The sequence below is a fragment of the Miniopterus natalensis genome, chromosome 19 (assembly GCF_054644295.1).
Source record: "Miniopterus natalensis isolate mMinNat1 chromosome 19, mMinNat1.hap1, whole genome shotgun sequence".
In the NCBI taxonomy this organism is placed as follows: domain Eukaryota; kingdom Metazoa; phylum Chordata; class Mammalia; order Chiroptera; family Miniopteridae; genus Miniopterus; species Miniopterus natalensis.
Genome location: NC_142099.1, coordinates 10,992,022 through 11,132,784, shown reverse-complemented (window position 1 = coordinate 11,132,784; position 140,763 = coordinate 10,992,022). Strand labels below are relative to the sequence as shown.

The following is a 140,763-nucleotide window of genomic DNA, read 5'->3' as shown; positions in this document are numbered from 1 at the left end:
GCCGACTTCTAATTTATGCAACAACATGGCTAATGAGTATTTAGTGCACTGAGAATGCCTCTGTTCACATGATGGGCACGCTTATAACAAACATACTTTGTCCTTGCCTGAAAGAGCCACAGAAACTGAAAGTGAACTTGGAGATAATTCTATCCAGCCCTGTCATTTACAGAGGAGGGAACTGAGGCCCAACCATCTAAAGCAACCTGCCCCGTGTCAACCAGCTCCTGGTCTGGGGCTGTATCACAGGACTGTACAAAAGCAGAATAACATGATATTCTAACTCATTCTGGGATAGCATTGTGGTAACTGCAGCTCTGAGAGATTAGTTAGGCTGTTTATATCTGTTTATTTAACTGGTATTGACATGTAAGTCATAGTATACCATAAATCCCGAGTTTACTGAGCCAGGAGTCAGGCACTCGCCTAATGTGGCATTGTCCAGGCAGATGACAAGAGGCAGGACCCAGCCTTTTACCATTGTCTCCCTTCACCCTGTAGAGGCTAATGCATTGTTCTACACCAAGCTCAGTAACGATCCTCTCAAGGGACTCCAGCTGTGGCAGGGAAAGAAGGACTTGCATTTTCATCTAATGTTTTGTCAAACAATGTTTCACCTTCAGCAAAATGCAAGTACCATCTCTCAGGGCCTATAGTGTAAAAGGACAAGTGTGTCTCCCGGCCTAACGCCCTGAGTGATATATCTGAGCTGCCGGCAGAGCCCTCTTCCACTCTCCACGACCCCTCGGCCTGATAAAGGTGAGGGATACACTCAAGCTAGGCTCCTGTGCTCTCAGAGCATTTTCAACATGAAGAGCAATTGTTTCTGGAGTTACTGGCTCTCATTCAGCAGATGCTTGGCACCGTTTCTTTAGATTAGAGATGGAAAGAAGTTTAAAAAGCCTTTATATGAAGGGATTTAAGAAGGGCGATTCTCGTTGCTCAAAGTGAATGTGACCAGGATGTGGCATCTCCAACACCAGGTTTACGGACCTGAGGGCAACCAGGCAGCCTTGTTGGTGACTCTTGAGAAAGGTTTTCCCTGTAACTCAGTCTCAATGGATGCAGTGATTCAAGATGGTTTCCCTCTAACAAACACCTCCTGTTATGGTTACTTTTGTGAAGTCTTATTTCACCTCCCAATTGTAAGCTCCGTGAGGGCAGGGCAGAGGCTGTGTCTTCTTTACCCTCTGTTTCCCCTACAGTATCTTAGAAACAGTAGATACTCAATAACGTTTAATAAATAAATGAATGAAAACACCTTTCTAGTAGGGACCTCCACAGGGAAGGGATGGAAAGAAGGGAAAGGAGCCAGGGCTTAGAAGCATTGAATTTCATGTCTGGTTCTTTGTGAGCCTTTCAATACTTACTTCCAAAAACCCAGGGAACTCCTTTTCCATGAGCACTCTCAGGTCCTCCTTTGTTAAGTAGCCTTTATCCCCAGCAAACTTATGAAACGTGAACATCATGGTTTCCATGGCGTGTTCCATTTGAGACGGCATTTTGGTGAGGTCTGCTGAAACATATTAAAGGGTGTAAAGAAACGGAGTTTACATTAACTTTTTTAAAAATGTTTTTTTTATTGAGTTTTAGAGAGAAACATCAATGTGAGAGAAACACATCGATTGGCTGCCTCCTGCATGCCCCTCCTCAAGGATTGCGCCCACGGCCCGGGCATGTGCCCAGGCTGGGAATCCAACCAGCAACCTTATGGTTCAGGGGACAAAGTCTAACCAACTGAGCCACATTGGCAAGAGCTACATTGATTTTTAAGCTATATGTATTGCCAGTCTTTTGAGAATAATTGGAAAGAGGGTGATTAGATCATCCATTTGATTCTTTCCAGCTGCAAAATTCAATAAATCTAAGAAGCAATTCACCCCTGGTATTGGGCCTCCTGCTCATGGAAATAGGCACCACAGGTACTGATGCTCTGAATGAGGGATTTATCTAGTTGCCCACTAATTCCGCATAAATCACCTAATGAAAAATAAGATCTTTAATCCTTTGGAAACGTGAGACCAGTATCCCTCTTTTTAACTAACAGAGCGCCTATTGAAAGAACGTATGTTTCTGCATTTCTCTTGGCGCCGGTAAATGGGACTCTCAGATAGTGTGGGATACCAACAACCCACACAGTCAGGCCTGGTGAACAGCAAAACTTCAGCCCTCCAAGTATAACTGGCTAACCCGGTTCAGCCTAATTCTAAGGTTTAGAAATCTGCTTACAAATGAATTTTGTCTGCTGGGTATGTATTCTTTACTAAAGCTTTGAACTTGTTAGTGATTGCAACAAAGATATTTATTTGCATCTTTGGTAGTAAATGCAGTTATCTGACCTGAATAAAAGCTACCCAAAGCTCATTCTCTAGTTCCTTGCGAAGGAAGAAGTAACAGTACATCCTAACCCCTTTGGGGACCTGATATATTTTGGGCAGCAAGGACAGGAGAGTTACTTTCACAGTCTAGGATGCAGTGGAAGAGCAAGAGCTTCTCATCATGAAGAATTTAAAAGAAAGGAAACAAGTCGGATTATATTCAGGTATAATGATCTGGGGTTATATGTCCCATCAAGACCCAGTGCTTAGTACTTGATAGAAGCTCAATGGACTTTGGCTTAATTGGAAGGAATGCTTTGGCAAGAATAGAGAAGCTTTGGCTAACATCGCCTAAAATCACTACTGGAGAGGAAACAGGTGAACTTGAATGGCGACTATAATAGACCATTCCCTAAAACAACAACAACAAAACACAAGAATAGCACAGGTTGAAGGACAGGCTAGCACCTTCCCCTGCTAGAGAGCCCATAGGAGCCTGAGACAGGCTTCCAGTGTGGTTTCTGCTGCTGACAGGTGATTTTCAAAGCAGACCCCTAAATGCTGTCTTTTACAGAGGAGAAGGTGGAGTTGGTGAACACGAGGATTGAGCAATTACACTTAAGAATAGTAAATTCTACCCCTTAATACCCAGAAAAGTACAGGAGCCAGCATGCCAAAGAATGTGCTACTCTAGAGTGTGCTATAAACCAGGGTCTGGCATGATTCATCTGGAAGGCAATGCTCTTGGAGAGACAGCAAATGAATGCTCAAGGTCCACTGGGAGATGAATTCCAGGGAACCCAGACACACCCTTTCCCCTCTCCTCCTGCACAGTCAGGTCTGGCCTGGCCGTCCCCATCTCCCATATGATTTCAGATGGCAGTGGGCTTAGGCGGAGCCAGCCTTGCCTGGATTAGTTCTGGAAGGCCAACAACTTACGAGAACTCAACTGAGTGAGTCACCTGTGGGAGGAAAATGTGGGATCCCACGCCGGTTCTGAAATAACTCAGGAAAGGTTTAAAAATACCTGTGCCCAAGCTCAGGGCAGCAGAGCTCTTTGTGACAAATTCCCAAAGATCCCAGAAATTGGAACCGGCTGGGGGACACCTAGTTCACTTTCTTCACAGGGAGAGCAGGAGGAAAGTGCCCTGCAAAGCCAGAGGAAGGAGCCCTAAACAGGAGACCAGGCTAACTTAGGAATGTTTAAGAAAAACAGGTTGTAAGCTGAGGAAATTTTGGCCACCCTTGGACGTCTTCCTCACGAGGGTGAGGACAGTCTTCCCTTAGTCAGCACTGAGGTCCCAGGTCCCTCCAATCCCACCTCCTCCTCATCCAGGCTCATCTGAAGTGACAGAGCTTTCCTCTCTCAAGCCACATCCCTGCCCCACTGGGCCCCTCCCCCTCCTCTTTCTCACCAGTTTTGTTCAGCAAATGGGTAGTCAACACAGCAGCCAGCTGACTATTTGTCTTACATTTGCAATGAGAATGCAGAATGGGGACTAGCCAGGAGATGGAAGGCCGTGAGGGTAAAAACAGCTCTGAAAACCAGACGAGATGCCCACCATCTCCTCAGTAACCTGGGCCCCAGAGGGCACTGACCAGGGATGGAGCGAGTTAACTGTTCTGAAGGAGGAGCCAGCGCACTGGTTTTACAGTAAGATGAGGGAAAGGAGGGAAATGTTATGATTAAAACTGCTCTCTCGGTAGCGGATGGATCACTTAGCTCTGCTCCAAGAACAGCCGCTGCCCCACTGAGTCAGCGCTGCCAGCCCTCCCATCTTGGGCAGGGCTGACTGTGGCACTGACCGTTGGTTGCTAAAAGCAGCAGCTCAGGGTCTTGAACCTGGGGTTTCTGTTCCCCCCACCCACCGCACATGCTCCAAGCGGGCAGGGGGTGGGACTCTTGCTTCTGGTTTGGGTACATTTCTCACTGGAGGGCCTGGGGGCTGGGGCTAAGAGGCAGACAACTCACTCCTGCACCTGAAACACTTGATCCATTTATTTGTTCACCTGTCTGTCTCTCTACCTGGGATAAGAACTGTGAATCATTCTGTTCTATCCATGAAACACTAAATAAGTGTTTGCTAAATGACCGAATGGATGAATCAGTCAAATAGCCCCGTTGGCAGGTGTGATCACCCACGTCTGGGCTGAAAACCTGGTAGCTCAAGCTGGGCAAGAGGACAGGAGAGCTGGGAAGGGCCTGGAAAGGGCCCAAAAGGGGCCGCCTATGAGTGAAACAGTAGAGTACAGAGGAAAGCACATTCCGTAAGCGGAGGAAATATGTGTCCTGCTAAACAGGTCTGGTCAGACCCAGATGTGACTTCTCTGTCTCGTGTTTTGGTCCACCCCAATTTGTAGTTCATGCTTCTCCAGCTCTGCTCTCTCACTGGGAGCTCCACAGGATGCAACTACCTCACTGTCCACTCATTTTTATTGAATCATTTCATTCTGAGATCTGTATATTTCCTGTTTGCCTGGGCAATAGGTCTTAAGAGTGGAGGTTCGGAAATCCATAGTCTTTCTCTGTGTAGTTTTCTCTACAGAAAAGAATTCTGGAATCCACAAATGGAGAAAATTCACTTTTCCATTTTTGGATCTCCTACATTTTGCATGTCCTGGTCATGTGTCAGAGACAGACTGACAGACAGGCAAACACTCACTCCACAGTGCTTGCTTTTAGGAAGTTCGCCAGCATACTATTTAAAAATATGGCATACACTCTAATTAAATGTTTGTCCCCCCCCCCCCCCACTAGATTGTAGGCTCCTTGAGCAGGGTTCCCAGTAGCTAGCACCCTGCCTGATTAGAGCCTGCTTAAGAATCAGTAAGAATGAAATTGATAATGTCAATTTTGATTCTCCTAGGAGCAGCAGGGAAGCAGGAGGCCTCTTTACGAAAGTGCTTGCTCCTGAGCAATCCCAAGTGTTTGCTCTGGACCCATGCCCAGATCTAGTCTGTAACTTTAAAAAGGACCCTTCTAAAGAGCAAGAGGTTTGATTTACTTTGCTCGTCCATACTGTAGTTTTCTTGCAGCCCACCCAGAAAATAATTGGCAGGGTGTCAGTAAAAACAAACATCTATTATTTAAAATGTGTTTGAGGTTTCCTTCCTTTTGCTTCAGAGATTTTGAAAAGAAAATTTGGGGGTGGTGGGGTGGTGGAAATTAAACCCAGAAGGCGTTCTTGAACTTGATCCTCAAAAGAAATTAAGAAAACATGATTTGAGGCAATGGATCTGGATCCAGGCTGTTTCTCCCACCTTTCACCAAACATAAATCTTGCCCACTAAAAAGTGGGCAACAAAGGAAAAGTTCCAGGTGCAACCCAATGGGAAGAAAGGACACAGAAGCCTGCTCTACCCCAGCGGTGCACATCTGTCTACTCTTCCTTGAAGAATTGGCAGGCATCAGCCTGAATTGTCAAACAATAGCCATTGTGACAGCTGCTATTAAATCCCCTGGTGGGTTGGGTGGCAGTTACTTAGTGAAGGGCTAGGAAATGCTGAATATTGTTAAAAATAGGTAATTCATTCTTGTTGCTTTTGCTGTGATATTCCTAAATTGTGGAGTCCCTAGGAAAATGGGATGGTTAAGCAAGATCCTAAAACTTCCTCCCGTCCAGCTTTTCCAGCACTCTGAGTGCTAATTCATACACTATAACCCTGAAAGGATTCCATTGTTTTCCCCAACTTTAAAAGACTGGACTGTAGCCAAGGGCATACCAAATGGGCAGTGCTCTAAAAAAGTCACATTTTTGGAACTGTCAGTGGAAAGCAGGGAGGCACCCAGTCTCAGCTCCACCCAGACCAAGGCCTGGTATCACTGGGGTTGCTGCTTGAGAGGCTGGCTAGAAGCCTGACAGGGGAGAAAAAGGGCCCATCTGATGTGGGATGCAGGAAACGTCAGGGAAGAGCATCCATCACCGAGAAGTCAGGAAGCTTTGTGCCCAGTGGACTCTCAAGAACATTTGAGGAACTGAAATAAGAAACTCCGAATGGTGGGTCAAGGACCATGATGAAGAAGGCAGCTTTGGGCTGTCAAGGAAGGCATATACTATTTAGAAGAGATGATTAAATAGAAACAGGACAGGAATCTGTGGGGGCAAGGTTGCTAAAGAAATTTCAAATGAGTTATATGAACTCATTCGTGCTCCAACCTCTGGCATTATCTTGTGCAATTTGCTGAGACACGTCAGAGGCAAAGATCACTGATAGGGTGTTTCCATGAGCCTGGCCTCTCACGTGAAGCTCAGGATATAAAAATCTGCTGCAGGTTGAAACTCAAACTGCAGGGGAGTGGGGGAATGGAATTCTGCAGCAACTGCAAACCTCTTTACTGAAAAGCTACCTCCCCAGCAAAGCTGAGGCAGCCAACAGGCTTAAAGCAGATAACCCAGCGGTGGTGGCATGGTGGCCTTTCTAATCTAATTGCCGCCCTCACCCACAGTTCAGTCAAGAAACCTCTCCTTCAGATTGCCAGCCAGTCCTGGTGTGACTCACTTCCTGTTGGAAAATGCCCTCTAAGATGGCACAGTTCCCCTTTCCCTTCAGGGAGTGTCCTGTCCAAACCATCTGCAGAGAGTTGCTGGAACCATCAGGGCCACACCCACATGGTCTCACAGCTGAGTCACAGGCCTCCATCCACTAGGAGAACCCTGGAGCCTTCTTGCTAACCACGCCCTGCAGTGCTCCCCGCTCCCCTGGAGAGAAGCGGTGGGGGTGGGCTTAATGTATTCCAGAGTCTGGCCTCAGCCCTCTGGCCGCCTTACCACTCCCACCCAACGCGGCAGAGTCGGGGTTTCAGTGCCGTTCTTTCGGCCAAGTTCAAGTGTGACCAGGTACGCAGCACACTTATCTCCGTCTCATTGCACTGGGCCAGATTAATCTGGGTTGGGAGGTCCTTCACCAAGCCTGCTTTCCCCCTATTTCTTTTTAATTTCGCTTGTTTAATTAAGGTGGCAAGAGGGGGAAAACCCTTTCTGTAGAGAAATCCCTTAACACAGTCCCCCTCCCTCGCCGCTGCAAAACTGCTTTATAAAGAAATCAAACAGACCTCCCTCCCTCAGCAGTAAGAACCTTCACGTCCAGCAGACAAACAACAGGAAGCCCAACCTGCAGCATCTGGGCCAGGGACCGCCGCGTGTCCCTTAGGAAGGGTATCTGCCGGCTGCCACCCGCCGGGCCCTCCCCGCGCCTGCCCTGGGGGTCCAGCCCGGAGGATGCGAACAGCTGGGCAGACGTCAGCCTGCAGCTGGAGCCCACAAAGAAACGTGCCGCCACGACAAGGGGCCCGAAGCAGGGGTTCGGGCAACTGGGGAGACAGGTCGAAAAGTAGGCAAGTGGGAGTGAAGAAAGCAACAGAAATGGAGGAGCGATCAGACCTCGGGGCACCAACGCCTAAGAGCCGTGATAACGGACGAGCGCCGCCTCCTACGGTCGCGAGGATCTGGGGAGGGGTCGCGCCCGGGCGCCGCTCGCCTCGTCTGGGCGTGGCCAGAGCGCGGATCCCCCCAGCCCAGGCGCTGGGATACCCCACGAAGCCCGGCCCGTGGGCCCGAGCCGCCGATGAGGGGCTTCCCGTGGGCGCGGGCCACGGAGGGGGGCAGCCGCGGGGCCGCGGGCGGGACTCACCTTGGCGGGAGGCGCGGCGCGATCGTTCTGCGGGTCGGGACGCGCGGCCAGTGAGCGGAGCGCCGCGGGCTGCGCGCCTTAGTAGGTGGGGGCGGGGGGAGGCAGGAGGAGCCTGGGCGGGTGTCGGGCCCGGGCTCTCACCACCCCTTCCCGCCTCTTCCTGCCCCCCCACCGCTCCCCGGGCGCCCACACCCTGCTCGCCCCGAGGGTGCGGGGGGACCTCCCTCCAGGCCCCAATGGCAACATTACCGTAAACTTCTCATCCTACAGGAACGCGCGTGGATATTTCAGGACATCCCCACCCTCGGCCGTGCTTTTCCTCTCGGGCTGGTTTTGGAGAGCGAGCGAGGAAATCAAAGAATCCAGCGGTTCTGCGGGTGGGGCGCGCTGGCCCCGAGCCAGGTCTAGGAATTATTTTCTAGTTGACACCGCGGGGCGGGGCGCGTGGAGTCCCCGCCGCCCGGAGCGTCTTCGCGGCCTGCGCCCGGGTCTGGGGGCCGCGCGCGGAGACGCGGCGTTTGGTGCCTCCCGCGGGGCCCCGCGGGGCGGGGAGGGAGCGCGCCGTGGGGCCGGTCGGCTCCCGGGGCGTTACAAACCCTTTGTCCAAAGGGATTTTCTCCTCTAAGCGTGTGTGGCTTCACTGGGTCCATAGTTCAGCTGCAGTTGTAGCTGATACTGTTAACACCTACGTTTCAAAGCCTCCCTTTTATCCCGCAATTGGCCTGTTAGGTGCTCAACGCCCCCTGGAAGAAATTTCTGGAAGAAATTTAGAGAAAAACCTAAGTGTTGCCTAGCGGAGGCATATCCCTCCCTCCTCCATTTATTTTAATTGTGGTTTAGGGTTAAGTGCAAACTACTCGGCAGCTGTTGGAGGAAAAGGGCCGGGCCTGGAGTCCTGGATTCTCCTTTGTTCCCAAGGGAGGCCCTGGGGGAGTGAGTGAGTCCAAAGGAATGAGCAGACTCAGGGAATCCTTCTAGTGCTACTCTGGGACTGATCTTGGCCCCGGCCAGGAAAACCCCACTTGGACTACAACTCTCATTCCTGCTGGGTTCCTGCAACGCAGCTGACCCTTCTGGGGAGCAATTCTTCAAAATCTTCCCGTAGGCTTCCAAGTTCTTCCCAGGCCCCGGGGTCCAGTCAATAGGGGAGAAGATCCTGGATCCCTTTAGTTCCAGGGAGGATGCGCCTGGGTTTAGAATAAAAACACCGGAGTCTGCAAGCTCCTTATTTGATTTTTTCCATTTGATTCACAAGCCTTTGGAGTGCTGAGTGTATGTGCTGGGCCCCGGGATTCAGAGCTGAGTCAGTCGCTCCCCTCAAGGAGCTTCTAGTCTTGTTGAAACACAGATAAGTAAGCAATTAAAATCCAGGAGTTCAGTGAATGGTAAGGAAGCTATAGGACACTATGGCAAGGTTGAAGGGCCTCCAAGCCCCCTTGGAGTGGTCACAGAGCAATTCCCCTTGGGAGGCAAATTTGATAGTTTTACAATACCACTTATCATGACTTTTAAATCTGATTGTAAAAAATGTTACATTCTTATTGTAGAAGATTTGGAAAATAATAGCAATGTATAAGAAAGAAAATTATTCGTAAATGCATGAACCAAAGATAAGTACTTTCATGTATTTCCTTCTAGTCTTTTTATGCATATATAATATATGTTTACATAATATGGGGATTTCAGGGGATTAAAAAAAAAATTAAACACAGAAGGCATTTTTGAATCTGTAATGGGAACTTAGAAAAGTGAGTTGAAGCAATGGATCTGGATCCAGGCTGTGTCTCCCACCTTTCACCAAATAAAAACTTGCCCACTAAAAAGTGGGCAACAAAGGAAAAGTTCCAGGTGCAACCCAATAGGAAGAAAGGACTCAGAAGCCTGCTCGACCGCAAGGATGTACAACCACTTCTCCGTGAAAAGTTATCAGGCATCAGCCTGGATTAGCAAATAATAGCCATTGTGACAAGTGCTATTAAATCTGTTGGTGGGTTGGGTGGTAGTTATTTAGTGACAGGCTAAAGTGCTGAAAATCGTTAAAAGTAGGTAAACCTAATTGCTTTGCTTTGATGTGATTCCCAAATTGTGATCACACTGATTCTAAAATTATGTAGTCTATCTTGTCCCGTAATACTTTATCTTTACTATTTTCATGTCATTAAATATTTATCAAGAGCGTGAATGTTCATTCATTCACTCATTCTTTTTTTTTCTTTTTTCCATTCAACAAATAACCATTCAACTACACTGTGGTCTCTACTGTCTTCCCCAGCCACCAGCCAGATTCCCAGGCCCTAGTGGCTTTGGTGCTACAAAATGGAAGGGCCCTCAGTTTCGGAAACACTGTGCTAAGTGCTGAGGATACAGTGGTGAAATGGTCAGCAGGATGGCCACTATTCCTGCCCTCATGCAGCTTTTTATGACTGTGGACTTGTTTGTTTTTTCTTTTGAGGCAGCAAAAGTTCTGTCTCGGCCAGCAATTTACCTAGCACAGGTTTGCCGTGGGAATTATAATAATTTCACAAGCTAATAGCATATAGGATAATATCTCTTAATAAGCCCCAAACTCCAAACAAATGACGAATTAAACACACTGTTGTTCTAGGCAAGGAGAGGTGAAGAAATAAAGTCCAAATTAGATATGAGGTGTACTTTCTTATGAGAGAAAGCCCTTGGGAGAGTTGGTCAGGGCCAAAGTAAAAGTCCTAGTTGCTAGAGCACATTGCTAGGGAATGAAGACACCTCTGTGTGTGTGTGTGTGTGTGTGTGTGTGTGTGTGTGTGTGTGTGTGGAGGAGGGGGGCTGATCTCTTTCACAGGCTGCTGCAGGGAAAATCTCAGATAGTCCTCATAAACTCTCAGTATTTATAATGTGAATGTCCCCTTGCCAATGCTGCTTCTCCATGTGTTCTTATCATAAGCCCCTGGTGAGGCCCGTTAGCAGCTGGGCAGCTGACTGCTTATCAACAGACCAAGAGTGATGACATCCTGGCATGACTTACTTCATTCTTATATCAAAACAACTTTTTTTTTTGGTCTTTGCCAGAAACAAGTACAGCTATACAGCTCTGCTTCCCTGGTGGCAACCGATCAGAGCCAGAGCTCCCCAGCTCTGGGGCGGCAGGGGTTAAAGAAGAGATGTACAAAGAAAAGCTGACCAAATGGCTTTCAGAGGAATGGGAATGGAGGCCAGGGACAGTGTGGCCCCTAGAACAAAGAGGAGGCAACATTCGGGTTCTCCACCATGCCTGTGGTACATCCCAGTGTACAAAATGTGGGAGCAGGAGGGGTTGTTCTACCAATGAGGCTGTATTGAGTATTTTTCCACTTCTCCATTTGGCATAGCAACAAAACCCATTACCCAGTGGTTTTCAATTCTTTCGGGTTTGTGGTTGCAGCAAAGAGGTGAGCTGTCCACAAGAAATGAGTGCTCTTCTCGTCATAGTGTGGAGGTGTTGCTGGGATTGTGTTCCTAGCATATTGCACCTAGGTGGGACTGTAACTAGTTACCAGCAAATGAGACTGGAAGTGATGTGTGTCACTTGCAGGCCAAGGTCATTAAGAGATGACTTTTCCACATTCTTTCTCTCCATCTGAGGCTCGAGGGGTGGAAGAGCCACAGTTGGAAGGAGCCTGGGTCCCTGAATCACTGAGCAGAGGAAAACCACCTACTGACCAGAAACACCCTTATTGGTCTAGTTACATGGGTGGGGAAGAACCCCAGCATTTGGGGGTTATCTGTTACAGCATAACTCTGATGCACAGAGTGGCATTCTTTTGTGTGCTAGAATTTTTGGCAGCATGCTCAAAAGGATTAAGTTGCATGTATAGCAATTGCACTATTCTACTGATCACATGAGCACCGCGGCACTGTATGAGTAGAACTATTACCCCCCTGATCATTCAAAAAATGATCATCAAAGGATATTTTTTTCCATTGCTTTACATACTCTCAGAGGTCCCGACAAATGCATACAGTTCCTTAATGTGCATCGCGTCGTGCCCTGAACCGCACAGAAACCATGTGCAGTCTAGCTCAGCAGTCTGTCTGCCCAGACATTGTGTTCATGTGTGAATCACAGCTGTAGCAAAAGGTAGCTTCCTCCAGCAATTTGGGAGCCCTGGTAGGGAGTCACAGCCGTCCTCCGCAGCACTTCAGTTGAGAACCCCCGATTTACAGTTGCCTGGATAAAGATTTGACTGGCAAAAAAACAAGGCAAAGCAACAGACCTCCAAGTGTGGCTGTACTTGTATACCCTAAATAGGGAAATATAACTTATTAAACATTTCCCATTTTTTATTCAGATAATAATCAGGTATAAAAAGATTACTTTTTTTTTTAAACCCTCATCCAAGGATATTTTTTTCCATTGTTTTTCAGAGAGAGTGGAAGGGAGAGAGAGAGAAACATCGATGTGAAAGAGACACATTGATTGGTTGCACCTGACACACTTCCCAACAGAGCTAGGGATCAAACCTGCAACTGAGGTACATGCCCTTGGCTGGAATTGAACCCAGGGCCCTTCAGTCCTCAGGCCGACGCTCTAACCAATGAGTCAAACAGGCTAGGGCAAAAGGTTACTTTGAATAAACATCTTTGCCCACATGTTTATTTTCTTAGGATGGATTCCTACTGGGGGCTATCTTTTTGTTTGTTTGCTTGTTTATATGGTCCTTAAAGGACAGGAGGGATTAGCCATCCCGTGGGGGCAGACAGAAGGACAGCATGCGCCAGAGCAGGGAGCTGGGAGGGAGGGTGCCTGTTCCAGGAACTGCCCCAGTTCTGCATGGGGAGAAAGCAGAGTCCTGTAGGGCCTTGGATGGGGCTCAGCCCGAGAGGAGGTGCCTTTTCTGGGGCATCTGGATGTTGCAGCTTGGAGCTGTTTCTGAAGGTACCAAAGAACCACTGAAAAATATTCAACAGGGAGTGAGTGACTCCTCCACTTACCAGCTGGTGTGGCTCCAGACAAGTCACCTCCCCACCATGGACCAGAGTCTCTTTATGAATAAAATAAAGACACCTAACTTCTGGGGTCCCCAAAATGAAGGAACCGGCTAATGACCATCAAGGCACTGAGCTGGGCCCAAGCAGACAGCAGGGTAGGGATAGAGGACCCAGCCCCTGTGGGCTCCCTCACTTTGCTGAGCAGAAGCTTTAAGAGGCGGAGCAAAGTCTCTGGCCTGAGATTTGTGGGTAAACACCTTTGAGCAGACTTCCCTCTAGGGCACCAGAGGGCTCCACCGAGGCTGTGCTGGGAATTGTGCAAGCTGAAGGACCGCAGCCTCTGTGTGTGTGTGTGTGTGTGTGTGTGTGTGTGTGTGTGTGTGTGTGAAAGGCATGAGAACTCTCAGCTTGGGGTTGGAGACCACCCGCTTCCTTCTATAGGTGAGCTGCAAATTCCAATGATTATAATCTATGAAATACTTACTGAGCATGTCCTGGGCGCTGAGGTATGTTAATGACCAAGACAGACACATTTCTGCCCTCAGAAGCCTTACAATCTGCTGGGGAAGACAAATAAAGCACAAGAAAAGGGGAAAACAAAACCCTTGATGGGAAATACAAGGGTCTGAATGAGAGAATGACCAAAGGGAAGGAGAGGAAAAGCCAGGGAAGACTACGCAGAGGAGGGGACGTTTAAACCAGCCTTCGAGGAAGAAGAGGAACTAGGGTTGCAAGTAAAGGAGGAGTGAAGAGGAAGCTTTCCTGGTGGGGGGAGCACTGGCACAGGCCGGGAGGCCCGGAGGGCCGGGCCTGCGAGCGGAATTGAAAAGCCGCTGTGCGCCTGCAGCGCGGCGGGCACGGGGAGGGTGGCTGGGATGAGGTCCCGAGAGGCAGTACGCTGGGTAACGCTGGTTAAGAGCACAGGCTTGGGCGTGAATCCTGTGTTCTCTGTCACTTGTCGGCTATCTTGGACATGTCACCTAACTTTTCCAAACCTCAGTTTTCTCATCTGGAAAATGGACTTGATGGTAGTACCTGCTTCATAAGGATGTTGTGACTATAAATGAGAAAATGCATGTAAATACTTAGCAGAGTGCCTGGCACAAAGTAAGTGCCCACTCATGTGAAGTGTAATAATTATTACTAAGTGCGGGGGGGCCGGGCCCAGACAGGCCTGTGCTGAGTCCCGGCTCTGCGGCACGGTTGCTTTGCGCCGTGGGCAAGGCCTCTCTGCTCCGGCTGCGCCCTTGCCTGTACAGTGGGTTTCCGGTACTCTCCTGGGGGCAGGTTATTGTGGGGATTATATGAAGTGATTTATGTGGAGCTATCTGAAGATAGGAACCAACCCCTCAAGGTCTTATAATTATTTAAAAATATTTCCCCGAATATATCCAGCCTCTTTCAAACACTCAAAAAGGAGACAAGCGAAACCGTAATGAAAATCAGTCATAAGCTGGTGGATCTGCCTATGTTATGGGTTGGGGTGGCCGACAGAGCAGAGCCTGGGGGTTTTAGGTTCCCTTTCATTTCTAGTGGTAAGGAACGCTGATTCCCAGGTCTCTTCCAAGGAGGGAGAAAACAAGATCCTGTCCCTTGAGATGAGGAATTAGGCCAGACCAGAACACCAGATTGGCCCCCAGGAATGCTTGGTGTGGGGGCAGAGCTCTGCAGGACAGGACCTGCCCACCCTGGGCTGTGGTCTGCCAGCCTGCCATGCAGCTCCCTTTTCTTTATTAAGCCTTGAGAGCAAGTGGTGTTCCGGGCAGAGACTCTGTGGGCCGCATGAGAGGGAAAGTTATTTAAGCCACACATGCTCTGTGTTCATTGATGTTGGAATGTGGTCAGGGAGGGCTCAGACCCACAGAAATGCGACTCCACGGAGCCCATGACTCAAACCCCTCGTGAAATGCTGGCTGCCTGGTTTGAACTGACTCCTCAGCAACGTCAGCCAGCAGCGAGCTCTGGGGTTCCCTGCAGTCCCATTCCGGCTGGAAGCTGCCTTGAGGCCCTGGGTACTGGGAGAGGGAGTGTCCTCGCTTCCTAGCTAATGCTGTGGGGCCCTCCGGTGGCTGCCCAGTGAGTAGCTTTGCAGTGGGGTTTGCTTGCTCCTGAGCGGCCCCTTTCTTTCCCTTATTCCCATCTCAGCCTGAGCATGCTCAGTTTCTCTTTTTGGAAAATGTGACTTAAAATCTATCATTGATTCTAGTAAATAAGTGAATTAAAGCTCTCCATGTTTTAAAAGACATTCAAACTTCTCAGCATAATCTGGTCTTACAAGGCAACAGCAGATGCATAGCTATGTGTGTTGTAAAGGTTCATCAGTTACAGAAAACTTCCTTTTATGAAACAGCTGCCCATCAGCTTAACATATGATAACATTTGTTTCTTCTTAGTAGTTTTTAATGGTGTACCTAGGTAGAAGCAGGATTAGAAAATAGGTTTTCGAACTCGGGTTCTCCCATTCATTAGCTTTGAGATCTAGGGCAAGTCACCTAACCTTTCTGAACCTGTTTCTTCATCTTTAAAGTGAGGAAAATAGTAACCAATATTTGGAAAATTTGCTACATTTTACAAATCATTTCTGTACATTCATTCAGATATTTACTGAGTGTCAGCTTTATGCCTGACACTATCTAAATGCTGTGGATGCAGAAATAAAGACACAGTCTGCCAGACAAGATCAAGCTAAAGGAGCTCATCACCACCAAGTCAGTATTACAAGAAACGTTAAAGGAACTTCTTTAAGAGGAAGAAAAGAATAGATAAAACCATGAATAATAAAATGGCAATAACTACACATTTATCGACAATTACTTTAAATGTAAATGGACTAAATGCTCCAAATCAAAAGGCATATGGCAGCTGAATGGATAACAAAACATTTGTGTCTAGGATTCTCCTTCAAGGGCATCTGCACAGTCATTATTTCCCTTGAGCCTTGTAACGACCCTGTGGGAAGATAGGGTAGGTACCATTATCTCCATTTCTCAGCTAAGATAGGAAGAGACTCAGAGCTTGCTTGAGATCACACATTGGTGCATGGTAGGTTGAAGACCAGAATCCAGATTTTCTAACATCAGGGGAAGAAGACATTATGGTGTGGAGAGAATCCAGGAAGGAGTGATTTCAGGGGGACATGGGTGCAGTCCACTGATGGCAGTGCTGTGGCTTGAGGACTCTGAAGGTGGCGACCAGGTTATTGGATTTGGTGATGCGGTAAGGGCTGGTTTGATCCTGGGAGAGCAATTTTAGCCACGGGGAGGAAGGAGAAAGCAGCCCGACTGCAAGGACTAGAGGTTTAGTGGGAGAAAATGAGGAGAGGGTGAGCTAGCCTTTCCAAAGCAACCTCTGCTGCCTCGCTGGTATTAGTTCGCACCCTGTCCATCTTTCACATTTGGGTTCCTTCCTCTACCAGTTCACCTCTTCATGGGCTGGATTCACAACCTTCCTGAGTCTTCGTCTTTGTCTTGCATTCTCACTGGTGACTCCGCAGGTCACGTTTAATGATAATGTTGCAACTAAGTTGCTGTGAACATAAAATATGAGTCTGGTGACAGGAACATTTCTCTCCGCTTCAGTTGCCATGTTAGTTGAGAGAGGTGGGGCGAGGGCAGGGATTACCTGTTCACACAGAGCGACCGAGTTAATCAGAACCCAGCTCCCAGCCAGTGCAGACTTGCCTTTCCCTCCCAGAGTTTTCTTTCTTGACTGCGGTCATCCAAGAATGTGTTGGGTAATGATTGGAGAGATTCAGGAGATTAGGGAGAGCAGAGAAACAAAGCATGAATTATTGCAGTTGCTGCACAGGTGTGGTCCTCTCCATCTCTCTGCAAGAATTCCCAACACATCTCTCACCAGGTTCATGGCCAGTACAAGAGGGTCACTGTGAGGTGGGCAGGTGAGAGGAGCCACGAGGTCCTCCTGAGGTGCGGTGAGTGGGGAGAGATCCTCTCCACCACCACCATAGCTGGGCCTGGAACTGTTGGGGGGAATGCCCAGCTTCGCAATTCTTTCTACATTTGCCTGACTATATATTTTATTTATAGGTTCTTTACTTGCTTCTTTTTTTCTCTTCATGTACTCCTTGTTTTATGTATCCTATTTCTTGCTTTATTTTTTTGGACATTTTAAAGATATGTTCAAGTCCTTTCCGGATTGCTCTGTCTTGTTACCTGGGTGCAAAGTCTCTCATCATTTGCATGTACTGATGGTCCCTCATGTGCCAGGTTATGTTTGTCTGTGAGCCCATTTTAGCAGGATTTATCTTCTGTGGAAATCTTCCAAATGGCCAGATGTGTCTCTGCGAGGGGGTTTGCATTTACCTAGGGTTTTATGGTGCTTACTGCTTCTGGACACTTTTTAGCTAATTTCTTAGCCTGGGGATTCGGTACCAGGGAGCAGTGTGTGTTTGAGCCCCATGCCTTCGGGAAGCACAAGTGCAGTGCTCTGAGTTCTCTCAGATGACTTTGTCTCATGCCCTTCCCTTCCCTGATCCCCCTTGGATCATTCTGAGTCTTGTCTGGGATGGTGAAGACTGAGCTTTTCTGTCTTCATCGCTGACAGGGCAACTCTTTTTTATTTTTTATTTAAAATATGTCTTTATTGATTTCAAAGAGAGGGAGAGGGAGAGATAAAAACATCAATGATGAGAGTCATTGATCAGCTGCCTCCTGCACGCCCCCTACTGGGGATCGAGCCTGCAACCCGGGCATGTGCCCTGACTAGGAATGTAACTGAGGTCTCCTGGATCCTAGGTCCATGCTCAACTGCTGAGCCACGCTGGCCGGGTGACAGGGCAACTCTTTAGCTAAGAGCTCAGTTCCTGTTTTCCACCTCAGTCCAGGGTCACATGGCCTCAACTCCCACGTACTGTCACAGCTAGGAGTTCCCTTTTGGCTTCTAGCATCTGGATATTTCTTTCTGTTTAGGGATGAATGTTAATCTTCTAAACATGCTTCTCTCCTTCTCTAATCTGTTTTCTTTAACCCTGGGCCTGCCTCTAACTTTCTTTCTAGGCTCTTTCCCTGTAGCTTTGCTGGAGGGCTTAGAAAATTAAAACTAATGTTGATACCAGCGCACAGCCAAACATGAAGGCCTGGACACTAGCCTCCTTCCCATTTTTCCCGCATCCCACTCCTCACCTGAGGACCTTGCCCTTGCTGTTCCTCCTCTTGAAATGCCCCCTTCCACCTTTCTAAATGTTTGCTCCCTCTTATCCTTTGGCTCTCAGCACAGATGTCATCTCCTCAGAAGACTGCCCTCCCCCCAGCCCCCGTTAATTTGCAACAAACCTCGTAACGTCTCTCCATCAGTCTGAGTAATTTGGAGATGGCTCCCTCTGCATCATTAGCCATGATGATGTACATACCCAAGATGCATTTTTATTTACTGTGCAGCTTCCAGTAACTGCTTCCATCAAGCCAACTTACATTCCTCCCACACTTCTCCCTCCCTTACAAGAATTTACCGACTCTCCAGTGTGTGTTTTAAAAAATATGTTTTATTACTACCAGCAGGAGAGGCCTGCATGGGGTGGTAGGAACTCTGGGCTCAGGGTGTGTGTGGTCTGTGAAAAGATGATGATGATTGGGAAGGGGCCGGGTCTGAAGGCCAGCTCCACGGGCCCCTCAGACGTACTTCTGGGAACGGCTAAAGGAGTCATGGCAAGCTACCGCCAGGCCACCAATAAGATTAAGAAATTCTTGGAAGTCTAGCTGCCCATCAGAGTTGGTGTCCAATCTCTTCATCATGCGGTCAAGGACTGCGGGGTCCTTCTGGTTCTGCAAAGGTAATAATAGCAATGATATTAATAATAATAATAATGGTAGTATCTTTATGTTGTACTTTCTAAAATGCTTTCAAACATGTTGCCACATTTTATTCTTACAAGAGTAGGGGTTCTAGTATTCCCACTACCCAGATGCAGAAACAGAGGCAAAGTGACTTGCTTAAGGGGGAAGACCTGAGACTTGAACCCAGGTTTTCTGGCTCCTAGTCCAGGGTACCTTATGTGACAATCAGGGGTTATTCAAATTTTATAAAAACAGTGGAACACTTTTTCCAAGTGAGTCACTTAGAGATGGTTCTGTCGCAACACCAACATATAACTTACACAAAAGCAGAGAGACTTGAAGTGAAAGCAGGATGAGGCCCTGTCTATAAGCCTTGCCCTCCACTCGCCCAAGTCACCGGTCATGCCTGGCTGCTTACATTAAGTCACTTAGAAGTCAGTAGGCCATGTGGCCAGTGGCTACCATATCAGACACTGCACATATAGGCTGTTTTTTTCTGTCACTGCAGAAGGTTCTCTTGGACAGCACTGCCCTAGAGGCTTAGGTATAGAGGAATAAAATTAGAAAACCCTTCTATTAGGCCATTTACCATTTTGCAAGCTCTTTTTCTTCAATGGTAAGGAAGTTTCCCTATGTCAGGTAATTTGATAACTTTGATCTTTAAAATGCATCTTATTCAAAGAAAAGAAGGCAAAAGGATCCTTTACTAGTCACTCAGAGCTCACTCTGAGGCCTAGGCGCTGGGCCAGGCTGCTCCGTGGACCCCCCCCCCCCCCAGTGAATGTAAAGGAGGTGGGAGAGTGGGGGCAGGTTAGCTGCTGGCCCTCCGTTCCTGGCCACTCTGCCAGTCTGTTTCATGCTCTGGGTAGCTTGGCGGGGGAGGGCTGGGCCCAGTACCTTAGTGAAGGCGGCCAGTTCTGTATTCATGAAGGTTAGGAACTCAGTCTTGGAGAGGGTGCTGGCGTTCCTGTCCTTCCCAGCGTACCTCTGGAAAACAGCAATCAGAGACTCGATGCACCGCTCGGTCTCTGTGGGGCTGGACATTTTTGCCTTTGGAGAAAAAAAAAAATTCAGGGCTCAGACAAGGGCAACATATCAAGGACTGAAGTTAGAGAACACTCCCAGAGAATCCCGTCTCTTCATTTTGGATCAAAGGAGTTTCCTAAAAGACTTTTTTTTTTTTTAAGGGGGCTAAGAGCCCTAAGACAAGCATAGAAAGTCACATTTTGTGAGCTTCCCTCCCACATCGCATCATGTTTATTCCAGGTGAAATGCAGTGAGAGTAAGCATGGAGCACATGGGTAAGTCTGAAAGCAGTTGACTGCCAAGATGAGAGGAAGGGTGACAGGGTCCACTGATATTTCTAGGACATGTGGGTAAATATATGTATAACTATACATCCACACATCCATGTGCATACCCAAGCATTGTCTACAGATTTAAAAATTTCCTGTTTTCCAAGAGTGTATGGAGACTACTGTGATGAATGAAATGGCGGTTATTTCTAAAGCAATACTGAATTCCTGGGACTCAGGCATTTTTTAGAAGAAAATGAAAAGCATAGCTATTATTGTGTATGGGGTGGGAGATCTGAGGATTTTTTTTGATGTTCAAAAGCAGCTTTCATATTTGAAAGTTAGAAATCATGTATTTTTATTATTATTATTTTTAATCTTCACCTGAGGACATGTTTAGAGAGAGGAAGAAAGAGACATCAATGTGAGAGAGAAACATCAATCGGTTGCCTTCTATACATGCCCCGACTGAGGACTGAACCCAAAACCCAGGCATGTGCCCTGACAGGGAATGGAAATGGCAACTTTCTGGTGCCCAGGGTGACGCTCAGCCAACTGAGCCATTCATTCCGGGTGGGCAGCAACCATGTATTTAACACCGGAGAAAATGGAGGCATGAGAAGGGAATGGCCACGGAGACCACCCCTAGAATCTCGCCTCCAGGTCCCTTCCTGCAGCCCCCAGCCCTCGCCCCTGCTCCTTCCAGATGCCACGAATTCCCACAGGAACGGCTGGGGGGCGTCTCCGGTTACTTCACACCAGGAGGGTTGAGATGGGGGCTCTCGGGTGGCGGCTCGCGCAGTTCCCGTGGCTGCACCAGGAGCAGGGGGTGGAAACCCTGCGCTGGGCTCCGCTTCCCCTGGGCGAGGTCTGCAAGTAAATTCTCCTGCTGGGGGTGCCCAGCCTTCCAGCGGGCACGCGGCCCCAAGTGAAGAACGGCGGGGCTCCCCCTGGTGGAGAAGGGCAGCAACTGCAACTGCACACTTTCTGCAAAACTTGCGGGCCACACCCTTCCTCTAAAGCTTTGTCTGGGGCATTAACCATGATCTACGTCTGGAGGGTGACTTTTCCTGAGATGTACTTCCTGGAGCCCAGAGCCAGAGGCTGTCAGGCCCCGTAATTAACGTGCTACGGACTGATCAGAGCCTCGAGGCTGCGCGGGGGGAGGCCTCCTTTCCTGCTTTCTGTAGGCTTTTTTTCTCGCCTCTCAGTCTCTCTAGGTGCTTTGCCAGCCTACCCGGGTGCCTGCTACCCACTTCGTCTTGGAGGTTCTATAAAGCCCTTCCAAAGGTGATTCTAAAGAACCCTTCCAGAGGTGGGTTCCTTCCCAACAGTCACACTGTTGCAGCTTCTTTCTTAAGGAGAGAAAAGTGTTGGTAGGTTCAGGGTTTGGGGGAGAAACAAAACAGCACAGCCTAGAAACAGATGTGTTTGCACAACAGCTTTTCTTATCAGGACTAAAATCTCACTGTCTTACTAGTGTATCAGATGACAGGAACAAGAGCGGCTAAGAGGGCCTACCAGACAGGGTAGAAGGTTCCATATTAAGGAGCAAGGGATTTGTGATCTTTTAATAGACCTACAGAAGCTCCCTCTGCCCCGTTTCCTTGTGGGATTCAGCTTGCTTTGCTTTCCAGATTCAAAGTGGCCTTCTGCTTTAGTTTTTCCTTCTTAACAATCATTCTTGGCTGTAGTAATTCAGACTATTTTTGTCCTTTTGAAAACTTGCTATCAGCCACATAGAGAAAACTAAAACCCCAGAGGTAATTTTCCAGAGCAAAAGAAACACAATTATCAAATTACTGAAATGGAATTGCCGAATTTGTATAGCTGGAGGGATCTTTGGGGATGGTTCCCAAGGAGAGAGGCCCAGAGATTGGAAAGCTCTGCCCCAGGTGGGGCAGTGGCTGAAGGTGAGGAGACAGGGGATCGCCTGCCTGGAGGCCAGGGCTCCACAAACCTCACTGCATCCTCAGAGTTGTATTTGGTAGGAACCATGAGAGTGAAAGAATTTAAAAAATGCATACTAAACACTCAGCATTTGAGGAAAGAAAAACAGTTCTCATTCTTAACCAAGACCCCCCCCTTTCCTTCCAAGGACCCATGGTGTCATCCACCTTCCTCCTCCAGGGCAGTCACGCCAGGTTTCACCGCCTACTGGTGTTGGCTCTGCCTTTCCAAGTTTCCATGTGACTTTGACTGTACCTTTTGCATGGAAAGGAGAAGAGGAAAAGACTAGCTAGGTGGGGAGACAGATTGCCACACTATAGCAGTGGTTGGCAAATGTGTTTGGTAAATGGCCAGATGATAAATAATTTAGGGCTCTGTGGTCCACAATGACTACTAGTCACTCTGCGTTTGTAGCGGACCAGCAACCAGACAACTGGTAAATGAATGGGTGTGGCCGCCTGTGCCAATAAAACTTGACTTGTAGATGCTGAAGTGTGATTTTCATGTAATTTTCATGTGTCACAAAGTAGTATTCTTCCTCTGATTTCCTTTGAGCCACTTAAAAATGCAAAATCCATTGGTAGCTTGGGGAGGGAACAGAAACCCCATTTGGTCCCTGGGTGGAGGTTTGCTGACTCCTTTCACCAAAGAGGAGGTAGATTTTGGAGGTGGCTTAACTGAAAAGGTGGAGAATTCAAGGTGGGGGTGGCAGGAGCCATCCAGGTGGTGCAGTGAGTGTCTAAAAAGGTGGTGGGGAAAGGAAAGGAAAGGAGGGGCTTAGCTGGGCTGGGCTCCTTCCACATTCTTGGCTGAGGCTGTTCCTGGGACGGGCTTGCTTCCGTCTCTGTGTCCTGGCCTTTTGCCTGCAGTTACTGAAACTTCCATTTTCCCAGGGCTCAGACCACAGTTCTGAAATGTGCCTTTTCTGGTCCATGGGCGTAGCCGGTGCCGCGCACAGACCTCCACCCCTGCCCGTGACCTGTCTCCTGGCCTCGGGGACCCGGGTGGCGCGGGGCCCGCAGCACAAGCAGGACCCCCGCCCCCTCCCCCTCCCCGCCGGGTGGGACCGGGGGCGGCCCCCGCAGCGCCCCCAGCGCCAACCCCTCATCTCCGCCCGGGAAACAGAGAATCTCCCGCGGCCGCCCCGGGCTGTGACTCCAGGGAGAAGGTCCTCTCTTCTCAGTTCCCTCCCACGGATTGATTTTTCCTGCTCTGCTTCCCGCCACGGCCCCCTAACAGCCAGAGATCAAGCCTGGCGGGCAGCATGCTGCGGCTTTTTCTTCTGACTGCAGAGGGAGACAGGGAGAGTCGGGCTTACCATGTCGGCGCGGAGCGAGGCGCGGAGGCTGCGAGCGGGGAGCGGCGCGGCGGGCTCTGGGCGGCGGGCGGGCAGGGGCTCCGGTCCCCGCGGGGCCCCGGCCACGCCCCACATGGCCCCGCCCCTCCCGGGCCCGGCCACACCCCTCCCGGGCCCGGCCACGCCCCTCCTCCGCTCCGCCCCCGCAGGGACTCGCGCCCCGCCCCTGCCCCGCGCCCCGCCCCTGCCCCGCGCCCCCGCCCCTGCCCCGCGCCCCCGCCGCGCAGGTCTGGGCTTGTCCACCCCGCGCGCGGCTTCGCTTGTCGCTCACGCGAAACCCCCACGAAGGAGCCTTAAGCGGCCCCCCGCCCCGTGAGCACTGGCGATTCCGGGCCGTTGTGAATAAGCTTCCCCGGCCGTCTAGGGGCGGTCGGGCCTTAGCCTGGGCGGGTCTTTTCCTAGCAGGAGCCCGTTCCGCTCGCGCAGGTTGGAGACGCGGGAGGTACCGTTCGCCGCGGCGCAGCACGGGGTGTGGCCCGCCGTGGGGGAGTGGAGGTCCCCTGGCTCCCCGGCTGGGTGTGCTTCGCACTGAAGCTGGTGGATGGAGCGGTGACTGGTGCCAAGGGGAGCCCCTGGGTCTTAAACTTCTCTCTAGACTGACGGCAGTTCAACAAACCCCAAACCCCACCCAGGAGACACTTCTGCCTTTAGTGACTTCTCTGCCTCACGAGGTAGCTTGAGTGAAACCGAAGAAAAGAGCTGAATCAAGTACCTGTGACTTGGCCCTGGCCGGCTTGCCTAGTGGTTAGAGCATCAGCCCGGGTCCCATTTGGTTGCAGCCTCGACTCCCCCGCCTGCGGGAGGTAACCAGTCCCTGTGTCTCTCTCACATCCCCCCACCCCACTCTCTCTGAAAAGCAATGGAAAAAATATATCCTCCAGTGAGGATCAAAAAATAAATATGACTTGTCCAGAGCCAGGCTAGGGACCAGGTTAGGAGTGAGCCCTTCCTTCCTTGCACCGAGCGCCTGCCTGTGGTGGCCACTCCCCAGGGTCGCGCAGAAATGGGTCGTTCCCCTGTTAGGGTTTCAGCCAGAGGAGGGAGAGTTCAGGAAAGAGGGCAGGAAAAGGGAGCTTGGGCAAGGTGGGTAAACAATGTGTCAAACGGAAGGAGTGAAGCAGGCAAGGAGCTGAGGATGAGCGGGGAGGGAGGGGGGTGTTGGTAAACTGATAGCGAGAGACTGAAACAAGATGCAGATGAGTGAAGGGCTGCCCCAGAAGGGCACATGCCCAGGTTGCAGGCTCCATCCCCAGTGGGGGGCGTGCAGGAGGCAGCCCATCAGTGAGGTTTCTCTCATGTTTCTCTCTCTCTACCCCTCTCCCTTCCTCTCTCTCTCAAAATCAATGAAAAGATTAAAAAAAAAGAAAAGGCACACGGAGAGGCTTGTGTAGGTTTACAGGCTGCAGAGAAGGAGTTGTCAGAATGAGAAGGCAGGTGTGCAGGTTGAAGGGTAGGCCTGATGGAGCAGGGTCCCGGGGAGCTTGGGCGGGTGGAATTATTCCGCAGAGCTGGAGGACAGCACCGTGAGCGAGGCTGCAGGCAGCCTTAGGTTTGGGAGGGCCGCAGAGCAGCACCCTCCCTCATTCGCCTGCCTGAAGCAGGAGATGAAGACAGCTGTGACTGTCGCCACAGGACTGGAATAGGAGGCTTGAGGAGGTCTGCAACGGTCACAGAGGGAAACAGAAAGGGGAGCTGACTCAGACAGGCTGAGTGGTGTAGAAGCTCAGGAAGCTATAATTTTGCAGTGACCCTAACCACACGGTTGTGTGACTGTGTGGCTGCATGGCTTTCTCCAGGTGGGCTTAGAGGTTTAGTCACTGGACCTAAGAGAGAGGGTTGGGGAATAGATTTGGGGTCAGGGTTTCGCTGGATGGGGCTATCAGAAGGATAAGGCAGTGTGTGTGGTGTGGGTGAGAAAAGGCTCCAGTTGCTGGAGCATTGAGTACAGGACCAAAAGGAAGGGGCAAGGGCGTGGAAGGTGGGTGGGCGCAGGGTCTCTGTGAAATCCAAGAACAAGTTAAGCAGAGAAGAAGAATGGAGAGAGCTGGGGATGTAAGACTTTATTGGTATAATGCAGTCTTTCCGTGAGTTTAATATTTTATAGATAGAGGCCTGATGAATGATAGCAAACTCCAAGCATGGCTCTGGGCGTCAGACTGATTCCAGCTTAAGCAGAGTGGACGTGAAGGTGGCCAGGAAGCTATGAGGCGGGGGTCGGGGGGGGGGGGTCACCCACCTCAATGACGAGGAGAGGAGGAAGAGTGGAATTCAAGTACGAAAAGCGGGTTGTACTGTCTGAAGTGAAACGGGTATGTGACACTGATAGCTTAGGGCCGAGGGTTCAAGTGTCATTGCCACTTTTCTTTATATACTTTATGCTCTAACCAAATGGAATCACTGATTATCACCAAAACATCTTCTCTACTTTCCTATCTCTTTGCCATTGCTCAAGCTTTCTGTGTTTGAAACACCGTTAATACAGTTCCTTCTGATGAAATTCTATGGCTTCTTCAATGAAGCTCCTCCTTCGTAAAGCTTCCCTGATCTCCACCACCATCCTTTACCCTCCTGTAATATTTTGTAAACATTTCTTTTTTTGGGGGGTGGGGGTTAATATTTTGCTATTTATGAAAGGTATGTTAATAGATGTTTCATCTTTTCTGACAGCATGTGAGTTCCTTGACATTATGGATCTGTCTTATTTACCTTTGTGTCATTGATAGCTATTTGCACACAGTAAGACCCAATGGATGTTTATGGGATTCAACAGATAGGATGATTTCAGAGTAGAGGTTGTGTCTGGTTACTTTTATATGATTTAACATTCATGACATTGTTAAATAAGCTTGTTCCAAGAATTGTTTGACCCTCTGTGTTATTTTTCTTTTTGGGGGGAGGATCTCAAGATATTTCTATTAAGAGTTTTAAATTTATATTCATTAAGTTATTCAATAAGTATCTATTGAGTACCAGATACTGTGCTAGAGTTTGAGGATGCAAAGATAAAAAAGTCATGGTTCCTGTTTTTGAGGGGCCCCAGATCCAATTTGATCAATAAAACAGGAATGGGATCCTTCCAGAAACTGAGCCGTCCGCATCAGAAGGTGCTCACCCAGTCTTTAGGGGGAGGCTCTTTCCGTTTAAGTCCTGGGCTAGAAGGTTTACCTCCTGAAGATAAGAACCATAGATCCTTAGGTTTGTCTGATCACCTACACATCTTGCCCAGAGCACTGAGGCCACATCTGCAATGTTCAGGAATGACCCCACCGTCTCTGAATCCCCTGCAGCATAAAGGGGAATGCTGGGCAAGGAATCTAAAGGCCCGAGTTTGAGTTCCAGCCCTCTCTCTTATTAGATAAGCTATTTTCTAATTCCGAGCTTTAGTTTGCTCGTGTGTAAAATGGGGATAATAATTAAGGAGATAATAAATATAAAAGGGCTCTTTAAATGGTGAGGTGTTATACTAATGCTAATTACTACTTTCAGTATTGCTGTGCGGATTAAACAAAATGCGCTTTGTAAATTGTCCTCTGCGGATGTTGGGTGTCATTAGTTTTATCCCTCTAAGCCCTTTCCTCCTCTCACTTCCCGTTGCCTCTGTCCTAATTGCTGGCCCTCATTAATTCCCTCACTCTTGAGATGGCATCTTCGGAGCAGCCAGAGTCCCTGTGTTAGCAGATGGGCATTGACTGTCTGCTTTCCTCCACTGTCTGCCCACATGTAGTTATTTTTATATTCCTTTAGGCATCTTTCATGCTGAAGGCTGGAAACCATTAAAGTCCTCCTCAAAGTGGCTTTTAGGTCTTCAACTATTGCTTCAGAGTTGAGAAATTTTCTCTTTCCTAATGAGCCACAGGAAATTGTCACATGCACATTAAATTTCTACTCCAAAAAGGCCACACAGTATCAGATCCATGTCCAATCGGTCGTGATCTGAATGTGTCGACAAAATATTCGGAGTGGATCTGTATTGCTTAATCTTTGTCTAAAGATTCTTCGTCTTGGAGTTCGAGGTCCTTTATGGTATAATCCCCGCTGCTTTTTTCATGATTTCCCTGATTTTTCATCATTCACTGTTAACTCTGGTCAGTGGAACTTTTCACTGCTGCCTGTAAGCAGGGTTGATCTTTTAGCCAGTTCTCAGTGGAAAGGCCACCCTAGTTGTGAAGATATTGAAATTCTTCTCTATCAGTTGTTAAACCGCCTCTCTTCTTGCCTGAACCCTGAGCGCCAATCTATCTGAAGCTCCAGCCAGTCCTGTCCCTCTCCTGGGCCACAAAATTCCCACAACCAAGTAACTTAAGGGTTAATGCATGGTGTGGTGAGGGTCTCTAGGACATGCCCCTGATGAGGAATTGAACCTGAGACCCTTTGGTGGGACGGCTGACCCTCTAACCACTGAATACACCGGCCAGGGCTCCACCCTCTTCTTAATGACTACATAGCATTCGGTATGTGATACTGTGTCTGTGTTATAGATACACGTTGCCAGGAGCACTAACAGTAGGCTTTTTATTGAAAGACAACTAGATAGTTTTCATTTTTGCCCCTAAGAAATATTTCAGAAATCCTGCACCTATACAGGCATATCCGAGGAGAAAGTCTTGGAAGTAGAATCAATGGTTTCCAGAATACGAGCATTTACAACTTTGACAGACGTTGCAAAATTATCCCTCGAGCGTAATAGTTTTTTTAATTAAAAATTTTTCAGTGACAGTTGGCATTCGATATATTAGTTTAAGGTGGACAGCCTAATGGTTAGACACACATAACTTACAAAGTGATCTCCCTTTAAGTCTTGCACCTACCTGACACCGTATGTGGCTATTACAGTATGATTGACTATATTTCTTAAGAGTTAACAGTTTTTGATAGAAAATAAGTCACTTCTTAGGTGTGTGAATCAGCATGTCTGCTGAGACACAAACACTGACTGGCCACAAAGGAGTTAAAGGCTGTGGTACATGCTTGTGTTTCAGCCCAGATCTGTGGCATTTCTGAAGCCTGTTACCTCTGGAGTGCTGCTTGGGCCTGGCTGCCTCCGTTAGCCGCCCTCTCCTCATTCCCAGCCCAGCCCAGCCCAGCCCCCTCCCTCCACATGCTGGAATTTCCCTCTGTCGCTTAGTCACCCCTGGCAGACAAAGCCGGCCCATAAACAGGAATTACCTGTTTCTTAGTCAGCCTCGGCTGCTGAAACCGGCTTGCATTTCCCAGGTATAACCCAGGGCCTGCATGTGGCCTCTCCTTGTGGATTGCTGGGTGCTGTTTGGAGAAAGAGAGGAAAGCAAATACTCTTCTAGAGCAAGACAGCTTGAAATTTAAGAGGGCAAATTCAAAACACAAAAGAAAGCAAGTTTAAGAGACTCACAGTGTAGGGATGGGAAGATTATTTAGTGAGTAAATATTTATGGAGCTCTTACCCTTTCAGTTCCATGCCCCAGTGGTTGCCTGTGGGCTGTAGGGCATGAATAGGGCCCGTGCCTGCCTGGGCCTCCTGTTCTGGTTTCACATGTCAGGAGGAGAGAGGAACCCCTCTGTACTTGTATCTCCAGATTTCATGTCGTATGGAGAAAGGCCCTCCTCCTCTCTAAGTCAGGCTAGTCAGTAATAGATCTAGTTGCGCACAGAAAACTAGTGGTTGTGATGGTCCCAGTGGAAAAAATGACGTTTGCTCCTATAGGATTTGGGGCCTGGGACAGGGTAGAAGCTCTGAGCCACTACCCAGGAAGTGACTCAGGGACAAACAATGTCTGAATTCTGCTTTTTTTTTAATCTGGAAGGAGAGCTTGTGGGTAGGTCCCAGGGTGGGTCCCTGAGTGGAGCCCCTGAGGGTTCACAGCACCCAGCTGGGGGTGTGGTGGGGGTGGTGGGATGGTGGGATAGGGTGGTGGGGTGCTGGAGGTGGTTAGGGGTGGGGGGTGAAAGAGTAGGGTGGTGGGGGGTGGGAGTGGGCTGGGGGTAGGGTGAAGGGATGGGAGTAGTAGGGTGGTGGGGTGGTAGGGAGTGAGTGGAGTGGGGGGATGGTACGGGTGGGGAATGGGCAGGTCTGTTAGGCTCTAGGCTCCACTTGACTTCTGACCTAGGACACCTCAGAGGTCAGGTCTCTGATTTACAGATAGAGTACCACCTGTTGTCACCTATTTGGGGGCTATTAGAATGCCAGGAAGGCTTGCCCCAGAAGCTGCCAGAGGGAAGTGCTGTCATGGTACCTCATTCCCTCCCCCACCTTCATTGCCCACAATCCCAGAAGGCAGCAGCCCCTGGGACTTCAACTGTGGGGAGGGCCGCAGGGGCTGGAGTTGCTGCGGGTGCAGAGCTGGTGGTGGGAGGGTGGGGCAGGAACACCTCGTTCATTTTGTAGACACACTTAATTCATTTCGGTTTCTCAACTAATGAAGAATTTACGGAATCGCAGGAATCATATGAGATCTTAAACCCTCAGTATATTGGGAAAAATGATCAGCATTTACCATCTGGATCCAATGCAGCCTTTATCTATCATCTACTATTGATCTTTGAATCATTTTTATCATTTATAAAAGTAAAGAATAGAAATCTTACCATTTATAGTATGGATGGATCTAGAGGGTATTAGGCAAAGTGAAATCAATCAGTCAGAGAAAGACAAATGCCGTATGATTGCAATATATGTGGGATCTAAAGAACAAAATAAATGAACAAACAAAACAGGAACAGACTCGTAGACACAGAGAACAGACTGAGGGTTGCCAGAGAGGAGGGGTGTCGGGGGCTGGGTGAAAAGGTGAAGGGATTAAGGAGCACCAATTGGTAGTTACCAAATAGTCATGGGGATGTGAACTACAGCGTGGGGAATGTGGTCAATAATATTGTAATAACTATGCACAGTGCTGGGTGGGTACTGGAAATATTGAGAACACTTCGTAAAGTACATGATTGTCTAACCACTATGTACACCTGAAACTAGGACAAAATAATATTGAATGTAAACTGTAATTGCAAAATAAATAAAGTAAGAAAGAAATAGAAAAGTAACATTATTAGAAATTATAATAAGAATTTAGATATAGAAAACTCAGATTTTTATTCCATATTTCCTGGATTTGAAGATATATACACACACATATTTGCTTAAATTTTTTTGTATACATACATAGATATATGTGTGTGTATGCATGTATGTGTGTATATATACATATATGTGTGTATGTGTATACATACATACATATATACACACGACACACATATATGTGTTCTTTGTTCCATGATTGCAAACATTTCCATTTTTAGAATTATAAACACCAAATGACCAACCTAATGAGTAGCCATGTGTAGTTTTATCTTGGTCTTTCCTTCTATATAGGAGCTTTCTTCGCTTTTCAGCAGGGTGGCTGGAAGGCTGGCTCCTCGGGGGAGTAATTTTTGACATTACTTGCTCTCCAGAGCTGGCTGATCATGTGCAGAATCATGGGTGCTGGAATGAACAGGTGGACTGTGAGTGGACCCCACCCTTCCCATCCAGGAGATTTTGCACATGAAAGCCACATCCTAACACCTATTGATTCCCATGTTACAACATTTCTGAAATTCTCATTTGTCTTAAAATTGAAATGCATAGTATTTAACATAGTATTCTTCCCTGCCCCCCCGGCGAAAAAGTTGCTTTTTAATTAACAGTGTCTCTTACAGCTCAGTGTCTTTAGAATAAAGGAAATGCTGTAGGCACCCCACCTATCCGTGAAGGATCTGGGTTTGAGAACTGCGCAGCACTTTCTGCCCTGCAACCTCAACTACAGAGGAACACGAGGAGGGTAGAATCTTTCGTCCACTTGAAACTCCAAGAAAACAGGATGTAACCTCTCACTGTCAGCCCAGGGCCAGGGCAGTGAAGTGGGGTCCTTTCCCCAGTCCCTGTTGCCTCGACAGATCTACTCGGGACATTGCAGTCAGTCACCACAAGGTGGCGAACAAGCCCCGGCATGAAGCTCTGAGGCCCACACACCTCTAGGGCGCCTTCCTTCCTAGATGGCCTGTTAGTGACCAGCTGACCAGCCGCACTGTGGGTAAAGACACAGACTTTGCTACTGTCTTGTGAGTCCTCACCTTGCAGTTCCCATTTTTCTGTGGTATTGGAGTCTGAGCACTAACTCTCAGGCTCTCGTTCTCATTTGGAGGTGATCTCCGCTTTCTAATTCGCCTGTGGCACTGCCCGGGAGAAGCTCCTTGCAGTGTTCATAGTCGTGGTGCAGATGGCAGGAGACCACCAGGTCGTTTCATGGTGTCAGGTCCCCTGTGGGAGATCAGAGGAGTCGCTCCTGGGGTTGGCTACCGTAGGGTCCATTCTGACTCTGCCTGCTGTGCAACCTCAGACAACTTACAAAACCTCTCTGGGCCTCAGCAGCAAGATCAGGTGGTCATCACCTCCTGGGTGTGTCACCGGAACACTGTGCGACTCAAGGAAACTGTATTGTGGTGTGTTTTAAGATCATCTGAGGAAAAGCTCGGTACGAATCCCGGTTATTATGTTTCTTATGGGGTTCAGTGTGATTTACCATGAAGCATTTTCCACCCGAATGAAGCTTCTTTAAATACACTTAGGCCAGTAATTACAGAAATGTAAGACTTCCCGCAACCACATTGGCAATTAGGAGGGAACCGGGGCGCGAGGCAGACTCCCAGGTCCCTGAGGCATTCTTGCTCAGCTCGGTCAAGCTTTTGTCTCTCTTGTAAGAAGATAATAAACCCAGTGACTAAAGAATAGTTACATTTAACTGACCTTCCTTATATATCAAGACCTATTTCTGAAACTATGATTGTTAAGGATTTTAAATAAGATCCAAATCAGTATGGGGTACAACTTTCTTTCTGGTGGTTCAAACATATTAATGTAACTGTAGATCTCAAAGTAATTTTTATTTATACACAATAATGTGTAGATTCTTGATTTTTGAAAAAATTTGACATTACAGATAAAATCTCAGACTTCTCTACTAGCGCCATCAGTCCTGGTCCCTTTTCACTCTTTGCAGAGTTAACAACCACTATAAGTTCGGTGTTTTCCTTTCAGATCTTTTCTCTGCCTTTTCACGTTTATAGGTAGAGAAAACCAAGAAGGATTCTGATAAACATATGCCGGTCATAAAGAGATAGGAAATTACAACTAGTAAAAGAAAATATTACACTTTCAGCTTTCTGACCGCAGTTTCCAAAAGAAAACACCATCAGTTATGTGGCCCTTCCTTGAAAACACCATAGGAAAGTAAGATGTCTTTTTTTTTTTTTTTTTTAATGAGGAAAGATAGGATTTCTTAGAATTAAATTCTAAAAGGAATGTCTCATGTGGGACTTTATAAGGGTGGGCACCTCATGATGAAATGGGCAAAATTCTCAGCAGCGATTTGACTGCCAAACCAGTGGCGAATTCTGTGTGTCTATTTTGTGTAGTTTTGACAAAGACTGAGGATGTGAATGAGGAGTTGTTATTTAATGGGTATAAAAAATTGGGTAGGTGACTTTAAAACATATCTCAGTGCAGGTGATTCTGAAGCAGAGCTGAAACGAAGTCCCTTTAGGTGGCCTTCTTGTGATTTTGCACAGGCCAGGGATGGCATTGAGGCTGCGTGAGGCAGGGGGGTTTCTGCCTCGTGCACAGTCATCTGCGGACGGGGCTCCCCAGCAGGAGCGGGAGGTTGTCCTCTGTGATGGGCACAGCCTGCTGGCACTCCCCCAGCTCTGCCAGGAAGGTGGATCTTCAGACTCTACAGACCAGAAGAGCTGGTGTCAGGCAGGGTGACATTATGAAAACTGAGGCACTGAAACATCTTCTCACCTGGGTAGAAGGCTGCACATCTCTGCATGGAGATGGGCCAAGGTGGAGACCTTTCTCTTAATTACCGCACTCTGTGGGTAATGTGTCAGGAATGACTGAAAGTCAGTATGCGCTTTCATATGGATCATGGGCATTAGATTTAAGAACGAGGTGATTCTGATTGGCTTGGGGAAACTGGCCTCTACCTGCCCTATTTGAAGGCTTTGATCAGGGGCTGCTATTCAGAGCATCGGCATCTTCAGAGGATGTGTCACAATCCCTGGCAGCACCCAGTGGCAGTCACTGACTCACCATGGTGCCTCCTGGGGCCGGGGAAGCTGTGCTGGAATGAGAAAGTGGCCTCTGTACAGCTGTTTTCTTTAGACTTCTCCATCTTCTGGTTTGTATCCCGGTTAGATTTATGGACCCAGAACCTGAATGTTCTCCTGGGGATTTAACAATGAAGGAAACTGATGTATCCTGTGCCTAGGGGGGCAACGGTAGAGATCTGGAAGGAGCCAAGATTGGGAACTCAGGAGGCCCGTGGCCTACCACTGGCCCCGGCAGCTGGCCATGAATGATATAGTAGTTAAAAGATCAGTGAGCTTCTGGGGAGAGGTAGGACTTAGCCCAGGACTCTAAGGACAGATATGATTGAGGAAGTAGAGAGGGATTTGAAACACATTTCAGGGAAGGTGAATCACAAGTGCAGAGCCATGGAGATGGACGCAATAATACAATGAACACCTTGCCTTTGAGTAGTTCTTTGCGGTACTTTACAGCTAGCTGTATTCTTCATGAGGGCAGGGGCATGCCTATTCCATTCACCAGGGCATGTCCAGTGCCCACCAGTGCCTGGCACATAGCAAATGCTTATTAAACACGTTTAAATGAAATGATTGCATGAAATCGATCCCAACAATGTTCCTATCAACATTGTAAGATAGGGTTTAAATGATCAAGGTGACAATTAGATGACCAACCCGGTGCTCTTAGTAAGAGTTCTACATTTCTGAATTGTAATAAAAGAGATATTATAGAGTGTTTGATCAGGTTAGACTCAACGTGGTATGTAGGAAAGGTGAAGGTGTCACAGAGAGGTCTTGACCAGAGAGATGAGAACAACAAAATTGCAAAATTGAAGGAAGCTGAGTATGTTCAAGGCTGACTTGAAAAGAAAGACTTGGAGGAGACAATAGCTGTTTTAAAATATTTGAAGGGTTTTCATGGGGATGAGAAATGGGATAGGACAAGAAAGGAACGAATGTTCACTCAACACATATGGCATATCAGGAGCTTACGTGGGCTGTCTTCCTTAATCTCCGTAGTCCCTTTTAGGTAATTATCCTCTTGAACAGATTAAGGAAGACTCTTAGCTGTTATGTAACTTACCTATGGTCATGCACCCAGTAAATGGCAAAGCCAGGATTCAGAGTTGAAATGTCTCAAAATATGTCTCTGAGCCCATGAGTTCCTTCTTTTGTGTAATGCCAGAGCACAGAGCTAGAATTAATGGTTGAAACTCTCTAAAAAGCAAACTTCAGCTCTTATTAAGAACACTTGAAGGAGCAGAGTTGTCTGACAATGGTATAGTTTGCTCCTACAATAATGAGACTCCGGTCACTAGCACTATTCAAAAAGAGGCTGACTCACAACCCACTGGCTAGGTGATAGGAGGAGTCCTATCACAGGAAGAGGTAAGGTTGAAGTGGCTCACAATGAAGGGCAAAGAACTCTTCCAACGTGAAATGTCTATGGAGTTTTAGGTTATAGTTTCTATTCAGAGAGCCGAGGTTGGATCTTGCCTTGTCTTTGAACAATGTAAAGGCTGGCTCCTTACCCTTTTACAGGCATTCCTATTTTTTTCAGTGTTTACTCAAGACTATTTAACTAATACTCATACTTTACTCAAGACTATTCAACTAGCACCCATACTTCTGAGTGGGCAACGACTCAAAAATATGGCAGAAGGAGGAAGGAGGTGGCTCTCTACCTAGTATTTAAAAAATAATTTAGACTTCTGTACAATTAATCACAAATAGCTCTTCTATTACCAAAGAACAGACCCCTTTTTCTTCTCCCAAAAGTCTCTCTCTTATGGTCCCTCTGTGATGTCCTCTCTGTCTAATTTTATATAGGGATAATGAAGACACAGAGTGGTGAAAAGAAGGTGATTTATATGGAACTATATTTAGGAGCCTCTTTTTCTTCAAAGGTCAACCGAAATCTTGAATGAAGGCTCCACATAAAACCCCTATGATGGCTCCTTTGGAAAAGATGGCTAATAAAGCAATTTTTAATGATTTTCTGTAATAATGGAAAATTTGATAAGCACAAACGCTTTAGTTTATAGTTATGACTTCATTATCTTTTTTTACTTATCATATAAGCAGTAGGAATCTACTTGGGATGATAATTCACCAAGCAACTCTATATTCTTAATGTCCCTTCTGGAATCCTCTAAAATAAAAATATACAAAAAGAAAAAATTCATTAGAATTATAAGCAGAACTGGAGGAGAATCACAACTGAGTTTCAATAAATTTATGGAAGTAGAAAAGTGAATGGTAGAATGTTTATGAAAGAAACTGGTGCAGAAAGACACAGCCCAGACTGTGTTATGAAGGAGTGGCAGAGGTGAAGGCAGACCTGGCCATTGGAATGTGGAGAAGCTCTGGACTCAGAATTAGCAGGTGTAATAGAGGATTTTTCCCCAGTGCAATTAGATGACCAAGAAATAACTGTTGAATAAACAAATGAGAAGGGCCATATGAGTCCAGCTCTGAACTTTAGTAGCCCTTAGAAAAGTTTACAAACCATTCTGTTTGACTTCTTTATTTGGAAATAGGAAAGAAGGGGCAATATTGTTTAGAAATTCCAGAATTATAGTTGATTAAATCAAGTAACATGTTAAAACATTTAGCAAAAAAGTTTGGTTTATAGTGCACTCTACTGAATTAACAACTCTGAGAAGGCTGGGACTGTGTGTGCCTTGATCACTTATATCACCAACCCAGCATAGTGCCTGGAGCATAGTAAGTACTCAATAACTATTTGTTAAGTGAACAAAAATTGAGAGAAAAGTACTAAAATGAAAGAGTCCTGGTCCACAATTAAGGGAAAATGGGCTGATTCCAGCCTATCTCTAGCTCTATAACTTTGGATCTTTTCTTTCTTTTTCTAATCTTCACCTGAGGATATTTTTTCCATTGCTTTTCAGAGAGAGTGGAAGGGACAGAGAGAGAAAGAGAGAGAGAGAATCATCAATATGAGACAGGCACATTGATAGGTTGCCTCCTGCATGTGTCCTCACCAGGGCCAGGGATTGAGCCTGCAACCGAGGTATGTGCCCTTGGCTGGAATCAAACCTGGGACTCTTCAGTCCACGGGCCAACACTCTAACTACTGAGCCAAACCCACGAGGGCTGGATCTTTTATTTCTATAGATTTAATATCCTCATGAAAACTGAAAGGTATGCACTAGACAATAATAATCTTCATTTATTGAGTCCTCACCTTATATTTTGCACACATTATTTCTACTCTTCAATCCTGAAAGGTAGAAACTATTATCCTTGTTTTATAGACAATTTAAGCTTGAAAAGATTATGTAACTTGCTCATGTTAGACTGCTAGGCCTTTTTTATATTGAGACATAGATAATCATTACCAAATACCCTTAAGTGAATGACAACTGTTTTCAGTTCCTAGACCACTAGATACTGAGTTATGATTTGATGCATAATTAAAACAGACAAAAATAACTGTTTGCCAAACATGTATTATTAATTTTTAATAGTCCAATCATTTCAACAAGAATGTCTCCAAGGTAGTATCAATAGGCTTCAAAGGATTGTGGGCTGATGGTTCTTCTTAAGGGCCTATGGGAACTTGCCCATTTACAAATTTCTCCCTTTCCCTCCCCCAAATGCTCTCTGTGATCTCTTACTGGCCCTAGAGCAAGATAGATGTCTACAGGATCCTAAGTAGGTTTCCTCTCAGGTAAATTTAACAAAGGTAGTAATATTATGAAATTTGTTAAAGATTGGGGGAAGAGAACTGAGCCCTATAGACTACAGCAAACAGTTTTAAAATTTGAGTTCTGGAGTTGTTTGAGAAATACCTTACTTTTGCTTTATGAGATTTTAAGTGTTTATGGAGTTAACTGTAAAAAAAAAAGTCCGATTCAAATTCTAAGTCTTAAAGCTAAATCATATTCTTAAGAGATATTTCTTCCAGTTATGGCTGATTTCACAGGGATTTTTTTCTGTGTTAGTCAGTTTCCCTATACTATTCAAAGGTTGTAAAAATTCAGTCTCCTTTCAGAATCTGTGCTAATTATGCCACAAAAGATGAGAGGCTATTTGGAGGTAAATATTAATGTAGTTTAGGCCCAAGAAGAAATACCAACTTGAACACTAAAAATATCTAAACTCTCCACAAGATAGGTCAACCATTAAAAAAATACACCCAATTCTTTTGATTCACATCATATTATTTTTATTAGTTTTGAAAGCAATAAATTAACATGCCCCCCAAACAAAACTCCTTAAACAAGTTAAATGATGTTTTTAAAAATGCACACCACATCTACACCAAAGAGCAAAGACATCTTGCAGTAAAGAACTACTTGAGGAAGAATAAAGGGTAGAAGTACATGAAATGAGTATAGTTTAAGATTTTGGAAAAAAAGACATATGCTAACATAACAGAGTTTTCCCACAACCAAAAACATTTGAGTTATTTGGTACCCAGTGTTTCCCATTTTCCTTTGCAGAAGCTTTGGCAAGTGTTGGGATACTGCAGCATTTCTTAAGGGCGGTATTGGGATCTCTGCTCTTGGATGTACTCATAGAGGGGGCTGGAGCGCACTGGGACACTGGCAAACTGACGCTTGCCAGGCTCCAGAATCTGCTGACGGCCCTTGTCTTTTTCCTCCCGGACTTGGCCACGCCTCTGCGCCTCCTCCTGTTGGCGGAGCTGCTCTTCCTCCCGGAATTTCCTTTCCCGCTCCTGCCTGCGCCTCAGTTCTTGCTCCTCCTGCAGCTGCTGCTCTTCTTGGCGACGCAGCATCTGTTCTTCCCGTTCCTGGAGAAGCTGTTGATCTTCACGGAACTTTCTGTCCCGCTTCTGACGAAGCTCTTGTTCACGTTCCTGGCGGCGCAGCTGTTGTTCCTCTTCTCGGAGTTTTCTGTCGCGCTCTTGGCGACGCAGCTGCTGTTCTTCGAGTTCCTGGAGGAGCTGTTCCTCCTCACGGAATTTTCTGTCGCGCTCCTGGCGAAGCTCTTGCTCCAGTTCCTGGCGACGCAGCTGCTGTTCTTCCCGTTCTTGGAGGAGCTGTTCCTCACGGAATTTTCTGTTGCGCTCCTGGCGAAGCTCTTGCTCCAGTTCCTGGCGGCGTAGCTGCTGTTCTTCGAGTTCCTGGAGGAGCTGTTCCTCCTCACGGAATTTTCTGTCACGCTCCTGGAGAAGCTCTTGTTCGAGTTCCTGGCGACGCAGCTGCTGTTCTTCGAGTTCCTGGAGAAGCTGTTCCTCCTCACGGAATTTTCTGTCGCGCTCCTGCTCCAATTCCTGGCGACGCAGCTGCTGTTCTTCCCGTTCCTGGAGAAGCTGTTCCTCCTCACGGAATTTTCCGTTGCGCTCCTGGCGAAGCTCTTGTTCGAGTTCCTGGCGACGCAGCTGCTGTTCTTCGAGTTCCTGGAGAAGCTGTTCCTCCTCACGGAATTTTCTGTTGCGCTCCTGGCGAAGCTCTTGCTCCAGTTCCTGGCGACGCAGCTGCTGTTCCTCCTCGCGGAGTTTTCTGTCACGCTCTTGGCGACGCAGCTGCTGTTCTTCACTTTCCTGGAGGAGCTGTTCCTCCTCACGGAATTTTCTCTCGCGCTCCTGGCGAAGCTCTTGCTCCAGTTCCTGGCGGCGTAGCTGCTGTTCTTCGAGTTCCTGGAGAAGCTGTTCCTCCTCACGGAATTTTCTGTCGCGCTCCTGGCGAAGCTCTTGCTCCAGTTCCTGGCGGCGTAGCTGCTGTTCTTCGAGTTCCTGGAGAAGCTGTTCCTCCTCACGGAATTTTCTCTCGCGCTCCTGGCGAAGCTCTTGTTCGAGTTCCTGGCGACGCAGCTGCTGTTCTTCCCGTTCCTGGAGGAGCTGTTCTTCCTCACGGAATTTTCTCTCGCGCTCCTGGCGAAGCTCTTGTTCGAGTTCCTGGCGACGCAGCTGCTGTTCTTCGAGTTCCTGGAGGAGCTGTTCCTCCTCACGGAACTTTCTGTCTTCTTCCTGAAGGCGTTTTTTCTCCTCTCTTTCCTCCTTCAGCAGCTGCTCCTCCTCGCGCTGCAGCTGCTCGCGTTGACCTGGCTTGGCGTACAGCGTGTGGCGGCGCCTCTGGCTTTCCTCCTCTAGTTGCCACCTCCATTTTTGGTCCTGGAGCCGCTCCCTCTCGCGATCCTCTAGGAGGCGCTCTTCCTCCTGGAGCTGCTGCTCCTTCTTCCTCTCAAGTCGCTGTAGGCGCTGCTCATCCTCACGGAGCAGTGGCTCTGGCTCCTGAAGCTGCTCCGCCCTCAGCTGCTCCCGCTGTGCGGGCCTGGCCGACAGCCTCTGGCGGCGCCTCTCTCTCTCCTCCTCAGCCTGCCACTGCCACTTGAGGTCTCCGCGCTGCTCTTCCTCCTCCTGGCGAAGCCGCCTCTCGCGCTCCTCTCGGAGGCGCTGGCTCGGCCACTGGGCGTCCTCCTCCCGCTCCAGCTCCCGCAGCCTCTGCTCGCGCTCCTGGAGCCGCCTCTCTTCCTCTTCCTCCTGCTCCTGGCGGCGCCCCAGCGACTCTTGCCTGCGGGGCCTCGAGTAGACTTTGCTCTGCCGGGCGTCGGCCTCTCTTTCCAGCCTCCGCTGCCACCTCAGGGTGCGGCTCTGGCCCTGCTCACGGGCCTCTTCCTGCCGTACCTCCTCCTCAGCCAGCTCCTGCTCGCGCCTCTCTGCCTGCTGGCGCCTCAGCTCCTTCTCTCTCCTCAGCTCCTGCTCGCGCCTCAGCTCCTGCCTCAGCTCCTGCCTGCGCCTCTCTTCCTGTTCGCGCCTCAGCTTCTGTTCCAAGCGAGGTTCCTGCTCGCGCCTCAGCTCTTTCTCCCGCCTCAGCTCCTGCCTCAGCTCCTGCTCGCGCCTCTCTTCCTGTTCGCGCCTCAGCTTCTGTTCCAAGCGAGGTTCCTGCTCGCGCCTCAGCTCTTTCTCCCGCCTCAGCTCCTGCCTCAGCTCCTGCTCGCGCCTCTCTTCCTGTTCGCGCCTCAGCTTCTGTTCCAAGCGAGGTTCCTGCTCGCGCCTCAGCTCTTTCTCCCGCCTCAGCTCCTGCTCGCTCCTCTCTTCCTGTTCGCGCCTCAGCTTCTCTTCCAAGCGAGGTTCCTGCTCGCGCCTCAGCTCTTTCTCCCGCCTCAGCTCCTGCTCTTGCCTCTCTTCCTGTTCGCGCCTCAGCTTCTCTTCCAAGCGGGGTTCCTGCTCGCGCCTCAGCTCTTTCTCTCGCCTCAGCTCCTGCCTCTCTTCCTGCTGGCGCCTCAGCTTCTCTTCCAAACGCGGTTCCTGCTCGCGCTTTAGCTCCTCTCGCCTCAGCTCCTGCCTCTCTTCCTGCTGGCGCCTCAGCTCCTCTTCCAAGCGGGGTTCCTGCTCGCGCCTCAGCTCTTTCTCTCGCCTCAGCTCCTGCCTCTCTTCCTGCTCGCGCCTCAGCTCTTTCTCTCGCCTCAGCTCCTGCCTCTCTTCCTGCTGGCGCCTCAGCTCCTCTTCCAAGCGGGGTTCCTGCTCGCGCCTCAGCTCTTTCTCTCGCCTCAGCTCTTGCTGGCGCCTCTCTTCCTGCTGGCGCCTCAGCTTCTCTTCCAAGCGCGGTTCTTGCTCGCGCTTTAGCTCCCCTCGCCTCAGCTCCTGCCTCTCTTCCTGCTCGCGCCTCAGCTTCTGTTCCAAGCGCGGTTCCTGCTCTCGCCTCAGCTCTTTCTCGCGCCTCAGCTCCTGCCTCAGCTCCTGCTCGCGCCTCAGTTCCTTTCGCCTCAGCTCCTGCCTCTCTTCCTGCTGGCGCCTCAGCTTCTCTTCCAAGCGCGGTTCCTGCTCGCGCCTCAGCTCTTTCTCGCGCCTCAGCTCCTGCTCGCGCTTTAGCTCCTCTCGCCTCAGCTCCTGCCTCTCTTCCTGTTCGCGCCTCAGCTTCTCTTCCAAGCGCGGTTCCTGCTCGCGCTTTAGCTCCTCTCGCCTCAGCTCCTGCTCGCGCTTTAGCTCCTCTCGCCTCAGCTCCTGCTCGCGCTTTAGCTCCTCTCGCCTCAGCTCCTGCTCGCGCTTTAGCTCCTTTCGCCTCAGCTCCTGCCTCTCTTCCTGCTCACGCCTCAGCTTCTCTTCCAAGCGCGGTTCCTGCTCGCGCCTCAGCTCTTTCTCGCGCCTCAGCTCCTGCTCGCGCTTTAGCTCCTCTCGCCTCAGCTCCTGCTCGCGCTTTAGCTCCTCTCGCCTCAGCTCCTGCCTCTCTTCCTGTTCGCGCCTCAGCTTCTCTTCCAAGCGCGGTTCCTGCTCGCGCTTTAGCTCCTCTCGCCTCAGCTCCTGCTCGCGCTTTAGCTCCTCTCGCCTCAGCTCCTGCTCGCGCTTTAGCTCCTCTCGCCTCAGCTCCTGCCTCTCTTCCTGCTCACGCCTCAGCTTCTCTTCCAAGCGCGGTTCCTGCTCGCGCCTCAGCTCTTTCTCTCGCCTCAGCTCCTGCTCGCGCTTTAGCTCCTCTCGCCTCAGCTCCTGCCTCTCTTCCTGTTCGCGCCTCAGCTTCTCTTCCAAGCGCGGTTCCTGCTCGCGCTTTAGCTCCTCTCGCCTCAGCTCCTGCCTCTCTTCCTGTTCGCGCCTCAGCTTCTGTTCCAAGCGCGGTTCCTGCTCGCGCCTCAGTTCCTCTCGCCTCAGCTCCTGCCTCTCTTCCTGCTCGCGCCTCAGCTCCTTCTCTCTCCTCGGCGCCTGCCCGCGCCCCTCCTCCTGCTGGCGCCTCAGCTCCTGCTCGCGCCTGAGCTGCTGCTCGCGCCTCTCCTGCTCCAGGGGCTCCTGGCGCCCGCGCCGAAGCCTCTGCAGCTGCTCGTCCTCCAGGCGCTCCCTCCTCAGCTCCTGCCTTTCCCGCCGGGGTAGCGGCTCCTCCTCCTGGCGCTCGCGCTGCTCCCGCCGTTCCCGCCTCAGCTCCTGGTTGCGCAGCGGCTCCCCCTCCTCCGGGCGCGCCTGGCGCTCTCGCGCGTCCCGCCCGGCCCTCTGCTCGCCCAGGCCGCGGTCTCGCGACGGGCCGCCCTTCCCCTCGGGCTCGGCGTCCTCCTCCAGCCCCGAGGCCTCGGCCAGGGCGTAGTAACAGGCCTGGGCCACCTTGAAAACGAACAGCAGGAACTCGTTGAAGTCCACGAGCCCGTTGCGGTCGCGGTCCAGGAGCTCCAGGATCAGGTCCACCGTCTCGGGATCATGCGGTCTCTGCGGAAAAACGGCGAACAAAACCTTCATAATGTGCCGCTGACAGTAAGTTTCTCACACACAGTAAATATTTCATGATGTGCAGACACTCAAAGGACATTAAGAGCAATTAGACCCCCCGCCCCGTGCGTATGGTGTTCTGTCCCCATGGAAGATGCGAATCCCTCATTTCAGAGCTTTCGTTTGTTGGAAATGTTTGCATCTTGTAACTCAACGCGGATTAGAAGAGCACCAGCTCCCTACAGCCGGGTGCGTAAGAATGCGCTCGTTCGAGGGAGGCCGACAATGGAAGGGCATGAAGATTCGCAGCCGCCACTTCTGCCTGAAATAGTTCCTCTGATTTGATTTTTACTCCATGTTTGAAAACTGGACAGAACACTTAGGGCAACACTGTTTTACTAGTGAACAGTATGATTTTAATTATTGAAATTTGGAAGTAATCTTAAGTTCCTTCCAAGTCGATCTAGTTTGACATGACAGCTTTGGTGATAACTTCCCATGACCACCAGTCCACTGGCATTGCCATCGCCGTGGATACATGAAATAATTGCTGGTACCTTCCTTAGTACTCACAGACTACAATGCCAGTTAAGTACCTTCAGGCTCAGAAATGAATGGGGGTGTAGTGCAGAGCTGTCCTGGTGTGAAATGAATATAAAGTCACCATCCTTTGCTCTGGTTCATAACTTTGGGAGAAAGTTCATAACCCCAGATCAACAGAGAAATTTCCTTTTCTTCTTGTTTCTTACCCGAAGAATAGCTCCAAATTCCCTTTCAAGGAGGTTCTTCAGGTCTTTCTTGCACAGTGCGGCCCCATCACAATCATGTGAGGCATATTGATTGAAAACTTCAGTGATATCAAAGATGCTTCTCAGAAGTGGAGACATTTTTTTCTTTCCTTAAGTTCAAGTAAACCTAAAATAATAAAATAGGATCCATAATCAAACCCCGTTTCTGATCTTGGGGAGGTTTCAGCCCCACTATTTTGGGCATTTCCCTAAATAATTTGACTTTATGACAGTAATTATTTTCAACATGGGCTTTCAGAGCACTTTATTTTTGAATATTGTGCTTGGAAAAGGGAAGAGAGATCCTGAGAAACTTCAAGCCCGTGAATTATCTGCAGACTATCCTGTGGTCAGCTTTCAGATTGTTTACCTAATCTGGATTATCGATTTCATTTCCTTCTCCCCCTTTCTGCTCCCTAACATATTTCAGATCAGACAGTGTAGTAAATAATGTAGAAATCTAAATTTGATATGTCTCTACTCATAGCATCTTCCTCTAAAATTGAACACAGAGGATAGGCGAAAGCCAAAAGGGGAAGGAAGATCTGAAAGTAACTTGAAGTGGATAGAATCCATGTACACCTAATTGTGGAGCAAAACATTTAGTGGTAACAAGAACATTAAAAGGCAAATGTGGATTATTTCCCAACATTATAGCCCATAAGATATCTAGGAGTGTAACTCATAAGTCACCAGTTCTAAGGTTAAACACTACCTCTTTGCAGTCAACAGTGGCATTGTAATATTCAGATAAACCAGTGCAGAAAACAAAGAGTACATGTTACCTGTCTTAAAGCTAAGATATGTTACAGATATTCAGTTATTGAAAGCTTCTGAGAGGTACTTCCTGACTGGCTACCAGAGTCAATGGGTCAAACTGAACCTGGACAGATTTGAATAACATTGGTTTTATGGTTAGCTTTTGTTAAACCCAAATAAACCATTTGAATCTTGGCATTATAAAAAATGGGACTTAGCCAGAAGCAGATCAGTGTTAAGAATACATGGAAGGCTTCACTGGCTGGGTGAGTATCCTGGCTCATCTAGCTGGCTTCTTTAACTACTGCTCAACTCCAATATAGCAGATGCCATAATTTCACGAAGATAGCCCATTTTGGGTAGAACCAACATAAAAAGAGAACCAAGGGTTGGAAAACTTTTGAGATGGCAGTTTTTAGAAAGATGAACCCCATCAGAATCATGCACAACTATCTTCCAACCCCTAACCTGCAAACACACGTATAGAGCTCAGAGCCTTAGGAGAAGGGCCATGTCTCTCTTTGGGTAATGGCTCCAACGATAAGAAGATGGCATGGAGTCAGACATCTCTGTAAGATACTGATGCCTACTAGCACAGTAGGCCCCCATTGCCCCTCTCCCGCCAACATCTACAACAACTGGAAAATGAAGAATCATACAGGAGAACATGATCCCACTGGACGGGACTTACCCACTTCACCAGAGGGAGAAGTCGAGTGCGCTGACACCGCTGGCAAGTGTACTGGGCAGCCGGTAGCTGGGCCTTTTATAGGGGTTCTAATTGTGCCCCGAAGACCTACTTGGGAAGGAGACACCCACTCTGTGGGATGGCCTGATTCATTCTTAACCAAGCCCAGCTCCACCTCTGTCTCCACAAATGGTTTGTTTATCTCACTATTTGCTCACCTACCTATTTGGCATGAGGTTCACAGACCTTGCCTCCTGACAGGGTACTGGCCCCACCTAATGTGAAAGGATAGACTATTTGACAGACCTCCAATTTTTAAAATTTGTTAAAATTAAATAAAACAATAAAACAAAGAAGTTAATGTTCAGAATCTTAATTATGAGTTTATTACAAAGTACTAACCTCTGAGCCATTTACTGTATAAAAAATGTAACTTCTAGGATGGAATCAAACATAAACTTTGACATAAACTAGTTAATTTCTCCCTGGCATGTGACAATTCATGGGGAACTGCTGATAGCCCTGCCTGAAGCAATTCTATTACAATGAGAGGGTATAAGGAATTGGTTTAGTTTCTTCTCTAAAAATGCAGGTGGGGGAAAAAATTGCATTTGTATTCTTGGGTCTTATAATGATTTTCCTATAGATTGGGGATTGCTTTCTTAGTAAACAATTGTGGATGGTCCTTTAAAAATATGTTTCATTAAATGAATTTATAAGAGAATTTGAAATCTGTCAAATTTCATTTGTAGGGATATTACATCTAAATGAAGTTTGCTCTTTCTTTTCTCATTAACATATTGATGCCCCTGGAGAAAAGAGCTGGTGTAATCTGTTTTTTTAAAAGATATAATCATCCTACTCAGCCCAAGTCACTAATGATTATGACACCGAAACACTTGACTGTGCTTCTGCAAGTGTATTAAGGTAATCGGTCATTCTAGCCCATTATATCTGTCAGGGCTTTCTCAACCCTGACGATCACTTGCAAATCCCAGGGCTGTTTTATTGTGAGGAACTGGATTTTATCCTTGGTTGTCAGTGACTCCCACCCTTACGTTTTAGACTATATGAAAATTTGGTTCACGATAAGTTTATGGAGACTATTAAATGATTCAGTCTCCTCCGTGGGCATTTCGGTCTCCTTCATTGTCCAACAGAGACAAGGACTGGCTTTCTGAATTTTGAGGAGACTCTGTAGGGTCCTTCAATTGAATGGAATTTGGAGCCTAAATCTTGATGGCTCTTCCTCTATGTGCAGATTGGTCCAAATGATGGTGGAATTGAATTCTATTTGCCCCCTTGTTTGCTGCCACCCTAGAGGTGGGGTGAGAGGAAGGTGGAAGTGATGAGTGATGGGAAGGCAACTGTAAGCCTGGTTCACTTCTGTGATCTAGGATTTTTTCTAGAACTGTCACTGTTTCTTGGGATCAGTTAGCAAACTTGATGCAGCAGCCCCTTAGTGAAGAGTGAACATTTCTCTCCCTTCCCCTTACTATTTAGGGTTTTATACAGTTATTTTAATCTTTGAATTCTAGGATAGAACCATCATGAGCAGTGCAACCACAAATCACTGTAGGACCTCTATCTCTCACATAGGATATGAGTCTTTTTAAAAAATATCCTTACCCAAGGGTATTTTTGCCATTGATTTTTTAAGAGAGAGTGGAAGGGAAGGAAGAAGGGAGGGAGGGAGAGAGAGACATCTAGTTATTGCTCCATTTATTAATGCATTCATTGGTTGTTTCTTGTATGTGCCCTGACTGGGGATCGAACCCGAAACCTTGGCGTATTGGAACAATGCTCTAACCAACTGAGCTGCCTGGCCAGGGCAAAGTTCAGTCTATTTTTTATTTTTAAGACCAACCTAGAACCCCTGAAATGTGGCAGTGTCCACTCATCGTGGTTCATCAAAAAAGAATGGTATGTTTATAATCTGAGGATCTTAATCTTCTTTATAGACAAAAAGTCTCATTATCTTTCTTTTATGAGACTGGAGACTGAGGCACTGAAAGGTCAGAGAATGTTCCTGGCTGGCCCAGAAGTGACCCAAGCACGCCTGCTCCATTCTGTAAGAATATCCTTCTTTATCAAGGATTAATGCCAGTGGATTCAGGGCATAGCTACACTCTTTTACTCTTACTTGGCTTTGAGATGTGGGCTCTTTATTACAGAGGGATTGAAAAGAGAAAATAAAATTTATATCATTCATAAGCTTTAATATTACATCAATCATGGAGCCTTGTCTGTGCTTGAAATCTTTGAGGGGTAGAGCTCTGCTGGGTTAACAAAGAACTAACAAAGTACTAGGTGTCCCTGGTCTTCAACTCATTCAAAGGCTCTTTTCCCATTTCCTCCTGTCAGAATCCAGAAGAAGTAGATAACAGATTTGACAGTCTGTGGTATTTCTACCAGGACCAAACCCTGCCTTGGCCTTAATGTGAAAATTTTGATAAAGCAGAGACGGTACTAGTGTGGTCCTCAGCCGACTGGGCTTCTCTAGAACCCTCTACGCGCCAGGATGTGGGGCTCTGGGAAAATGTCCAAGCAGGGTGACTCTAAGATGGCTTTTTAAAAAGTAAGAATCTTTGGTAAGCTCTCTAAACACTTATCCAATGAAGACTTTTCTTTAAAATTATGTGTTAAATCTTTCAAGTTTTTCTACAGAGTCTTCTTATTCATTGACCCATGCCCTGGGACGCCACCTCTGCCAGTCTAAAACCTAATATATTTCCTGAGGCCCCCACAAGTTCCATCTGCCCTCCAACACCTTCCTTGGCTTTTCCATACAGCAAGCGGCCAATTAAAGCACTTCTTCCCACAGCATGCATAGTCAGCAGGATGCAACCCAGCACTGGTTAATGTGTAATTTCCATATTTTCCTCTAATTTAATGGGTGCTTGCTTTGTCTTCTTGATTAGGTTTTAAGTTCCTTGGAGGCAACGCTGTATCTTTTATTTCTACCAGGTGTTTAGTAAAATCCTTGCTGATATGATGTAATTTTATTGCACTGCAGCAGTTTAAATGGCCAAGTCTGAATGAGATGAGTGGCTTGATCTGGGATGGAGTTCTGTGGCTTTGGGTGATCGCCTGAGGATGAGGGCACATACCATCTGGGGCCTCTTTCTAGTTTTGCTGCTTGCAGGACAGATGACAGAGGAAGCATTACTCCACCCCTCTCTGCCTCCCCCATGCCCATCACTTCACCCCTCTGTTAAGGGAGAAGCTGTAAGATATGAATCCCTTCCCCAGAGGGGAGCTGTGATAATTACAGCTTGTAAAGCATTTTGTGACTCTCAGATATAAAAGGGCTAATTACTATGATCATTAATAATTCTTAATTTTTATCTTCTTCAAGGTAAATTACCTTTACTTTAATTATACCCCCACCCTGGTGGTAATTATACCTCTGAGAGTCAGCAGATGCTTTTTCATCTTACATCATGTCATGCAGGGTGACTGGGCACGGTGAGCACAGGCGAGCATTTCCACCTTCTGCCCACTCCAGCGCTCACCCAGAGTAGCAGAGCGCTCCTGGCATTTTTTTGCCATTAAAGTGGCCATAGATTTCAAGTGACCTGTTTTTTTCTGTTCTGTAACTATATCTTTCTCCTAACCAGAAGCCCCTCAATTTCTCAGAGCTTTGGGATTTATCAAAAGACACACTAAATTGGAAAAAGAATTTAATTCTTGCATTTTGGTGAATACTGTGAATGCAGGAAGCAGGCATTTTTGACTGGGCTGTGGAGATTTTGTCGTATCTCTGATAAAACGGTAGATGGCTGCCATATGGACTAAGGGCCATGGCTCCTCAAGGGTAGGGGTGCTGTGTGACACTTCCTATTTTCTTGGATTTAGATTCTATTTCCAATCTTGGAGATGAGATATGAGAATTTGTATTGAAAGAACCAAAAAAGATTTTTTTGAGAGAGGTTTTGCTTCTGATAATAAGGCTTCTGATAATAATATAAAGAAGGGTGGAAGCTAAGGCTTCACACTCAATAGATGCTTTAGGTTGTACGAGTAAAGGTCATGACCTCCCACATGTGGAAAGAGCACTTTCAGCACAAGCAGGTATGTGCCAGTCTGGCTTGGGATGTTTCCTTCAGGCCCAGATATTCAATCATCACCTGGGTCATGGTACAGTTATTGAGTCCTAATCTTGAGTGTTTCAGTGCCATGAATCCCACCCTGTGCCTGAAGTAAGTACAGGAGTGGAACAACCATATGTGTACCAATGTCCAGAAATTCAGTGGCTTTCACTCTGACCCTTCCCTTTCAGACAGATGCCTGCTTCTCTTGAGCCCTCACCTCCACCCTTCTACACAGCACCTTTCTTTCAGTTGCCTTCCTGTTTTCATTTCTTCTCTTCTGCTTTAAAAAAGTTTCCCTTTCCCATTCCAACCTCAAAACCACTTGACATAGTATAGGGTTGAAGGGACTTTGGGGGACCAGGCAAGGTCCTTGTCCCTTTGCCTCAAAGAGGATCTGACTGAGTTCATACTTTTAGTGGAGAAGCAGAAGGCAGGCTGTGCATTTCTCCAGTCTCCCCACAGTAGTCTCTTTTGGTTCACAAGCATTTATTAGTCCCCCATTCTATACCAGGCATGGAGCAAAGCACTGAACTTCTTACCAGAAGGCACTGATGATTTGGAGTGGAAGATACGGTGATAAGAAAGTTTTAATTTCAAAAATAAGGCTATAAATTATTAGTATTTGCTTGTATGCGCTATGACATTTTTCTAATAACACACAGAAAACCTAACAGTGGTAACCTGTAGGGAGAGGGATGGGAAAGTGCCTTTTAACCATATACTTTCTTACACTTTTTGATATTTGAACCATGTGAATGTGTTACATATTCAAAAATAGAAAACATTAAATTCTAAAAGTTTCATTCCAAGAGAAATGAGATGAAACACATAGAAGATAACCATCAGAGTATGATCAGGAATTAAAATTTCCATTCTAAGTTGTAAAAGAGCAGAAACAGGAGAACTTCTAGAGGTCAGTACTTCTAGAAGGCAAGAATGCATTTTACTTACTTTATGGTGTGCCTGGCAGGGTACTTCTTAAGTGTGATGAAGTTAAATGGCCCTTAAAACTTTTAAACCTTAAAACTCACTAAAGAGGTTGCACAACAGACATTTGTTTCAGCCTTTTAGCTATTCTGTCAGATGTGTACCCAGGAACTTTTCAGATATATTTTTTGAGGCTTCCCCTTTTCTGCAGAGGAAGAGTGCTGTGAGCACAGCTTCTCTGGGTGTCTGACCCAGCTCTGGGCCCTCAGCTGGCTCGCTGTCAGATCTGGGCAGAGGGTGCACCATGAAAGGCTCATCTAGAACCACATCATTTGAAAGCATTTCCCAAATTACATGGACAAGTGCTTTCAGCAGCACAAATTTGGTCTTTGATGTGAACCATATTTTCTACAGGTGTTACAAATGGGGAATGATTATAACTTTTTATAGGGCAAAAAGTCAGTTTCTCTGATATTAACGTAATCCCTTCTTTCAGTGCCAATATACTATTTCAAGATCACATTCGGGGGCCCTTTCTGTTAGGCTTTTCAAGATGCAAAACTGTTAGAAGGCCTCTGACTACAAGCCTTAGAATAGTGGTTTATATACCCTCACCTGTCCCATGAGTGTCCAGAGCGCCTTGCTACTCAACTAATCAAAAACTTTCATTAAAAACCTGTTAAATGGAAGGTACTGCGCTAGGTGAGAAGGACTACAGCATTGGAAAAGACACCATCTCAGGAATTCAGAGAGTATGAGATAATTGTGAGGTCTGATTATAATTCACAAGCACTCTACAGGTTGAAGAAGGAAGGCGCCACTGCTGGCCAGAGTAGTTTGGGAGGGCTGCCGGGAGGATATGGGGCTTGTTCTGGATGGGATGAGTGGATTACAGGCAGGCCAAGTGGACTAGGGAGGCATTGCAGACAGTGTGAAGAAAACTGAGGAGTAGAATGGACAAAGTATATTTTGAGAAAAAGATAGTTCACCAGTCAGACTATAGTGAGGGTTCTATCACTCTTTGATAAAGGGCCGTATCTACTTGGTTCTTTCAAGGGTTGACCGTACAGAAGAGATGTTGGTTTTAACCATCCATATATTCATTTAGGAAGGAATTGGGCACAATAAGATGTAGATTCCAAGCAAGCAGTTTCCATATCTGTTTTGTTTTCTGAATTCCCAGTGCCTGCCATAAAGCAGGCACTCAGGAAATATTTGTTGGTTGAAAGGATGAATGAATTGTATTTATGAGTCATATATACAAGACCCTATATGAGTGCCATGATCAGAAAGTAGCCTTATAAGGGTTCAGAAAAAGAAATCACTTTCTGATGGGAGATTAGGAGGAAGAGAAGGGATAGAAAAGGAACAAGTGAGAGAAGCCACAATGAGCCATAAAGTAGAAGAGAGGGCACAATTTTATTTTTAAAAATCTTACTGGGAGTGTGGAATGGGTGGAGAATAGGTGGCTGGAACGGTGGTCAGGATGCAAGGGATGGGAGTGAGGATGAAAAGGGCAAGAGTAGCCCGGCTGGGTGTGGCTCAGCCTTTGAGCATAGACCTAGGATCAGGGAGATCGAAGTTCAATTCCTGGTCAGGGCACATTCTCGGGTTGCAGGCTCGATTCCCCGTTGGGGCGTGCAGGAGGCAGTCGATCAATGATGACTCTCTCATCATGGATGTTTCTATCTCTCTCCCTCTCCCTTCCTCTCTGAAATCAATAAAGATATATTTTTTAAAAAGGGCAAGAATAATGATATTAAAACTAATATCCTAGTTCTCCCTACACTGGCCTCGTCAGTGCTTTCTTTTGGAGATTAAAAACAAAGTTTTGGGAAAAGAAATTATTTTCGCCAAAGGGTTGGTTTCATATCTGTATCTTCAAAGCAATTCCAAAAGTATCACCTGAACCAGCCTGAGCTTCCTCTGCTATTATTATTCAAATGAGTACTTGAATAAGCAGAATTTGTGTCAGTGAGGAAAACTGCTTGGGGCACCAGTCTAGGTGAGGCCAAGTGGACTAGTTTTACTCATATTTAAGCAATGGCTCAGAAGGAGGCCTCAATTTTTTAATCCAAGCAGCTGCCATTTTTCAGCTGAGTCCTCTGCACTCAGCATCATATAATCAATTTAGTCTAATCAAACTTACTGAACACTGACCCAGGTACTGAGAATGCAAAGATGGACAAGAGATAACCTCTGTCCAGTTTGGTAGAGAGAGTTTTGGCCTATATGATGACATGGTGGTGGGGCCAAAACCTTTTTGTTTTTGTAATCATCATTAACATCACCATCATCATCATCACCACCATCATCGTCACCACCAGTCATCATCATCATCATCATCATCATCATCACTCTAAGCGAGAAATGACAGTAACTGTTATTTAATTCTTATTTGTGTAGTAAGCTCAATCATTCCCATTTTATAGATGGGAAAATGGAGACTTTGAGATATTAAATTGTCAGGATAGATAGCTGCTAGGGCAAGAGGAGGGTAGGGTAGGTGGAAAGGGGAGTTTTAACTCACCCACTGAACAAAGAGGTCAGCAGTCTTGGGACTTGCCACTATAAAATCACCAGATGTTCTCATAAATTCTGGGAAAAGCCACAACAATGTAAAAGGGGGACCTTGAAATCTAGTCTGTTGCCCAAGATGTGGAGCAGGGGAACCTTAAAACCTATTGGGGCAAAAAGGATAAAACCCTTGAACCCCTACCAGGTGGGGCGCTCAGACTAGCTGAGCTGCCCGCTTGTGCTTTATGCCAAATGTATTCTTAATAAATCCACTTGCTTTGCTTCCTTAATCAATTCACTTGCTTTGCTTCAACACTGCTTTCTGTCACTCGTCTGAATTCTTTCTCACAAGTGTGACAAGAGCCAAGGAAGGGAGAGCCACCTCCAACTCTCTGGTGACAAAATGACTTACCTAAGGTTAAAGAAGTTGGCATGTGGAAGAGCTGCTATTTGAATCCAGATCTATCTGACTTTAAAACCCAAACTCCTGATACAGTACCACTCCTTTAAGTCTACTGCCTACGTGGACTTACAATACTTTGATATGGAAAGTACTAGTTAAAAGATCTTCCCTTATCCCTCTCCCCCATCATAGTTCAGGTAATACTTTTGCCCCCTCTGATGTGGTTAGGACAAACACATGCTGTACAGTGGGTGGCCCTCTGCAGCAGGTATCTGTTTCATGAAGGTGGTCCTCTCAGCCAGTCACAGGTATACAGAAGTTCATGATCTTTGTTAGGAGGCTGGGAAGATCTTGTCTCCAATGAGACATGGTGATGATTAGAGCAAGATGACTTGACTTCAGCAATGTTTTCCCCCTGACAACTTTGTGTGAAGAAATCAGACTTGGCCAAGACCAGTTTGTGCAGCTCATGGAAACACTGGAGCTGAGAGCGTCCTGTTATCAGATACCAGTGCAGTGACTGCTGAATGTCATGTGCAGACCTTGCAGACTTCTAGCCACAGCTTGATTATAATCATTAAGCTTTTACAGGACACTGAATGTATTGCAAAGGATTTTATGATCTTCTTTTCCCCAACCTGCCTAGCCTGATGAAAAGGCTGCCGCCTCCGCTTTCAAGATATGGAAACAGGGCCACTGTGAGCTTAAGGTTTCTGCCAGAGGTCACCCAGCGGCTGAGCTGGGGTTTTGACTTGTGCGTTGGCCAGATGTGGTCTTCTCCTTTAGGGCAATCTGTTTATGTGGGAGCCGTGGAAATTTAGAGCTAATGAAATAATATGTTGGGTGTCTCAAAGGTAGTTGTTTGAAATTTGTGTTTTGTCTTCCAGTGAGAATTTTGTTTTGATTCATCAGGATTTGATGAATCAAAAATAGAACTCAGTCATACCTGTTCCCCTTCTGTGGTTCTCCCCTTTTCTTTTAAATTAACATTTAAAAAATATTAAAGTATAGTTGGCATGTGACAACATAGTTATTTATAGATTTTGGATATTAACCCCTATTGATATATCATTTGTGAGTATCTTCTCCTATCAGTGGGTTGCCTTTCCATTTGGTTGATGGTTTCCTTTGCTGTGCAAAAGTTTTTTAGTTTAATGTCTCTACATTATTTTCACTTTTGTTGTCCTTGCCTGGGGAGACATAACCAAAAAAATATTTCTTAGACAGATGTCATACAGTTTCCTACCTATGTTTTCTCCTAGGAGTTTTATGGCTTCTGGTCTTATATTTAAATCTATAATCCATTTCAAGTTTATTTTTGTGTATGGTGCAAGAAAGTAGTTCAGATTATTTATTTATTTATTTTTGCATATAGCTATCTAGTTTTCTCGACACCATTTATTGAAGAAACTATCTTTTCCCTCCACTATATATTCTTGCCTTCCTTGTCATAGATTAATTGACATGACATAATAGTATAAGCATGGGTTTATTTCTGGGGTCTCTATTCTGTTCCATTGATCTATGTGTCTGTTTTTGTGCCAGTACTATACTGTTTTGATTACTATAGCTTTATAATATAGTTTAAAACCAAGAAGTGTGATACCTCCAACTTTATTCTTCTCCCGATCTCCCTTTTTTATGGGCCATCTTTTCCTCTACTCTCTAGAAGTTGGTCTTGAGTGAGCGATTCTAAGTTCCAGGTGTTTAGAGAAGGACTCACGTGGTGGGTGGTTCTCGCCATGCTGATTGTGCACCACAGGGGAAGCTACGATAGCTCTTCTGTTTGGAGATGGCATGATATCCTCTTATTCTCCATTGGGTTTCTAGTGACAGTGCTAGTTTCATGGGGTCTTCCTGGGTATTCAGGTACTTCAGGCTCTAATGTCACCCAATTTGGGAACTCGGGGTTAAGCAAACTGAAATATTATTCATTTTTTAAAATTTTTATTATTCTTGTACAGCAGGACTTCTCAAAGCCTCATGTGTGTTGTGAGCTTCCAAGGGAGCAGTCCAGCGAAAATCATATCTGAAACTTGTTGACCACCAACTCTATTTTCCCCTTGTGCTATCTTCTGACAGCGACATTCTATAAAACACCCCCTGAGAAAGCCTGAGCTCAGAGGTTCTCAAGCATGCCTCTCCATGACAGGCAGCACACAGTCCCCTTCCTTCTTTCTGTGGCTCCTCGTGGGCTTCATTGACCCTGTGGAGTCATAGGAGGGGAAGAAATGCTTCCTCAAAATCCCCATGGGAAGCAAATTTGGGGTGAAATATCTTTACTGCACAAATCTACTAGGCATGAGCTTGTACAAGGCCAGGAAATGAGCCAGATATCTTCTGACCTTAACTTTTTTTTTTTTTTTGCCCTGTCCAATTATACCAACTGTGACACAATAAATAAGTTTTGATTACAGGGTATGCATTGGGACATAAGTTACTGTAGAGGTCTTAGGAGTACAGATCCAGTAGGTTATATTATGAACAACACCTTGAAATCATTGGTACCAATAGTTTTTCAACATAATTAGAATGGCTTTGTGCTAGCCCCACCAAATTTCCTCCCAGAAATGTGCACTTGGATCTTTTTCATAGACAGTAGTGTGAGGGGGCAAGAATGTGTCTTTAGGAATTGTTCATTTTTTCATTTTTAAATAGATTCTGGCTGGCCATGTGGTAAATTGGGAGCTGGGGGTGTCCCTGCTGTGGGCCCAGCTCAGACGATGGTATTCTCTATGACCTTAGCTGAGTCACTTAAACTCTCTGGGCCCCGGTGTCTATCTCTGAAATTAGGATAATGACCCCTGCTTCCTCCCTCCCTCCTGGGGGTGGGGTGGAGGGAATGATATCATAAATTGTAAAGTGCTTTCAGCTTACTGGGAAAAAAGCAAGAAGAGAATTTTTAAGGTGCCCGATGTTCTTTTCCTTCTCTTGGCAGCATCCAAGGCACAGCTCCATGAAGAGAGAAGTGAGGTCTGGACAAGATTCCTGTGTGTGGAACTGCCCAGGGGCCTTCGCAAGATTCCAGCATTCACAGAGTATTGAGAGCACTGTGAATACTGTGGAACTTGTGCTCTCTGTCCTCTATCAGTCGAGAATCAGCTTCTGCTATTGTGGGATGTTCAGTCTGATTATTTCATAGTTCTGCATTAAATCTTACTCCTACTTCATGCCAGGATCCAGGCAAAGTCTCTTCATTAAACCTTGCCAAACATCCACTTGCTGAAACTCAGACATGTTTGCTGGGTATCTGTCCTCCCGTTGGCCTTTTCCTACCGTGTGCCCAGGAAATCCAGGTCTGGTGTTGTAAGCTAGTCTTTTTCTCAGGTTATCAGCATCTGTCATCTCAGTGACTTTTGCAGCCAGGAGCCCAAACATTTCAGTTTTTGCTGTGCTTATATTATTACCCTGATGCTCATTTTCTTAAGGATGAGTTGGAGACAGAGGTTGGGAGGACTTGCCTGCAGCCACAGGGTGACTCATGAACACAAGGGAGAGAGGGATGTGAGTGAGGGATTCTTCTTCCCTGACCTCACTCCCGGGCCCTGCGCCGTCAGCCCATTTCCTCCACTGAACTTGCTACTTTGCTGCCTCCTCCCGTGTGCTGTTAATCTTTGACGTAATTCATTTATCTAAGACATCATATATCATTTAGCCCATTATCTCCTCGTGGTTCTCACTTGGCTGCAAGGATTTTCCCACCTCTCATTCTACTAAGTACTAGTACAAGTCTCGGTAAGGTCAGCTCCGCACTTACCCTCCTTTTCTCTGGGCTCTGGTCCCTGTCAGAGGCTTGGGATAATATCTCACAGGGATAAGTGCAGAGTGGTTGCTCAGGAGGGAAGGGAAACTGTAATTTATTGAATGCCTTCCATTTGTCATGCTTTATACTAGATACAAAAATAGCTCAATAAACCTATGAGTGTGGTAATCATATTTTGCAGATGAGGAAAAGTAGGCATAGAGAGGTCAAGTGACCTGTCCAAGGTCACATGACAGTGAAGGGGTGGAGCTGACATTCAGCCCACACTTTCCAACTATGCCCTACTGCTTTGGGTTTTACTAACAATCTTTAGTAGCCACACTTCTTGTTATTTACATAATTATAGTTTTTTACATTTGTATAGTGATTTATGGCTTTAGAAAGTTTTGACAAATTTGATTTCATTTTATGCCTGCAAGAGCCTTATGAAATATGCACCATGAGTAGTAATGTCCCAACTTTTTTGGGTTTTTGTTTTGTTTGTTTTTTTAGATGAAAAAGCTGATGCTTATGAGGTTTAGTGATTTGCCCAATGTCCCACTATCTGGTGACCAATCTATACCATTATCTATTATCAAAATATTCCTCCTCAAGTACTATTTTCATTATGCCACTCTTCTGATTAAGTGACAACCTATTCTTCAATATACAGTTGTCAATTGGTTGTTCAATTCCCTTTGCCTGCTGACCTTTTCCACTCATTCATTCATTCATTCATTCATTCATTCATTCATTCACTCACTCACTCACTCAATAAACCTTAATTAAACACTGGTGATGTGTGAAGAACTGGGGATACAAAGAGGAATGATACACAGTCCCAGCCCTTGAGGAGATTACAATGTGGTCAGGGAGTCATGCAGGTCAACCCATTATTTTAATCCAAGATAATAAAGGCTATGATAGAGGGAGTCATGGGAGAGCATTGAAGGGGCACGTCACCCAGACAGTGGGCTCAAGGAGGGCAGCTTAGAGAAGGTGGCCTTGTGCCGAATCCTGTAGGACAAGTTGGGTGTAGGGTGTGAAATAGGGAGGGATAGGGGTGGGGTTGGGAAAGCTAAACAGGGGAGATCATGGAGGACTTTGTGGGCAAAAGAAATTTAGACTTTATCCCATAGACTATGGGAGAGTCATTATAGGATTTTAGGCATGAGATGATATGATGACATAAGCAGATTTACATTTTAGAGAGGACATGATGGCAGAAACATTGAGAATAGATTGGAGGGAGGCCACATGGGAGACAGCAGTCACTTAGGTATTCATCGCAGTAAAACGGGAGAAACGGAGGCCTGAACTAAGGTATTTACAGTTGGGCTGGAGAAAACCATTTGAATCAGAAAGATTTTAAGAAGTAGAAATCCATAAGGTTTCCTGACATATTGGACATTGAAGGAGAGGAAGGGGAAGGAAGCAGGAGGCCGTCTGGGTTTTTGGCTTGAGCAGCTGGATAGACAGTGGAACTATTTTCAGGGAGAGAGACACAAAAAAGGGGTTGCATTTCGAAATGTTCAGTGTGAGATGCGATTCCTGTGAGACACCTGGATAAAGAGGTCCAAGAGTCAGTGGCACATACAGGCCTGGGGCTCAGGGCAGAAATCTGGGCTGGAGACAGAGAGTTGGGCTGGAGACAGCCTCAAGGGGAGAGGGGACTGAGCAGGAGGAAGGTGCAGTGCAGTGGTTCTCATCCTTGCCTGTGCATCAGAACCACCCGGGGGAACTCTTGAGAAGCCAGATGGCTTGGGTCGCACCACAGACCTACAAAATGAGAATTTTGGGAATGGGATCCAGGCATCAGTGTTTTTTCAGAACTCTCCAAATTGATAGAGTGGCAGCCAAGGTAGACAAGTATCTGGCAGATAGAAAAAAGAGTAGGAAAAGCCTCATTAAAGGTGACAAAGGAGGGAGGAGAAGCTCAGGAGGGAGCCGAAGGAGAATTCCCTGATGATAAGAGAACCTGGAGAGAACGGGGATTATGGATGCTCTGGGTGTGCGAGGTCAAGAAGAGAGTGAGGCAGCCCTCCACATAATCTTCAGTCACTTCCTAAAATACCCTTTCTTTCAGGCACCTATTCTGTTTGCTATTCCCTGCATTTAACTTGGTAGATGCCTATCTGTGTCTCTACTCAAACTACTCCCATGCCCGGGATCCCTGCCCTTTTCCAGGATGCCAATCCACATCCATTCTATATTTAAGGCTTGACTCAAAACTCCTCCCTCCAAAGAATATCTGGTTAATTTGACCAGATTCTGATTTACTCCCATTTAGGTAGTCCCTTATGCATTTAGTTGTGTGCTACAGATGACCCTGCTGTGGAGCACTGCCAAGAGTCCTGGATTTAGGCTCTGAAGACCTGGGTTCAAATTCAGGCTGTACAAGTTAATTAGCTGGACCCTGTTGGGGAAGTCATTAGAGCTCATCAGTTTCTTTACCTGTTAGGTATTCATAGCTATAACTACTTTGAAGCGTTGTTACAGGATTTGCGTGCGAGAATATAAAAAAGCTATACGTGTGGTATAGTATGGGGTGGTATTATTAAAATTTACACTTGCTGCCAGGTGACAGGACTTCTGGAGCTTTGAGTAGGGCCAAGAGTCAGATGACAGCTTGCACAGCCCTGCCACTTGAGTCAGTATCGTCTAGTCCAGATCTGGAGGCTGCAAACACACAGGGGAAAAATCCTAGGTATGTGCAGTAGATGGAAAAGGGTTGAGGAAAACCACCTGGTGGCTCGGCAGATTGCCCGGAGGAAAGTGCAAAACCCTCAAGCCTACCGGGCAGGCGTGACTGTGAATGCGCAGAGACCTCTCTGACCTGGTGACTCACGCCCTCGCTCATTTGTACCCACTTGTCTCTTCACTGTTTCCTGAATACACCTGGCAGGTCACTGCCTTGGAGCCCTTGCAGGTGCTTTCCCTCTTCCTGGAGTGCTCTTCTTTACGTGGTCGTTGGTGTCTTTTCCTTACCTTCTTCAGGCCTTTGCTCCAATGTTACTTTCTCAGGAGATGCACCCTGACAACCTTATTACATTTTATTTCATTTTCGTGACCCTCCACATTTATCTCCCTTCATTGCTTTCTTTCCTGTAATACCTGTTATTATCTGATATGTATTTTACTTATTTATTCCCTCTTGTCGCTCCATTAGTATGTAAACTTTATAAGGACCATGTTTTTTATGTCTATGGTTTTTATTTTTAATTTTTAAATATATCTTTATTGATTTCAGAGAGAGGAAAGGAGAGGGAGAGAGAGAGATAGAAACATCAATGATGAGAGAGCCACTGATTGGCTGCCCTGACCGGGAATCGAATCCCTATCACCTGGATCCCAGGTTGACGCTCAACCGCTGAGCCACTCCTGGCGGGGCTATCTGTGGTCTTTAAACCACTGTATCCGTGGTGCCTAGATGGTTCTTGAAACACAGTAGGCATTCAGTATTTGTTGATGAATGAATAAATGTGTAAATGAATGAATGGATAAAATTTACTTATCAATGGTCAACCTATGTTGAACTTGTAGAGACCCAGTAGGTTAAGGAATCTAACTCCTTTCCTTACTCTTGTTTCCTTATAGAGTTTTATTTAATCAAAGTATGGTGAAAATTCTCATTAATTTCTGTGGGGCAATGACACTTTAGCTTCCTGGCTTTTTTGGTTTTCTCTCAAAGGGAATAAATCTTAAAGAGGAGAAGGCTCTTGTCATGTAAGGAATCTTACTTTAAGTCCCTCCTCTTATATCTCCTGAATGTGGCTCCTCATTTTCTGGAAATTCCTACCTTTCTTTGGAGAGAATTTTCTAAAAATAAGGGATTCTATTCTATTTTTACTTTTGTTGCCTTTGCTTTTAGTGTCATACTTTAGGCTGTATTTATTTATTTATTTATTTATTTATTTATTTATTTATTTATTTATTTTAAAGCAATCGCAGTTTGCTATGCTATTATGATTCCAACCAATTGAAAGCCCTGGTCAGATCTGCCTCCCCTAATGCTGTTAGGCCTAGTGACCTTCATTCTACCTCGTCACCCATCTCTAAAGCCTACTACTCACCCTTAAAGGCCCAGACCAAATGCTTCTTTTAACAAGACTTCCACTGGTATTTCCCAATAAGGTGCAATTTTTGCCTTCCCCTGGTCCTTGTGCTTGATTATAGGCCTTCATAGTATTTTTTAAATTAAATGTGTTGATTTGCATGTACTACATTGCTCAGTGGACTGTGAATTCCTCGAAGGCAAGGACAGTTTGACTCACGTTTGTGCCCCCCACAGTACCTCGCATGTGTATCTGTTCTAGTAAAGACCCGTTGACTTGGCAGCTACATGCCAGATTCTGCTCCATAAATTATAACACTTATTGGATAGGCCCTTTTCAATGGCTTGGGAGGCTATAAAGTGATTTAAAAATTTGGACCCTAGAAGCCAGACCTGGATTTGAATTCTGTTCTTGCCAGTTCCAAGATATATAACTTTGGGTGAGTTATTTAATCTCTTGGTGCCTCAGCTTTCTCATCTGTAAAATGGAGATGATAAAAGCATGAAACTTCCTAGGGTTCATGAGAGGATTCCATGGAACAAGGCATGTGAGCACTCAGCAGTATGCCTGGCACACACTAAGTGTCAGGGACAGTTAGTAATGGTTGTTTTTTACTTGTATTTGTAAACAATTGTTTGTTCCTTTGTACATATCACATGGAATCGTGATTGTGTTTTGCCTCATATATTTTGATTTCTTCATGGCAAACACCCTGCCAGCGTCCAGCAGAGCATCCAATTTATTGTAGTCATCGGTGTTGGTTGAATGAAAGAATGAATGAATCTGAGACTTTTGAACGGTAGCTCCAATATTATACATATGTAAGGTGCCTCTGTCATTAGTAGACATTGCACTGTGGGGCTTTATAAATGAACAATATCAGTCACTTACCTGGCTTTAGAGAAGTGTGCAAAAGATAGATGTGCAAATTGGGGACTTTAAAATAAGCAGAATGAATTAGAATGCTACAATAGAGAACTGAGAATAGTAGGAGCTGGCAGATGGGGTGGAAAAATTAGTGACTAAGGTAGGAGTAGGAGATGGCTTTATGGAGATGAAATTTGCAGTAAGGCTTTAAATATGCAGAATATTAACTGAAAAAAAATCATCCACCTATTTAAAACCTAATTGTTCATTAAAATCCAGGACAGATGCTTCCTCTACCATGAAAACATTTGTCTTGCCCCACTTGCAAGAGCCTCGATGTTGCTTTTTTTTTTTTAATCATCTTACCACCTTGTTACAGCCCTTGGTGTGCATGAGCTGATCAACAATGTTGTATGTTGAACCGTAATTGCTTATATGGATAGCTTAGCACTCGCCTCTACCCCTGACTAATTGCAAGCTTTCTAGGGCATGGCTAGTGTCTTTACAGTCCTCTAGTGCCTAGAATGTGCCAGACACCATGCCAGGCACTCCACAAACTCATACAGCTACCCTATGGAGATGTTGTTATCTGAAATTTAAAATGAGGAAACTGAGGCTCAAGTTACACATGAAGTGGTTAAGCCAAGGTTGAAACTCACTTCTAGGGGACCGCCCAACTGAAGTTCCTAATTCCATAGCATACTACACAAGGCATACGCACTGCACAGTTATTCCCTTCTGACAGCTGCTGTAATAGAAACTGGCGACCAGTCCATATGACAAAATCTCACTTGCTCACTGAGCAGAGAGCACCATACTGTGACCTGTTCCCTTCTCAACAGCCTTTGTCATTTTCTACATCTAAAGACACAGGGAATCCAGTGACCAGTAGGTGGCGCTAGAACTCCATATGATATTTTTCTCCAGTTGGCTTCCAAGGTGTTTTTTAGCCTCTGGAATATTGACTATACTTAATTGGCCTGGCTGATTCATCTAGACATTTAATTATAAAACCAAAGCATTATGACTTGGATGAGACATTATAGGTTGTAATGTGCCAACTCCTCATTTTAAGGATGAGAAAATGGGAGCACAGTAAAGGGACAAAAATTACCCCAAATCATTAGCAGCAGTGCCGGAACTAGGACTCAAGTTTTCTGACCCCCAGTTCAGGGCTCTCCCTCTCTTAAACTGTTGCTATATGTTTACGGTGTTCTTAGTGCTCTTTCCTCTCAAGAACACAAGTTGCTTGTATGCAAAATGCAGTAAGAGATTGTATTTTGACAGTAAATATTCAGTGAATAAATATTCAGTTCAAATTAGGCTCCAACTGCTGGAGTAAATCTCCTAGTAAATTAGCCAACAACAATGGCTGCAAACCCATTTGTGCTGGATTCTCAAAGGAACAGGAGACTCATCAGCTTCTTAACGACCTTACAGGATACACGACATAATTAAAGTAACAGGGGAACATTTGTATATGCTCCTATCAGAAGGCAGAACGCACACAGGGAAACCTGAGTGTACAGAACTCAGCAGAGCACTGAAGGAGCGTTAAAGGAGGTGAGTTTGGAACTGGCCTTTCAAGGAGGTGAGGGACAGGAATTATTGGGTTTGGAGTAAAACGGAGGAGAAGGGGGCAAGTGAAGCAAGAAGAGCATAGAATGACCACAATCTGGGACCCTGCAAATAAGGAAAAGTGCTGGTGGCGCTGAGGGGAAGCCACGCTGCCCTCAGGAGCTCTGTTTACTTGGGGCTCCTGGAGGAGAGGCGCAGGAAGTCTGAGGGAAGGCTGGGTCCTGGGTGGGGGCAAGGCCGGCCTGAAGCGCATTAAGAGGGCAGGACTGTGGCCACAGAATGGCAGGGCCCGGCTGGGAGGGAAGAGTTGTGATGTAATGGAAAGAGTCCATTCAGTTTAATTTGACTCAACAAGCACTCACCAAGTGCTTATTCTGAGGGATTCTGGGTCATAACAATGATGTGGGGCACAAGGTGTGGGCCTTGTTCTGAAGGACCCTCTAATACAGTCAGGGGGTGAGGGATGCTCACTGTCACCAACGGTAATGCAGACTGGGAGGATGGGAGGAAGGTTTCAGGGATGTTGCTTGAAGACAAAGGAGCGGTTACTATTGTCTGGGAAGAAGGGGGGTCAAGGAAGGCTTCTTGGAGGAGCTGGCACTTAAGCTGGGCTTTTCAATAATATGTTAAGTACTTATTAATCTATTAAAATAATGCCAAAGGGGAAAAGACAATAAATACCAACTAAATAAGCAAGAAGATATCAGATTATTATTACTTTTAAATATGTTTTTTAATTGATTTTAGAGAAGAGAGAGAAACACTGATTTGTTGCTCCACTTATTTTTGCATTCACTGGTTGATTCTTGTATATGTCCTGACCTGGGGTTGAACCTGCAACCTTGGGGTATCAGGACAATGCTCTAACCAACTTAGCTACTACGCCATGGCACTATTGGAATTTTAAACCCTACTTTACGCATGAAGAAACTGAGATTTAAAGAGATAAAGTTCTTTTTTTTTTTAAGATCATAAAATTAGCAAGTGATAGAGCTAGGTCTCAAATACAGGTCTTTTTATTCTAAATCCCAGTCTCTTTCTATATAATTGGCCAGTCTTTATGCTTGGTGCTGAAGACAAGACTGTGACTAAGATGTGATTTCTGCCTTCTAGGACCTTACAGCTTGATGTGGCAAACAGATGGGTTTAACATGGACTTCAGTGCAATGTGATAAGCTCTGTACTGGTGATAGGTCCAGAAGCTGTTGCTAATTAGTAGAATGGGTAGGATTTTGACAGGGGAAGATTAGGAGAGCATTTAAGTGGAGGAAATGATATGAGCAGAGGTATGGAGGCTGAGAAGAGGTGCAAGAGGACATCTGGCAGGGCCCCACCCTAGGAGGGCCCTGGGGAGAGTGCTAAATTTTATTCTCGGTACCGTGGAAAACTACCAAGCCTTTCAAGCAGGGGAGTGTTGCAAGGTCTGCGCAAGTGTGTGTTGTATCTATGATGGGGAAGTCACACAGATCAAATTGACCAATGCCATCCTTATATTAGCTATTTCTCTCTATCCCAACCTTTTTTTTTTTTTTCTACCAGTTTTCCTCTTTGTTTCTCATTTTCTGCTCAGAAAACTTCTGTGGTTCCTACTACTAATGGGAAACAATTCCGAGCCCACGGTAGAGTTGGGGGGCTTCCATCATCTGGCCCATTTTGTCCTTTCAGCTGTGACTTTCTACTTTCTCTCGTTTGTGTTCTGTGCATGTTCAGTTGCTTCATGCAAGCTCTCCTAGGCTTTCTCCGTTTTGTATTCATGCTGTTCCCTCTCCTTAGAATACAAAAACCCCTCCCATCCTGTGCTGCCTGCTGACCCACTCAGAGCCCGCACGAGCCATGAGCAGCTTCCTGATCTTGAGACTTCTCACTTTGGGGCTTGCTCTGTACCATCTGGTTTAGCTTTCTGGGGAGGGTCTAAGTTACAGAGAACATTTGTAAAGAAGACCCAGCTTACAAGTTTGCAACTTAAACAGCAGCCAACAAATGGGCTTCTGCACTGACTTTAAGGCTCAGAACAAGCCATGATCCTTCCCATCCTCTCTCCCCCAGCATCATGGCCCTAGCTTAGGTGCTCTCCTCCATGGAAGTCTTTTTCAGTCCTTCCAACAGACTTACTCCCTTCTTGGTGCCATCATGCCAATTTTCTTTATTTAGGACATCTTGCCTTGTTTAGTGGTGTTTGCTCGATACACATTTCTTGCTATAGTGTAGTCTCTTTGCTATTGTTGTGAATTTTTATATCCTTCTTATGGTGAAAATGATCTGATGGCTCTTAGCATTCATTCTTATCTCCTTTTGTATTTCCTAGATTCCCCTGCAGCTAGGTTCTGGATATGAATTATGTTTTACCAGTTAAATGTATTTGCACAATATTTGGAAGGTATTGTGATTTTGGCAATTTGCCTTGGGCAAACAAGGCTATGGAGGTGTGGATGTTGACAGGCAATTTTGGCAGCAGTTCTAATAGCTTCTGGATTCTAGCTTTCTGATTCCTCGACTGTAGTACTGGTCATATATTGAACTCAATAGTTCCAGAAGTTGCTTGCTGAGTTTTAGTAATTCAACCCTTTTAATTCTAGGCATTAAATCCCCCTTTGCTTAAAATATCTAAAATGTTTACTGTTTCATCCATTGAGCCCTGACTGAAGAAAGGTCTCATTTAGTCTCTCTTATCTGTTCAGTTGAACAAATTTTCTGTTGAATTTATTCCCAAGCCAGACTAATTTCCTCCATTTGCTCACCTATTCAACAAAAATTAATGATGCCATTATATATCATTGGCTACACTAAGTGCAGAGTAGTACAGTAAGTCCTCACTTAACATTGTCAATAGGCTCTTGGAAACTGTAACTTTCAGTGAAATTATGTATAATAGAACCAGTTTTACCATATGTTAATTGGTATAAATAAGAGTTAAGTTCCCGGTCACAAAAACATCACCAAACTTCTCAATTAAGACCAACACACTTCTAATATTAAACATTGAGATAAATGTGAGCTATACATACATTTAAGAAAGGCAAATAAAAACAAGTAAGATAATTTTTTTACAACCCACTTATTCTAGTTCAGGGTCATAGGTGGCTGGAGCGTCTCTTGGCAGCTCAGTGTGCAAGGCAGGAACCCACCCTGGACAGGACACCCTTCTATCGCAGGGCACACTCACTCTGAGTGGGACAATTTAGAGATGCCGTATTCACCTGATGTGCACATCTTTAGGATGTGGGAACAAAAAATAGAGTATCCAGAGAAAACCTATTCAGTTATGGGGAGAATGTGCCAACTCCACCCAGACTGTGACCCCAGTTTGGAATAAAAATTTTTTTCTCATCAATGTTAAAACAAAGAATGTTGAACGAAGCAACCTTATTTGAGGACCTGCTGTAGAAGGTCGAGTAAGTTATGGTCTTATTCCTAGTTTTGTTAGGAAAGATAAGTACAATAAAGTGTGTGACAAATGCTGTAACAGAAATGAGTGGAAACTTAGAGGAAGGAGTGCTGGAGTGTCCAGGAAGGCTGCTCAGAAATGAGGATGCCTAGATTTTTGCCAGGTAGAAAAGGGAGGGAAGTATTCCAGGCTATGGAATGGTATATTAAAAAACATGAGTTAATGGAAGACTATGGTATACTAAGAAAATCCTTGGCATGACTAGAGCATTGAATGCTCCTGGGAGAGGTCCTTCCTGAGACTAGGCTGGTAAGTCATCTAGGTCAGATGGTGAAGGGCCTATGTGTCATGCTAAAGGGGGTAAACTTTATTCTATAGTCACTGGGAGCCACTGAACAGAAAGGAGATTGAGGCAGTGGACATGGAGAAGTGGTAAGAGACTCAAGAGGTATGGAGTATATAGACTTGACAAGACTTAATGACCATATGAATGTGGACATGAATGATGGGGAAGAGACAAATTTGACTTCTCTGTGGGGGAAGGAGCTGAAAATGATATTTAGATACATTTCTTTTGACTCCTTTTTATTTTGTTTCCTATTGATTTTTATTTTTTCAGTGCCCAGAAACTCAAAGAACAAAGAGATCTTAGAAGTTGAGAAATTAGGTCTTGTTCTTGGAAAATGGCAAGCAAATGAAGATAGCACAGCCCCCCAGTGAAGAAGGAGAGTCATCATGGTAATTGCTCACCAATTATTTATTGGGCATTTAAATACAATTCCATAGATTTTCTTGTGAAGCGTCCTCAGGCTCCAGGAGCTATGGGTCGACAGTTTTAGCTCACTGGAATTTGAAAATGGATGACATCTGCTTTCTCTCTACTTAATATGATCAGGAAATAGAAAGGCATTGAGCTAAAACCAGTCTAGTCAGCTGTGGTGATAGGAGCTCAATGGACATTCCCTCTGGTGAAGGGTAGGAGACTGGGGACTGGAGGTCTTATGAATCAGATATGCCCTCTGTGATCTCTGACTCTCCTAGCAGCCTCTCACTGTGTTTCATTTTAGTGTAGAGTATGAGGCTTGCAATTCCTGACGTTTCATCCACAGGAGCCAGAGCTCACCAAACCCCAGATGTCCTCTTCTTGGTTTGTGATATGTATCTTCAGAAGACCTTTCTTGTTCTGAATTTTGGGAAAAGTTTCTACCTTTCAGTGACCCAACCATGTCTTATCTACATTCAGGGCAAACCAGGAAATGATTTAAATCCCCAAACTTATAAAAATTGGGATCTGATTATCTCACCCAATTTACCACTCAGATTTCACCCAACCAGAACACCCTAGAGTTGCTGCTCAAAGAACTGAAATGCCCTAAAAGTGAATGCTAGTCCTCCAAAGCGTCCTTGCAAGTAGAAAGAAAGTAGAGGAGAGAAGGAAGACATGCATTTTCAATCTCTTAAACAGAAGTACATATGAGCTTGACACAGATTTCTTCCTCGGCAGTAGCGCTGGTTGTGCACAAGGCCTACTGCCAGTGCTCTCTCTGCTCTTGTAGATAGTCATAGAAGGGGTTGGGAGCAATAGCCCCCTTGGTAGGGTGACTTCTACCCTCTTCTCTTCTTGGAGGCCTCCCATTGCTCTGGGTTGGATGGAAGGCCAGGTCACTGTGTCTTCCTTGGGAGCCTTGGCTCTGGCCATCCTCATTCATGTGGAATTTTTCTCTGTTAGCACAGCCTCGCTGGGTCCCATGGGATTGTTGATCCTGGGACCCTTGATATCTCTCTTTCTTCTCATGGGTTTGCTTATTCCCTTGTTGCTGACAGTTTTGATCTTCATGGGTTTGCCTCTCTCTTCTCTGATGGCTTTGTTCCTCTTCATGAGTTTGCCTGTCCTGTGTCTCATGGCTTTGTTTCTCTTCATGGGTTTGCCTGTCCTGTGTCTCACGTGGAATTTCCTGATGCTCATGACCATGTCTACCCCAGGTTTGGTGGCCCTGCTCTTCCTTTGCCTGATGACTTTGCCCCTCACCATTGCTCTCCCTGGCCTGGGCCTGTCTGTGACCCTGCTCACTACCGCATGATTGCCCATCTCTCCCTTTGTGAGAGCGTGGCCTTTCTTGCTGGATTTGTGCTATGAGTTTGTGTTGGTGGTGTTGGCTGTCTTCCTCAAGCTCCCATGACTGGTGACTGTTCTGCTGCCCTACCCTAGATTGAAATCTCTGTCCCTGATTTTTGTTCATTTTCTGTCCTTGAGTCTGTTGACTTGCTCTCCCTGACCTTCCTGAATGCTCAACACATGAGCCTCTGCTTGTTCCCTCACTACCTTGGAAGTACCTATTTTGCCCAGTTTCCCCAGTTTCTGACTGACTGCACTGAGAGCTCCGGCCTTGTCTGTCTGTCTGGCCATATTGAAAGCTTGGGCCTTGTCTGTCTGCCTGGCCATAGTGGGAAGTCTGGCCTTGTCTGTCTGTCTGGCCATAGTGGGAAGTCTGGCCTTGTCTGTCTGTCTGGCCATAGTGGGAAGTCTGGCCTTGTCTGTCTGCCTGGCCATAGTGGGAAGTCTGGCCTTGTCTGTCCGCCTGGCCATAGTGGGAAGTCTGGCCTTGTCTGTCTGCCTGGCCATAGTGGGAAGTCTGGCCTTGTCTGTCTGCCTGACCATAGTGGGAACTCTGGCCTTGTCTGTCTGCCTGACCATAGTGGGAACTCTGGCCTTGTCTATCTGCCTGACCATAGTGGGAAGTCTGGCCTTGTCTGTCTGTCTGGCCATAGTGGGAAGTCTGGCCTTGTCTGTCTGTCTGGCCATAGTGGGAAGTCTGGCCTTGTCTGTCTGTCTGGCCATAGTGGGAAGTCTGGCCTTGTCTGTCTGTCTGGCCATAGTGGGAACTCTGGCCTTGCTTGTCTGCCTTGTCATATTGAAAGCTTGGGTCTTGTCTGTCTGTCTGACCACAATGATAATTCTGGCCTTGTTTGTCTGCCTGACCACAATGATAATTCTGGCCTTGTCTGTCTGTCTGACCATAGTAGGAACTCTGGCCTTGCCTGTCTGTCTGGCCATAGCGGGAACTCTGGCCTTGTGTGTATGTCTGGCAATACTGAGAATCCAATTCTTGCCTGTTTCTCTGACGGCAACCTGATTCCTGACCCAGCCTCACAGAATGTCCATAATAAGAGCCTGATTCCTGTTGGTTGGTTTGGCTAGAGCAAGAGTCCTCTCCAAGTCTTCCAGGCTGGTCACAGCTTAGTTGTTGTCTAAGCCTTTCAGACTGGCCATTATGAGAATCCTGAACTTGTTTCTCACACTGATTTAAGGCAAATAAATATCCTTGTCTTTTAGACTGGCCACTGCTAGATTTATGACTCAGTCTTTGACCAGAGCTGGAGTCCTGATCTTGCCTCTCAGACTGACCATGGTGGGAAACCCTATCTTGTGTCTCAGACTGACCATGGTGGGTGTCCTGATCCTGTCTCTCAGACTGACCATGGTGGGTGTCCTGATCCTGTCTCTCAGACCAACCGTAACAGGAGTCCTGATCCTGTCTCTCAGACTGACCATGATGGGTGTACTGATCCTGTCTCTCAGACTGACCATAGCAGGAGTCCTGATCCTGTCTCTCAGACTGACCACGGTGGGTGTACTGATCCTGTCTCTCAGACTGACCATAGCAGGAGTCCTGATCCTGCCTCTCAGACTGACCATAGCGGGAGTCCCTATCTTGTCTCTCAGACTGATCCTGGCGGGTGTCCTGGTTTTGTCTCTTAGACTGATTGTGGTAGGTGTCCTGCCTTTCTCCCTCATGCCTCTGCCTATGTTGTCTGCTTGTATTTCCTGGAAACTTATGGTCTTGTGTTCCCTCCTGCTCCCTTTCTTGCTGGGAGGTTCTATCTCCACATGACTTATTTTCCACCTTATGATAGCAAGCTTGGACCAACTGGAACACCAACAAGAGATACTCATGAAAATCGACATGTCCATTTCTGTCTTTATCCAAGAGGCTCAGGATGGTTTCCACAGTCTCTGGGTCATTTGGTCTCTGTGAGAAGAAAAACAAAGAGAAAAATCAGATATTTTCCTGTGGACACTAACATGGGTGCCCAGGTCCATGCCCCAGTCCATTTAGTTTGCATGAGCCTTCCTTGGCTGAGAAACCATTAATCTGAAGTGACTTAGGCTTGCTTCTAGTCTTTGATCACCTGGTTCTCAGAACCCCATCCCTTGCTGACCCATTGAAGGGAACAGGACTCTAGGGAGTAGATGTACTTATTTAAAATAAGCTCCATTAATAATTAATTTGAGTCATTTGAGAAAGCTGTCCCATCCCATTACATGCTATATATTGTAGTTGTTTGTCTACCAATTTTTTTCTAACCACAGTGTGAGATCCTGGAAGGAGTGGAAGCTGGCTTTACTTATGTTTGTATCCTCAGTGGCTAGTGTGGTGCTGGTATGGAGTAGGTGCTTAACGACTCTATTGAATGAAAGAATGACAAGATGTGTGGATAGCACTAAAACAGAGAAATTAAGATATGGATCAAGATGTTTTTGAGAAATGATTTCCAGTTCAAAGCTGTACTCCCTCCTGTTCAAGCTCAGATACTAGGAGGTGTGTGTGTGTGCGTGTGTGTGTGTATGTATGTGTCTGGGCATGCCTGTGCCCACATGTCTGTGTTCCGGGAGCAAGCTACTAAGGAGCTGTCTGAAACTCTTTTAGTTACAGGGTGGAGCATGACCAAATAAAACAAAAATCAGGCCTTGATGCAGGTGTCAGAGTTACTCACACCTGACTCCATGGGGCCCAGAGTCTATGCATCTTACCCGGAGGATGTTTCCAAACTCAGCCAAGAGCAGCTGCTTCAGCTCCTTCTTGCACAGCAAAGCACAGTCCCCGTCCTCTTGAGCATATTTCTGGAACACCTTGATCACGGTGAGTATGCTGTTCAGGAGTTGAGCCATTTGGGCAAAGACAGGTAAACCTAAAAGAAGAAACAAGATTTTGTTTGTGTTTAGCATGAAGCCCAGGAGACAGCATTTTCAGAGGGAATGCAGTCTCTCTTGGTCAGGGACAGAATCTTAAGAAATGACAGAGCTTCTCCTTAGCCATACCCCTCACTCCCTTTGACCCACAGTTTGGCTCCAAATATCACACACTACAGTGGGAGATGGTGCAGATTATGGGTCCCCTGCTAGAGAAAATGGCTAGTTCCAAAAATCAACAAATATATGGTAGGTGTTTTATATGTCCCATCTTCTACAACAGGTGGGACTTGCTTGATTGAAACTCTCATATTAGAACAAAAAGGAAAGACAGTCAGGAAGCCTACAAGGCAGGGCCAAAGCCAGTGTAGTAAAGCATATTTTCCACTAACGACTAGCACACTGAATGGGGCACTACGTAGACCCCACTGGACAGGCCGCAGTCTTCTAATGAGCCTCGCTCAAGTGGGGTCTCTTGCCACGGGCCAGGGAAACTTTCTGGGAGGCTGAATTCCAGCAAGTGCTTCTGGCCCAGCTGGTCACTTTGGGATATGATTATAAAATAGAATCAGTAACAGATTCTATTACTTGCTGTTACAGATGAACTTGCAGGCCAAATTTACTGCACAGACGATAGGAAGTATGATACAATCAGTGAAGTTCACATGGGCCGTGCTAGGAGGCTGGGGTCCTTGGGGATCTAGCTCTCAATGATATTTCTTCTTGAGGTGTGAAAATCCCAGTTACTGGGTTTATAGGCCTCCAGACTGAAACCCTAACTGCAAAGCACATTGGACTTCCAAAAGCATGCAGTGATGCCTGCAGGGATAAGTGCAAATAACAAGTTGCATGCGACTGACTGAGTCTCCAGTGGCAATTCATTGCAATGAGACTTGAATATTACGCGGCCCCACGGTCCACCTGATGAGCTCTAAACTCTTGGGTCTTGCCTAACTTGCACAAAAGGCAAATGCTCCACTAGAGGAAGCTAAGCTGTCCACCAATCAAGGAGACTAAGCCCTTGACTTTGGAATGCTTAGGACACCCTGAAACAAAAGCATACCGATTATATTTTACAGGCACAGAAGCAGGCAATCCTAGCAATCATCCTATTCTCAGAGCCAAGAAAAGGAAGCAGGAGGGTACCCAAGGCCATCACCCTCGGGGGGTAGTCTCAGACCGCTCCAGCCCAGCATGTCACAGCCACCATCCAGAGCCTCATGGACACTGCCATTGCTCCCCCATGAATGTCCTACCTGCGTAAGGAGGAATGAGCTGAAGATTGAGAAGCCGAAGAGGATACTGGAGGCCTGAAACCCATCCTATTTATAGGGGTTTTAATTGTCCTGCTAGGCCATCCCAGGAGACACCCATTCTGTGGCAGAGCCTGAATCACCCTGGCTCCAGCCCAGCTCAGCCCAGCTTGGCCTCTCCCTCCACAAACCGTTTAGTTGATTTACTTCCCCCTCTTGTTCACAAACTTGTTTGTCATTAGATTAGGTGACATGGTTCAAGTCTCAGCCCCATTTAATTAGGGGAGTGTGCGTATGCATGTGTGCTGTGGGGGTCCGAAAAGACAGAGGTGTTCATTCTTAATGTGTGTCACTTACCAAGACTAATGTAGGACAATAGTCAAATCATACCAAAGAAGATTATCAATATGTTCACTTTACAATAATCTGTCAAAGGAAGGACTAGAAATTCTGGGTACACAGCTAGGATAAAGTTCCTGGAAGAGATTTGTCCTAGGCTAATGTCTTCCTTGTGTGTATTTTAATTTATTGACCTATTTTGAGGTTTTGTTTATTTTTAAAGTTAACAGCTCTGTAGGCTAGTGGGGGGAGTAGATACATGACCAATTGCGAGGAGGAGGAGTGTGATGATGGTGTTGCTGCCACCACTTGACCCTTTTAAGGTCTTAGTAAAAAGTTAGAGTTTGGAAACAACAGGGGAGCTTATGCTATTTGTGAGTAGAGATGCGGTCAGCGACCTAGGCCTCCGTTCATTCCCCATCTCTGCACCTGTGACATGCCACCAGTGTCTGAAGCATAGGAGATTCATAGTAAATCTTGGTGGCGTAAGTGAACTATTGGTTATAAAAGTGTTTGGGAATTTTGTGTAAAATGCAAAAAATTCTAGATCTGCTCTACTTTCTATTTTTGTCCCTGGTCGTACTTTTTCTATGTATCCATACACCAATCAGTTATTAGTAGTGCTCAGGATGCTGCAAGGGAATCACGAACATGCAGAGAGATTTTAGTCCAGTTTGAATACAGAAGCTTTACGTAGAAAAAAGATTTTGAACACCAGGAGCAGAACATGAGAAGTACTGAGTGTTGGAAAACCTGGCTATGTATGGCGTCTTCAGGGGCTGGCCCAGGCTTCCCTTAGAAGGTGGGATTTGTGCTGTTCCCTGAAGGATTCAGGTGAGCAGAAATGAAAGAAGAGAAATTCTAGTGGGGAGAAGGGAAAGAGCAAAAATACAAAGGTGAGAATTTACAGGGTGTGTTTGGATTTGAGTGGGTTGGCAAGTCTGTCTGGGGCAGAGGGTGTAAGGAGAGTAGAATTAGAAAATTTGGGAGCTGAAAAGGAAATCTAATCTTAGCCTCCTAATTTTACAGATGAGGAAACTGAGGCCCAGCTCGACTGAGTGGCTTGCCAAGGGTCCAACAGCGCCATTTTGTAGGCACTGAGATAAGACAGTCCTTGTGCTTAGGAACTTTCATTCTCATGGGAGGTAGGATAACAAGATCCTTCTCTGTGGTTCAAATGACTGGTGTCATTGCTAGGGTGTTGAGAAGAATTGATTAGAGGAAGAAGAGGAGGGCTCAGGGACTAGAAATAACACATATTTAAAGAAATCGTGGAACATGCTGGATAATTCTGGGTCAGTCCCTTAGCCTCTTGGCCTTGAGTTTCTTTATCTATAAAATAAGAGGGTTGGACTGATCTCTTAGCTTATTTATTTATTTATTTATTTATTTATTTATTTTTTGCATTGACATGCAGAGATTCTGGGATTCCAGTCTTAAGGTCAGCAGGGGTTATATTTATATTTCTAGGTTATATTATAACTGCTCTATCGTGAATTTGATCAAGGCCTCAAGACTTGGTGCTCCTTAGTCTCCCTCAGGGAAACAAGGGCAAGATGGGTGTCCTGTTACTTAGCATTTGTAAGTTGCATAAGACCCTAGGCTGTTTTTTTCACCGTTTTTCAATGCGTTTTGCTGTTTTTATTTGCATTCATGTTAGAATGTAGCTTTGCGGTCTCAAAGGCTGTAATTCATTGAACTTACCACGCGAGATAGGCTCTGTGTTGTGTTTTACATAGGTTAGCTTGTTTAATTCCCACGACAATATTATCATCCGTTTTCGAAGGTTTCAGAGAAAGACAAAAAACGTGCTCAAGGTCATGCAGCTTGGAACAGCTGAGCTGGGGTCTGAACCCACGACTTCCTGATTCCAAAGCCCTTGCCTGCAACCCCTGTGTTGTACTGTCCCCTTTGGAACAGGACTGGTGATTGCCAGTGAGAGAAATAGTTTTCCACAAAGTCTGGCATGAGTAAGAATGAAATAACTTCCTAATGAGAGACAAGGAAGGAATCCAGACTTGAAATGAGAACCTCCTGGTGCATAACCTGTCAAATATTTATTATTTTCCTCTGCTTCTCCAGTATCTAAATGGTCCCAATGCCAAAGGAGCTTGTAATCTATTTGGGGAGACAAGATAGGTGCTTATACTTATATATTAAAACAAAACAAAACAAAAACCAACCTATGTAGGACAAGTACCCTTCTGTCTTTGCAATGGACAGAATGCGACTGAAGATGTTCCCCTGTGCCCATTTCCTCTGGTTCGTGACTCTCTTACAAGCTGCTGCTGTCCATTTCCATGGGTGTGGATGTGCTTCGTGGGTATGGCAGGTACTTTTTTGAGCTAATGGAGCTTTCAGGGAGTCTCCTCGTCAAATTTTGACCAAGTCATTAAGGATAATGACCATGGAGCTCTTAGATGCCCTTTTTCTTCGGTGGAGATGTTGGGTGGCTATTTAGTGAGATGACACCCCCAGGATCCAGAGGATGGCGGAGTGTTTGTATTATAAGGGAGGCCCTGTGTGACCGTGGGCAGGCCCTCCACTCCTGCTTAGCCCTCTGGCATGAAGCATGTAGATAAACTACAGATGGAGCAAATGACCACCTTGCCCTGGAGAGGAGTGGGATTAATTAATAGACATAAAACTCTTTGAGATTTCTTGATATTGAAAGGTCATTTATTATCATCTACACAAATAAGTTCTCATTTTAAAATCTGTCCTTACAGATAAATTACCCTCCTGTTAATTACAGGCCTTTTTTCTGTAATGACATCTGTGAGAGTCAGTGGTTTTTGACGGTAACACTGACCTTAGTGGTATATATTTTTTAAAGATATATTTTTATTGACTTCAGAGAGAGGAAAGGTGAGGGGGAGAGAGAGAAACATCAATGATGAGAGTCATTCATCAGCTTCCTCCTGCACGGCCCCTGCTGGGTACTGAGCATGCACCCAGGAGTGGAGTTGCTGGGTCATGTGATTACTCTGTGTTTGACTTTTTGAGGAGCTGCCACACACGGTTTTAGGTTGTTTTTAAGAAGCTTTCTGGAGAGGGATGGTTGATTTAGAGGCCTGGCTTGAAGATGCCAACAGGCTGAACCTCGGCAGAGGCAGAGCATGCGAGTTACCCTGTGGCTCTGGGTCTTCTGAGTCTTTCACACTGTGCAACCCAGCAGCCACCAAGGAACCCACAATAGTAGGCACCTGATTAAGGTTTGTTGACCAAAAGAATGAATGTGTCCTGAGGTAAAGTGGGAGTGGAGAAAATGGGGTGGGGAAGGTAGGTAAATATGCTTTGTAATCTGTGAAGTTTCAAGCATATTTTATGGGTTATTAGCAATTCATTTGGGGTGCCCGTCAGTGTTTTCAGCTCCCTGCCCCCACCTTTCCACCCTCAGAGAAACTCCGTCAGGAAGGGAAGAGGGGAATCTGGATCTGTGGATGTCAGTGTTCCCCTTTCAAGAGCAGCCAGAGCTCCTGATTTTTTCCTGCAGCTTTTCCTGGCCCCTTACCTTGGTGCCCAGAGAGCCCGAGGACTGAGAAGCGGAAACCCTGGGTTCTTACCACGGCCCACCTCTCACTTTCACCGTGAACTTGGACAAGACGGTTCTACTTTGTGACTCAGTTTCCTGCCTTATCTAGAAGTGAAGGAGGGGTTTGAAGAGATGACTGGATGAGTGGGCCGGCTTCCCACCTCTGCAAGCCTGAGATCTGTGGGCGCCCTGAGATTCTACACTCGCCCATTTCTCATCTCGCTCCCCTTCTCCCCTTTGCTCCTCCCACAGCTTAGGAGAGGAACCCATTGCTGTTGGCTAGGACTGTGTGCAGCTATCCACTTGTCTCTCTGCCTCCAATCTTCCTTTCTAATTTACTTCACACTCTCCCTAGAGTAATTGTCTCTTCTCAGGAAGGGTTATCATTTTTCCATGAGAAACAAATTCAAAATCCTTGGCATGCTCTTCATGGCTCTCCACAGCAGGCGGATCTTTGTGGCGTTATTTCTTCCTGACCACAGTGGACGACTCAGTGTCCTCTAACTAAACCCTGCACTGCCCCTTCTACATTTATTAACACTGCTTCTCCCCGGAGCCCTCTTCCCCATTTATATCTCTCAAAATTCCACCCATTCTTGGTGGAGATTATCTGGGAGTGGGGAGAAGCGCTGTCCCCAGTCCTCTGTGATTTATTGCCTGGTCTCCAAAATGAGGGCAGTTGACTCTTGAATAATATACCTGCTTGTCACATCCTTGTAACAAATTCTTCCCATAGTCAGGAAACAAGAAAGAAAGACTGAGGGGCTGGAGGCCAAACCAGAGTTTTCTTCATGAATTGACTGGTTCGTTCATTCATTCATTCATTCATTCATTCATTCATTCATTCATTCATCCTCTTGACACATGTTAAGTGAGAAAGGTAGACCATTAACTGTGAAAAGGATTCTAAGAGGGGTTATGGCCAGGGTTGGGGGAAGAGCACACTTTCACTGTCATTAATTCTCTCCCCACAGTGGGACTAGCCCAGACAAGCACTCTCTCCCCTGGGCTCCTGCCCCCAATGCCTGTGCCCCAGCAGGTTCACACCCTTCTGGGTGCCCCAGCTGTGACTTGGCCCAATTACAGCCCCAGTTCACCATGGGAGGTCTGCCAACTCAGCCTTCTTTAGTCTCCAAGCTCTTTGTTGTGGTCACGAACCTTCCACGTGGCCAGTCACCCTGCAGGAAAGAAATCATTAGTTTCTTGCAGCATCCCGAAATAGCAGCTCCTTTCTGTCCCAGGAGAGGAGGGAGGGTAAGCACAGTTGGGGCTTTAGGGGAGGAAAGGCGGCAGCAGAGGGCGGGGCCCAGGCAGGATTCTTCTGTGACGCATCGCCTGGGCTGGCCAAAGTCAGAGGAGCCAGCTGCCTGTCTAGCGTGTCACCTTCATTCCCGGCAGCCGGCCCACCGGCTCCTGCTGTGCAGAGGAGGGGCTGGGACTCCCCTCTGGGTGCTCTGCACCCTCACTTTGCCCCAGGAGGCGGGCTGGTGACTCGAGTGCAGGGAGCTCCCCTGACTCCTGGAAGGAAGGAGGGCGGACCCTGCACTTGCAGCCTCTCAGGTCCCGTAGAACAGGGAGCTCCAGGTACCCAGAGTCTTCCTGCCTTGGAAGAGGGAAAAATTAAGCCCTGGGAGAGAGGATATAGCTTTTTACAATGTCACACAGGGTCTTACAAGAAATCAAGAGTAAAGCTCTAGTTAAAATCCAAATGTTGTCACATAGCTGCACGACACGACTTCTTTCTTGTCTGGACACTCCGTGTTCTGATCTTTTTCTCAAGCCACATTGAATGACCCAACACCAGGCAGAAAGGACCAGGACCCGAGGGCAGGCAGGTCTGCTCAGGATGAGTGTCCTGGCCCCGCTCCTGGCACGAGAGGGTGCAATCAGCCCGCGCTCTCCTTCACTTCTGAGGTGGCTTGGAAATTGTCCCCTTTCTGCAAACTCACAGGGCATCAGCGGTTCTCACCTCCTTGGGCACACTTGGGCCTCCATTCATAGAATGTGTCAGGAGCTCAAGCACTTTATGGGCACAGAATAATTGCTGGCATGATTTAATATATTAGCCACCCACATGGTGAGATGCTGCCCTGAGAAGCAATGGAGGGACTTTGTAGGGCTAATAAGACCTGTGCCATTAATTTGTGTCTCGAGGATGTTGGCTGTGGAAAGCAGGCTGTTTTATAGAATCTATTTTAAGCTGCACTCTCACCTTTGCCATAACCTGGCCTTTCATAATGCATTCCCATAGCCACCTAGCATCTCTGGGAAGGCTCTCGGCCAATGCTTCTGAGAGAGTCCCGCATCTTGCAGAAGAGGAGTGGTGGTGGGCAACTCCACAAGGGAAGGATCACGAGCAGGGGAAGGGACGACAGAGGGACGGGCCGCGGGGCCATTTCCTCATTCGTTCAGTGATGATTATGATTTCCAGTGACCATCTCGTTAGTTCAGAAGGTGGGCAGGAACGTGACATGGATGTCATTGGTGGGCAGATGCAAAGTAAGACAGTTAATGAGAAATATTTAACCTGTTAAGTCCATGAACATGTCAGGAGAGAGAAGCTGGACCTGCCTAGAGTCAGAGGAACCAGCTTCCATGCCCGGGGCCTGTAAATGCTCAGCTGTTCGGCACCTTTGAACTGGAAAGGACTCATTTGAGACTGAGAAGGGAGGGCGATGTCAGTGCTGCAGATGTGATGGACTAAAGCAGATGTGGGCTGACGCCACAATCCGCCTGTGCTGATTCGGATGTGACCGAAGTTACAGTCATTCACCTGTTACACTCGCCGTTTCCCATCTCCAGGCCCTGGCTCGCTGCATGGAGGCCCAGGCCCGGACACTAGATGCAGGGGGCTTTTGTGCTAGTAGCAGCTTCTTCATGTGGGGCCCTTGCTTGGAAAGCCAGCCTTTGCCAGTCAAGTCCTGGTCGATGTCAATGTCCCTCTGCCTCAGTCTTCCCAGAATGCACGAAGGCTTGTCCATATGGTGTCCGGTGTTTTTGTTCTAGTCTTATCTCGGTGGACCCAATGGCCACTTTCCCCCTTCCTATCACTCAGCTGATGTCCAGCTTTAGATTGTGAACATAGAGATTGTGAACATAGATTTGCAGTGTCACCTGTCCCTGTCATAGCACAGAACTGTAGCGAAGACAAAGTGCTTAGAACTCTGCTGACCCACAGCAGGCTCTTGAGAAATGTCAGCCGCTTCCAGGGTCATTTTTCTGTATGTAAAAGGTTTAGTACAATGCTTGGTACATGATCAACTTAACACTAGTAGTTATTACTATAGTTGTTGTTATAACTGAAACCAACCCACATTCCCCATAGAGAGCAGTGGGCTCTGAGCTGTGCACGTGACTCAGGAAGGGAGCAGGAATCGCTGCACAGCCTCCTGAGGACGTGCTGCTCCCTTAGGTAGCCACATGGTTTAACCCCTCATTTTGTTCAGGTGTTTGCTCAGTGTCCTGTTAGTGAAGAAGCCTTCCTAGCCACCCGGTAGAAAATAGCAGCCTCCCCGCGGCAGTCATCTCCTTCTAGCTCTCTATGCCCTCACTCTGCTTTATTTTTCATCTTCGCACTTACCGCCACCACCTGCTTTAGCACATATTTGATCATTACCTCTCTCCCTCGGTGGCCAGCCAGCACCCTGCAGCCCCAGTGCTCAGAACAGTGCCCGGCGCACAGTGGGTGCTCTGTAAATATCAGTTGACATGATGGAATGGCCAAATGGAGACTATCTGGAGAGGGTGGCAGCAGGGAAGGAGTTAGTGGAAGACTGTAAGATCAGAAGGGAGTATATGATATGAGTATAGCCATGACCACACACCTAAAGTAGAAAGGAAGTCCCTGTCCCTTCGAAGCTTGCAAAAGCTAAGTGGAAGACAAAGAAAAGGAAGTTCTATTTCATACAACAGGCAATGATTTTGGGGAACTCCTTACTCCAAGAAATGATGCCTGAAACGTAAGACCCCGCTCATAGATTCCTGGGAGCTCTGGGCATCCTCTCTAGCCACCTGGGTCCATAGCTTTCCCCCATAGCACCCGGTGCCTCTGTTAGAGGTGGGGTTTTGGGCAAATGCACACAGAGCTGGTTTCCGATTGGCTATTTGAGGTGATTCTACATACTACTGTAGTGAGAGAGAGAAGTGACAGGGCAAGGGATAGTGTTTTTGAGAGAAAAGAGGAGAGATGGAGGTTTGGAGAGAGAGAGAATGGGGAACGAGAGGACACATTTCCCACGGTGTTGGAGTTGGAGGTACAGGGAAGAAACTCTGGAGGAAGTGTTTGGGGGACTACCATATCCTTGGGTTGGAGAGCCATTCATTCATTCCATGGTTCATTCACTGAACAGATGTATATTGATAACCTACCATGCGTCAGACACTGTTCTGGAAATGGGGCTACAGTAGTGAACTCCTGCTCTCATACAGCTTTTACATCCCAGGCTGGGAAGACGTATAAGAATATAAGAAACATATGCAGTATGTCAGTTCCTGCCAAGTACTATGGAGATAAGTAAACAGGGGAGGGAATAGGACATGCTGGGATGGTAGCACAGGGTGGGGAGGGTGGGGAGAAGGGGCAGATTGTGCTTTGGGGGTCTGGGAAAGGTGCTCTGAGAAGGTGGATTTGATAATTACCTGAAGGAGGTGACGCTTTCTGTCTGGCCCCATCCCGAGGCCTAGCTGTTTACATTTAGCTGCATGATTCTGAGTCTTGTTTCCTCTGTGCATCATCCATGAGAGATTCCTTCCCCATCCCAGGCCACCTGGTTTACTCAGTAAACATTAGGCATTAGGGACACATGGTGAACAAGACAGACAGGTGCATGCCTTTGTGAACCTTTCAGCCTGAAGGACACAGGGAATGGTCACTCGACAGTGGGTGGGGCGCGCATTAGGACGGTCCTAGGGTGTGGGCACTATAGGGCGTCGCACCATCCGACCACAGGGTGGGCAGAGGGCTTCCCAGCTGAGACTGAAGCCTGAGTCGAAGCCTGTCTGTTTTTCATTTCCAGTCCTCTGTCCTTGCCTTCTGTCACTCCTTTGCTTGTTGAATGTCTCCCCAAATGTCCCGTCCTGCCCCATCTCACATTTCTTGCTGTCTTAGGCATCATGACTGATTCTTCCTTGGCATTTCCTTCCCGGTTAAATGAAGATAATAGCCGTTGCCACCTTATGCTCACAAAAATGCAGGCGTGTTGCAGGGGATTAATGGCAGTTTAGGATTAAGGACATGATGGTAGTTTAAAAGCTTTTAGCTCTTCCTTAATTAGGAGATTTACCTGTCACAATGCATTGCTAAGCCTCACGGATTTCCCTGTGGCAGTACTTCTGTGTCTCTGTGGTCCCCACACCAGCTACCATTTGGGAAATCTGGGGACAATTGCTTGGGGTGTCAAGTCCCTGTCCCTTGGACCCTACCCCTCTCCCCTATAGGGCCTTGTGACAACAGAGCTCAGGTATGCGGCACCTGATGAACTTGCAAGGGATGTGGCAGGTGTCAGGGAAGCTTGCTGACGGGACATGGTGTGGACATTGCAATAGCTCCCTTGTCCTCTGCGTCACAGACCTCACTGATAGGGTGGGCACCAGAGGCCTTGGGGCAGGACTCCTTTCTCTGTCTGGGCCTTCAAAATCTGATCTCACTCCCATTTCTGACTCCATCTGCCCTTCAGGACTCCCTTGCTCTAGTTAAAATGGCATCTTGGCGGAGCCCTGGGCCCATCTCCACACCTTCACTCAGGTGGTCAGTCTTCTCTGAAATGTGATTTCTTCTCTCACTCCCTTTAAATCTACCTCCTTGCCCCCATGAAACAGTCCTTAGCCCTTCTTTGATCTCTCCCTGAATGGAGCTTTGGGGCACATCTTATCTTACATAGCACTTTAGCTCAGAACAACATCTGCCACAGCAGAGAATCCTGGAGCCAGAACAGACCAGCACTGAGTAGCCTTAACCCAGTGGTTTTCAAACCATGTTTCTCGGATCCTGTTCTGGGCTGAGGTGAGGGGCCAGTGGGAAGGACTCTTTTCACTCATGCCCATTCAAATAATTGCTTTTCTCTTTAAAGCATCCTAAGCTTTTCTTTGAGGAAGGGATTCTGCAGTCAAACAGTCTGAAAACCACAGCATTGGATTTGATCTGTTTTTGGTGTGGAAGTGGAGGTCCACAGTGTCCACAGTGACTCAACTGGGCAAGGCTGGGACTAGAAGCCTGGGCCCTGAGGCTTGTGCTTCCTGTGGCCACAAAGTATTACTGGGCTTGTGACATGCTCCATTGTATTATCCAATATGAATTATAATCTCTGAAATCATAAAATGTCTTATACTTCCATGTTCCTGGCACAGTGCCCTGCTCCTTGATGTCCAATGAACACTGGCCACTGTCGGTGGTGATAACAATGACATACAGGGCTAGGGAGCCCCCTGAGAGCTCTCTCACTGGCTTCCTTGGCTCTGGCCCCTAGAGGGCTATGTCTATGGCAGTGGTTGGGCCTTAAGTCCAGGCAAGACAAAAATTTGGGGGGGTAATCTCAGAAGGATCCTAATTGCTCCCAAACTATGCTTCTGGTTATCTATCTGTAAGGTTAATATGAACCAATTCTATCTGCCCTCATTGTGTGAACAAGATGATCATAAGTAGCTATAGTGCAAGTCTGAATGTGCTTGGTGGTTAATGATGGCCCCTGAGCTACAAACACCTGGTGTTCACACAGAAAAAAGATGTATCTGTCTACTTCTAGGCTTGTCAACAGCTAGACTAAGAGTGGGGAGAGAGGTAGAAGTTTGCAGCTGGGGACCCCTGCTTTGCACCGAGCAATGCTCTGTGCTCCTGGGAGACAGGCACTAAAGGCACAGGGAGGAAAATATTCTGACCTGCTGGAGCAAGCTGACATTTCACTTCTGACATCAAAGGCAGAGCCAAGAATAGCCTCTCAGCTGTGAAAAGTGTCAGACTCTGGGGTGGAGGCTCAGGGAGACCAAGGGGTGATTTAAATCCCCTTTCCAGTGGACTAGAGCATTCTTCTATGGCTGGGATGACTTAAGTGCTATACTGTGAAGAGATAGAGGATGGGTGGTAGGATGGCGTCTCAGGATCCTCCTGGGCCTATGATTCTTTCTTTGAAATCTGTTTTTCCTCCTGGCATTGCAACACTTATCAGCCACCCAAACCTGGGTTTAGTGCAGAGTCCACCACTGACAAGCTGTGTGCCTTTGGGTTAGTTACTTCCCTCTCTGTTCCAGCTTCCACATTTGTTGATTCAGGAACCAAGGGAGTGAAGTGTGCATGTTTATAGACACCTGGTGGCTGATTAGAGGAATTAAATTCAGTGTTATCTGAGAACAGAGCCCTGGGTACGTTGCTTAGGTGTGTCTCAAGGCGCCCAAAGCCCTTCCTGGGTTTGGAAGCTGTTATCAGTCTGAGCGGTTCATCCTGGGAAGATGGTCTTGTTTTCTAGGTCAGGTTTGTCTAGAAATGTATCTTTCTTGGTGTTTTGATTTTACTATTCCCACAACTTTGATAATCATTTTTTTTCTTGGTTCCATAGATTTTCTTCTAGAGGTAAAATCCTTGTGGATCTAGGACTAGCACAGCATCTACACGGCACATTGCCCACCCCCAGGAAGAGTGAGCAGTGGGAGTTCTCCAGGACCTGGTAGAAAGTGGGGGGGGGGGGGGGGGGAAGAGAAGCAGTAAAGCCATGGTAAGTGTGTCCAGTGGTTAGAGCAAAGGGTGACCCCCTCATCATGGCAGAGCATCAGGTATTGGAGTCAAGCCCTCCCTCCCCTGCTGAGCTCATTTAGCCCCACCCAAAGTCAGAGATTTATTAGTCAGGGTTCTCCAAAGAAAAAGAACCGATAGGATGTGTGTTATAATATTACACTGGATCGGCTCACATGATTATGGAGGCTGGTAAGTCCGAAATCCTGCAGTGTGGACCAGCAGGCTGGACACCCAGCAGAGCCACGGTGCAGGTAAAGCCAAAAGGCAGCCTGCTTGAGAATTTCCTCTCCCTCAAGGCAGTGGGGCTTTTTATTCTCTTCAGACCTTCAGCTGATTGGATGCGACCCACTCACATTATGGAGGATAATCTGCCTCACTCATAGCCCACTGATTTAAACGTTAATCTCATCCAAAAACACCTCGAAAGTTGACACGTCCAACGAACCATCACAACCACCTGTCCCCGTAATTGCCCTTGTGAGGGTGGTAGTTGTCCATTATATTAGTCATTTGAATACCATTTCACGATTTTTTTCAAGATCTGTGTATTATTTATTTAATATTTTCTTTAAACCAATGATAACTACTCACTTAAAAAAAACTTAGACTTATACTAAATATTCGAGATTAAAGGGGGTTGTTGTCCTAGGTGTGATTTTTTTCTAACATACATAAGAATAATTAACATTTTTAAAGGGTAAGGTAGCGCCTAAAACCAAGTTGCAGGTGCCCGAGGCCCAGACTGGCCACCAGGGGGCGCAGTTGCCCGCCTGCCCCGGAAGCCCTCCTTTGGGGGTCGGGGGTGGGAATCGGAGACACGGGCTGTATCTTCCAGACCCGCCCCCCCCCCCCCCCCCCCCGCCGGCACGAGATGGAGCGCGGAGCCCCGGGCCGCACCCCACCAAGGGGCGCCCTCCGCGGCGCTGGGCCCGGGAGCGGCTGCCGAGGGCACCCACAGTCCAGGCCTTGGAGACCCCGAGCGCGGTCGCGCGGCGCCGAGGTCCCCGCTGTGCCCAGGCCGGACCCCAGGTAAGGCGGGGACTGGGCGGGCCGTGCAGCCGGAACCGAGGGTGCTCGTGCTCACGGCGGAGGCCGCCCCGGCGGAGGTGCAGGCGCCGTGCGGTGCCGGGGCCGCAGGTCTGTCGCCGTCGCAGCCGCTCGCGCCACGCGGGGCAGCGCGTCTGGAGAGGCGGGGCCTGGCGCGCTCGGGAGGGGCGGGCGCGCAGCCCTGGGCCCCGAGCCGGGGAGAGGGGGGAACGGCCCGGGCACCGGCCCGCTCAGCCTAGGAGGGCTGTTGGTAGCATCGGGCTCAGAAGCGCCCCTCGATGGTGGCCTCGTGGTGGAGCGTGGCGCTCGCTCTGAACTGATCAGAGGGTCATGGGCCATGATCCAGAGCCCAGGACCGAGGTTGCGCCTGGCTTGATTGGTCGGTACCCCGCGGCATGGTTGTGCCCCCAAGCATCGTGGACACACCACGGCTTGATTTCTCTTACTAATATTTTAATTTAAGTGGTTTCACTGCTTTACTTATATGAAAACATTTATTCTAAAAGGAAACTTTTGTCTATAAAAGGGGCGCGATGGTACCTGCATCGCTGGATGCGTTGTAGGCGGTGGGAACCGCACCAGGTGTTAGACCTGTGGGGTCAGACTGGACCTGGGTTCAGCAACCCTGGTGCTTGAGTCCAGCTAGACTCAAACTATAAGACACTTATTTATAAAATCACAGGGGTGGAAGAAGTAATTCATAGAAGAAGTGGGCTGAGGAAACAAGTTATAGAGGTAAAGGAAGGGCCCTTGGGGCTTGGAGTGAGGAAGGTAATAACAAGGTGCCTAGGGCAGGGGAGGGGGGAGGGAAATGTGCCCAGGAGGGAGGGGCGCTGGGTCCTTGGTCCTAAGCATGTTAAGGGTGGATATTTTAGGGGCGGTCCCAGGGGTAGATCACAATAGATTATTCAGCAGCTTTCTAGGTGTGTCCCTTCAGGGTCTAGATCTCCTGGGATTGACTGATCAGCACCAGGGCAGGGAGTCATTATCCACTGCAGCTGGTTCTACAATTGTCTTTTGCTAGGCACCAGGGCTTCCTGCCCGGTCATCTCTGTATCTGGCCCACCATCCTTGCTCTGCTCATATCTGTCTAACTGCCTACCACAGATTGATGTGGGAATTAAATGAAAAAATACATGAAAGTGCTTAAAAAAGTGCCTGACAGGTAAGAGCTCAGTACGTGCATGTTCTTACTGTTATTTTAGTGGAAAGTGAGTTCTGGAGGACACTGGGACACTGGGATGGACATATGGGCCTTCAGAGAAGGTTTTAACTCTTTCAAGAACTTCTGGAAACTTTTGGTTTCCAGTCTAGCCGCCTTCCTCCTGTTTTAATGTTCGTATAGCTTGATGGTCCGCACTGGCCAAAATCCCTGTAACTCCATTCGCCCCTGAAAATTCCTGTCAGTTTAATTGCTTTGTTAGCTACTAAGCAGAGTGGCCAGCAGGTGGCGCCAGAGCCCCGCGGATGTGTTTGCCCTGCTGGGCTTCGTAATGTAAGGGCTTCCTGAACACCTGCCCAGCACACTGTGGTTCCAGGCATCCGGGATCTAGGGACGCTAGAAGGGGTGGGCAGGAGACCTTGGCCTCAGGGATAATATTAATGATTTATTATTCTAGCCTTTTTCTTTTACAAGATTTTGACTTTTATTCGATTCATTCATATATTCATTCAACAAATGTTAGATGCCAGCTTTGTTCCAGGTGCTATTCAGAGACTTAATATGTGTCGGTGAACTAGGACAGACAAAGATTCTTGCCCTCACAGAGCTTACATTCTGGCAGGCAACAATGAAGATAATACATTATATAGTATGTTAGAAGTGTTAAGAAAATGAAGAGCGTAAACCAGAGTGTGTGGGGATGGGGTTGCTGGGATGGGCCTGCTGCAGTATTGAACGAGGTGGCTAGGACAGGCCTTATTAGGAAGGGAAGACCTGAGCAAAGGTGAAGAAGGAATGAAGTTAGCCGCGCAGAGATCCGGGGGAAGAGTGTTCTAGATACTATGAAAAATTTGGAGCAGTTGCATTTACGCTTTTATCGATGTGGTAATCGAGACTCAGAGAAGTGAAATGACGTATTTAAGGTCCTGTAGGAGGTTCCTGGCGAAGTTGGTGTGGTTTCACCTCTCATCTCTAGCCTCTTATTTATTCACTAGATCATATTACCACTCTGTTTGCGAGGTGATGGAGCCTTCTTGTAAGCCTGCATAATGCATGCAAGCTTAAGTGGTGACTCACGTTATCTCCGCATCTTTTCCCATTGGGTAACACCAAAACTGCCTGTGATGTTTTTTTATATAATCAATAAAGTGTTTATTTGGCTAAGTGCTGCAGAAGATAGAAATGAGGCACAGCCCCTGCACCTAAGGGACGAATAAGCTGTTCATAAACATTTTTGGCCTGTATGTCTTCTCCTTCATCCACTTTCCCTGCATTCCTCCAAACAAGTTCACTGATGACCTACCTGCAGCTTAGAATTCAGCCAAGTTCTCAAACTTGGCCACCCATCCTTGGTTTGTAGGTTCATGAATTTCCCCCTAGGTTCCTTTTGCTGCCAGTTGATAGTGCCCCTGGTTACCCCTAGGTCATGTCTCCACTCCCTCTGCCCTCTGTTGACCAGTCTATGTTTGCTCTCTACTCCTAGGCTTCGGTTAGGTACCCCACCTGGATCCTTAGTTCCCCTCTAGAATTGTCTTCTTGCCACCTGTATTCACAGTTTTTTGTGTTTAAAAAAATTTTTTTTTAATGAGTTTATTTGAGCCAAACTGACAACATTACGCCAGGGGGCAAGGTCTCAAACCCCCTCCACAGTAGTCGAGACCCGGCCTCTTGATTGGGGACTTCGTGTCCTCCTATTTGGAAACTGTGTCCCTCAGACATTGTGCTTGGTTCCCTCAAGCAGCCTCTCCAAGCCTGGGTCAGTTCTCTCAGCCTCTGAGTCCCCTTCCCTTCCCGCCCACACTTGCTGGGAGGAGATTGTGGTGCCCTGTGTTCAAGTCCTGGGTTGTAGCCCTTGTGCAACATCGGTGAAGAACAGAAGGCTGTATTTTCAGGTCATTAATTGTGGTTTGGTAGCCTGCGGTGGCTAAGAATGTGGCAAAGAATGGAAGGAGGAACTGGAGCCTGGTCTTGAAGGACGGCTGGAATGACTAGGTGCAGGGGAGAGGACAGGGTGGGGGTGAACTTGACGTGTTGTGGCGCAACGAGAGATTAGCCTAAATAGAATGGAGAGGGTGTGTTTGGGAGTGGTGCTGGGAAGAAGACTGATGGAAGGGAGAACTGGAGCAGGGCTGGAGCACCAGGTCAAGAAGGTTGCATTACAGCGTCATAAATTATTCTTAAACATGGAAGTTCCCTAGAAGGCGGCAAGAAGGCATAATGACAGGTCCCTGGGACCTGTATATCCATCTGCTTATCTTTGAGCATCTCACATTTACTACCTTCCCGAGTGCCTTGAGGTTATTTTGTCAGGCATCCTGTTTGTGACTTATTGTTTGCTTGATTGGCCTCAGTTCATCCAGAGTACCTTAGATGAACTCTGCCAGAGGGCCAGGACTCTGATTCCTTGTTGTATCCCCAGAATCCAGCGCAGTGTCAGATTCTCAACGCTCTAAGAATATTTGTTGACCGAATGAATACCTTAAACGAAACATCTGTTTCTCCCAGCCTGCTCTGCCTTCTGAATGCTTCAGTTCTGTTAGTGCTGATATCATCTATCTTGTCTCCAAAGTCGGACATTTGGAGCCAACCTTGATGAAGACATGAGCAGAGGACCTGGCTACTTCTGGACTTTACATGGGGACTGCACCGCCACGGAGATCTTGTTTTATACTCTATTACTACAAGATAACACAGTGTACCCTGTTGCATTTTATTTGTTAATTTTATTTATTTTTTAATTTTTAAATTATTATTATTATTATTTTATTTTATAATAGCCCTGTTGCATTTTAGATGTTTAGACTGAAAGCAACAGACGTGAATGATGAGGGACAAGGAGAACTCATTAGGAGGGCCGCTGGCAAACTGTAAATTACATATTTTCAACGGTAGCCATCATATTAGCTGTTCTGATCTCTTCTGAGGGGCAAAATCACATAGTGGTTAAGAGTGTGGGCTCAGATCCTGGTTCTGCCACTTCCTTCCTAGCTGCGTGTCCTTGGGAAAGGTGCTTTACCTCTCTGTGGCTCCGTTTCTCATCTGTGAGACATGCATAAGAATAATGGCTCACGGAGTTATTTTGATTAAGTTCTCAGAGCAGTACTAACACGTACAATGTGCTTGCCATTAGTAGCTATTAATATTCAATGGATCATTGGCACAACATATGTTCTCTTGCCATTTGGGGCTGCTGGTCTGAGACAAGAGGGTGTGACTGAAGGGCAGTTAGACTTTGCCGAGTGAGGCCCGAGTTCCTGTGGGAGATGGCAGTGGCCGCGGAGGGAGGTACGGGGTCCAGACGGGATTATTTCTGGTGAAATGCGATGTCAATTCCTTTGACACACGCTGGAGGTGTTACCACTTAGCTGACCCTATGAGGGGCTGCCCAGACAACTAAAAGAACTCTGCTCCTACCTGGTTTTTTCTTTGTAGGAGGACAGGAGCCACATCTGCAGCCAGGCCAATTATGAGCACGGCTGTTAGTGCAGCATTGAAGTTCTTCTCCACCTTCCCATCGTCTCCCTCCTCACTGTGGCTCCCCCACCCTCAGCCAACACAACTCAGCATTAATTCCCAGAGTGGCGGTGGTGGCGGCGAGGTGGGCCAGGAGGGTTTGGTGACTTTACCAACTGAGTACCCGTAAGAAGCTACTTCTCACCCCTGGATCCCTGTGGCCCACCATTTCAGGCACGTAGGATTCTCGCTGGCAAACAGAGCAAAGGTGGATGTGATCCTGGTTAGTACACACTCTGGAGTGATTTTATTTTGCTGAATGTTGAGATATTTGGAAGTGAAACATTTTTGAGCTACAGAAACACCTGAGGGCAGGTGTATGCAGTATCAGTGAGGCCTTTCCCTCAGTGAGGGACCTGAGAAGGAAGATGCCAACATTCTTTGCTCCTGAATGCAAAAGGCTGAGTGCCAGTGGGAGACGTTAAAGTGTCAAAGAAGTGCTATTGGACAGAATATTTATTTCCTTTCTACTCTGCTTTATCCAGAATAGAAAAAGATCACCTAAGCAGGGGATGTAATGTGTGGGCGTGTGCTCTTCTCTTACCCAAGACTGAGTCTGAGCGATGGTGAATTATTATTATTGTTGTTATTATTATTATTTTTACTGAAAGACATAAATGTATTTTCTGAGTAAGGCCTTAATTAGGGTAATCAATTGCCTTTGGAGCACATTCTCCAAATACATTTCTCTTTAACAACTCCAGTATCAATGAATGGTTCACTCTCTTTAAGCGTGAGCATCCCAGAGCTGAGAGGACATGTGCCTCCCTCTCTGAGTGTCACCAAGGTGACTGCAAGCCTTGTAGAGAGGCCCTTCAGTGCTGTGGAGTAGCAGACATGGCTTGTCTTGACATGAATGCTGGAGAGGCTCAATGGCATGAGAGGACATCTGAAAGTACCAAGTAGCCCTGTTCTTTCCTCTTCATTCCGATTCAGTCACTTTTCTAATTCTGGCTTTAAGAGGATTTAGGTCTCAGTAAATCTTGGTTTTGCCTGTCATATGGGTCCATTTGGGACTCTAAACTTGGTCTCTTCTTATGTGGGCCACTCTCTCCCTTTGTTCCTTGAGTTGATACTTTCCTGAACCACAGTCACCTCTAGTTACGATATTCTGAGATTTCTCTGTCTTTTCTCTCAGGGTATTTCACTCATTCGGTGCCAACTTGATTTCCCAAGACTGAATATTTTACTGACTGCTTGGCCTTGGCTTTACGTTAATCTCCTTCAGCATTCTGTCCCCCTTGATGCTGTCGGCAGCTTTATTTCCATTCTGCAAGTTCCCCAGTTCTTTTTTATTTGTCGGTAAAACCTACCACTCCTCTCTTGTTGAATACATAGTTTTGGATCATTGAATTTTAAAGTTAGAGTTTTGGTAGGATTTTCTCGGAAACGATCTTCTCACCCTAACTGGAACCAGGTTTTTCCTGAGTGACACGACCTTTCAGCAATTCCAGTGAAGGGTGCGGACGCTCCCTCTGTGGTGCTGTGGCCTGGAGATGGGCTGAGCATGTGCTGTGATTGCAGCTGTGGCTTCTTTCACAGCCACTCCTCCACCGAAGCACACACACTCCACCCTCTCGCCACCGTCATTTTCATCTTGACTAACCTCCTTGCCCTATAACCATATGCAATGAGGACTTTGTCACTTGTCTCTTTCCACCCTGGCTTTTGTCATCATTCTAGAGAACTTCAACAATCACGTTGGTGACGCCCCGGGAGCCCTAATTTCTTGTACTCGGCTGGTTCCCACCTCCATTCCACTGTAGCCAAATTCAGGTGGCCACACCCGGACCTCCTCGCCTCTAATTGCTCACCTCTGAAGCCATCAACCCTGAAATTCCACTTATTGACCATACAGCATAGCTTCCAACTCTCCTACTTGCAGATTCCTACTAAACCTGCTCCTAAAAAAGAATCTTTATTTATATTTTGATTCATTATCTGCCACCCAGAATTCATAGTAAAAATTAAATTGTGTTATACTGGCTTTAAGTATTATGAAAATGAATAAAATATCACAGATGCACTTAAGTCTCCTGTCCAAGTTCTAATCTCATCCCCTTCTCAGAAGAAAGCACCATCATGAATTTGGTGAATATATGTGTGTGTGTGTAAAATGTAATTTTGTTGTATTTTAAAATGTACATAGTATACTGTATATAATTTAATTTTTAAAAAAGTGTTTTTTTAAAATTTTATTTGAGAGAGAGGAAGGGAGAGAGAGAGAGAGAGAGAGAGAGAGAGAAACATCGATGTAAGAAACATCGATCGGTTGCCCCCCTAACACACCGAGTCTGGGGATTAAACCTGCAACCTGGGCATGTGCCCTGACCAGGAATTGAACTGGCGACCTTTCGGTGCATGGGAGGATGCTCAGCCAACTGAGCCATGCCAGCCAGGGCTATGCCTTGATTTTTTCACTCATAACTTGATTTTCACTCAGTTACGTTTTTAAAATCTACATATATGTAATAAGAGTTCACTTTTTCTAAGTGCTCCCTAGCATTACAGTGTAAGAATATCGTGCAGTTTATTTATTCATTTCCCACAGTCATCATTACAAGCAGTGTTGTACTAAACACCCCTGTAAATGCCTTCTCGCAAAGAAACAGTCGCCGTGGTGCTGTGGCTACGGTAGGACCACAGCTAGACACTATGGGGCCGTCGTGTGAGTGAGAAATGCTTCTCCTTTGCACGGACCTAGTCCTCTGAACGCGCAGCTTGGCAAATGAAAGGCGCCCGAGCAAGTATAAAAGCACTCAGGTGGGTGCAGCGTTGTGCTAGGGAGGAGTGGATTGCTAAGTGGACGTGGCTTGGACGTCTCGGACTTGCTCCCTGTGGGCGGCCCCGGACAACCTGCAGGTTGCAGTGCCCTGTGTGGAGCCTTGGGTTAAGCGAAAACTTCAGAGTCAAACTACTTGCTTCAAATGCTAGATACAGTGGCCATTGCAAATTACTTAATCTCTGTGCCTCACTCTCCTCATCAGTAAAATGGGAATATGCAATTATCTCTCTAATGGGCTAATTGAGAGGATTGTATATAATAGTGTCTGACATATAGTGAGTTTTATATGAATGTTAGATATTATTTTTATACCTGTGCACATTCCTTTAAGATATAATAAGTACAACTCTGGTTGGTAGGGTATGAAATTTTAAATAAATATGTTCATCATCCTGTCTCTGTTTCTTTAGTCTGTCAATCCTCCTTTTGCCTTTTTTCATATCTATCTTGAATTTCATAATCCTTCTTTTGAAGTTGTGGGCCTCGAGGATGTTATAATACAGCGATTTTCAATCTTTTTCATGTCATGGCACACTAAACTAATTAGTAAAATTCTGCAGCACACCAAACCCCATATTTTTTGCCAGTCTGACAAAAAAATAGATATAATTTTGATTCACATCAGCTGGCTATTGTTGTGTTGGTGTTGTCATTTTTTTATTTGACAGTCTAAGGGAAAAGGGGTCAATGGCCCTGACTAAATGGTCAGGCACTGCATGCTGTAAGAATTCTTGTGGCACATGGGGTGAAGGTCGCTGTCATAATGCACTGTGATTATTGTCAGCAATGGGTGAGCATCTCAAAGAGGAGCAAGCCTAGTCTCCCTGGTTGCTTCCCAAAGAGGCCAGAAGGAAAGGATGGGGTTAAGGTCACCTCTTTCTGCCAGGGATGATGACTGTCCTGACCTAGACAAGGCAAGGAGAGTCACTCCATTCTCTGCCCTGCTCTACCCTCCACCCCACCTCCCCCACATACACTCCTGCCACCAACAATCTGATTATTTACAGCTATTTACTACCTGCTGTTTGCTTTCCTCTGTTAAAGAACAAAATTTCAATTGAGTACCTTTAAAAATTTAATTGGCTTTATTGAACGAGTTATGATTCTGGCAACGTCTGAGAAGTTAGACAAAGTGGAAGGTTTTTGTGAGCAGAAACTGGGTGGGACAGGAAAGTAAGTAGCAAAAGCAAATCAAAGTATTGGTTCTCGATTGGCCACCTTTCTTTGGAGGGGGGTGGTGACCAGAGTTTTATCCAGCAATTCCAGACTGATTGGTTTAAAATCCCACTATGGGGAGGGACTGCAACTGCAATTAGGTTAGGTATTAAATCTTAATGGGGCTTAACAAAAGTGACTTCATTTTGTGCCTGTTGTTTCTTTTTAACACCTTTCACCGATAGTTCTCCTACATTATGTTTCTCTCATTTCTTTTTTTGTTCTGCTGTCAAAAAATGCCCCTATTCTTAATTTTTTCTTAGAATGCTCCCTGCAAACCCTCATTCTACCAGAAACTTGGTTTTTCTTTGATGATGCCGTTTCCTTTTACTCGATGAAGTAGAGCCTGGCTGTTCCTGGTGAAATCAGCGTGGGCCAGTGGATTGAGAACGTTTTTCAGTCGGTCACACTTAAGTTCATATCCAAACTACATCTTGGATGAGCTGTGTGTTCTTGGCTTCATGGCTTAACTTCTGAAAACCTCAGTTTGAGCACTGAGAGCTTAAGGATCCCTGCCCCAAAGAGAATGTTGTGAACTAAAAAAGGGAATAAGTGACCTGACACTGTATATTCCATAGTATATTCCCGACAGTGTATTTTGTATTGTTACTTTCTTTTACTTGAAAAGCTGCTGCTACTAGCAAGGCCCATCTTTACCACAGCAATTGAATGTAGAGGGAAATTAGGCTATAAAATTATCCCACCCTTCACACACATTACAGTTTGGGCCCAGGAGACGTCCCGTAAGGGTTTCTGGCCTTTCTTCCTATACCTGTAACTCTCAGGAGTTATTGAGTGTCCTTGAACAAATGACACAGCAGACACTTAAAGGGGAAAAAAATCACAAGGTGACCAAGTTTATAGTTAGTATGTTCATGTGGGTAAAGCAGAAATTCCCCCACATGATTATTATATTGTAGATGTCAATACTGCAAAAGTCAGGGAGTTTTTTTACACTAGGAAGTCAGCAATTTACAGGAAAGGGCTTAAGGTTTCATTGATTTGGGAAGACGAATTCTAGGTAAAATCTTTTTCCTGATTTTTAAGTTATCCCAAGCATAAAGATTTTTTCCCCTCTCCAGCTGTGCGACCTGATATGCTTAGTCACAGTGGTAGCTGGGCAAGGGACCAGTTTTGCTTTCTCCAAGGGGGCAACAGATGTGAATTCTCCTAAATTCCATTTTTCTCAAAGAAATTCACTGGGTCTCAGACCATTAAAAATCCAAGCTGCTGGGCTTTATCACCTAGAAAATCTGATTCGGTGGGTCTGGGATGGAGTCCCAGAATTTGCTTTTTAAATAATTACCCCAGGTGATTCCATGCAGCTCAGTCATCCTTTTAAAAACACTGAGGTAATTATATCTTCACTCTTGACCACCAAGCTTTTTGAAAGAATCTTTCTTTGCCATATTGATTTGCAACAGTAATTACGACAACAAAAATAAGTAGTAATAAGAATAGCCACTAACATTTATTGGATGATTACTGTAGAGTAAACATTTTTAAAAGTGCTTTATATGTATTGTCTATGCAGCAGATGCTTCACATATCAATTTAAAAATACATCTATTAGGATCTGTTTTGGGGCTATTTATTTGGTTATTTTGATCTGTATTATCTACTCTTCTGTAAGTACTATACAATTTTATTTACTGCAACCTTATAAAATACATTTTATTATTATGTCCATTCTTACTAGAAGTCTCTTCTTTTGGTTTCTGGAATATCTCTTTTCCCTATTTCTCTTCCTACTTAGATTTATCTTTTTAAAAAAAAATAAATCCTCACATGAGGACATGCTTATTGACTTTAGAGCAAGGCGGGGCGGGGGGGGGGGACAGAGACACACAGAGTGAAAGAGAGAGAGAGGGAAACTTAGAGTGACTGCCTTCCAGTACATGCCCTCACCGGGGATCAACCCCCAACCTTTTGGTGTATAGGACAATGTTCCAACAACTGAGCCACACGGGCCAGGGCTAGATTTATCTTTATTGGCATTTTTCTTCTCTGCCTATCTCACGTTCCCCTAAAAGCCCTTTACAGCCTGCTTCCAAGTTGCTTTACCAACCACAGTTCCTGAAACTCTTTGCCCTACTTGCTTCAAAGACATGTACTCTTTGTCCTGAACACATTATTTCCTTGATATCTTTGCACATGAAGTTTCTTTCTCTGCCCGTGAAGTCTGGGAATGTTGCATGGCAGGTTTGTCATAGTCATGTGCCTCAGAGAACCCACTGACTTAAGGTCTTCAACATCTGGAATGCCCTGACCAGGACGTGCAGATAAGGGACAGAGCAGCAGCTGGGAGGGCTGCTCAGGGATCTTTCCTGTTCAGGGCAGAGCACATAGGGTGAGAGTCAGAGAGCACAGGAGTGGGCAGGGGGACAGGGCAGAAACAGGGAATTCTGGCTATTGAGGGGAATTGGATATACGGTCTTTGTCTTTCAAAGAGTGCAAGACCGTGGTGGTTGTTTATAATTAGTCCATAGTGAACTTCCAATAAGGCATGCACTGAGGAAGACTAGGTCAGAAATGCCACCCTCTGGAATTGAAGCTAAATGTGGTGAGATAAATTAAATGTGAGGAGATGATCTATCTGCAGTAGGGATCCTCCCTTGGAAATTAAGTGTGTTGCTAATGGAGGTTGTTTCTCAAGTGTCCTTCGAGGACACTAAGTGTTGTTGAATCAAGAGCGGGAAGAGGAGAGTCAGAGGTTGAGTGTCATTTGGTGTGTTTCCAGCAGTGTCCAAAATGAGGGGGCTGCTCTGGTCCTAGATGTTTGACTATAGTTGTTTAAAGAGAAATATTACTAGAGTAGAAGACTGTTATGGTAGCAACACTTGTGTTTTAGAGTCAGACAGTTTTGGATATGAAACCTGGCTCCACTAATGTAAGCAAGTCACTCCATCTTTCAGAGTCTAAGTTTTCTTTTCAATAAAATGAGTATAACATTTATAGTCACAGGTGGTTATAAGAAGAAAGTAAGCAATAAATAATATATTAAATAATATATGCAAAGCACATAATTTAATATTCCCAGCTCATAAGGTACTCAATAAAAATGTTAGTTTTGCACTCTTTCCCTTTCAGGACAAATGGTTAAAATCATCAGGTTACTGTTACTGGGAAACCCCAGTGGGGCTCAGGGCTGCCTGTTGCTGTATCCAGTTCAATGGAGGCAGGGTTGAATCATATAAGGTGTTTATTGAAAAGGCGGGCCAACCAAGAAAACCGGGAACATACTTATGAGCATCCAAAACCTGTCTTAAGGAGTGGCCTTGAGGGATGGGGCAAACTGGGGCTAGGAATGGAATGCAGCTACGTGCAGTCCTGGAAGTCATTCTTTTGATCTTGGTCGCCTGGCAGTGTGTCAGATAAGGTGACATCTTCACTCCTTTGATCTTGGTGGCCAGGCAATGTCTTGATAAGGGGATATCTTAACCCATTGTTCACAGCTGCTAAGCCACCTCTGTAATTGCTTCAGTCCGGGATCAAGGGGAGTGTAGGGTGCAAAGGCCTAGAAGAAAGAAGCCTAAGGGAAAAAAAACCCTTAAATCCCTGCTTACATAAGTATATGTGTTCTACAATTTTATAAGTAATATAATTATATTTCAGATTAATTCAGGTGCTCAATCTTTGGACATTATAAGTGCCCCTGTCATTACAACAGCCCTTCGAGAATAAAACTCCTTTGCTGGCAAGCTCATCTAACCACCTCTGATATCTCTAAAAGAATCTATCCAGTGGGAGGGACTATCCCATGATAGACAAGTGGTTCCCGTTCCCAGTGCATATTATTGACATCAGAAACATACAAACCTGTAGAGAATTTTTACGAGTTTACTTGAGCCAAACTGACCACATATGCCAGGGAGCAAGATTTCAAGTGCTCCAGACAATAAGAGTTGTGTGGTTTCTTTTATGCATTTGAAATTAAGGAGGGAAGGCAGGGAAGATCACGTGGAGGTGGGAGAAAGCAAGGTGGGGATTGGATTACGGGATAGTGAACAAGATTATGTGCTCTCTCAAAGGGTGGTCTGCTTTAGAAGGAAGCATCTAAAAGGGGGAATTTCAAAGGTGTGTTAACCTAGATCCACAGAAACAATGGACAGGGCTTGCTTAGAGCAAAGCTAAGCATTTTACTAAAGAAGCTTTATGCCTGGGGCATGACTACTCACCGTGAGCTGCTCAGCTAGGCATTTATGGTCAAATCACCCTGTAAGGTTACTTTCCATAGAACCCCGTTTTTAATCCACAACTCATATCTTGTAGTTGATAAATCAGACGCTTTGCTTAGTATGAATCTCTTTCCCACAGCTTGATCACATCTGATTGTACAGAAAAAAAAAATTGGGTTTCTTGATCTTCAAAATGATATCCAGACTTGGACAAGGTATTGAGACCCTAAAAGATCCTGTCCACAAACAGCCTACTCCTTTCTTTTAGCTGCAACACTATGGTCCTTGGACTCTGGGGATGTAAGAAGAGGAGCGCTATGAAAAACTTGGCTTAGCTATACAGCTCAGCGTTTCTTTGAATTTGCTTTGGTTTCTCTTACTTAGAGTAATTTTCTTGGTCCTGAACTCTTGAAATTTGGAAGAGGCAAAGAATAAGTTTGAGATGTTGCCTGGAAAAAGGGTCAGAGTTCGGTGTTTATTCTTGTAGGTTCAGATATGCACTTGCTTCATTGTCCCCGAGTTGATTAGATTCAAGAAAGCTGTTTTCATGGTAACTAAATTACCAGGGACTGAAATATGATGGAAGCCATAATGCCAGGTTATTAATTTTCAATCAGAAATGCATTGTCAGAAACTAGAGGTGTCTATATTAATCTGGCAAGGGCATGTTTCCTTCTTTTGGGAAAATTATAGAAAGCCAAAATTTTCAGAAGGCTCTTTGGTGAAGTTCAGTTCTGAGCCAGACAGTTGGTTATGGGATTCAGATGATGTGCTGATACATGTATTTTAACAACTGGGGTGTGCTGGACCGGATATGGCAGTGGACCAGCTTGTCAGTCCTTGGTGGCATTCTAACATTGATCTATGTGTTCCCCTCTTTCTTGTGAAATAGTCTGAGGTTTACAAATAAGTGTAGGGAATGATATAATATAATAAACATCTTGCTTAAGAAAACTTTTGGCCTTATTTATTCTTTCAACCCCGTTTTCTCTCTTCTCTACAGAGGTAACCACTATTTTGAATTGGGTGTTTAACATTCCCATAAATATGTATTAACTACAAATAATATATGGTATTATCCTTAGCCCAGGTAGCGAGAGGTTAAGAAAGTATAAGACATTGTTGAGCCTAACGGGCTGGGGAGCATTAGACTGTTAGTTTCACCAGAAAATTACAGCTTCACACACTCCAGGGCATCCCCGCAACGCCCCGCCAAGGATTAAGGCCCTCCCGTGCGGGATTGCGGGGCAGGGGGTAAGGACATGCGCAGTGGAAGTCAGAAAGGCTCAGGGGGCGGTGCTTGGCCACAGAGGCCTGTCAGTCTAGCCGTGGGAAAGCATAGATTGGTCAGGAGGCGGGCCCATCTCAAGTCCCGGAAAGCTTGGGAAGTTGATTGGTTATTTTGAAAAAGCCCTGGTCCTTCCCGGACGCCGAGAGACTGTAGTCCCGGGGGCGGAGCTCTGCGCGGAGCCCGCGAGCCTGCGGGGCCTGGCGAGCGGGGAGACCCAGCGGCCGCGCGGGCCCGCAGCGCGCCACGTGGGCTCCGCAGGACTAAGCTTTAACGGGAAACAGACGCTCCGGACACTGGCCTTTCTTTTGGTCTGGATGACACAAGATTGGGCTTTACGCAGGGCGGGACGGGCAGAGATGGGACATTGGACACCCAGGGGCAGCCGCACCGCAGTCTCCCGCGTGTGGATCCGTGAAGACTTTCCTCCTGATCCCACGAAAGAACATGGTTTCCACCCGCAGCATTATTATGCATGTATTATATTACCCCATATATGCATGTTTTACAACTTTGTCACTCAATATTGTATTTTGGGGATGTGCCCACGTTGAGACTTAAATGAGGCATTTTTCATAGTGTTTCTTCTGGAGGCAGGAAAGAATGGGGGACAAATGCCTCAAGCCCTGCCCCTCCCCCTTTCCGTCTTGGCTGGGACAGCCACCTTTATCGACCCCTGTTCCCCGAATTCCCCTTCCCCAGTTTTCCGTAATTGAGACAAAACCGGCCTCACCCAGATTTGGCAGCCACACTGACCTAAAAGTGACCAAGAGGGCCATTAGTATATCTTTATAATAAATTTGCATTATGGTTTTGGGACCCCACCCCTCCCCAGAAGCCCCATGACAATTCCTGGAGGACCAAAAAGGAAATAGCTACCTGGAGAGGAGAGACAAGGATGAGCTGCGCGGGAGTTACCCGAGGGGCGTGGGAAGCTAAGGGCCACCCTTTCTCCCCCTTGCCCACATTTGATAAAAACCTTGCACCCGGACCTCGTTGGGGCCTCTAATTCTCTGAGGTTGCCCACCCTCACTTCTCGAGTGCATCTTATTGCTGTAGTACATTTACTGTGCTTTGCTTGATTTTTTCTGCCGTGCTCTCAAATTCTTTGTTCTGTGACAAGAACCTGGACTCCGGTATCTGGCTGAGGCCTTCCTTGGCATCTTCTTGTTATGATTCCAGAATCTAAGGAGCATAGTGCTGCAGCTAAAAGAAGAGAAGAGAGAGGGGTAGGCTATATGTTTCACTCAATATTATATTTTGGGGACTTGTCCATGTTGAGGGGTATGTGGGTATATATCTATGTCTATGTCATCTATATCTAACCTCCCTCCAGCTCATTAATTTTAACTTATAGCACTGTAGTATGTGGATATATCACAATTTTGTCATTCTTCTGTTGAACTTCTAAGTTCTTTTCATGTGCTTATTGGCCATTCGTACATCTTTTTCAGTAAAGTGTCCATTCAAATCTTTTGCTCATTTTTAAATTGAGTTGTTTATCTTATTATTGAGTTTTAAAAATTTCTTATAAAATCTAGGTTGTTTGTGAAGGACAGGACCTTGAAAATAGCTATTAGAGTTAGTTTCTAGTCTGACCACCTTTGTGTGAGAGTGAAATGAAGCAGAGATAAGACAACCTCAGTGTTTGATCACTATTTATTGTTAATTTTAATGCAACCCAGTTATCTGAAACAAATATGTTATAATTAAACCAAAGAACTATACAGTAGTGACATATAGTCTTCCTTTCCCTCTGGGTATAAAGGATATTTTCCTATGTGGAAAGGCCAATGAACTGTAGAAATAGGTTGGCACCATTGCATTTCCATGCTATTGCTCTTCCAAAGTTGTTTTTTTTTTTTAACCTGGAGCAAATTCTTAGGAGTAAGGGGCCAACATCTGTCTTGCTGAAACCAAGTCAGAGCCTTCATTTGAATCTATTAATCCTGAACTGGCCCATTCCTGCTGTTTAAGAAATAATGCTCTCACTCACTGGCTAGGGAGAAAGAAGCACCTGGTGCCACTTTTTAATGCCTCTGTAGCTTACTGATGAAAGATGCACCCCAGAATAAGGGCTTGGTGGTTTTGATAAACTGAGAAACTTCCAACATTACATCTTTGCTTTTACGGTCTTCTTTCTGCTACCATTCAGTGTGGGACACACCAAAAATTATGGTCCACATTGCTGTAAGAGAAGCTTTGGCTCCAGAACTGGTAATGCATTTGGTAGAAATTTTTGCTTTTTAGAGATGCAGGCTTAGTTTGGCATAAATAATGAATAATGAACTCTGAAAAAGACACCTCAGCTAAACCCCAAGCTCCATAAATGCTTGCACTGTTCTTCCAAATTTAGTCCCACACATTATTTATTAAACTCAGGATTTCCTAACAATGTAGTCCATAAACCCTACATTCTTTGGAAGGAACCCAATAACTAGGAATAGAGTACAGTTAAATGAAAAAGAAAGAAACAAATACATTAACTTTTAGAAAGAAGCTTTATAATAAGTTGCTTGTCTGTTATAGTTTCATATTTTTTAAGTTGCTACTTGAGTTAATTTCACTTTATTTATTATTCCTCACTAGAATCAACACCTCTGCTCTTGGACATATTCATAGAGTGGAGTGCTTCCAGCTCCACAGTTATCTCCTTTTCTCTGATAATGATAGGCATCTTGTCTATTATCCTCCTTGGAAATTAACAATGTATTGGTTGTGTTGGATCTAGGCTGACTATAATAAGAGTGTGCAAATTGTCCAAAGCCACAACTTGAGGAGCTTTCTGCTGAAAGCTCTCCATGAATACTCCCACATCTATCAGACTCACTACTACTTTCTTTTTGGTTGTACCCTGACCATTCCTGGCTATTTCTTCTTGATTGATTTGGGGTTGAACCTATTTTGGGTTCACTGTACTCATCATGAGTACCACTTGAAATTGACCCACATCTCCCTTGTAATTCATGTTGCTCATCGTTAGGAAACCAAACAGACACAAAGCCACACTGTTCAGAGCTAGGTGAGTGACATGATCCAGACCCATATTGTTCGGTGCTAGAATACTGACCAGATCCCGAACCACATTGTCCATAGCTAGGTGAGTAACATGAGCCAGAACCATATTGTTCAGTGCCAGAACACTGACCGGATCCCAAACCATATTGTCCATAGCTAGGTGAGTGACATGAGCCAGAACCATATTGTTCAGTGCCAGAACACTGACCAGATCCCAAACCATATTGTCCAGAGCTAGATGAGCTACATGAGCTAGACCCATATTGTTCGGTGCTGGAATACTGATCAGATCCCAGACCACATTGTCCATAGCTAGGTGAGTGACATGAGCCAGAACCATATTGTTCAGTGCCAGAACACTGACCAGATCCCAAACCATATTGTCCAGAGCTAGATGAGCTACATGAGCTAGACCCATATTGTTCGGTGCTAGAATACTGATCAGATCCCAAACCACATTGTTCTGAGCTAGAACACAGACCTGAGCCAGATCCATGTTGACTGTAGTGACAGGCAGATCTGTGTTGGCCACAGCTAGAAGGCTGACTCCATCCAGATCCAGACTGACCATGGCTATAAGACTGACCTGATCCAGACATGGGTTGGCCATAGCTGGAAGACTGATCTGATCCAGATGCATGCTGACAACGGTTTGATGACTGACCTGAAACGGAGCCATGCTGTCCATAGCTAGAGGATTGACCATATCTAGATTCATGCTGTCCAGAGCCTGATGACTGACCTAAACCAGATTCATTCTGACCACAGGCGGAAGACTGACCTGATCCAGATCCATGTTGGCTATGGCTAGAAGATTGACTTGAGCCAGACCTGTGTTGGCCATAGCCAGAGGATTGACCTGATCTAGACCCATGTTGTTCATAGCTAGAAGACTGGCCTAATCCTGATCCATGTTGTCCATAACTGGAAGACTGACCTGAGCTAGTTCCGTGTTTCCCAAAGCCAGAAGACTGACTTGAGCCAGATCTATGTTGTCTATAGCCAGAGGATTGACCTGATCCAGATCCATGTCGGCTATGGCTAGAAGACTGACTTGAGCCAGACCTGTGTTGGCCATAGCCAGAGGATTGACCTGATCTAGACCCATGTTGTTCATAGCTAGAAGACTGGCCTAATCCTGATCCATGTTGTCCATAACTGGAAGACTGACCTGAGCTAGTTCCATGTTTCCCAAAGCCAGAAGACTGACTTGAGCCAGATCTATGTTGTCTATAGCCAGAGGATTGACCTGATCCAGATCCATGTCGGCTATGGCTAGAAGACTGACTTGAGCCAGACCTGTGTTGGCCATAGCCAGAGGATTGACCTGATCTAGACCCATGTTGTTCATAGCTAGAAGACTGGCCTAATCCTGATCCATGTTGTCCATAACTGGAAGACTGACCTGAGCTAGTTCCATGTTTCCCAAAGCCAGAAGACTGACTTGAGCCAGATCTATGTTGTCTATAGCCAGAGGATTGACCTGATCCAGATCCATGTTGGCTATGGCTAGAAGACTGACTTGAGCCAGACCTGTGTTGGCCATAGCCAGAGGATTGACCTGATCTAGACCCATGTTGTTCATAGCTAGAAGACTGGCCTAATCCTGATCCATGTTGTCCATAACTGGAAGACTGACCTGAGCTAGTTCCATGTTTCCCAAAGCCAGAAGACTGACTTGAGCCAGACCTGTGTTGGCCATAGCCAGAGGATTGACCTGATCCAGACCCATGTTGTTCATAGCTAGAAGACTGGCCTAATCCTGATCCATGTTGGCCATAGCTAGAAGACTGACCTGAACCAGACCCATATTGACCATAGCTGGAAGACTGACCTGAGCTAGTTCCATGGTGTCCAAAGCTTGATGACTGCCCTGAATTAGAACTGTGTTGTCCATAACTAGAGGATTGACCTAAGCCAGACCCATGTTGCCCAAAGCCAGAAGACTGACCTGAGCCAGATCTATGTTGTCCATATCCAGAGGATTGACCTGATCCAGACCCATGACGGCTATGGCTAGAAGATTGACTTGAGCTAAACTTATGTCTGCCATAGCCGGAGGATTGACCTGATTCACATCCATGTTTTTCATAGCTGGAAGACTGGCCTAATCCTGATCCATGTTGTCCATAACTGGAAGACTGACCTGAGCTAGTTCCATGTTTCCCAAAGCCAGAAGACTGACTTGAGCCAGACCTGTGTTGGCCATAGCCAGAGGATTGACCTGATCCAGATCCATGTTGGCTATGGCTAGAAGACTGACTTGAGCCAGACCTGTGTTGGCCATAGCCAGAGGATTGACCTGATCTAGACCCATGTTGTTCATAGCTAGAAGACTGGCCTAATCCTGATCCATGTTGTCCATAACTGGAAGACTGACCTGAGCTAGTTCCATGTTTCCCAAAGCCAGAAGACTGACTTGAGCCAGACCTGTGTTGGCCATAGCCAGAGGATTGACCTGATCCAGACCCATGTTGTTCATAGCTAGAAGACTGGCCTAATCCTGATCCATGTTGGCCATAGCTAGAAGACTGACCTGAACCAGACCCATATTGACCATAGCTGGAAGACTGACCTGAGCTAGTTCCATGGTGTCCAAAGCTTGATGACTGCCCTGAATTAGAACTGTGTTGTCCATAACTAGAGGATTGACCTAAGCCAGACCCATGTTGCCCAAAGCCAGAAGACTGACCTGAGCCAGATCTATGTTGTCCATATCCAGAGGATTGACCCGATCCAGACCCATGACGGCTATGGCTAGAAGATTGACTTGAGCTAAACTTATGTCTGCCATAGCCGGAGGATTGACCTGATTCACATCCATGTTTTTCATAGCTGGAAGACTGGCCTAATCCTGATCCATGTTGGCCATAGCTAGAAGATTGACCTGAGCTAGGTCCATGGTGTCCAAAGCTTGATGACTGCCCTGAATTAGAACTGTGTTGTCCATAACTAGAGGATTGACCTAAGCCAGATCCATGTTGCCCAAAGCCAGAAGACTGACGTGAGCCACAACTTTGTTGTCCGAAGCTAGAGGATTGACCTGAAATTGAACCATGTTTTTCATGGCTAGAAGATTGACCATAACTAGATTCATGTCCATAGCTTGATGGCTGACCTAAGCCAGATCCATGCTCTCCACAGCCAGAAGGCTCTCTTGAGGTAGAGCCATGTTGTCCAAAGCCGGAATATTTACCTGATCCACTTGAACTGTGTCCTTGCTTTTCACAGTTTCCTGGTTGAGAGTCTGCATTTGATTCATGCCATCTCTGTTGAGAGTGATGATGTGAGCTAAACTCATGACCATGACCAGTAGGCTCATTTGAATCTGACCAGTGGTCTTGTCCTCCACAACTCCCAGTACTGAAAGACTGGTCGTCTGAGTTGCAAACATGCCCTTGTTTTCTACAACCACCTGACTGACTTGCTGAGTGTGATCTTCTATAGTTACTTGAATGAGTATAACCAACCTCTTCACTCCCAGACCTTTCTTGCTGATGAGAGCCATACTTATTTTTCTTACTGTCCTTGAAGTGGCCTGAGCTTGACTCTCTCCATCTTTCTCCAGACCTTTGTCTGTGCCCCAAACTAGACAAACTTCCTTGACTATCTCTTCTTCTGGAGCTGGATTGAGGCCTGTGTTTAACGCTTCCCTTGGAGCCCCTGGAAGAGGAATCATTCTCTCCTGTACTCCAACTTGAATGTCTGGAGGACGATTTTTGCCTGTCGTTCTTCTCTTCTGTTTTACTATGTTCCTCTTGGCGCTGGTGACTGTGATCTCTTTGTTTTGACCCTGAAGCTTGGCAGTAATCTTTGCCGATGATTTTATTACAAGCCTGAGCCAGCTGGAATACCATCAGAAGATACTCAGTAAAATCCACTTTGTTGTTTTGGTCTCGATCCAGACTTTGCATGATGATATTTACAGTGTTTGGATCATCTGGATTCTGTATAGGAACAAGGTACAAAGGGCAGCTTTGTTAGTATGGACCACATGCCCAGCTAACCGACTGAAGAAAGGCTGTAGAAATGTGAATGGTTGGCTAACAGAGGTGGAGTTTAACCACATAGTCTTTTAGGCTAGACTGCACTGTCCTGAGCACAAGAAGAGAAGGGGATATGCAACGAATAATGCAGTGAAAAATAACTAGAAGTGTATGCAGCTGGAAGATTAATTTTTGTAAGGAATGGGTCAAATATGAATGATTAGCTAATTTATAAATAATAATTTTGGATACCTATATCAATTATATATGACTATTCTTTGTCCAGCTTAATTCATTAACTCATTAATTCATATACTCATTCAACAAAGATTTATTTTGCACCTACTACCTGGCTTGCATTGAGTTAGGTGCAGTGAATGTTTGGTTCTTGACAAAATGGAACGTAAAGCTTAGTGGGCCAGAAACACAAACTTAAAATTACAATTTATTGTGATAATGTTCCTATGGGAGTACACCAGAGGGGAGCCACTGGCAGTTCAAAGAAGGTTAATGAGAGGAAATGATGTCTTTTGAAGGATGGGTTAGACCCAGACAGAGGGCGCAATATAAACAAAGAGCTGAAGGTGAGAGAAGACATGGTTCATATACAAGGAACTGAAAGAAATTCAGATTGCTAAAGTTAGAGCCTCAGCAGTCAAGAGATGTGGCTAGAGAGAGAAATATGGAGCAGATCATGCCTTTTAAGTCATGTCAAGTAACTTTGTATTTTAAGAACTGGGAACTGTTGAAGGATTTTGAACTGAGTGTTAAATGATTAGATTTGTATGTACTGCAGAGATTGGAAGTAAGAAGTGGCTTGAGCCAGAGGACAGCAATATTGATGGGGAGAAATGGGCTGTTTTGAGAGACTATTGATGAATTTGATGGAGATTGGAGGGTCGAGGAGCATGCTGAGAGAGGAAGTTAAGAATGGCAACAGATTTTGGGCACACAGGAGGAGAGTTTAGTTTTGTATCTGACACACCAAATTTAAGACATTGATAGGAATCCAAATAAAAATAATTTAGTATGCAGCTGGATTTAATGAGTTGAAGATCAAGAGCTAGATCTAAGTTCCCAAATATTTCTTTCCAGAACTGACATTTTAAGGTGGTGGTCACCCCCTTTCACGATTTAGGAATAATACTAATTTCCTGAACTCAGCGGCTTTGTAGTTCTAGAGTCTCAGAAATGGGCAGTGGTCAGGGATGTTTTGGGCTGAAGAAAGACAAAGAAAGGGAAGAAGATGCATTTTACCTACTTTTCAGTTTTTCTGAGGACCATCTCATTGCTGTTCCAGAAGAATTACTCACATAGGATGTTATTTAATCTATGGGTTTTTGTCTATATATATATTTTTGATCACTTCTCTTGGTCACGTTATAGAAACCATTATGAGTCAACTTTTGACCTTATTTCAAGCCTTTACCAAACCCTGTTCTCTATTACCAAGTAGGGAAAGTCCTCTAAGAGTTTGACATGTGACAAAAGGTAGACAGGTAGAAGGGAATTGTAGTTGCTTTCAGTCCTGATGTGGAGTTCTTACCTTCATGATTTGCTGGAATTCATTTTCTAAAAATTCTTTCATTTTTGCCTTGTTCAGTGTGTCACACTCCTCATCCTTGGTGGCATATTGGTAGAAAACTTCGATGACAGTGACGATGCTTTGTAGGAATTTAGGCATCTTTTTGTAGATTTAATTAACCTAAAAGGGGGAAAAAAAAGAGAGACCCACCTCTTATTGTTCCTTTTTCTTGCTTAAATACATAAGTAGTTTCAATTATTTGTGAAAATGGTTCAGAATTAATGAGGGATGATTAATTTAACTCTGTTGTAATCAAGAGCCAATCCAGAGTTGAAAGACTTGTTCAGGTCATATAGCAAGAAAGTGATGAAATTAGGAACAGAAACTATATATAATATTTCCATTCTGAGTGAATATAGGAGCAATGGCTTTTTTTTTTTTTTTTTTTTGGTCTCTCTGCCTCTACCAGGGATAATTTTATGAGCTTTGTTCTGGAGCTGTAGAAATCCATCTATTTCCTCAGTTCCTTTCTAGGTCTCAACCATCACACTAGGGAGGGACAAGTCTATTATGTACATGGCATGCCTGACTCCAACTAAGGGGTGCCAGTGTCTTAACTAAGCCCTCAAGACTTCTAGGCCAGAGAAAGTGAACAAAGTGGGCAAAGACGACAACAACAGGCCTAGGTGACATGGAGCCGGGGCCGCTGCTATCAGGCTCGGCTTCAGTTTTCATTCCCCAAGGGGTGATTAACCCTCAGGCTTTAGTGATTAGACAGCAGAGAGAAAAAGCTCAGAAGTAAAGTAGGCAACCTGCCTACTGGATAATATGAGCCTATGATCTTTAAGGAAATGACCCCAAAGAAAGGAGGTACTATCAGTCCCAGTTATCTCTTCATTTTTCTTCTCAATAAAGTTAAACTTATATCAAAGTCCTCCAAAGTCTATTAGAAAGAAGCCTGGTATCCATCCAGTGCCTTTTTGTGTTAGAGCACATCCCAGATTCTCATAACTTACAGCTCTGAATACTCTTGCTCACTTACCTAGCTCACCGGAGGAACAAGCAGGATGGAGGCTGAAGCAGCTTACAGGGTGCTGCTAGCTGGCCATAGTGGCCTTTTTATAGAGGCAATCACGGTCCATCTCAGGGAGGAGCTGCTTGCTTTGAGATGCCCTAATTTACTCCCAAAGAAGCCCAGCTCCACCTCCATCCCCACCTCCCAGTGTTTACCTTCTTACTTCCTTGCTCACCTTAGATTGCATTAGCAGTTCCCGAACCTGGGCGAGTATCTGCTCCACCTGCCAGTCTCTGGATACTGCAGAATGTCCTTTTGCATAGTCAATGGTGTACCTAGCCTAATGCATTGATAACAAATTATGTGGCCTTTGAAGCTGAGGGGAGTGTGTGAAGGAACATATCGGGACAAATGTCAAAGAGTGATGGAATCTGTTTTTTAAAAGGAAGCTTAAAGATCGTCTAATCAAAGTCTTTTTTTTTTTAAGTCTTATGCAGGATTCCAGCTAAGGTGTCACCCATGATATTATTCCCTCTTGAAATGGATAATGACTGCAGAGGCCCTCTGGTCCGTTTACCTAACTCTGTTTTCCACACTGTAGTGGCCCTTTGTCAATGGAGCTTTTCTTTCGGCCACTATATAACTTTAGGAAGAAATCCATGCTCTTTAGCATAGTATTCCAGGTTCCTCGTGATCTGCGCTGTGGCTTCTCTCTAGCACCGTCTTCTTTCTCCCTCTTCCTCTCAGTGCTCCACCAGTGATCAACTACTTAATATTCCTGAACATACCATACTATTTCATGTTTTTTCTTGGCATATCTTTTCTCATGATCTGCCTAGTGAACACCTATTCATTCTTCAAAACCCACATTAGACCCCATGTGGGAAATCTGCCCTGAATTATTCGAGAGTTCTAATTGTGTATCTTACTCATAAATTCTATTGTAATATCAATCATACTATACTATAATCTTCTAAAGTTGTCTTACTATGAAATTAATGTTTAATATAAAAAATTGAAAACTGTAGATGAGCAAAGAAAAGAAAGTGAAAATACCTATAATCCTACTACCCAGAAATAGCTACTATGAATTATTTGGTTTATATCCTTACACACACACACACACACACACACACACACACACACACACACAAACACACACACACACTGTCTATGTGCCTATATCATTTGTGGACTATAAGCTTGAGCACAGAGAATGGGCATCATTAATCCCTATGTCATTTGGAAACTCAGCAAATTGCTTGGCACATAAAGGTCCCCAATAAATATTTGTCAAATTGAATTGAATTGAAAGAGGAGTGAGGGCAATGACGACAGTGCTCTTCATTGACCAACTTCTACTTTTTCACAGTAGGACTAGGTCTGCCCTCTCTCTTGCCATGTTGCCTCTGAGGATATGATTTCACCTGAATATAGACTGAATCTTAGCATTGGAATCCACGAGTGCCTACCTGCCTATCTCTGAGGTCCTTGCTGTGCACTCCACCCATTGTGAACATATAACACAAATTTCACTGAAGCCGAGTGAAGTTACGTAGACTTAAAACTTGTGCAACGCGACCATGAGGATTTTGGGAGGAGTGGTAGCGATTATTGGCAAATGATAAATCACATGATTCAAAATTCAAACATTAGTAGGCTATATGTTTTCTTCTAAGAACTACCCAGAGGGCTGCAGAGTCGGTATCCCTACTGTGGCCGTGTTTCCTCTGGACACCCGATCTGGGTCAGGTCATCAGGCTTCATCAGAAGAGCTTTCTAAAGGTGTGACTGAGACTGTGGGAGTGCAGGGGAGGTGGAATTTGCTGAGTGAAGACTAATTTTCTGCAGAAGCCGACTGTTGCCAAAGAGGGAAGAGAGGGTAAGGGTGAAGACTACTCCAGGTAGACATGCTCTTGGGCCCAGTGTTCCCCTAAACTAGGGATCAGCAAACTTTTTCTGTAAAGGGCCAGATGGTAAATATTGTAGGCTTTGCAGGCCAAAAGGTCTTAGTTGCAACTATTGAATTCTGCTCTTGTAGCATGAAAACAGCCAAAGGTGATATGTAAACAAATGAGCATGGCTGTGTTTCAATAAAACTTATTTATTGACAATGACCTTTACATTTCATATAACTTCACATCATAATTTTCTTCAACCACTTCAGACTGTAGAAAACATTCATAACTTGTGGGCCATCCAAAAATTGGCAATGAACTAGGTATGGCCTGAGGGCTGTTTGCCACCCCTGGCCCTCTTCTGTATTTGCTTGTCAGGCAGATTTGTCAGGAAAGGAGAATCTGAGGGAGGAGAACAGCTGGGAAGTGTGGGACATCAGAACCACTAGTTCTTGTGAGAGAGAAAATGTGCGTGTCTGAGGTGGTAGGTAAAGGAAACAGAACAAGGGACCTTTGGGTGCTCATAAGAGTGAGGTAAATTTGACTTGATGTAAGGAAGAAATTTTTAACATCCATGTTGGCTGACAATGCAGTGAGCTCTTTGCAAAGTAATTGAGTTTATTGTCAGGAATATTATAGAAACTTTCATGTATCATGTAAGCAGCTTTAATCCATTCAGTGTTTTGTGTTCTGAATATCCTCCAATATCACCAACCAAAGTTTTGTTGAGCTTTATTTCTGGGTTTGTATCATGAAAACAAGAAGCATATTTAATGTCCATGTTGGCCTCTTCTCTCCCTTCTGAGAATTACTAGTGTAAGAGTTGGAGTCCATTATCACAAAGGTCCTTTCCAAAACTGAGAATCATGATTTTACCAGAATATGTGTTCCACAGTTATAGGGTGGACATGAAGATCTCCTTTCATAAGTGGTTAGTGGTTTTCCCCTTGGAGATGACAGGATTCAAGTGAAGAGATTTTTTGTGGTGTGTGTTGTGTTCTAGGTTTTTGAGAGCCACCACGCGTTGGCAGAGGAAAGGAAATTATATTCTCCATATGCCAAACACAATGCTCTGTGGGCTTAAGTGTAACATTTTATCAATTCTCACAACAGCCGTATGTTGTAGGTATTATTATCTCCATTTTTTGGATGAGAAAACTGAGGCCTAGAGAAAATGTGTAACGTGTGTCAAGTCACTTAGCTATTAAGTGGAGAATACAAGATTCAAACTCAGACCTGCTTCTGCCTAGGAATAGCCAGGGAGTGGAGACTATTCATGTCTTGCAAAAGGCAGGGTTGTGGGGACACTTCTTGAGGAATGGAGTGTTTGACCTAAAGAAAAAACCAACCAACCAACCAACCAACCAACCAACCAAAGCTGGTAAGGATCAACTGTGAAGTTCCCTTCTCTGCCTGCCTCACTCATGCTTGTCTGGAAGGCAGGGTAACGTTCCTGTAGCACCATCTGTTGGGCTGTAGGGGAAATTCTGTGGGAAGTCTTCTTGTCCTTTCTCTTCTCTTCCCTCACTTCCTCCCACACAATTTCTGACAGTTGTCAGTCTCATAATGAGGAGACTATAAAAACAGGGACATAACAAGCAAGGAGTGTTGATGGTCATGATTTTAGAGTGAGTGGAGTCAAAAGAAGTTAGCTATAATATAAAACTGGTTAGCAAGCGTTTCCCTCCATATTCTTATGCCCATGTTTTCTCTTATCTCAAAAAATAAAAAATGGATCTGATATAAGTTTGCAACTTAGCATATCTTTGGGGGTGGGGAGGAAGTGGCTGGCATGGTGATACATCTTTCAGCTCCAGACCCAGGCCCTGGAATATACTCTCTGCCTGAGTATCGGTCTTCCTGTTCAGTTTCTCTTTCTCCTCTTAGTATTCTTCCTTTTCTCCTCCAAGACCTCCAAAATGCCCAGATGCTTGGAACCCAGAGCCCATTCTTAGTTGTACCCTCTTACTTATTTTGTCAACATCTTTCTGTTTCCATCTCCTTAACTTGCTCCTGGATGCTCTTATTAATATGGCCATTTATAACCTGGATCCCTTAGTTCCCACTTTATCAAGGCGTTCTGCATGCAGGCCTGGTCCACCGAAGGGGGAAGGTGGAGGAGAGTGATTGGAAGTGTTTCCCAGGGACCGTCAAATATATGGAGGTAGTGTAAAAGACCTGCCAGCACGGGAGATAGCAGAGGAGGCTCAGAGCTTCAGGTGTGGGAAGGGAATAGGCAAGATGTAGAGAACTTAGTTGTTTAGAGTCAGATCCAGAACCTTTGTCTTTGTGTGTGTGTGTGTGTGTGTGTGTGTGTGAGAGAGAGAGAGAGAGAGAGAGAGAGAGAGAGAGAGACTTAGTGTGAGTATAATGATTATCAAACTGATTTGGCCTCTGTTTCCTCACTGCATTTCTCTCCTACTCTCCCTCTCCTCATAGACTCTGATGAATCCATACTTCTTCCTGGCTATTCTCCAAAACCTTCAGGCACACTTCTTCCTTAGGAAATGGTTTTTCTTTTTTCGTGAATATTCTTCCTCTAGATATCCTTTTGGCTTTATTTTGGATCTTCTTCAGGTCTTTGTTCAAATATCACCTTCTCAATAAGGCCCGTCCCGACCACTCTATTGGATACATACTTCTAACATATACTATATGGTTGGTTTATTTATTATGTAGAATTTTGAGCGGAGGAGCGACATGATCTGACTCACTGCTATGTTGATTCGAGACCATGGGGAGATGAGGTAGAATAGGGAAGATCAGTCAGGTGAGAGATGAAGGGATGGAAGTAAGTATCTTTCACAAAGAAAAGCACCGAATGAGACAGAGAAGGCTTGAGATGGGGAGTGATGAGTTATTGCCATCGAATTTATCCCATTATCTTTGCATCCCTTCCTAGCCTAATTCTGTCCATCCCTTCATGACCCAGCTCCTTAAAAGAGCAGTGAACACCCCCTGTCTCTAATGTCATCTTCCATTTACTCTTCAACCCTTTACAACCTGGTTTTCACCCTCTCTCCGGCTCTTGTAAGGACTCTTCTTCCATGGCCTGTTCTTAATTGTTTTTGTTCTCCAAAGCTTCATACTTAGCTCTCTTCCTGTTTGGATCCATTGTTACCATTAATAGAGGGGATAACGGAGCAGAAAAGAGGCAAGCCATATTGTTCATAAATTTTTAATGGCAGTTTTATGCAATTGGATATTCTGAAACCAGAGACTTGGAAGCTCTGTCCGTAAACTCAAGAGTATTGCAGTCACAGTGATCTGATGATGCTGTAAGACCTAATACATCAGAGTCATGTGCAATATGAAATTTGGAAGGAACTTCAAAACTGGAACACTCATTTAATTTTAATTGAGCCCCTCATAACTAAATTATCTATAATATTATTAAAATTTAAGCTTACCTACTGAAATGCTAACTGAGGAAGACAAGAATATACTGTTCTTTAAAAGAAGATTAATGCTCAGTGGAAGGATTAAGGTAGAATGACATGATTAAAGAAAAGAATACAGACAGATAACTGTCCTCAAAAAGGAGTTCTCACAACAAGTTCCTGTGCTTTCTATTTTTCTTCTCACGTCTTCACTTAGTTTTTTAGTTAGTTCCTCTCCTCTTAGTGTCTCACTTGTGATAATGATACCTTTGCTTGCGGCTATCTTTATAGAGTGGTATGTTGGTACAAAAAAATAGTAAAAACTTGTTTTTTTTGTTGGCTTCTATTGTTACTTGTCTTAGAGATGCTCTTTTGGTAACCATGAGATGTTTATCCTGTCTGTACCTTTCACTGTCCTTCAGTGAGAGTCCTGTCTTTGTCTTCCATGGAGCTCTCTGGCCTTGATGAGAGACTCAGTGCCTGGACCTACCTGGTGACTTGCCATGAGTGGATTCCTGTTGGTTTCCTGAACTGGACTTAGATCATCCATGGGCTAATCCTGACTGTATCTTGAATCTTCCGATTGTCCTTCACTATCACTGGCCTGACCCATACTGGATCCCTGGTATTTGCTTATTCCAGGTCCAGCCTATATAGGGGATGCTTGCCTGTGAGATGACCCAAACTGACTATAAATAGACCCACACCTTTCTTTTGTATTGGATCCTAATTCTCCATGGACAGAACTAGCTCACCTATAAATAAATGTCCATCCTTGATAGAACCCTGGCCTATCTCCAGATCCCCATGGCTAGAGTAATCTTTTCTTCTTTTGCTAGACCCAGACTCCCCCTGGTCATACTCAGGTGTATCATGGGAAGAGAAAGACTATCTTTTGCTGTCTTCTGATTGTCCTTCAGTATCACTGGACTGACTATTGGATCATTCTTGTCTACTAACACCGCACCCATTCTGGGATACTTGAACTATTGAAATTTTGGCGACACTCTCTTCTGTTCAGTGGAAAGAGCATGGACTTGAAGACAGGATCAGGTTTCAAATGTTATTTTTGTTATGTGACTGTGGGCAGAACTTTTAATGGTAAGTTTTCTCAATATTCTGTCCTTGGTTCTCACTGCTCCCCTCTCATTTCAGTTGCGGCCGTAGCTTCATTCATAATGGCAAACATTTATTGAATGCTTATTATGCGCTAGGCACCATTCTAAGCACTTTTCAGGTACCAACTCAATCTTCACAACAATGTTAAGATAGGTACTATTATCTATAATTTTTAGATGGGGGGGAAACTGAGGCAGAGAGATCCTGAGAAAGTTAATCAAGGGAAAAGCAAAATAATGACAAAGCTGAGAAGCTGCCTAGAGCATTTGGCTTCAGAGCCTGAACTTTGAACTAGTTCAGTAAACTACCTACATATGGATGACTCACATCCTGATCCTTTTTTTGAAATTTAGATATATATGTTCATTTGCTTTTAGGAAAGCTCTACCTAAATCTCCCTCGGGACTCTCAAGCTCACGATGTTCAAAACTGATCTTACCATTTCTCCTCTTCTAATCTTACTCCTTACTTAAATGAATGGCCTCATTGTTTATTCAACTGCCCAAGACAGAATCCTAGATAGCCCTAGATTCCTTCCTTCAGTACCTCTAGATTTGATCAATGACCAAATTCTGTTGCCCTTGTTCACTAACCTAGTTCAGACCCTCATTTTATTTCTCCCTTGGACAACTTCCTTCTTACAGGCAGGCATATCTACTTCTTTGCTACTCTAGACCATCTCAGATGATATAAAGTAGGCATTTGATTAAGGCACTCCCCTTCTCATAAGTCTTCAGTAGCTCATCCTCTGGGCAAAATATAAACAACTATTTGTAATGAGAGCAATAGAACAGTATTTTTAAAACTCTCTGCAGTGAAAGGTCAGGGTTCTTTAACTTCAATCTTTCAGGAACAGATAGTTTCTTAAAATAAAACAAAAAATGGTCACACACTTGGATAATGCACCAATGCCAAATTGCTATAAAACATTTTTAACCTCTGCCCTTAATTTCTGTGCTTGTCTTGTTATGCACCAGTGAAAGTTTGCAGACCAACAATGCAATGTGGATCCATACTTTATTTATTTTTAAATATATTTTTATTAATTTTAGAGAGAAAGGAAGGGAGATGAAGAAACATCAATCGGCTGCCTTCAGCACACCCCCTACTGGGAACTGAACCCACAACCTGTGCTTGTGCCCTGACTGTGAACTGAACTGGTGACCTCTCGGTGCATGGGAGGATGCTCTACCAACTGAGCCATACTGGCCAGGCTGGACCCACACTTTAAGAAGTCTGGTTACATAGGACTGCAAAGTCTGACTGTGAATGATACTGCTGGTTGTTGTTTTCTCCCGATTCTGCTCTGTGTGTTTTACCCACTGGATAAAGTTGTCAGGGATTGATACGCTTTGGAGAAAGGTTTTGTAGAAGTAAGGGAGAAACAGGAAGATGGAGTCTGCCCCTTAAGATTGTCCCAGTCCAAGAATAACTTAGAGACTTTAGTTGTTTGGCATGAAAATAGTTGATTCACATGTGAGGGAGTTGGTTGATGGAGTTAACCAAAACAAGTTTTCTAAGGGAAGGAGAGAGATCAGAGAAAAATTATAGTCTGGGATGTTCCCAGGGAATCTTGTGCAAACAATTTTTGGGCAAATGACTTTATGTCAGCTAGCAACGAGGAGTGTCTGGTAATTCTGTCCTTGAGTGGGCAGGGATGTGAGAGAAAACAGTGTCAGTTGTTTGTTCATGGGTTCTTCACCAAACATTGAGAGTTTTGCCTAGAGGTGTGTACATCTGGCTATCTCTGTTGTATGGTCAGTCAGTGTCCTTCCAGCAATACCTTCCACCTTAGTTACCTAGGTCGGCACTGTCTCTCTCATTCTGACTTTTAATTCTTCAGCCTGTCAGTTAGGCCTGACTCCTCTAGAGAAAGTAGGGCCTCAGGTGGTAGCTGAAGTAGCTGGTTGTGAAACTGTAGGCAAGGTGACAAATAATGACTCAGAAATGAGAGGCGTTGTCTCCATATCTGTGTCCGTGGCAGCTCAGTGAGGCCTGCAGGTTTGGCACCTTCTGGAGTTTGCAGCTTGTATGGAAATTTAGGGCTAGCACTTTAGGCAGGGAAGCAGGAGACCAGTAGGTGGGTCAGGTCCCCTTTGAGTGGCTTGTGGAGCGTAAACATAGACACGATATTGTTTGAGGCTAACAAGAAAAATGAGGTTGTCTGTTGCTTTTTATTTACTCCCACATTGGGGATCACTTAAACTTTGCCAATTAATTTCACTTTAGCTTAATTTATTTAAGTAATAGTGAAAAAAGACAGCTTTAGTAAGTGCGCTTATGAAACCACTAAGCACAGAGTTAAAAGACTTGAGGTCTAGTTGCTATTTTGGTGTAGGTTAATAATGTACGAAGGACTCATCTGCAAAATGTGAACATTGGTCTAGCTATTCTCTGAATCCCTGCTGGTCTCCCATTATAGAGAAGGAACTTCAGGTACAATTCACACAGAGGGATATACCTTCTGACGGTAGAACTTTGTCCACATAGTTTGTATTTTTTTTTAAAAAATCTCTTCATCCACTGGGCTGAGCTTTCTTTCCAGGCAGGAGAGCACTTTCTGCATTGCTTTCCCTCTGTCAAGATATTTGAGCACTATTTCTCTGCTCTCATTAGTTTCCATTGGAAAACATCTCCTAATGTCTTGGGAAGAAGGCCCTATGGCCAGTCATTTGTGTTTCTTGATCGTGGTCTGACTTGGCTAATAGTCACCTGGGTTGATATTTAGGTATTAATTATGGTTCTATTCACAATTGAGATAAACCTTTTACTGTTCTGCTGTGACAACGTGGAATAATGACTGCGTTACAGAAAAACATAGGATTTGATTAAATACTTTTCTTCTTTGGACTCTGTTACTTTTGCATGCTGTATAATTGGGATTTGGTCATATAGGTTTCTAGTAAGAGAGGGAAAAGATGTAATTCAGACCAAGGGGAAGAAAGTTGTTTGAGGTTTTTGAGAAACAAGCATAGAAGACACAAATTCTGGTATATGATCAATTGTTTATTTTCAGTTTTCATGCAGTTTACTTTGATGAATTCAATATGCTGAAAGGTGATTTTAATGAATACAGAATAATACACAGTTCCTATAGAAGCTTAACAGAAGCACACACACTGAGCCATGATAAAATAGCAGCTATGGGCTCTGGAACAGTGATTTTATAATTTTCACTTTTTAAATTTTTGGCAAAGATTATAGCATGAAAGTGGAGAGGTTCTCAACTTTAACCCCTCAAAAAATCATTACATGAACCCCAGTCTACCAAAATACTCATATATTTCTTAACTTACTGTCCCTAACATTGATTTCTTCCATTCACCATTTTATAGCTATAAAGATAAAAGCTTCCAACACAATAAGAAGAAACTATCACCAAAGTAAAGGAATAGTATAACATGTTAAAAAGAGATAGGAGAAGATAACCTCTCCTATCTGAAAGTAAATGGGAATTTCCTTGATTTGAATTTGTGTTCTTGACTCATTTGCCTACTCTCTGGATTAACTACTTTTCTGTTGTCTCTCACTCATAATGATGGTATTGCTGAGACTTACTAAATCCCAGCTGCTTTAAACAGTCACCCGACTGGCCATGAATAACGGGGTGGATAAAATTGCCTGATGTATTGGACCTTGAAAAGCATTCTCCATATGCGGGTCTGTCTCTGAATCCCACATGGCTACATTTAGGTCTGACACTTCCAGCCTCATTATCACTGGCCTGACTGATACTGGATCCATGGTGTCTACTGTGACCAGATCGAGATGAGACTTCTCCATGTACATTCCCTGAGTTTCCTGAGTGGTCTCCTTGTGGATCATGGTGCCACTCTTGTCCTCGTGTGCTGCTGGAGCTAGACTGACTATGGGCAGAGTTAGAAGTTCTTTGGGTGGATGCCTTACCTTGATGCAACCCAGAATGCCTAGAGTTATCTCCTGACTGGCCCTGGGGAGACCCAGGCTGATGTCTTGACCTAGACCCAGTCACTGCATGGGGCGAGGTAGAAGGTCTACCTGAAACTTCAGACTGCCCTTCGCTGTCACTGGCCTGACTACTATCTGATCGCCGATGTCGGGTTGTCCTGGAGCCAGAAGATGATGGTGCGTGCCCAGTGCCTGAGTGTCTGGAGCTGTCTGGTGACAGCACATGCTTGGATTCATGTCTTCCTCTTGAGCCTGATCCTGACTGCCCATGGGATGAGACATTGTGTCCTCCAGAGGATGTCCCTGCTTGATGAGACCCAGAATGTCCAGAACTGTCTCTTGACTGGCCATGGGTAGATCCATGGTGGTACCTTGAACTGGACCCAGTCTTGTCATGGGTTGAGGGATATTGTCTACCTGAGTCTTCAGAGTGTTCTTCACTGTCGCTGGCCTGACTACTAGTGGATCTCTGATGTCTGGTTGTTCTCGACCCTGAAGATGATGGTCGTTGCCCAGTACCTGAATGTCTGGAGCTGTCTGGTGACAGCACATGCTTGGAATCTTGTCTTCCTCTTGAGCCTGATCCTGATTGCCCATGGGATGAGACATTGTGTCCTCCAGAGGATGTCCCTGCTTGATGAGACCCAGAATGTCCAGAACTGTCTCTTGACTGGCCATGGGTAGACCCATGGTGGTGCCTTGAACTGGACCCAGTCCTGTCATGGGTTGAGAGAGAATGTCTACCTGTCTCTTCAGAGTGTCCTTCACTGTCGCTTGCCTGACTACTACTGGGTCCCCGATGTCTGGTTGTTCTGGACCCTGTAGAAGATTGTCCATGCCCAGTGCCTGAGTGTCTGGAGCTGTCTGGTGAAAGCACATGATTGGATTCTTGTCTTCCTCTTGAGCCTGATCCTGATTGCCCATGGGATGAGACATTGTGTCCTCCAGAGGATGTCTCTGCTTGATGAGACCCTGAGTGTCTAGAGCTGCCTGCAGACTGTCCATGACTAGACCCTTGTCTTCTGTTGGCACTTTTGTCTGACTGTCCATGGACAGACTCAGATGGCCCATGATTGGCTCTGTGCCCTTGATGGGACTCCGAATGTCCCGAGATGTCTCTTGACTGGCCATGGGTAGATCCATGGTGGTGCTTTGAACTGGACCCAGTCTTGTCATGGGTTGAGGGAGAATGTCTACCTGAGTCTTCAGAGTGTCCTTCGCTGTCACTAGCCTGACTACTAGTGGATCCCCGATGTCTGGTTTTCTTGGATCCTGAAGGTGATGGTCCGTGCCCTGTGCCTGAGTGTCTGGAGCTGTCTAGTGACAGCACATGCTTGATTTCTTGTCTTCCTCTTGAGCCTGATCCTGACTTCCCATGGGATGAGACATTGTGTCCTCCAGAGGATGTCCCTGATTGATGAGACCCAGAATGTCCAGCGTTATCTCCTGACTGGCCTTGAGTAGATCCATGGTGGTGCCTTGAACTGGACCCAGTCCTGTCATGGGTTGAGGGATAATGTTTACCTGAGTCTTCAGAGTGTCCTTCACTGTCGCTGGCCTGACTGCTAGTGGATCCCTGATGTCTGGTTGTCTTAGGTCCTGAAGGGGAGGGTCTGTGCCCTGTGCCTGAGTGTCTGGAGCTGTCTGGTGTCAGCACATGCTTGGAATCTTGTCTTCCTCTTGAGCCTAATCCTGACTGCCCATGGGATGAGACATTGTGTCCTCCAGAGGATGTCCCTGCTTGATGAGACCCAGAATGTCCAGAACTGTCTCTTGACTGGCCATGGGTAGATCCATGGTGGTGCCTTGAACTGGATCCAGTCTTGTCATGGGTTGAGGGAGAATGTCTACCTGAGTCGTCAGAGTGTCCTTCGCTGTCGCTGGCCTGACTGCTAGTGGATCCCCGATGTCTGGTTGTCTTCGGTCCTGAAGGGGAGGGTCCGTGCCCAGTACCTGATTGTCTGGAGCTGTCTGGTGACAGCACATGCTTGGATCCTTGTCTTCCTCTTGAGCCTGATCTGGACTGCCCATGGGATGAGACATTGTGTCCTCCAGAGGATGTCTCTGCTTGATGAGACCCTGAGTGTCTGGAGCTGCCTGCAGACTGTCCATGACTAGACCCTTGTCTTCTGTTGGCACTTTTGTCTGACTGTCCATGGACAGACTCAGATGGCCCATGACTGGCTCTCTGCCCTTGATGGGACCCTGAATGTCCAGAACTGTCTCCCAACTGGCCATGGGTAGATCCATGGTGGTGCCTTGAACTGGACCCAGTCTTGTCATGGGTTGAGGGATATTGTCTACCTGAGTCTTCAGAGTGTTCTTTACTGTCACTGGCCTGACTACTAGTGGATCCCTGATGTCTGGTTGTTCGTTGCCCAGTACCTGAATGTCTGGAGCTGTCTAGTGACAGCACATGCTTGGAATCTTGTCTTCCTCTTGAGCCTGATCCTGACTGCCCATGGGATGAGACATTGTGTCCTCCAGAGGATGTCCCTGCTTGATGAGACCCAGAATGTCCAGAACTGTCTCTTGACTGGCCATGGGTAGACCCATGGTGGTGCCTTGAACTGGACCCAGTCCTGTCATGGGTTGAGGGAGAATGTCTACCTGAGTCATCAGAGTGTCCTTCGCTGTCGCTGGCCTGACTGCTAGTGGATCCCCGATGTCTGGTTGTCTTAGGCCCTGAAGGGGAGGGTCCCTGCCCAGTACCTGATTGTCTGGAGCTGTCTGGTGACAGCACATGCTTGGATCCTTGTCTTCCTCTTGAGCCTGATCCGGACTGCCCATGGGATGAGACATTGTGTCCTCCAGAGGATGTCTGTGCTTGATGAGACCCTGAGTGTCTAGAGCTGCCTGCAGACTGTCCATGACTAGACCCTTGTCTCCTGTTGGCACTTGAGTCTGACTGTCCATGGACAGACTCAGATCGCCCATGATTGGCTTTCTGCTTTTGATGGGACCCAGAATGTCCAGAGCTATCTCCTGACTGGCCATGGGTAGATCCATGGTGGTGCCTTGAACTGGACCCAGTCCTGTCATGGGTTGAGGGAGAATGTCTACCTGAGTCTTCAGAGTGTCCTTCACTTTCGCTTGCCTGACTACTACTGGGTCCCCGATGTCTGGTTGTTCTGGACCCTGAAGAAGATTGTCCATGCCCAGTGCCTGAGTGTCTGGAGCTGTCTGGTGACAGCACATGCTTGGATTCTTGTCGTCCTCTTGAGCCTGATCCTGATTGCCCATGGGATGAGACATTGTGTCCTCCAGAGGATGTCTCTGCTTGATGAGACCCTGAGTGTCTAGAGCTGCCTGCAGACTGTCCATGACTAGACCCTTGTCTTCTATTGGCACTTTTGTCTGACTGTCCATGGACAGACTCAGATGGCCCATGATTGGCTCTGTGCCCTTGATGGGACTCCGAATGTCCCGAGATGTCTCTTGACTGGCCATGGGTAGATCCATGGTGGTGCTTTGAACTGGACCCAGTCTTGTCATGGCTTGAGGGAGAATGTCTACCTGAGTCTTCAGAGTGTCCTTCGCTGTCACTAGCCTGACTACTAGTGGATCCCCGATGTCTGGTTTTCTTGGATCCTGAAGGTGATGGTCCGTGCCCTGTGCCTGAGTGTCTGGAGCTGTCTAGTGACAGCACATGCTTGGATTCTTGTCTTCCTCTTGAGCCTGATCCTGACTTCCCATGGGATGAGACATTGTGTCCTCCAGAGGATGTCCCTGCTTGATGAGACCCAGAATGCCCAGAGCTATCTCCTGACTGGCCTTGGGTAGATCCATGGTGGTGCCTTGAACTGGACCCAGTCCTGTCATGGGTTGAGGGATAATGTTTACCTGAGTCTTCAGAGTGTCCTTCACTGTCGCTGGCCTGACTGCTAGTGGATTCCTGATGTCTGGTTGTCTTAGGTCCTGAAGGGGAGGGTCTGTGCCCTGTGCCTGAGTGTCTGGAGCTGTCTGGTGACAGCACATGCTTGGAATCTTGTCTTCCTCTTGAGCCTGATCCTGACTGCCCATGGGATGAGACATTGTGTCCTCCAGAGGATGTCCCTGCTTGATGAGACCCAGAATGTCCAGAACTGTCTCTTGACTGGCCATGGGTAGATCCATGGTGGTGCCTTGAACTGGACCCAGTCCTGTCATGGGTTGAGGGAGAATGTCTACCTGAGTCATCAGAGTGTCCTTCGCTGTCGCTGGCCTGACTGCTAGTGGATCCCCGATGTCTGGTTGTCTTAGGCCCTGAAGGGGAGGGTCCCTGCCCAGTACCTGATTGTCTGGAGCTGTCTGGTGACAGCACATGCTTGGATCCTTGTCTTCCTCTTGAGCCTGATCCGGACTGCCCATGGGATGAGACATTGTGTCCTCCAGAGGATGTCTGTGCTTGATGAGACCCTGAGTGTCTAGAGCTGCCTGCAGACTGTCCATGACTAGACCCTTGTCTCCTGTTGGCACTTGAGTCTGACTGTCCATGGACAGACTCAGATCGCCCATGATTGGCTTTCTGCTTTTGATGGGACCCAGAATGTCCAGAGCTATCTCCTGACTGGCCATGGGTAGATCCATGGTGGTGCCTTGAACTGGACCCAGTCCTGTCATGGGTTGAGGGAGAATGTCTACCTGAGTCTTCAGAGTGTCCTTCACTTTCGCTTGCCTGACTACTACTGGGTCCCCGATGTCTGGTTGTTCTGGACCCTGAAGAAGATTGTCCATGCCCAGTGCCTGAGTGTCTGGAGCTGTCTGGTGACAGCACATGCTTGGATTCTTGTCGTCCTCTTGAGCCTGATCCTGATTGCCCATGGGATGAGACATTGTGTCCTCCAGAGGATGTCTCTGCTTGATGAGACCCTGAGTGTCTAGAGCTGCCTGCAGACTGTCCATGACTAGACCCTTGTCTTCTATTGGCACTTTTGTCTGACTGTCCATGGACAGACTCAGATGGCCCATGATTGGCTCTGTGCCCTTGATGGGACTCCGAATGTCCCGAGATGTCTCTTGACTGGCCATGGGTAGATCCATGGTGGTGCTTTGAACTGGACCCAGTCTTGTCATGGCTTGAGGGAGAATGTCTACCTGAGTCTTCAGAGTGTCCTTCGCTGTCACTAGCCTGACTACTAGTGGATCCCTGATGTCTGGTTTTCTTGGATCCTGAAGGTGATGGTCCGTGCCCTGTGCCTGAGTGTCTGGAGCTGTCTAGTGACAGCACATGCTTGGATTCTTGTCTTCCTCTTGAGCCTGATCCTGACTTCCCATGGGATGAGACATTGTGTCCTCCAGAGGATGTCCCTGCTTGATGAGACCCAGAATGCCCAGAGCTATCTCCTGACTGGCCTTGGGTAGATCCATGGTGGTGCCTTGAACTGGACCCAGTCCTGTCATGGGTTGAGGGATAATGTTTACCTGAGTCTTCAGAGTGTCCTTCACTGTCGCTGGCCTGACTGCTAGTGGATTCCTGATGTCTGGTTGTCTTAGGTCCTGAAGGGGAGGGTCTGTGCCCTGTGCCTGAGTGTCTGGAGCTGTCTGGTGACAGCACATGCTTGGAATCTTGTCTTCCTCTTGAGCCTGATCCTGACTGCCCATGGGATGAGACATTGTGTCCTCCAGAGGATGTCCCTGCTTGATGAGACCCAGAATGTCCAGAACTGTCTCTTGACTGGCCATGGGTAGATCCATGGTGGTGCCTTGAACTGGATCCAGTCCTGTCATGGGTTGAGGGAGAATGTCTACCTGAGTCTTCAGAGTGTCCTTCACTGTCGCTTGCCTGACTACTACTACTGGGTCCCCGGTGTCTGGTTGTTCTGGACCCTGAAGAAGATTGTCCATGCCCAGTGCCTGAGTGTCTGGAGCTGTCTGGTGACAGCACATGCTTGGATTCTTGTCGTCCTCTTGAGCCTGATCCTGATTGCCCATGGGATGAGACATTGTGTCCTCCAGAGGATGTTTCTGCTTGATGAGACCCTGAGTGTCTAGAGCTGCCTGCAGACTGTCCATGGCTAGACCCTTGTCTTCTATTGGCACTTTTGTCTGACTGTCCATGGACAGACTCAGATGGCCCATGATTGGCTCTGTGCCCTTGATGGGACTCCGAATGTCCCGAGATGTCTCTTGACTGGCCATGGGTAGATCCATGGTGGTGCTTTGAACTGGACCCAGTCTTGTCATGGCTTGAGGGAGAATGTCTACCTGAGTCTTCAGAGTGTCCTTCGCTGTCACTAGCCTGACTACTAGTGGATCCCCGATGTCTGGTTTTCTTGGATCCTGAAGGTGATGGTCCGTGCCCTGTGCCTGAGTGTCTGGAGCTGTCTAGTGACAGCACATGCTTGGATTCTTGTCTTCCTCTTGAGCCTGATCCTGACTTCCCATGGGATGAGACATTGTGTCCTCCAGAGGATGTCCCTGCTTGATGAGACCCAGAATGCCCAGAGCTATCTCCTGACTGGCCTTGGGTAGATCCATGGTGGTGCCTTGAACTGGACCCAGTCCTGTCATGGGTTGAGGGATAATGTTTACCTGAGTCTTCAGAGTGTCCTTCACTGTCGCTGGCCTGACTGCTAGTGGATTCCTGATGTCTGGTTGTCTTAGGTCCTGAAGGGGAGGGTCTGTGCCCTGTGCCTGAGTGTCTGGAGCTGTCTGGTGACAGCACATGCTTGGAATCTTGTCTTCCTCTTGAGCCTGATCCTGACTGCCCATGGGATGAGACATTGTGTCCTCCAGAGGATGTCCCTGCTTGATGAGACCCAGAATGTCCAGAACTGTCTCTTGACTGGCCATGGGTAGATCCATGGTGGTGCCTTGAACTGGATCCAGTCCTGTCATGGGTTGAGGGAGAATGTCTACCTGAGTCTTCAGAGTGTCCTTCACTGTCGCTTGCCTGACTACTACTACTGGGTCCCCGATGTCTGGTTGTTCTGGACCCTGAAGAAGATTGTCCATGCCCAGTGCCTGAGTGTCTGGAGCTGTCTGGTGACAGCACATGCTTGGATTCTTGTCGTCCTCTTGAGCCTGATCCTGATTGCCCATGGGATGAGACATTGTGTCCTCCAGAGGATGTCTCTGCTTGATGAGACCCTGAGTGTCTAGAGCTGCCTGCAGACTGTCCATGGCTAGACCCTTGTCTTCTATTGGCACTTTTGTCTGACTGTCCATGGACAGACTCAGATGGCCCATGATTGGCTCTGTGCCCTTGATGGGACTCCGAATGTCCCGAGATGTCTCTTGACTGGCCATGGGTAGATCCATGGTGGTGCTTTGAACTGGACCCAGTCTTGTCATGGCTTGAGGGAGAATGTCTACCTGAGTCTTCAGAGTGTCCTTCGCTGTCACTAGCCTGACTACTAGTGGATCCCCGATGTCTGGTTTTCTTGGATCCTGAAGGTGATGGTCCGTGCCCTGTGCCTGATTGTCTGGAGCTGTCTAGTAACAGCACATGCTTGGATTCTTGTCTTCCTCTTGAGCCTGATCCTGACTTCCCATGGGATGAGACATTGTGTCCTCCAGAGGATGTCCCTGCTTGATGAGACCCAGAATGCCCAGAGCTATCTCCTGACTGGCCTTGGGTAGATCCATGGTGGTGCCTTGAACTGGACCCAGTCCTGTCATGGGTTGAGGGATAATGTTTACCTGAGTCTTCAGTGTGTCCTTCACTGTCGCTGGCCTGACTGCTAGTGGATCCCTGATGTCTGGTTGTCTTAGGTCCTGAAGGGGAGGGTCTGTGCCCTGTGCCTGAGTGTCTGGAGCTGTCTGGTGACAGCACATGCTTGGAATCTTGTCTTCCTCTTGAGCCTGACCCTGACTGCCCATGGGATGAGACATTGTGTCCTCCAGAGGATGTCCCTGCTTGATGAGACCCAGAATGTCCAGAACTGTCTCTTGACTGGCCATGGGTAGATCCATGGTGGTGCCTTGAACTGGATCCAGTCCTGTCATGGGTTGAGGGGGAATGTCTACCTGAGTCTTCAGAGTGTCCTTCACTGTCGCTTGCCTGACTACTACTACTGGGTCCCCGATGTCTGGTTGTTCTGGACCCTGAAGAAGATTGTCCATGTCCAGTGCCTGAGTGTCTGGAGCTGTCTGGTGACAGCACATGCTTGGATCCTTGTCGTCCTCTTGAGCCTGATCCTGATTGCCCATGGGATGAGACATTATGTCCTCCAGAGGATGTCTCTACTTGATGAGACCCTGAATGTCTAGAGCTGCCTGCAGACTGTCCATGACTAGACCCTTGTCTTCTGTTGGCACTTTTGTCTGACTGTCCATGGACAGACTCAGATCGCCCATGGTTGGCTCTTTGCCCTCGTTGAGACCTAGAATGTCCAGAGCTATCTCCTGACTGGCCATGGACATCTACATGGTGGTTTCCTGAACCAGAACGCGATTGTGTTTGTGAATCTTCTGCGTGTCCTTCGCTCTCACTGCTCTGGTTAGTGCTGGACCCTTGGTTTGTAGCTCTGTTGTCATTAGAAGAGTAATGTTCATATTTATTTTTTGATGTTTTGTTTTTCTGATCTGTATACCTCTTTGTTGTTACATTTTCCTCTGTTGATTTTAACTCTACCTTTTCATTATTTTTGTTTTTTTCCAGTTGATTGTCCTTTTTCCCATATGTATTTTCTTCATATGCATATGAGTCACTATATCTTGTTCTTTTCAATTTAGCACACAGCAGTCCTGTGTTTCCGTAATCCATTTCATCATCTTTGCCGTTATTTCCTCTGATTGGGCTAACGCTTGAAAGTTCTTTTCTCCCGTGTTTTTCAGTAGAAGTTAAGCTACTTTTCTCTTTTCCCCTTTTTTCGTGAGTTTTCTCCCCATGTGTATCTCTATGTCTATGAGTAGATGTATCACCTTTCGCACTCTTTCTTTCAGAGCTAGACCCATGTCTCTTTTTCCCTCTTCCTCTTGGGCTCTTGGATCTTTCCTTTTTTTCCTCTTCACCACTCTTTGAATGGCTAGATTTTCTTTTTCTACCCTCTTCCCCTTTTTCTTTCTCATCTTTTCCTTTTCTGTCATGTTCTACATGTTTCTTTTCATATCCCTTCTTTTTCTGCTTCTGTCCTGTGGCTTGGAAATTCTGTCTCATTTTAGACTCATAGTACACTTTGGCCAACTTGAATACCATCAGAAAAAATTCCTCGAAGTCTAATTTCTGGTTGTGGTCTATGTCAAGGATATCCATGAAGAGATCAGCAGTGTCTGGGTCATCTGGATTCTGTACAGAAGACATACAGAAAGGGAGGGTCCATTAGGCAGACTCCCATGATCAATTTAATTCCTAGTCAATTTAGGGAATGTGAATTTTTGCTACTTAAATTAAAAACCAATCTGGTGTTTTTTCTTTTATATAGTTTAGCTTATTGTGTCTTGCAGAAAACTAGAGGTAATAGAGTAAAAGAAAGAAATCTTAAACACATGTGGTGACATGAAAAGATCTGATGACAAAGTTCCTCTTTTTACTACTTCAAATATCAATATATTAGAAAGCCCATAATTGAACTATCTTTTTAACATACTGTCTCAATATTCATGATGTAGGAAGAATATTATGAAGGTTTAACTAATTGGTATTCATTTCTTTGTCATTAAATATTCATATTCTTATCCATAGAGGGTGTGTGTGCATGCACACCCCATGTGTGTGTGTATAGTGGATATAAAGGTATAAAGGAGGGAAATCAAATTTTTGAAATTTGTTTTGAAATAAGATTAAATCAATTTTTATTCCTAAAGTTAGAGTTCACAAAAATTCAGAATAATCCTTTGTGAGATTATTAATGCATCCTGAGGTGCTATACTCTTTAATCCTGGCAAATATCTTTACCTTCAGAACTGGGCGAAACTCCATTTCCAGAAGTTCCTTCAGCTCTTCTTTGCTCAGTGTGTCAGTTTCTTTGTCCGTTTTGGAATACTGTTGGAATATTTTGATGATGGCAGTGATGTTTTCCAGAAGAGTAGACATCCTTTGGAAATATAGGTGAAGCTAGAAAGAAGAAATAAAAATGTACTTTTCTTGTATTGTTTTTCTAGGTCACATCAATTATTATTGTGAATTTTCACATTTTAAACATACATCTTTTCCTAAGTAATTCATCTTTTAAAATGGAAGTTGGCCATGAAAACCTCTCTTTATCATGTACATAGTGAATATCAACACAGAGTTTGACTGAATTATGAAAACTGCCAGTTTTTTGGTCATGAGCCCATTCATAGCAGGATTTAGATAGTCTTATAGACCTCAGTGTGCTCTAGATAAGACCATCCTTCTTGCTGACTTGGCTATTGCCCACAGCAGGATAGTAGAAAGGCCCACTGACCCAAAGCAGGAAAATTTCCTCATACCAATTAGCTGAAAGTCAATTCTCTAAAAGCAAATTTGCTAAGTGATCAGTTTGTTGAGAGGTAATTTTCTGAAAGCCAAGTTACTGAGACTCTGAATGAACATTTTTTTTCTTTCCCCCAACAATTCATGATGGTTGCAGTATTTTTAATTAGATAGGATGACTTTAATGGCGTTTCCATACTGTAAACATTTTTTTTGTTGACTGGCTTTTATTTTGCCACTTAAGGAATAGCATAACATGTAAGGAATGTTTAATATATCTCATTGCTAACCAAAAAGTAGTAAGCATGTTAAATCTGAACAAACATTTGTTGTATAAAAACATTATAAAGACTACTTTAGGAATTATAAAACCAGACATAACTCACCCTCCTCACCCTCTTCCCTTCCCCTCCCCTCAATGCAAGAGAGAAATGTTGAAAGCTTTCATCCCTGAGTTTGGGAATGAGACTGGTACACCTGCTCTCATCCTGTTCAACATGTACTGAAGGTGTTGGCCAGAGCAACAAGTTAAGAAAAAGAATTTAAAACAGAAAAATTGGGAAGGCAGTATCAAAACTGTCATTACTCCCAGAATGATATGATTTTTGTATGTGGAAAATAAAAGTACCAGTAAACTAAAATAAAATTAACAACCTTTCTGCATATAAGATAGACATAAAAATCAATTGTATTTCTGTACAAAAGCAATAAACAACTAGAAAATAAAATAAACATAAAAATCAGGAATTACCTAAGAATAAATCTAATGAAAGACATTAAAGGTCTGTACTCAGAATATTATAAATGTTATTGAGATTAATTAAAGAAGATTTAAATAAATGGAAGATTATGCTTTGTTCATCAGTTGAAAGTCTTAGTATTGTTAAGATGTCAGATCTCTGCAAATTCATTTATAGATGTAATAAAATCCCATTCAGAATCTCTGAAGTTTTAAAAGTAAATATTGATGAAGTAATTTCTAAAATTTATATGAAAATATGGAGGGCTAAGATTAACCAAGACAACCTGGATGAAGACAGACTTTGTGGACATACTAGATGTCAAACAATATTGTAAGGAATACAGCATGGCATCAGTGCAAAGTTGAACAAATGGATTAATGAAAGGTAATATAGTCCAAAATCAACAAATATTACCATGGACAATTTGATTCATGAGAAAGGTGGTGGTGCAATTCAGTAAGGAAAAGATATATATATATATTTTGAAATATGGTGCTGGGTTAATTGGATTTTTATAAGGAAAAACAAATTAGTTCTCAGGTGGATTTTACATGTAAAAGTAAAAGAAGATAACATAGGAGGAATCTTTAAGACCTTGGGTAGAGAAATACTTCTTAAATAAAACTCAAAAAGTATTAGTCATAAAGAGAAAAATTGGACTGCATTAAAAGTAGGAATGCCTGTTCATTTAAGGACCTTATTAAAGCAGGGAAGATAAATGCACAGAGTGGGAGAATACATGCAAGACATTTAACCAATAAAGAGCTCTTTGACATCAATCTTAGTAATATTTTCTTGGATCTGTCTCCTTGGGTAAGGGAAACAGAAGCAAAAACAAGCAAATTGGACTACATAAAAACTAAAAAGTTTTGGTACAGTGAAGGAACACTGATAACTTGCTGAATGGGAGAAGATATTCACAAATGATAAGGGGTTAATATCCAAAATATATAAGGAACTCATACAACTTAACAAGCAATACAGTTTAAAAAATGAGCAGATGGTGTGAATAGACATTTCTCCAAAGAGCATGTACAGACAGCCAACAGACATGTGAAAAGATGCTCAGCATCACTTATCATCAGGGAAATGCAAATCAAAACCACAATAAGATACCACCCAACTCTTTTCAGAATGGCTATCATCAAAAAATCAACAAACAAGTGTTGGCAAGAATGTGGAGGAAAGAGAAGCCTCATGCACTGTGGGTGGGATTGTAAGTTAATGCATTCACTGTGGAAAACAGTATGGAGCCTACTCAAAAAATAAAAAATAGCGTTCCCATATGACACAGCAATACCACTGTTGGGTATTTCTCTGAAGAAAACAAGAACACTAATTCTAAAAGATATATGCACCCTTCTGTCCATTGCAGCATTATTTACAACAGCCAGGAAGATATGGAAGCAACCAAGGTGTCCGTTGATGGATGAATGGATAAAGAAGATGTGGTTCATATATAGAAAATGAAATATTACCCAGCAATAAAGAGGAATGAAATCTGGCCATTTGCAATAATAGGAATGACTCTAGAGGGTATTATGCCAAGTGATATATGTCAGACAGAGAAAGACAAATACCATATGATTTCACTTTTTCGTGGAATCTAAAAAAAATAACAAATGAACCAAACCAAACAGAAACAGATCTATAGATACAGAGAACAAGCTGACAGCTGTCAGAGGGGAGGGAGGTGCATTGATGGGGAAAAAGACAGGAATCATGGATAACATCTAGATTTTGGCTCCAGCAAAGAGTTATTTCTTGCCATTTCTGTTATTCCCATCTTCTCTTACCTAAAACTGCAACCCATCCCTCTGCTCCGACTCTTGTGATCTTACCCTGTTTCCCACTTAGCAGCCCAGAACGATGTTTTTAAAACATACATTCAGTTGTGTTACTGCCCCAGCCAGGGACTTCTCACGGACCCCTGTTCCTCTTGTTAAATACGCTCTAGGCACACTGGCTTCTTTTTGTTCTTCAAAAAAGTTTGCTTCTGGTTTAGAATCTTGCCCTTTGCCTTGACTGGTTCCTTTTGTCATTAAGACCTCAGCTCAAAAGATAATTCCTCAGAGAAGCCTTTCCCCGTCATTGTTTTTCTGCATCTGAAGTTCTCTCCTCCTATTACTTTACACATCACTCATTGTTCTTATTACTGTGTGAAATTTTGTTCATTCATCATTTACCGAAAGTCTTCCCCACTAAAATGTAAGTTCCTAAGAGTAGGGAGTTTTTCTTGTTCATTGATGCATAACCAGCCAAGACCTGCACTTGTCAAATATAAGGTAGTTAGTATATATATTTGTTGAATGAATGAATGAACGGAAAAGACGGCAATATAAAGAGAGTACTGAGTAGCCTCATAGAAAAAATGTACGCCCTCATTTCCCTTCTGTATTGAAATAATCTTTTAGGAACAGTTCCACCAAAAATAAGAACCCCACACATCCAGAACTTTTTGCCTTAGAGTATACACACATCCAGATTTCCACTCTGCTTAACACTGAGCAGGCAAAGTCAGATATATTTCCTCTTACTTACTTCACCAGAAGAGCGGGTAGAACGTAGCCTGAAGGAGCTGCTGGGTGCTGAGGTCTGCGGTAATGACCTTTTTATAGCAGGCCTGCCAAGGAGGAGCCATCCTCTGTAGGCTGTTCTGATTCATTTCTAACCAAACCCAGATCCACCCATATCTCCACCTCTGTTTCTCTAGTGGCATGTGTTTACTTCTTAACTTCCTCACGTACTCACCTGTACTTGCTTAATTTCCAAAATTATATGAACCCCATATATTGGAGATTTTATGGAAGGTTTCATTTGGCTATCAAAGGTTCTTTGTGTGAAGGGTTCACACCTTCTACTTTTTTTTAAATTAACACCCAGTTTGACTTGATAGGTGCTTGATAAATATCTATTGATAAATGCAGTGTCTTATTTTTGTCTCTAAAGGGGTAGAATATGCATTTATGGACAACTTTAATTTACACATTTATGGTCAACTTTAATTTATGCAGGAAGACTTCACAAGCACCTACTTGCGTGTCCCCTTTTTTATGGTCTTTTTTTGTTTTAACCCTCACCAAGGACCCTCTTAGAGAGAGGAAGAGAGAGAAGGGGAGGAGGGGGAGATGGAGATGCAAGAGAGAAACATCCATTGGTTGCCTTCTACACATGACCTGACCGGGGATTGAACCTACAGCCCAGGTATGTGCCCTGACTGGGAACTGAACCAGCAACCTTTCGGTGCACAGGACCACACTGAACCAACTGAGTCACTCTGGTCGGGCTGAAGTTCCCTTTTTTAAATCAATGAATCCTATTGCTGGACACTGGGAGAACTTGCCATGGGATGAATGTTCATCTAGAAATTATAATGAATGGAGAGAAAACAGGCAAATTTAATTTTTCCTTTTCAAAAGAGATCAAGAAAATGAGCTCTTGGGTTATAAGCAGTAATCACTAGGAGCTAGCATGAGTTTATTAGTCTATTTTTACATTGTTTTCAAGGTTATTACGTTGGTGTATCAGAGACATGTTCCATGTACTCTTCCTGTGGGTTAAAGCACGGGTTTTTTTCACTTAGTCTCACGCAGGAGACTCCTATTTTTGACCTCTCTCTTGGTTTTCAGACTATGTCGAACCCTACATCTCTGTTTGAATGTGCCTTAGTTACCTCTGTCCATACTGTTCAAATCTGAACCCACTGTCATGCCCTGTAAGGAAATGTACTGTCTCACAGATGTCCACATGGTGGTTAGTTGCATCCCCATGCACTGACTCGCTCAAGCTACACAGAGTAATTTTTCACTTCTCCCCACTCTTTGTCTCCGCAGTCATGCCACATCATGTAAACTAGCCTTATATTCTTTGTATGCGGGCCTATTCTCTATCTCCAGTGCTGCAATTTTAGTTCTGGACCTCACCGTCTTTCAAGAGAGTATTTGTAAACAGCGTCATAACTAGCCCCTCTACTAGTAGGCTGCCTGAATCATCTTCTGATATTATCCTGTCATTTCCCCCACTGGCTTCTCTTTGCCTATAGAATTCGAAACTCCTTTATTGACACACAAGCCCCTTCTCAATAGGTATGAATCTGTATCTTTCTAGCTGCTGCTCTTATCACCTCTAGTTTATGTGAAAGTCACTCTAGACTGATTAAAATTCTTTGGGTGAACCTTCTGTGGTCCACCACTGTTGAAAATCTCTACACACTGTTCTTACTACCTGGGCAGTCCCTCAACCTTACCTTCTCTTCATCTTTGAAGACCCTTGATAATTACGATCGCCTTCGTAAAGCCTTAGCTGACATCTACAGGTAGATCGCTATCCCCTCATATACAGTACTCTGTATTTCTCTCTCTTGTAGCACTGGTGATGTTTTATTTTAGTTATTTGCTTTTGTGTCTGCACCCCACTTCCCAAATTGTGTTTCTTCTTACTCTGTGTTGCCTGGGTCGCAATCATCTCTAGTGTGTTGGGCCGTATAACAGTCCTTGGGACATGATCACGTAGGAAATGCAAGGGTGTAGCCTATCTTATTTAGGGCCAATCAGGGAGAAAATGCTTGGGGTTTTAAAAACTTCATTTAATGTTCTCGTTTGTGACCTTAGTAGATCATGGCTTGTGTCTTTTGTGGGTCGTTAATTAACATTCACAGAACACAGGTCTTCATTTTCTCCTTCTCGTGGGTTTCATTGTCTTCGTGTGCATGTAGCTGTTGTGTTTTTGTCTGTCTCTCACCATGCTGTAATAATGATGATAGTGCTATGTTGCATGTCCATTATGTGTCAATAATGGACTAAGATTTTGCATATATTGCTTCTAACGTTCAAAACAATGCCATGAGGCCATCATCTCCCCTAATTTTGAGATTAGGAAACAGAGGGATACCGTGCCCCAGGTCACCCAGCAAGTAAGTTACAAAACTAGGATCAATTCCAGGTCTTCTGATTCCAACTTGCAAATTATTTCCACCACACCACGCCACACTGGGTGTGAAATTTCTACTGTTTTATTCACTTTCTTTATATTTGTACTGTTTAAAACAGTTGTTCTCTCAAAGTGCCCCAAGACTTGGGCACTCTTATCTGTGGGTATTATTGCAAGGGCACCAGAAAGAAAAGACCATGGTGTGAGCGAGCTGAGAAAGGCAGAGTCCAGAGAGTGGCAAGGATGGAGTAATCTGGGATCTGACCTTTTGCTGAACGGAAGACCCAAATCTTGCAGATTTATGTCATTATGGAGGTCAGCCTCTAATAGTCTACTTCAGGACTGTTTTCTTGACCATGGTATGATCATTATATTTTATACATAACTTGGATGAAAATGTCAGCAGATGGCAACATTTCTTAGGAGAGGCTGAGGATTTGAGAAGATTTCAGCTCGTCTTACCAAATAGCTCAAATCTAGTAAAAGGAATATTACAGAAATAAAAGTAGAATTCTGACTTTGCCAATTAAACTTCATAAAAACTGAATGCACTCATTAGTAAAAGAAGAGTATTGTGACAGTGACAGTGTGATGTAGTAGCTGCAAAGGTAGGGCTGCATTAAAAGAAGTGCATTAGCTAGAATAAAATGAGTGGTGGTGTCCTTATCTTGACATTTGTCAGATTGTTTCCATGACTGTTTGCTCAGTCCTGATACCACTTGTCAGTAGGGATGTGGACAGTTGTTTTGTGTTCTGAGTAAAGCAAGTAGGATGATTAGGCAGATGAAGGAAATCGAGTGAGAAGCAGGTGGATAGGAGATGAAGATCTGTCTTCAGTGATGCGAGTGGCTGTTATACAGAGGAGGGATTATACTTGGGAAATCAGTATTGAGTTTCCTCAAAAAATTAAAAATGGAACTGCCATTTGATCCAGCAATCCCACTTCTGGGAACATATCCTAAAACCCCTGAAACACCAGTCAGGAAGAATATATGCACCCCTACGTTCATAGCAGCATTATTTACAATAGCTAAGATTTGGAAACAGCCCAGGTCCCCATCAGTAGGTGAGTGGATACAAAAGCTATGGGACATTCACACCATGGGATACTGTGCAGCTGTAAAGAAGAAGGATCTTGTACCCTTTCAGACAGCATGGATGGACCTGGAGATTATTATGCTAAGTGGAATAAACCAGTCAGAGAAAGACAAATACCATATGATCTATCTCACTTATTTGTGGAATCTAATGAACAAAATAAATTGAGCGATAAAATAAGTCCCGAGGCATGGAGGCATGGAGTAGACTGACATATCTTGGGGTGGGGATTGAGAAGAGATAAACCAAAGAACTTATATATTTATATACATAGCCCATGGACACAGACAATAGAATGGTAAAGGCCTGGGGTGGGGTAGGGGCTGGGCAGAGGGGGGCAAAGGGGAGGGGAGAAATGGGGGACATCTGTAATACTGTCAACAATAAAAAATATATAAATTAAAAAAAAATCTCAGATAAATGGCTAAAACTTGTTGTAAGCACATTTTGGCTTTGTACAAGGAAGAGCTTTTTAATATCAGAATTGCCCAAGCATGAACATCATTATCTTTGGAGCTAGTGTGTTCTCTGTCACTGCCTAGAGAATCTTGAACTGGATGAGATGCTGGCCATCAGCTAGTCTAGTCTCCTCGTATTGTAATTTAAGACGAATAGGTCTAGTTGCGTGATTGATAAATCAGAGTTGGGTCCCAGGCCTCCAACCCAGGACTTTTCATTCCAAATCCTCTTTGTATCGCACCAGGTTACATCAGTTATTAGGAGATGAGAGGGGGATATTTTGGAGGGGAGTCAAGTAGAGGACTATTGGGTGGATGTCTGATAAATCCCTGTTTCAACCTGAGAGCTGTGGTTCTATGATTCAAGTAAATTTCTTGCCTGGCTTGATTCAGCTCAGCTCACATGGCTCTTTCATCAGTGCAGGTTAGTAGCTGTTGGGGTAACAGGACTATCAGTTCTACTCCATAGTGTGAACAGGACACTTTGGGTTTCATTGCACTACTTCCTGCCAAACAGAGCTGATCCCCCTGGCATATTAGCTTTTTATGTTCAGCATCCTAAAGGATTTTTTTCTTAAAGCCTTTAAAATTAGTGTTCATTGAATAGGGAACTTGGAGATGCATCTTCTCTATCCTCAGAGAGGATCTATCCTTTGTTTCATTGCTATGAGACAATGAAATGCCTTCAGATGTGTTTTGGCCTTTACACTTACATATCGTGGCTGCCGGGATCAGTCAAGGAGTGAAGAAAACTCCACTAAGTCAGTAGTTATGGACAAATCACCAATTATAGGATTTCAGTTACCATCATTCAATTGTTTGTCTCTCTTTTTTCCTTCCAATTGTTGAAAAGGCATTATGTTGCCATAGTGCCTCTGGGCTGCTGATGTGGGTCACGTTGTCCTAGTTTAAGGGAACAGCCCTTTGAGATGTGTGACTGAGGCAGTAGGAGTGAAGGGGAGTTGGACTTTGTGGTTAAATGATTTCCTAAAGGAGTTGTTGTCATCTGGGAGGTGCTGTTTTGGGGTTGACATTTTTCCATGTTGAATATTCTTGTGGATTCCTTGGCATAGTTGTAGCTGATATTCCTGCTTAGTCATACAGTGGTGGAGCAGTACCTGGCAAGGACACGTTTATTGGGAGCATGTATTTGACCGAACAGTAGGGAAGGAAAGTAATGTTGATCCCAATAAAATTTTTCAAGTTGCATACAGTGACCCCAGATTCTGCCTTCTTCAGTCTCTTCCCCGCCTCACACACACACATACACACACACACATGCAGAAGTGAGTGGATACACATAGACTAGCATACACCCAATGAGATTTGTGTGAGACAGACAGAACAGAGAGAATTACAATGAAAGATAAATCTTTTTAATAGTGAAGACATTCTCAAGGAAGTACTTGTATCAATAAACTATAATTTTTCCCCTAAAAGTTATGGTGGTTTGTTGAATTGCTCCCGTACAATTGCAGAGATGGCCAGAAGCATTGTAGGGTGTGAAGGGAGTTACATCTATGCAGTAAGTGTGTTATAGGAAAGTTTTTTTCTAATAATTAAGAACAAAAGCAATAACAGAAAAAAATCATAGGTGGAATAATAGAAAAGCAACAGATCACCCCATGTAGTTAGGAAAAAAGCATTCATGACTTACTTTTGAATGGTTATGAACAGAGAGATTGTGAGATTTTTAGAGTGGCCATATCAGCAATGACTGGTATCAGTAGTAAAAGATGGACCAGTTACCACTTTGTGTCCCATGGGAACAGTGAGTTTTGGTGACAGAGTGGTGCAGCATTAGGAAACTGCAAAAAAAAAAAGAATCCAAGAACAAGCCAGGGCAGGGACATTATGGTCATTCTGACCAGATTTTACCAATGTCACCATTCACACAGGGGCTAGGATAGGCCAGTAACTATAGGAGAATGTGGAAGATTGGAGGGTTTGGAACTTGGAAGACGCCCTTACTCTTCTTTCTTACCTGTTTCCTTATGTTTGGGGACATAATAGACACATAGTTGAGAATGTATTCTGGAGGGACATTTTCTGCAGGTATGTTAGGGAAGTCCAGTTAAGAGATGGGTCAGGGTATTAAGAGATGAATGGATCATTTATTCATTCACCAAACATTTGTGTTCAGCTGGCTTCTCACCAGTCACTGAGCTGGTCAGAGGGCTATCAATGGAGAAGACATGCTCCCTGTCCTCAGAGAGTTCACAGTCTAATGAAGAAAGCAGACATGTAAACAATGTGATGTGTGTGTAATAATAGAGGCATTTATGAATTATTGTGCAAGGACAGATGACCGAGCAACTCATTCGCTTCTATTTTAAACATCTCCCCCCAGCTTTACTGAAGAATAACTGACAAATACAACTATATATGTTTAAAGTATACAATGTGATGATCTGATACACGTTGTGGAATGATTACCAACATTAAGATAATTAAACACCTCATATAGTTAACGTTTTGTGTGTGAGTGGTGGGAACTCTCTCTTTTTTTTAAAAAAAAAATATTGATTTCAGAGAGAGGAAGGGAGAGGGGGAGAGAGAGAGAGAGAGAGAGAGAGAGAGAGAGAAATATCAATGATGAGAGAGTCATTGATCGGCTACCTCCTGCAGGCCCCCAACCAGGGATCAAGCCCACAACCCAGGCATGTGCCCTGCCTGGGAACTGGACCCCGATCACCTGGATCCTAGATTGATGCTCAACCTCTGAGCCACGCCCAGCCAGGCAAGAACTCTTAAAATATACTGCCAGCAACTTTTAAGTATACAGTATCATATTGTTGACTATAGTCACCATGCTTAACATTAAGTCCTCAGAACTTATTTTGCTTATAACTGAAAACTTGGACTCTTGACCTACATTTTCCTCTTCCCCTACTCCCCAGTTCCTGGAAGCCACGTATCTATTCTTTGTTTCTATGAAATTGGCTTTTTTTTGGATCCCACATATAAGTGATACCATACAGAATTTTTCTGTATACTAAAAGAATTTGTCTTTTTCTGTCTGACTTAATTCATTTGCAATAATGCTCCCCAGGCTCATCCATGTTGTCACAAAAGGCAGGATTTTATTTATTTAATTTTTTTTATAGCTGAATAACATCCCACTTAACACATATATCCTATAATATCTATATCCACTCATCCATTGAAGGGCATTTTGGTTGTTCTATATCTTGTCTATCATGAATAATGCTTCAGTGAACACAGGAATGCAGATGACTCTTTGAGATAATTGATTTCATTTTCCAGGAGTGGGATTGCTGGGTTGTATGGCTGTTCAGTTTTCAATTATTTGAGGAAACTTCAAACTGTTTTCCAAAAATGTCTATTTAGATCCTTTGCCTATTTTTAATTGGATTATTTGCTGCTTTGTTATTGACTTGTATAAGTTCTTTATGTGTGTTCAATTTATTGATTGTCTCCTTTGCTGTGCAGAAGCTATTTAGTTTAATGTAGCTCCACTCCTTTATTTTGACTTCTCCTCTTTTAGACAGATTGTGAGGAGGTGGTATTTGAGCTGAGGTCTGAAGAATGCACTTACTGGGTTGTGTGGGCAAGAAGAGGAGGGGATGGACTTGAAAGGTCTTTTGGAAAGGGCTTGAAAGCCACGTAAGTGAATTGGATACTGTCTTATTTACATTGGTTAGTAGCTAAAGAGTTTTTAAGTATAAAAGTGGCAGGATCTGATATTTTTAGTTAAAAGAACTCTACTAAGAATATAGATGGTGAATTGAGTTTTGATACAGGCCAGGTCGCAGGCAGTTTGAAAAAAGGAGAGATAGTGAGGTTTCAAACAAAAGCGTTGCAGGGGGAGGAGGGAGCAGACGTTTCAAAAGCAGAGCTCGCAGGTACAGCGGATGGGGGAGCTGAGGGAGGGCAAAGAGCCGGAGGCAATAGTTTAGAGTCTTGACGGGCAGCTTTGAGAGGGGCAAGCTCCATGAAGTAGGCTGTGACAGGTGGATAGAAGAAAACGATGGAGGAGCCAGGAAAGGAGTTTAGATGGGCAGGTGATGGG

At 45.4% G+C, this 140,763-nt stretch overlaps 8 protein-coding genes across 10 annotated transcripts in view; all 8 read right to left on the bottom strand.

Annotated features, from left to right (window-relative positions):
* S100A10 (S100 calcium binding protein A10) overlaps positions 1–8,378 on the bottom strand; it is a 9,784-nt gene extending 1,406 nt beyond the window's left edge. The window contains exons 1-2 of one of the 3 annotated variants that reach the window (XM_016217620.2): positions 8,199–8,378; positions 1,371–1,513 (exon numbers count right to left, since the gene is read on the bottom strand). In XM_016217620.2, the coding sequence (XP_016073106.1) occupies positions 1,371–1,502 (132 nt within the window). In that variant the 5' untranslated portion in view covers positions 1,503–1,513; positions 8,199–8,378. Of the gene's footprint in view, positions 1–1,370; positions 1,517–7,949; positions 8,027–8,198 lie in introns of those variants that run through there. The other 2 variants (XM_087828243.1, XM_087828242.1) reach the window with 2 other exon arrangements.
* Positions 8,379–18,373: 9,995 nt separating this feature from the next.
* Positions 18,374–23,292, bottom strand: S100A11 (S100 calcium binding protein A11). The gene is made up of 3 exons (XM_016217619.2): positions 23,249–23,292; positions 19,583–19,735; positions 18,374–18,673 (listed from the first exon to the last, which is right to left on the bottom strand). The coding sequence occupies exons 1-3, from the start codon at positions 23,249–23,251 to the stop codon at positions 18,521–18,523; spliced, it is 309 nt and encodes a 102-aa protein (XP_016073105.1). The 5' UTR covers positions 23,252–23,292; the 3' UTR covers positions 18,374–18,520.
* A 14,594-nt stretch (positions 23,293–37,886) lies between these two features.
* TCHH (trichohyalin) lies at positions 37,887–43,387 on the bottom strand. The gene is made up of 5 exons (XM_087827604.1): positions 43,250–43,387; positions 42,166–42,500; positions 41,647–42,072; positions 39,658–41,538; positions 37,887–39,552 (listed from the first exon to the last, which is right to left on the bottom strand). The coding sequence occupies exons 1-5, from the start codon at positions 43,385–43,387 to the stop codon at positions 37,887–37,889; spliced, it is 4,446 nt and encodes a 1,481-aa protein (XP_087683730.1).
* Positions 43,388–67,829: 24,442 nt separating this feature from the next.
* Positions 67,830–71,254, bottom strand: LOC107540765 (repetin-like). Its single transcript, XM_016217585.2, has 2 exons — positions 71,117–71,254; positions 67,830–70,334 (listed from the first exon to the last, which is right to left on the bottom strand). Exons 1-2 carry the CDS (start codon positions 71,252–71,254, stop codon positions 67,830–67,832), a joined length of 2,643 nt encoding a protein of 880 aa, XP_016073071.2.
* A 12,744-nt stretch (positions 71,255–83,998) lies between these two features.
* Positions 83,999–108,001, bottom strand: LOC148090868 (uncharacterized). The gene is made up of 5 exons (XM_087828169.1): positions 107,864–108,001; positions 105,930–106,278; positions 102,462–105,566; positions 85,713–85,763; positions 83,999–84,054 (listed from the first exon to the last, which is right to left on the bottom strand). Exons 1-5 carry the CDS (start codon positions 107,999–108,001, stop codon positions 83,999–84,001), a joined length of 3,699 nt encoding a protein of 1,232 aa, XP_087684295.1.
* An 11,240-nt stretch (positions 108,002–119,241) lies between these two features.
* Positions 119,242–122,643, bottom strand: LOC148090867 (uncharacterized). The gene is made up of 3 exons (XM_087828168.1): positions 122,544–122,643; positions 121,567–122,412; positions 119,242–120,338 (listed from the first exon to the last, which is right to left on the bottom strand). Exons 1-3 carry the CDS (start codon positions 122,641–122,643, stop codon positions 119,242–119,244), a joined length of 2,043 nt encoding a protein of 680 aa, XP_087684294.1.
* A 174-nt stretch (positions 122,644–122,817) lies between these two features.
* Positions 122,818–126,423, bottom strand: LOC148090866 (uncharacterized). The gene is made up of 3 exons (XM_087828167.1): positions 126,056–126,423; positions 124,258–124,883; positions 122,818–122,996 (listed from the first exon to the last, which is right to left on the bottom strand). Exons 1-3 carry the CDS (start codon positions 126,421–126,423, stop codon positions 122,818–122,820), a joined length of 1,173 nt encoding a protein of 390 aa, XP_087684293.1.
* A 924-nt stretch (positions 126,424–127,347) lies between these two features.
* LOC148090865 (uncharacterized) lies at positions 127,348–129,139 on the bottom strand. The gene is made up of 3 exons (XM_087828166.1): positions 129,002–129,139; positions 127,957–128,392; positions 127,348–127,487 (listed from the first exon to the last, which is right to left on the bottom strand). Exons 1-3 carry the CDS (start codon positions 129,137–129,139, stop codon positions 127,348–127,350), a joined length of 714 nt encoding a protein of 237 aa, XP_087684292.1.
* Positions 129,140–140,763: the final 11,624 nt, after the last annotated feature.

Excerpts from the sequence above, each read along its gene's own strand:
- S100A11 (XM_016217619.2), bottom strand. Across the intron at positions 18,674-19,582 it reads AACTGGCCGCCTTCACTAAG|AACCAGAAGGACCCCGCAGT; the intron begins GTACTGGGCCCA and ends TTACCTTTGCAG.
- TCHH (XM_087827604.1), bottom strand. The coding sequence starts at position 43,387 with ATGTCTCCACTTCTGAGAAGCATCTTTGATATCACTGAAGTTTTCAAT. Across the intron at positions 42,073-42,165 it reads GAGGAGGAGCCGCTACCCCG|GCGCGAGCAGCAGCTCAGGC; the intron begins GCGGGAAAGGCA and ends GGAGCAGGAGAG. Across the intron at positions 39,553-39,657 it reads AGAGAGAGGCGCCGCCAGAG|GAAGAAGGAGCAGCAGCTCC; the intron begins GCTGTCGGCCAG and ends GCGACTTGAGAG.
- LOC107540765 (XM_016217585.2), bottom strand. The coding sequence starts at position 71,254 with ATGGCTCAACTCCTGAACAGCATACTCACCGTGATCAAGGTGTTCCAG. Across the intron at positions 70,335-71,116 it reads AGTTTGGAAACATCCTCCGG|AGACCAAATGACCCAGAGAC; the intron begins GTAAGATGCATA and ends TTCTTCTCACAG.
- LOC148090868 (XM_087828169.1), bottom strand. The coding sequence starts at position 108,001 with ATGCCTAAATTCCTACAAAGCATCGTCACTGTCATCGAAGTTTTCTAC. Across the intron at positions 106,279-107,863 it reads AATTCCAGCAAATCATGAAG|AATCCAGATGATCCAAACAC; the intron begins GTAAGAACTCCA and ends GTTCCTATACAG. Across the intron at positions 105,567-105,929 it reads AAGAAGAGATAGTCAAGGAA|GAAACTGTGAAAAGCAAGGA; the intron begins GTTTGTCTAGTT and ends ACTCTCAACCAG.
- LOC148090867 (XM_087828168.1), bottom strand. The coding sequence starts at position 122,643 with ATGGATCTACCCATGGCCAGTCAAGAGACATCTCGGGACATTCGGAGT. Across the intron at positions 122,413-122,543 it reads TCTGAGTCTGTCCATGGACA|GATCAGGCTCAAGAGGACGA; the intron begins GTCAGACAAAAG and ends ATGGGCAATCAG. Across the intron at positions 120,339-121,566 it reads AGACAGCTCCAGACATTCAG|TTCAAAGCACCACCATGGAT; the intron begins GTACTGGGCAAC and ends GACTGGGTCCAG.
- LOC148090866 (XM_087828167.1), bottom strand. The coding sequence starts at position 126,423 with ATGGATCTACCCATGGCCAGTCAAGAGACATCTCGGGACATTCGGAGT. Across the intron at positions 124,884-126,055 it reads GACCCAGTAGTAGTAGTCAG|GACTGGATCCAGTTCAAGGC; the intron begins GCAAGCGACAGT and ends AACCCATGACAG. Across the intron at positions 122,997-124,257 it reads AGGACACTCTGAAGACTCAG|GACTGGGTCCAGTTCAAGGC; the intron begins GTAGACATTCTC and ends AACCCATGACAG.
- LOC148090865 (XM_087828166.1), bottom strand. The coding sequence starts at position 129,139 with ATGTCTACTCTTCTGGAAAACATCACTGCCATCATCAAAATATTCCAA. Across the intron at positions 128,393-129,001 it reads AGTTTCGCCCAGTTCTGAAG|AATCCAGATGACCCAGACAC; the intron begins GTAAAGATATTT and ends TCTTCTGTACAG. Across the intron at positions 127,488-127,956 it reads AAAAAGGGGAAAAGAGAAAA|GTCTCAACGAGGGCAAAGAG; the intron begins GTAGCTTAACTT and ends TGGACATTCTAG.